This window comes from Vipera berus (genome assembly GCF_964194415.1).
Source record: "Vipera berus genome assembly, chromosome: 2".
Classification (NCBI taxonomy): domain Eukaryota; kingdom Metazoa; phylum Chordata; class Lepidosauria; order Squamata; family Viperidae; genus Vipera; species Vipera berus.
In genome coordinates, this window is record NC_138203.1 from 191936694 (window position 1) to 192061068 (window position 124375).

A 124375-nucleotide genomic window follows, 5' to 3' on the forward strand; every position below is an offset into this window, starting at 1 on the left:
CAGTGCTATTGTTGGCCTGAATTCATCCTACCCTGCTCTTTTATGCTCCCTGGAGTTCCTCGGGGATCCTTCTTGTCACAAAGCAGGAAGCAAGGGCTGGAAACCTGGCAACAAGATTCTTCTTTTACAGGAGTGATAGGAAACAGCCTAAGTGCCAACAATTCTTGCAACATTGCTTAATAATGTTAAACAGTGGATAGAGGAGAATGCAACTTCTAAACATGAAGCCTGCCATGAAACATTCCAGGAATGGAAATAAAAATACTGAAATTAGCATCCAAACTCTAGAAGCAAAACAGGATGCTTTGGCCAAAAATCCATCTCCAGAGAGTTCTCCCATTCTTCTAATTCAGCAAGAAATCTGCAAGATTATCAGGCTGATTCTGATGAAGTGTCTGCTTTCCCATTGGCGTCATTGCTGACCTTTCTGGAAATAAATCTTTACTTGTTCTAGAGTGAATGGTTTTGGTTGGATTGAACAAGTGGTGCAAATTAGAAAGTTGCAGTCTATGAGGATCATTGCATTACTCCAAACTGCCACAGTCTCTTCTGTGAACTAATAAATGAAGGAAACTCATTTTACCCAAACAATGAACAACTTCTTTGACAATCATCAATGGTCAAGATGGGCATGACCATTGGGGAGGTACCAAAATAGAATGGGGCCACATCCAATTCTTGTCTATTCCTGCTTTACATAATGTAGTAAAGTATCCATCATGACTGTCAAAAGGTCTGATTCTGTAATCCTTCCTAACTGGAAGCTACTTGAATTGAATGGCCAGCATGACCTTTGCATTTTGTCAAGCTTGATAATGTTTTCTACTTCATTTTAGAGAGGCCAGTGCCAAGATTAATATTCTTTTGGGGAAAAGTAACTATCATGTATCAGTTCCAATTTCCGGATGAGAAATGTCTTCATTCTCACCCCAAACTGTTCTTTTAAGATAAAGAACAACTTAGAGGTTTGTAAGAGGCAATCTATGATTGTAAATTACTTAGACAACATTTGCAAAGACCTTTCTACTACTTATACCATCTAGATGTATATTCACTATAATTCTCAAGAGTTTGGGGTGGCTGGTGTGCGCGCGCTCGTGTGTATTTAATTGAGCATGACAACTAGTTCAGTTTTTCCTGTTATGAATCTGACTTATTTCTGATCGGGGTTTTAATAGAACTTACTTTGATCGTTTTCCTTAACCAAAAATTTTAAACACTTTTGGTTTTACTTCATTCAGGATGATAAGTTTCCTACAGAAAAGAGATCCTGTTCAAGTACATAGGCGTAGCTTATAAAGGCAAGCCTTTTTCTTTCAGTTTATCATATGTTCTAAAAATAATCATTGACAAAACTTCCAACCCGAAACAGATTCATATGAAAATAAAACAAAAATGTCTCAAGTTATGCACAGAGAGAAGTAGAGATAAATTCATTTTAACAGGAATTTTATCCTCATTTCTTCCCCTATAGGACCATATTTTCCAATACAGCACATATGATCATGGGATCATACCATTAGTAGAAATAAATTCAATTTTAGAAGAATTTTGTCTTCATTTCTGTCCTCTATAAGACCATATTTTCCAATATAGCACATGCAGCCATGGGATCATAGCACTCTAGAAGCATTTAGGACATCAGGTTCAATCCAATCCCTTATTCAGGGTAGGAATCTAAATTAAATCATTTCCAGCATTTATCATCCAACTTTGAAAACATCACAAAAGGGAAGCTTAGACTGTTCCCTTATAGCTGGTTCTACAGTCAAACTGTTCTTACTGTTCCTTAACATTCAACTAGAATCTGTCTTCCTGTAAATTAAAAACAAGATCTTGGCTTTTGGGCCAAAAGATCTTGTCCTTCTGAATGAGAAACTTCTTCAGATACTTGAAATGCATTTGATTCCCACCGTCATTCTGCCAAGAATGACCCTTGAGTCTTTTGTTTGTGTTTGTGTGTGTATGTGTGTGTTAAATTTCACTCTGTTAATCCTTGAACTAAAATATAAGTTCATTTTGACTAGGGGAACCAAGACCTGTCTCACTTTTCCCTTCACATCAGGTTGGGAAGCCTTGGCTCCTAAGAAAATGCTAACAATTAACTACAGAACAAAAGCAAGTGACCTGCGCCAGGAATTACTATAAACATCATTTTCCCTTATCCCTTGGCCTATTGTCTGGAGGTGTTCTGCTGCATGGCCAAATTAAAAACAAAACAAAACACACCATTGTATTGAGCTGACATTTTGGTACTCTGTTTTTTAAAAACTATTTACAGCACATTCCCTTGATATAGTGTGGTGTGCACTATTTCTATAAAATAGCAAATGCCAGCTTGCCCTCATAGTTATGTATGTCCAAAGTAATGATAACCGTGCTGTGTGTTTTATGTCCCTTAAAAACAGACATAAGATTGGAGGTTGATGTGGAGAATCTGGAAATCACTCTGTTGTGTATTGGGCTTAATTGTAACACCACGTGGTAAGCTGGAGCTAGCTAAAGGCTCCCAGCATCTCAGACACCCCGTCTCCAGTGCTGCTATTGGCTGCCCCTAGGCGGCAATGGGTTGCTTTAAACCTATTGGCTGCCGCCTAGGGGCCAGGCTATAAATTGATGCAAGCTGCAGCTCAGTTCCTCAGTTCAGATCCTGCAAGAAAATAAACATGACCATTGCTGAACTCACTCACCTCGTCTTCATTCCTGTGCAACGAACTCACTACACAACACTGGCGACGAAGGTGGGATCCTGCTTCTCCAAAGGAGCTGAAAGTCACTATGGAAGAGGCAGTGCATGCCTGGTGGGAAAGGCATTTCCCCTTCCTACGGTCGGCTAGCCAGACACGCTAGCGACCAGACGCTCAGTGGATCAGTCCCTGGGCATCGGAGAAGCAGGATCAGAAGGCACAGGAACCAGCCGCGAAGACCAGAAGAATGCCCAAGGTTGGCAGGCTGCAAGAGTTCGACATCAAGCGACCAGAAAGATGGCCATCGTACCTGTCCCAGGTCGAAAACTACCTCCGGGCGCAGTAGATGGACTGAAGGCTGCCACGCTGCTCTGTGTGTGCGGCCCAGCAACATTCGATCTGGTTGAAAACCTGTTCATGCCAACGCCACTGGAATCAGTCTCCTATGCTGATCTAAAGAAGAAGCTCGGAGAACATTTCCAACCAAAGATGTCAGTGATTGCCTGGTGCTACGCCTTCGAACAACGAATACAGCAGCCCTGTGAGACCGCGTTGGAGTACATCGCAGCCTTGAGGCAGGCCGCACGCCTGTGTAAATTTTCTGACATTGAAGAGTGACTTCGAGACCAGCTTGTCTGTGGCCTACGAAATCAAGAGCTGCAGCAAAAACTTTTTGCTAGAGCTAACCTGTCGTTCACTGAAGTCCAGGATGAAGTCATGGCAGATGAAGCCACTGAGGGAGCCATCTGAACAATCTGGCCTGCCAAAACAATGCAGCACAAAGAAACCGTCCACCACAGGGACGCCGAACGCACCAAAGAATCAGATGAAGAAGATGCCGAAGTCGACAAGCTGCACAAACAACCCAACACTCAGCACTGCAGCAGCAAGCAACATGAGACTCCTTACAAGGCAGATCTCTTACCTAGATGTAAAGGTTGTGGCGGCCGCCACCAACGCACAGACTGCAGATTCCAGTCAGCCACGTGCCAGGCCTGTGGCAAAACCGGCCACATCGCAGCATTATGCAGAGCTCGCCAGAGGGACTGGCCATCGAAGCGCCAGTCAGAATAGCCGACCAGGAGAGGTACCGGGGCCCAGGGGCCGTTTAGTGTGGGGTTTTGTGCAAGCCGCAGAAGTGTATGCCGCACCAGGGCCCGACGCAACCTCAGACCCAAATTTAAACTTCAGGTAGAGCTACAAGGCGTCTCCTGTAAAATGGAGTTGGACACAGGCTCAGCCGTTTCTATAATTTCTCTGGACACATTTAATTTTGTGTGCAGTCGCAGTAGAAAATGGGCCAAGCTAAGGCCCTGTGACATGATTTTAACAGATTTTCAAAACGTGAAAGTCACAGTCAAGGGTGAAACTACCTTGGCCGTTAAATTTAAGGGATTTTTTGGGCACCTGGATGTCATAGTTGTAGGGGGCCAGAGAACGAGTCTAATTGGACTCGATTGGTTTGATGCATTAGGCATCCAAGTAACCGGTATCAACCGGACACAAGCCGTGAATCTAATGTCAGTTTGTGAGAACTTTGCAGACGTATTTGATTCAGCCCTAGGAACATATAGAGGCCCGCCTATATCATTCAAGCTAGACCCCAACATGGTCCCCATTAGGATTAAGCCTTGAAGGGTTCCCTTTGCCCTCAAACATAAAATTGACACAGAAATAGACAAGCTTGTAGAACAGGGTGTTTTGCAACCAGTTGATGGTGGGGAGTGGGAAACTCCTATAGTAACACCACTTAAGGCCAACGGAGAAATTAAAATATGTGCAGACTACAAATGCACAATTAACAAAGCCCTTAATCAACATGCATACCCTGTCCCAGTGGTGAACCACATCTTGGCATCTTTGCAAGGGGGCACCATTTTCACAAAGTTAGATTTGGCACAGGCCTATCAGCAACTGCCGGTTGATGAGGCCACAGCTGCAGCTCAGACAATCATGACTCACAGGGGGGCTTTTAAAGTGAAGCGTTTACAATTTGGGGTTAGTGTTGCACCAGGCATTTTCCAGGGAATCATGGAACACATGCTTAAAGGCATTCAGGGTGTTTGCCCTTATTTTGATGATGTGCTTATTGCAGGGGAATCCACAGAGGTGTTAGTCAGCAGGCTCAGAGCCATCCTACAGAGGCTGCGGGAAGCAGGCTTCAAATTAAAAAAGAGTAAATGTAGTATTGGGGTTTCTTCAACTGAATTTTTGGGATTTCGCATTGATACTAACGGCATTCACCCAGCTGAGTCCAAAGTGAAGGCCATTCAAATGGCACCCAGCCCTAAATAAAAAAGAGAGCTACAAGCATTCTTGGGCTTCCTCAACTTCTACCATGCGTTTCTGCCTAACAAGGCCACATTGGCAGAGCCACTTCATAGGCTCTTAGATAAAAAAGCTTCATGGAAATGGACCAGCATTCATGAGAAAAGTTTCCAAGACCTAAAGGCACTTTTGTTGGTTAAATCTACTGTCACTCATTTTAGGGAGTCTAAACCAGTCTGTTTAGCATGTGATGCATCCCCTTATGGGGTGGGGGCAGTCTTGAGTCATTTAGAGAAGAATGGAACACAAGTTCCTATTACATTTTATTCAAGGACACTGTCCTCTGCTGAGCATAACTACGCTCAAATTGACAAAGAGGCCTTAGCCATTGTAGCAGGAATTAAAAAATTCCATGACTATTTATATGGCAGAGACTTCATGGTCTTCACAGACCACAAACCACTACTGGGACTCTTTACAACAGACAAACAAACACCCCACATAGTTTCCCGAAGAATGTTGAGATGGTCTATTTTTCTATCAGCCTACACATTTAAACTGGTTCACAAACTCGGTAAAGAAATGGGCTATGCTGATGGCCTGAGCAGACTCCCACTGCCACTAATTGAACCAGATCTGGCCCCAGCAGCCAGAATCCTGTCTATTCAGGACTTGCCAGAATTTCCCCTCCATGCAGGGGACATAGCTGCAGAAACAGCTACTGATAAAACACTTAGTAGAGTGCTTTCATGGGTGCACACAGGGTGGTTAGATAAAAGCCCAGGCTCTGAATTGCAGAGTTATTTTGTTAGAAGACATGAGCTATCAGCTCACAAGGGTTGTATCCTATGGGGAAACAGGGTCATAGTTCCCAGTTCACTGAGAGATAGAGTTTTACAGTCATTACATGAAGGCCATCCAGGCATTGTTCATATGAAAGCTTTAGCAAGAAGCTACCTATGGTGGCCAGGCCTAGACAAGGCCATCGAGGCACCGGTGCATGGATGTTATACCTGCCAGCAATTAAGGCCTGAAATGCCACACGCTCCAGTTCACAGGTGGGAGGAAACGCACACTCCCTGGTCTAGAATTCACATAGACTTTGCTGGGCCCTTTCAGGGACAGCTCTTCCTGATAGTGGTAGACAGCCATTCTAAATGGCTTGAAGTAATCCCGGTTGCAAACATGACTATTGCTAGGACCATCCAGGTGCTGAGAAAACTCTTTGCCACACATGGGTTGCCAATGTCTTAGTATCAGACAATGGGGCCCAATTCACTACTGCTGAATTTCAGGCTTTCCTGAGAGCAAATCTCATCAGACACGCAATGTCTGCCCCATTTCACCCGTCCAGTAACCGTCAAGCTGAACGTATGGTAAGGACCACAAAGGAGTCACTAAAACGCATAGTAACTGGGGACTGACATCACAGATTGGCAGATTTTTTACTTTGCCAGCATTCCATGCCCTGCACTGCTACTGGGAAAAGCCCAGCAGAACTATCTTGGGGGAGATGCCTGATCACGAAACTGGACAGGTTGCATCCAGATAGAGTGGCAGCAGAAGCCTCTCAACCAAAACCCCCGAGGGGGCGGCAAGTGGGTGATGGGGTGTGGGCTAGAAACTATGGGCATGGGAATCTGTGGGTTCCTGGAAAAATCACTAAATCATCTGGTCTCTTCTCTTATGAAGTGGGGCTGGAGGGAGGGCGAGTTGTCAGACTCCACATTGACCAACTCAGAAAGCGGTTTCCAGAATGGCCACTAAGCAAGGACTGCATCATAAGTCCCTCCCAAAGTACCCAAACTGGCAACCAAGCCAGCCCATGCATAGATTCTGAAGAGTCTCACAGCACAAGCAATGAGGAATTGGCCGTAGAAGAGGGGAGTCTGGAAGTGCAACATGGATCCCCAGATGGAGCAAGCCAACCTGACTTTCACAACCGCTGTGCCAACTCTGCTGAACAGTCTGACTCTGGGGTGGGCCAACCTGGAGAGGCCAGCCAGAGAGCACCAAATTCTTCTGGCTCAAGTGCATCAAAGGACACTGGTCTGCCCAGCCCGGTGGGTAAGCTGGTAGACCAGAAAGTGACTGAACCCCTGAGGCATTCCACAAGGGCACGCAATCCTCCTGCTTATTTAGCAGATTATATAGTAAAATAACCTTTACCTTTACCTATAGTAAAATAAAGGAACTATAATGTTGTATATACTTGTGATAATTGTTAACAATGTAAAGGTAAAGGTAAAGTTTCTCCCGCACATGTGTGCTAGCCATTTCCAACTCTAGGGGCCGATGCTCATCTCCGTTTCAAAGCCGAAGAGCCAGCGCTTGTCCGAGGACGTCTCTGTGGTCATGTGGCCAGCATGACTAGATGCCAAAGGCACATGGAACGCTGTTACCTTCCCACTGTAGTGGTCCCTATTTTTCTACTTGCATTTTTACGTGCTTTCGAACTGCTAGGTTGGCAAAATCTGGGACGAGTAACAGGCGATCACTCTGTTACACGGTACTCGGGATTCAACCCGCCAAACTGCCGACCTTCTGATCGACAGGCTCAGCGTCCTAACCCACTGAACCACCGCGTCCCTTGTTAACTATGAAACTGTACTAAAACAATGATGGAGTTAAAATGTCGTTAACTGTCTTATTGTATTGTTAATGGAAACCTGTTCATACTATTGTTAAATCTTGTAATTTGTTATTTTCACGCTTATTGTTGCTATGATGTTTGTTCATTCTAAGAGGGGAGGGGTGTTATGTATTGGGCTTAATTGTAACACCATGTGGTAAGCTAGAGGTAGCTAACGGCTCCTAGCAACTCAGACTCCCCGTCTCCAGGGCTACTATTGGCTGCCCCTAGGTGGCAATGGGTTGCTTTAAACCTATTGGCTGCCACCTAGGGGCCAGGCTGTAAATTGCTGCAGGCTACAGCTCAGTTCCTCAGTTCAGATCCTGCAAGCAAATAAACATGACCATTGCTGAACTCACTCGCCTCGTCTTCATTCCTGCGTAATGAACTCATTACACAACACACTCTATGTTTTAAATTCCAGCTTTGCCTTGATTCCTTCACCCAGGAAAGATATAAAAAGGGATATACAACTTGAGGCCCCAAGAATGTATCCACCCCACCACCCCACACCCAAAAAAAAGCCCTTTCAATTGTTTATGTCATTCTTAACACGACAAAAGGTGTAAAATATTAAGGGCATGGAAGGGGATATATACAGTATTAATAGTATTTAATTAATAAACTGTGGGACGTGGTGGCTCAGTGGGTTAGGACGCTGATTGTCGATCAGATGATCGGCAGTTTGGCGGGTCGAATCCCGAGTGCCGCGTAACAGAGTGAGCACCTGTTACTCGTCCCAGCTCCTGCCAACCTAGCAGTTCGAAAGCATGTAAAAATGCAAGTAGAAAAATAGGGACCACTATGGTGGGAAGGTAACAGAGTTCCGTGCGCCTTTGGCGTCTAGTCATGCCGGCCACATGACCATGGAGACGTCCTCAGACAAGCGCTGGCTCTTCGGCTTTGAAACGGAGATGAGCACCGGCCCCTAGAGTCGGAAACGACTAGCACGCATGTGCGGGGGAACCTTTACCTTTACCTTAATAAACTGAAATGGGAAACAATTATGTTTTTGTTCAGTCCTGCCCATGTGTTTGTCCTGTCATAAAACAAGGCACAACCTGGTCTCTTTCATTAGTTTTAACTATCAGATTCTGTCTTCAAATCCAGCCCTCCATTTTTCCCAAGATGCCCTTCCAGGTCTGTGCTTTATGACTGTGTACCTGAAATAGAGAGAGAGAAAGAAAGGGTAATTTTGAGACTACTTCTAGAAACTAGAAGGAAAAAAAAATCTCAGGAGCTTTTTAGCAAGATTTTCACAAGTGGTTTGCAATTGCCTCCTTCCTAGGGTTGAAAGAGGCACTGGCTCAAAGTCTTTGGCTTTGTGCCTAAGGCAGGACTAGAATTCTCAGTCTCCAGTTTCTAGCCTGGTCCCTTCATTAAAATAGCATGTATGTATGTGTGTTCATGTGTGTGTGTGTGTGTGTGTCACACCACACATTTACACGTACAGAATAATTTCTGACACTAAAAGAAAGACATTCCCAATTAGAATTCTGTTTTCTGCCAAACGAAATACATCTTATGGCCTTATTGTTTAGACTTGTAACATTTGTCTGTGGGCTGATAAGGCAAACTGAAAAATTCTGAAGTAGCCAGACTTACAAGAATCAGACCTCTGGGGTTGCCATCTGCTCATCTCAATCATATCCAAAAACTGTCTCTTTGTCAATCCTTGAAAAGCAGGCATTTAGCCATGCAAAATACCTTTGGCTTGCCATAAGTAAATAAAAGTGGTGCAAGGAGAGAAGGTGACTGCTGTAGTGACGATCTCATTAAGGTGCCTGAGGATTTCCAGAGGGAAATTGGGAGGACCTACAGCTCTCTCCTCTTCAACAGCATGTTCACCTTGCCATGTCATTGCCAGAGGGACAGTGAGGATAAGAACCAGCCAAGGCTTTATGATTATGGCTGAGAGAGAGCTAAGGTGTTAATCGAAGTAGCATTGATTAGCATTTACAATAGATTACAATCAACAGCTGGCAAAGTTTGTGTTCATTTACAGTATTTTGCTCCTATTCTCAGGCAATCCATATGTCAATATCTAGGTATAACCTTAACTGAACCAAAATCTCCAGCATGTATTTATTAAGCCCTTTTTCTGAAAGTTCCTAAAATGGGTCAGAAGCAGACAGTTTTCACCTATCCTTTCTCCCGCAGTTGCTCTTCTAACTGCAGACGTAGGGATGCAAACTCCCTGCTTTGCAAACTTTGCTTCCCTTTCCAAAAAAAAAGTAAAATATTACCTAAAATGGGGGGGGAAAGTAGGGGAGGGGTGTGAAGGTGGGGAGAGAAGAGAACACACACTTCCCTTTTAAACAAAATCCCCATGCCAGCACCTGAATCTCCCACCCCTCTTTTAGGTCTCTGCACCAGTCCAGGGCTACCTTGTTTTATGGTTTTCCTTACCAGCACTAATTTTTGTTCTCTTTCAGACAACTTGTCCTGCCAGGTATTTTTCACTAAAACCTCATCAGTTGATTTCAGTTGTCCTCTGATCTTCTGCTATGTAGCTAGGAGGGATCCCCTTGTTCCTGCGCTCACTTAGATGCACAGGAGATACTATCAGTAGTATCTCCTCTGAACTTGAAAGAAAGTCTCCCCTCCATCCCCTCACTGCCTATCTCTTCTGGTCTTACACTCTTTGCCTCAAAAATAAATAGATTAGATTAGATTAGATTAGATTAGATTAGATTAGATTAGATTAGAATATATTAGATTAGATTAGATTAGATTAGATTATGGACAGATAGACAGACAAACAGACAGACAGGGTTAGGGTTAGGTCTCCATGAATTCATAGAGCAAAATGGACACCAACAATGGATTCCGAGCAGAGGAGTTTGTGAAATACATGGGAAAATCCCATTGACTGGAAAACACACTTAGGGTTAGGGATACTTATCCCTGAATTCATAGAGCAGAATGGACACCACCAACGGATTCGGAGCTCATGGAAATGGTTAGGAGAGTGCATTACTTTTATGAGTGTCTTATCTATGTTTCCTGATGAAATATATGGGAAAATCCCATTGGCGGGAAAACCCACATAGGGTTAGGATTATGTCTCCATGACTTCAAAGAGCAAAATGCTCTTTGCCTCAAAAATAAACAAATTAGATTAGATTAGATTAGATTAGATTAGATTAGATTAGATTAGATTAGATTGGATTGGATTGGATTAGATTAGATTAGATTAGATTAGATTAGATTAGATTAGATTAGATTAGATTAGATTAGATTAGATGATAGACAAATAGACAGATAGATAGTCAGAGAAAGAGACAGACAGTGTGGACCTGATTGCAAATGGTTTAAGGACTGAACTATTAAGGATTTTTTTCTGACTGCTGACATACTTTCAGTGTTGCACCTTGCTACTGAACCTAGAAGTAATGAGAAATTTCCTATCAGTGAGAATAATTAACTAGTGGAACAGCTTGCCTTCAGAGGTTGTGTGTGCTTCGTCACTGGAAGCTTTTAAGAAGAGACTGAACAACCTTCAAGGTCCCTCCCAACCTTGTATTTCTGTTTTTCTATATTCTGCATCTTGGCAATTACAATGCTGAGCCCGAGGAAGAGAAAGGGGAGGAGGTTGTTATATGATGGCAGTTCATCCTGCCACAATCCTATTTGAATTTAATAACCTAGCACCCATCAGATTCATGGCTACTTAAGCAGCTACTCAGACACTATCAGTTTCCCAGCTGCCAATCACCAACTCACTTTTAATTACACTTTCTAGTTTCTGCTATCATATTCAATTTCTTGAACAAAACCCAAAAGTCACAAAAGCTATGTTTTAGTAGAAATTATTAGATTAACATGAAGTTTCTCTTTCAGAACTTAAGGAAAAATATGTTATAACTGTCTCTTATCGTAGTGTTGTCAGACAATAACCTTGCTTTACACAAGTCATTAAAACATATTACGTGAATAGAATAGAATAGAATAGAATAGAATGGAATGGAATGGAATAGAATAGAATAGAATAGAATAGAATAGAATAGAATAGAATAGAATAGAATAGAATAGAATAGAATAGAATAGAATAGAATAGAATAGAATAGAATAGAGCTGGAAGGGACCTTGGAGGTCTTCTAGTCCAGCCCCCTGATCAAGCAGGAGAACATATACCATTTCAGACAAGTGACTGTCTAGTAGTCTCTTCTTTAAAATCTCCAGTAATGGAGCAACCACAATTTCTGAAGGCAAGATGTTCCACTGGTTAATTGTCCTCACTGCTAGGAAGTTTCTCCTTTTATTCCAGGTTGTTTCTCTCTTTGATCAGTTACCAACCATTGTTTCTTGTTCTGCCTTCTGGTGCTTTGAAGAATAATTTGACCCCCTCTTTTTGTGTCAGCCCTTCAAATACTGGAATACTGCTATCATGTCACCCCTGTTTCCTCTTTTCTTTAGACTAGCCAAACCCAAGTCCTGCAGCTGTTCTTCATATGTTTTAGTCTCCAGGCCTTTCATCATTTTAGTTCTCTTCTCTGAATTTTTTCCAAAATCTCAACTTCTTTTTAGTAGTATGGTGACCAAAATTGGCTGCAGTATGCCAGGTGTGGTCTTACTAGGGTTTTATAAAGTTGTACTAATACTTTGCGTGATCTTGATTCTATGCCTCTGTATATACAACCCAGGATTGTATTAGCTTTTTTGGCTGCTGTTGCACACTCCTGGCTCATATTCAAGTGATCATCCACTAGGACTCCAAGGTCCCTCTCACAGTTACTGTTTTTGAGCCAGGTCTTGCCTAATATATACTTATACTTTTCATTTTTGATGTATCTTGGTTTGTGGTAAAAAGAACAAAAAACAAATAAGTGGACCAAAAGTGCTTCTAGGAAAAACCCATTTTTCCATCTTCCATTCACTTTGATGATCTTTTCCATTAGCAGCCCAACTCCTAAATTTCCCAAACAAGCAGTCTTCCATCAGCGACTCTCATTTCTGAGTTCTAACCCCAAGGAATCTAGGCAAATGCTTCTATAAGCCTCTTTCCTTCACTTTGTTTTGTTCATTTTATTTAAAGCATGTTTACAGCATTTGACTCTCTTTTCCAATGTTAGGGTGGTCTGCAATATAAAGTACAATGACAGGATTTACGCCTTATTAATCTCAGAGTAAGGAACTGCACCACTCTGCAGCTCAAGCAGGCTCGTAGCTACAGCTGAAATTATCTTGCCATTTCATGTCAATTCTGGGATTAATCATAGTTTAGCTGCAGAACGTCCGCTATATGGAAATAATAAGAACAAAGCATTTCAATTTAAAATGGATAAATTAGGATGACATTAGTTAATAAAGCACTGCATACAGGGGCTTTGGAACTACAATTTAAACATCCTTTCCCTGTCATCACATGCCCACACAGCAAGGAATGGGGCTCGCTAAGGGAAATAGGGCTAAAACATATAGGGAACAGTTGCTGGAATTGGGTATGTGTAGTTTAATGAAGAGAAGGGCGAGGAGTGACATGATAGCAGTGCTCCAATATCTCAGGGGCTGCCACAAAGAAGAGGGAGTCAAGCTATTCTCCAAAGCACCTGAAAGCAGGACAAGAAGCAATGGATGGAAACTAGTCAAGGAGAGAAGTAACCTACAACTAAGGAGAAACTTCCTGACAGGTAGAACAATTAACCAGTGGAACAAACTGCCTCCAGAGGTGGTGAATGCTCCAACACTGGAGGTTTTTAAGAAGAGACTGGGCAGCCATTTGCCTGAAATGGTATAGGGTTTCCTGCCTGAGCAGGGGGTTGGACTAGATGACCTCCAAGGTCCCTTCCAACTACTACTACTACTACTACTACTTATTATTATTATTATTATTATTATTATTATTATTATTATTATTATTATTATTATTATTATTATTATAAGGGACGCGGTGGCTCAGTGGGTTAGGACGCTGAACTTGTCGATCGGAAGGTCGGCAGTTTGGCGGGTCGAATCCCGAGTGCCGCATAGCAGAGTGAGCGCCTGTTACTCGTCCCAGCTTCTGCCCACCTAGCAGTTCGAAAGCACGTAAAAATGCAAGTAGAAAAATAGGGACCACTACGGTGGGAAGGTAACAGCGTTCCGTGCTAGTCATGCCGGCCACATGACCACGGAGACGTCCTCGGACAAGCGCTGGCTCTTCGGCTATGAAACGGAGATGAGCACCGGCCCCTAGAGTCGGAAACGACTAGCACGCATGTGCGGGGGAACCTTTACCTTTACCTATTATTATTATTATTATTATTATTATTATTATTATTATTATTATTATTATTATTATTATTATTATTATCCTAACCTGGTATCCTTCACGTGTATTGGCCTTAAGAAACAGAAATCACAACCAGCATAAGCATATGAGTATTTATGTGGCTTCCAGAATCAGCCAAGGATCTGCAATTATCACAACAGATTCTCACTCCATTGTCCAACTCCCTGGATTCTACATCTCCATTAGAGACTTATTAGTACTATACCACCCAACTTCTCTCATTTCACTTCTCTCATTTCAAAGATGATTGAAAGGTGGATGAATAATTTCAATAATAAAATGCCCCTCCAAATTAGTTTTAATTAAACCTAGCTGTGTAAATGGGGTGTGAACATTAGAATGGTATACACTGCTTGGATCAATGGAACACAAACCAGACTGTTGATACAGATGGTGGATTAAGTCAATGTTTTTCCTTCTGGCTTGTGGAAGAGTCCATATAATTAGCACTTTATGATTCAATTATATTTGTGACAGTAGAACATAAATTAGCAAGATCTCTTATTACATGAAATGATGTGCCAAAAATGCAGGGTTATAAATTTGGGAATTTGAACTATCCTCCCATTTTTCATTATTGCACACAAATACCTAATAAAATCTGCCTGGGTAGGGATCAGTGCAGCAGCACAACAAGAAATAAGACAAGTTTACTTGGCTTGGTTAGGGAAAGTCATAACTTTGGAGATTACTGCTTTTTACAAGAGGTCAATTGTCCAGTGTACATAGTATTTTGACCAAACTATTCAACATGATAAACTGCAATGAAGAAGTGAAAAAATATAGATGTTTTGCAGGATAATGAGAACACTGACTCTGGTTATTTCATGTTTATTAGAAGAAATATTTAAACCTTTTTGTCCTTCTTTCAGACTTACCAGAGTTTTTTATCCATGATATTTCTTTAATGGCATGTGCCACATTAATGACAGTATTGCCTATAAGCTAAGTAGCAAAGATTTTTGCAAGCTTCCTATGAGCCATTGCTTATTACAACCTGTGATGACATATGCTTCAGGAACTAAACATCTGAGCATACTTTGACCAGCTAGACAGAGGAAATAACTTTTTCAGATAACAAAGACATAATGTGGGAACATAGGAAAATATGGAGCTAAACTTAACATCACACGTATGCAGCCACCCAAAGTCTTGGGTTATATTTCCCAGCATTCTCTGCAATGGCCATCCTGGCCATGAAATTATGGAAGCTGAAGTTTAGTATCTGTGAAGTCCTCAATAAGGAAGATTATTCCAACCACAACAGCCACTGATTCTCTCTTGCATTTGGATGAACATATTGCACAGGCCAGCAAAGGAGACCCTGTTAACCTGAATTTATTTTTGATGGTCATCTCCAAAGGGTGATCCAAGATTTATTTTTAGACCATCAAGTGCTGCTACACAAAGAGCATCACATCATGTTTATCAGTGTCTAGTCACAGCTGCCTAGAATAGAAACCCAAAGGGACTCATCCTCCATAAAAGGCTTCTTTTACTCATGCAGTACGGGTTCAAATGCACATTCCTGCCTTATCTATCTCCTCCTACTCTTGAACAATGAGGCCAGACAAGACTGTGGTTGTGCAAATCTACATCTCATCCTCCCTTTAAAATGAGAGGGCATAAATTTGCTGGAATTGCAAACATTGGCCAAACTGCAATTGCCGTATATGAAAGTAACAGTGGAAAAATAGCTGAATTACGGAGTATGCTGCAAGATGTAATACTTTGTAGCATGTAGGCTCCCGTGGCAATGTGATTGATACCAGTATTGATTCAGTATCAGATATAATATTAGTCAATGGGAACCCAGAAGTCATCACACTTACAGATACTATCAAACTTGTACTCAGCTCCAGGTTAATGCAAGGAAGAGTAATAATTAAAAGAAGTAAATTCTTGGCCTGCTTATGGGTTTACAGGGGGATTCTTGGTTGATTATGAATGACACCAAATGCCTTGGCTCTGATTCAGCAAGACTCTTTTTTATGTTCTGAAATTCAGTGGAGTGGCGTCATTGGAAATTACTCGCTTCCCAGTTTAGTTTCTAAACAATTAAAAACATACCACCACTGAGCCCTGGCAGCACAGTGGTTAGAATACAGCACTGCAGGCAAACTCTGCCCATAGCATGGAGTTCAATCCTGACAGGGCTCAAGGTTGACTCAGCCTTCCATCCTTCTAAGTTTACTATGAGGACCCATATTGTTGGGGCAATATGCTGACATTGTAAACAATCTAGAGAGTGCTGTAAAACATTATGGCGTGGTATATAAGTCAAATTACTATTGCTAAAGGTAAAGGTAAAGGTTCCCCCGCACATGCGTGCTAGTCGTTTCCCACTCTAGGGGCCGGTACTCATCTCCGTTTCAACGCCGAAGAGCCAGTGCTTGTCCGAGGACATCTCCGTGGTTATGTGGCCGGCATGACTAGACGCCAAAGGCGCACGGAACACTGTTACCTTCCCACCGTAGTGGTCCCTATTTTTCTACTTGCATTTTTACGTGCTTTCGAACTGCTAGGTTGGCAGAAGCTGGGACGAGTAACAGGCTCTGTTACGCGGCACTCGGGATTCAACCTGCCAAACTGCCGACCTTCTGATCGACAAGCTCAGCGTCCTAACCCACTGAGCCACCGCGTCCCTCAACTGCTAGTGCTATGTTTATTCATTTTATTTAAATAAGAACATATTGTGCATGTTATTGTTACATGAGGACTTGTCCTTGATATTGTTTAGCAAAAAAACTTAATCATACATCTGAATTTTGAAAAATATAGCAACTTGTATATATTTATTTTTCATCTTGTGACCATAATTATCCCTACTTTGGAAATATACCTTAATGCAGGGCATAAGGGGAAGGGAAATAATCTGCCCAAGCAGTTGAAATTCCTTGCTACTGGCAGCTTCCACAGAGGTATGGTGAACTGAAGATGTCTCTGAGAAAGTGAAGATGACAACTGCAGAAAAGACAAAGAACCAGTGAGTGGACCCTATACCATTTGTCTGAAATGGTATAGGGTTTCCTTCCTGAGCAGCGGGTTGGACTAGATGACCTCTAAGGTCCCTTCCAACTTTATTATTATTATTATTATTATTATTATTATTATTATTATTATTATTATTATTATTATTATTATTATTATTATTATTAATTTGTTTATATTTGTGATGAAGATTAAAAGTAATTCCTTTGTTTCTTTTCTTTTTCTTTATCATACGACTTTCTTTTCTTCTTTCTTCTTTCTTTTCCCTGCAATTTGTGTTCTTTATTTTCCTCTTTTTCTAAGTTTAGTTTTGTTAGTATTTGCTACTGTAATCAAATTATTTAATAAAAATTATATATTTTAAAAATTCCATACTACTAGCAATTTCTCACTGAATCAGGAAACATTTGAGTTTTTCCAAAGTGTTAGTACTGAAAGGAAGAGAGAAGAATGTAAGGAAAGGGAAAAACTTATGGTTAAGATCACAGGGGAAAAAAATGTATGCCAGCTCCTACATTCATATTTAGGAAACTACTGGAGAAGCTTCCAAAATGCCAATTTCTGAACAGGAAAGGAACTCAGAGATTACTCTGGAAAATATTTAATTGGCATCATCAAAACAATACATGCTTCGCTTTCATGTCTATTGTGCATCCTGTGATTATCACATGCTAAAGGTTAAGAAAAGGTTTTGCAGACCATTTTTCTCCAAAAGAAGAGTTTTTTTTACAGTAGAGAAGGAAAAAAAACACCCCATCAGCATGTTTTTAAGAAGTGCTTTAAGCTTATTGACTGGTCTCATCAGCCACAGCTCCTCAAAAACATGCTGTATCACTTCCTTCAGCATTTTAGTTAAAAGTAAGGCTAAAAAAATTATCTTTTACTGAATGGGTAAAGTTCCCCTAAAGAGGGAAAGTCAAATTTGCCATGGAGAAGATGAATAAACACATATTCAACACGCTGATTTTATTATCTTCTCCTGTTGGAATTGAGTCTGGTATATATAGTACTTATCACTATGTTTTAACAGACATCACTTAATCCTATAGAGCAGGGGTGTCAAACTGCCTACCCGTGGGCCGATTGCATCATATGGAGGCTGCACCCACCCCAGCTCCGGCAATGCAAAAAAAAGTCGTGATACGTCACGACACGTCACGTGATGGAGGAGTTTGACTGTAGAGCAAAGGCAATCGCTGTAGAGATTAAGATGTGGGGGCTAGGACTGAGAAGACCCAAACTGAATTCTAACTTTAGCTATGGAAAGTTATTGGGTTATTTTGGGCCAATCATTCTTTCTCAAATCTAACTATCTCCAGAGTTGTTGTTGGAAAAAATGGTGAGGAGGGGTATAATCTGCCCTGCATTGAATTCTTGGGAAAGATACGTATATACTGTAAATCTAACAAACAAATTTAAAAAATGAGATGACTGACACAAAGATTTTGATATCTGTAATGTATTGGGCCTTGTTTTACTGAGTGTACTACGTGGGTTTGAATGCTGGAAGGTTGCTTAAGCAGGGAGCTGGCTAATGGGTCCCAGCTCTTCAGACTACCCATCTCCAGTGCCACCACTGGCTGTCTCTAGGGCGGCAATAGGTTGCTTCAAACCTATTGGCCGCCACCTAGAGGCCAGGGTATAAATAGCTGCATTCGCAGCCCTGTTTCCCAGTTCGGTTCCTGCAAGCAAATAAAGAATGTTCTTGACTGGACTTCCGGTTTGCTGAGCCAGATGGCATGGATGTCTGGAGGATGGCTCTTGTCTTTCACGTCCAGTTTCGCATCACTGGGGGGTCCTAAAAGGGCCGAAGAGTTGCCCTGGAGGGGTGACCAGAAAGAATGGGGTTTTGCAGAAACACGGGGGAACTGCAAACCTCCCCCGTTAGTGCCTGCATTCCCTTCATACCAGCGGAAGAAAGACTGGCCATAGTAAGATGGCCAGTTACTAGGCTGCAGACAACCGAAGTCAAATTTACCATCAGGCAACATTAAAGCAGCGTGGAAGAGACGGGAGTAAGATTCCTCTCTTATACCTTAATCTTCTTCTTTTCACCTAAATAAGCTGCTAAGTACCTTCCCCCCTGTGGAGAGGGATGGGGGAATCCAATCCTCCCTTCAAACAAGCGGCAAGAAAGCTCAGGGGTATTTTTCTTTTTTTTTTTTTAAACATTGAAAAAAGAAACGGACTAAAAGAAAAGAATTTTCAAAGTGCTTGGGGGACACCCAGCGGCTAAACCTGAAATTGCAATCTGATTTTTTTTTAAAAAAAAATCAAGAAAACAATTAAGAAAAATAAGATAAGATTAACCTTGAACACCAGATGTAAAACTCCACCATGGAAGAGTTTCAAAAACAAATCTATGCTATGTGGGAAATATCCTACCAAACTTATCAGTTCCTTTCTGCAGCTGGTGATGAAATAAGAGCTTTTGGAAAAGAAATAGAAAATATCTCGAAGAAACAAACTCAAATTGTGACTACAACCAATATTTTATTGGGACAGAACTTAACAGAAAAATCAAATGCATTGGCAGAAGAATTAACTACTCAACAAACACAGATTTTCAAAGACAAAAATGAGAAACAGATGGAAAAAAATTTATTCAGCCCAGCGCAACTATATCAAGAGGCGAAAATAATGAGAAGAAAATAATGAGAAGACTCTTCAATCCTTCAAAAACTGAGACTGGAGGGCTACTTAAATATGATACAACAATACCAGAATGCTTTGATGACCCTGAGGTAAAGAAGCGAAAAATGATATGGCAAAGGAAGAAAGCAAGAATAAGATTGAAGAAATATGGACATACTTAAGAGGCCTGAAATAGATAACACCAAAATAGATAGGATTGTACTTCGATTATGAGAGATTGCTGTGATGAGCAGATAAAAATATTGACTAATTAAAAAAACAAAAACAAAATACAGATGTATGAATACTAACATTGAAATACTGAATTCTTTAAATGAAATGGATTAAGATGTATATATGTTAAGAATGATACAATGTAATTAATATACTTGGATGTAGTAACATGAAAAGACGTGTTAAATGTTGAAACGGAGAAATTTTGGTTAACTTTCAATATGTGGAAATTATAAATGATAAGAATATTATATTGTCCTCCTCCTCTTCCTCCTCCCTGCAATTGATATTCTAATGACTACCATTCTCATATTGTACTACTAACTTGTTGATATGAAAATGAGATAAATAAGAAGTATATTTACATTACTAGGTATTGGAAAAAACTGTGTAAAGGGAAAGGAGGTTATTTACAAATATGAAAATGAGAAACTTTAAACTTTTAATCTTAATATTAATGTAAAATTAAAACTGGAAAAATATATAAGGTGTTTTGATATCTTAAAAATGGAATGTTAAAATATAAAATATACTAAGGTATTGATAAATATAAGAAAACTATTAAATGACTGATGGATAGCAATGAAAAGTATGTTAATTTAGGTGAGAGATAATATGTATTAAAGGAAATAAGAGAGAGGGAATATTAGTTACAACAACTTGGAGATCTGTAATAATATGTATTTGTTGGAAATGGAACTATTGTAACCCAGACAGCACGTTGCTTTTTAAAGATATTATTGTAATAGTGGAAAATTAATAATAATAATAATAAAAAGAATGTTCTTGACTGAACTCACTCGCCTCGTCTCTTCTCTCAAGCAACGAGCCCAGTACACAACAATATCCATAACTGTACTGTTCAGAAAATATGCCAGCTATGCAGAAGGATGGGGATGGCATCCAATCTCAAACACGAGACTTCTATGTTTGAAAGCCTGGACTTTGTAAAGGGAACAGGATTGTAATGATTAGCTTGGGAGAAATTAGTTGCACCTAGATTGATCCACAGGATAAATATTCGTAGTCTCCTATTCAGTGATGGCCAGAGTCTCAGCCGGCTTTGTATTTTCCTGACGTGAAAAGATCCAAAAATTAAGCTGGAACAAGGAAAGTAATCTTTGTACATCAGCTGTTTTTTTTCCTGCAGAAATAGAGAGCCCCTCATGCTCTGGAGAAAGGTACAAATCAAGCATGCTAAGTAAAAATTAACTCAGATATTTATACTAAAAGGTTTTTTTATATTTATAAGATGTTGATATATTGATATCTTTCACAACGTTAATGTTCACACTTGGTTGATTATAGTTGTCATTTCTGGTACAAAATTACATTTGTCATATTTAGTACTTATAGCAGGCCTTCAAAATCTTCCTAATACTATCCAGTGGTGGGATATAAATATGTGAACAACCGGTTCTCTGTGTGGATGACGCTTCCAGAAGTCCATTCTGGACCTGGACAACAAAAAAATTAGCTACCAGTTCTGCCAAAGTGGTGCAAACCGGCTGAATCCCACCACTGATCCTATCTCATTGTCAGAAGTTTCCAACTGCATGTCTGTGGCTTGTTTGTCAGTTCTGTAAGGAAGCCAGCAAAGAGAACAGAAACTTAGACACTCAGGTGGGTAATTTAATTAGTTCTAACTTTGGGTGGCTTGTTTCCATATAGTTTGTGTCATGCCCCAGCATATAATTTGTGTATATATTGTTGTTGCTCTCTAGCCCCATCTAGTGGCTGGGGGCTAAATACCAATCTGTATAGTTTGGAAGCTGACCCAACCCTTTTACCCATCAACTTCACTCCCAAAACAAGTGCGTGCTGGGAGGCCAGAGTCCATTTGCTTTAGCATTTGGAAGGAAGCAGAAGCACCAGGAAGAATCCCGCCTAATCTGTGTCATATGTTCATCTGAGGACTTAATCCACATCCCATACACACAGCATTGCTGATGAGATTTAGATTTATCTGTATTTGTTAATTGTTATGTTCACCAGCAACTCGATACTGCTTATTTTGTATTTGGGTTCTTATTGTATGTATTTCTATTTTTCTCAGTTTCACCCATCTTGTTCTTTTAATAAGGCATCCAGATCTACACACACACAGTCTGTTATATTGGAGGATACGTGGGTTTAGCTGCATGTCAAGCTGCACACACAGTAATGTGTAGTGAGGACAGAACAGTTTGGTTAATTCCTACCTGACTTGTTATTGAAAACATTATTTGAGACCTTTCCTTATGAATTGGATTCCTTTCCTGTAGAAGTTATTGCTTTTGTTTTTGCTCTCTCTAGGATTAAGGCAACTTTCCATTACATTATTTTATATTCTTCAGCTATCAATAGATTGGGTTATACTTTAATTATCTCTCCTCAGCAAGAGCAATGGTCTGTCTTGGATGATAGGAGTTGTAGTCCAATCCTGTTAGAGCCACCAGATTAGGTGGGGCAGCTAGACTATACAAAGAAAAGGGAAGAGAATGATGAGCTCAACATATCTGCGGAGCAATGACAGTTCAGACCTGGGCCTCAAATCAGGACCAGGTACTGTTATAGCATTACCAGATTACTGGTAGTTGTGCAGAACCAGATCCACATGTTCAGTTAGCTACTTTATTGTTTATACCTACTTCATAGGAATCTTCCCAGTCTGGCAGCTTGTACCTGGACCAGACTATACAAGGTTCAATGGCATTCAAGGGAGTTGGACTTTACCCTCTTGTGTCTATGTAAGGATTCCAGACTAGTTACCTGCTTGATTCCTCCCCAAGTCTCTCTCTGACAGCTACACTAGCAAAGTAGTGATGAATGCTTTTCAGATGTTTTGTTTGCTGCAGTTTGATCTGGAATAAAAACTTGAGTTTTAGCATTTTGTTCCTCCTTCAAATCTAATATCACCCTCTGACTGTGATGTCCCTTCAGTCCCTTGTTCAATTGTTCTGTTTAATTCACATAGTCATTGTCCGCTCCCAAACAAGACTTTTTCATTGTCCCCTTTGATATAGCCAAACAAAGAAAAATGCAGAGAGGAACAGAAGGAGCATTTTGCTTGAAGAACAAAATGCAGGAGGACACAAGTCTTTAGCAAAATGAATGATTTTGTAATCACAGCCATTTAGTAAAAGCTGAGTTGATGGGAGACAGGAGAGCTTTCCCAGGGTTTATTTTTAAAAGCCTCAAAAATGACTATTGATGTTGGAAGCATTCAGGAAAAATAAAGGCAGTTGGAGAATAAGAACAAGCTCAAGTATGTTCCACAGAGTGTTTCAGTTTGACTTGTACTGAGTTTCCTGCAATCAGATAGAACCTTTTTTTTTATTAAAAGCCATTTATTACACTTATTGATTTTTTTTTAAAAAAAATCACCCTCATTACACACAATGAGCACTTAAAAGTTGTAAAGCAACCTTCCCCTTCTCCGTTTTTTTAGCTATTCCATTATGTGTCAGTATATGCGCATGCATGTCCATTGGTGCATCACAACTAATATTTTACGATTGTGCCTAGTAGGTTCCTGGTAAAAATGAGTGTTTATCCATTTTTCTAAAGTTGCATTAACTCATGCGTAAGACTTAAGGATAACCTGCCTTCCAAAGCCTGGTTCTCTGGGACAGCTATTTTAGGAGTGCTCCTTGTAAAAAGAGTGGTAATAGAAGAATAGAGGAATTTTCCAGGGACTCTGAAACTAAATGTTGCGCATCGCGGAATAAAATGGATGATTACGTTGCTGTCTCCTACAGCAGGAGGGTAGTCAGTCATTTGTATGTCTCCAAAGCGTTTCCCTCTAAGTTTGCTGAGGCTTTATCAGACTTGTGATTCTTCATTAAAAAAAAACCATCCTGTAATCACAATCTGGAAAATTAGCAACACCTAAAAATGGAACTACTATGTCCTGCTGCTCCCTGAACAATCTTAATTGTAAATTCAATGCATTTCTGTAGGTAGATCACAAGTCTTGGAAGGGCTGACTGAAGAACTGGCAGATATGCTGGTTTGAGCCAAATCATTTAACAATTTTTTTTAAAAAAATGAGATGATGGGGAGGGGGTCTACTTCTAGGTTGCCTGGCTACATGCAGATTTACCATGATGTATTTAAAAAGTCAGATTTATTTATTTATTTATTTAGATTTATATACCGCCCTTTCCCGAAGGACTCAGGGCGGTTTACAGGGCATTTAAAAAACAGTCAATACAAATGTTAAAACAAAATTAAAAGAGATTAAATAGAACCCTGAGAAAATTAAAACCCAGTTAAAATTAAAATTAAAAATATTCTCAGCCTGGGCCAGAGAGCTCGAAGAGCCAGGTCTTCAGGTCCCGGCGGAATGAACGGAGGTTGGGGGCAGTCCTAAGCTCCGCAGGCAGCTGGTTCCACAGGGCAGGCGCACCCACTGAGAAGGCCCTACCCCTGGGTGTTGCCCGCCAGCAGTCTTTAACCGGCGGCACCCTGAGGAGACCCTCCCTGTGGGAGCGCACTGGACGAAGGGAACTTGATGCTGGCAGCAGGTGTTCCCTCAAATATCCCGGACCCTCGCCATTTAGGGCTTTATAGGTCATCACCAGCACCTTGAATCTCACCCGAAGGGCAACTGGAAGCCAATGCAGCTCGCGGAGTAGAGGTGTTACATGGGAGTATCGGGAGACCCCCATCACAACTCGCGCGGCCGCATTCTGCACCAGTTGAAGCCTCTGAGTGGTCCTCAAGGGCAGCCCCATGTAGAGAGCGTTGCAGTAGTAACGTTGCAGATGAATTAAAGCCAATTTATCAACCCAGGCTTCTGTGGTGTTGAACGTTCTGTAAATGAAAAGTTATTTCATATGACAGAAGCATTATAGGATTCCTGTTTTAGCTCTATGATCTGAAACAAAGAAGTGAATAGTAGATAATGGTAGTAATGGCTGGTTGCTTAAAAGATTCCTGGTAAGATATTGCTTAGTATAGAGGCAAATTCAAGAAGGAGAAAAGACTGCTTCTGTTGGTGCAACTTTCCTCATGCTTGTACCTTTCACTTACACTGGAGTATATGTCTCTGCTAGATTTAGTTGATGGGATTTGTAATCCAGCATAGCTGAAAAAAAATTAGGTTGGGAAAGGTTTCTTAATTTCTTGGGTAATTTTTCTAGCAATTGTCCTGTGATTGATCAGTCCAGAGAAGCCTGCAGTTAATCCTCTGAACAGCCAACCTTGTCTTTTTAAAAAAGAAAAAAAAGGGGGGGCGGGGGTGTTAGTACATGCTTTCCCAGTTTGATTGGACTACGATGCCCTTCCGCCCTACTAGGAATGGTTAACTGATATTGTAGTCCCAAGGCTTGATGTGCTCTACTTTGAGGATTGCTTATCTGATACAGTATAAAGAGTTGCCTTTCCTTAGGCTTAGAAGTTAACTATTAAGCTGATCCAACCTATTTTTATGGTGATCATTACTTTCTTCCTTCACACAGAGAAGATTTAGAGGTGTGAAATGAACTTCTTTTCCAATGCCTACATCAATATTCATTCTTATGTAAACGTAATCTACATACTGCTGCTGGAACCACTTCAGATTATTCATATTGATTCAGCAACTTCTAATGATTGAATGCAGTGTTCTTCAAAGCTAACATTTAACAGGAAAACTTGATTTAATTTGTTTTTTTCTACCTTATGGAACAATCTGTCAATTTGTGAATCACATGATTATCTTTTTAATAAAAAAAAATCCTGCATCCGAACAATTTGTATCTAACCTGAGTAGTGTAACATGTGTGCATAGTTTCAAGACTCCAGTTTCTGGAAAAAATACTTTTTTAAAGGAAAGTAAGGAAAAAGTACTGTCTTAAAGAGAGTGCCTAGCTTTACCAGCCCTGAATGCTTAGGCCTTTTTTGCAGGAAACATCATTTACGCTGTAGGGAATAGGTGCAAACATATATCTCAGATGAGGATATATTTGAGAGGGTACAGATGGCCTACCATCCTGCTCTCTCAGAATGGGCCTTCTTAGGGCAACTTTAAAAAATATTTTTTAAGAGTATTGGGAATTTAAGGGGCAAAAATGGCTGAAGTCTTCAGATTTTTTGAGGAAAATTTTGCTCACTTTTCAAGCTCCAGAAACCCCCTTCTCAAGTGATCTCTAGCCCTACTGATATGGGTTGTGACATGTTATACAAAAACATGCACACATGGGCCTTGCACATCACTGCTATGGGATATTCACAACAGAACTAAAGTATCAAAACAGGGAGGAATTATATTTCTCCTAGGCTAGCGACAAAAACTGTGCACACAGCCACAACAGCAAAACAGCTTACAAGAAATTAGATCTTAAAATTGCCAAGTATCATTTTTCTTCAAGTAGAAATATTATTAAGCCCCTTGTTGTTGTTAGTTGTGAAGTCGTGTCCGACCCATTGCAACCCCATGGACAATGTTCCTTCATGCCTTCCTGTCCTCTACCATCTTCTGAAGTCCATTTAGGCTCACATCTACTGCTTCAGTGACTCCATCCAGCCACCTCATTCTCTGTCATCCCATTCTTCTCTTGCCCTCAACCTTTCCCAGCATTAGGCTCTTTTCCAGTGGTGAAATACATCAGAAAATCCAATTGGAGGGAAATTCCACTTAGGATTAGGGGTAAGTCTCCTTGAATTCATATCCATGTATTCCACCAGGAAATGTAGATAAGGCAGGTTTTGAAAGTCTATGCCCTCCAAAACATTACCAATGTGCTCCAAATTCATTGGTAGTGTCCATTTCGCTCTAAGAATTCACAGAGACCTGACCCTAACCCTAAGTGCGTTTTCCCATCAATGGGATTTTCCCATGTATTCCACCAGGAAATGTAGATAAGTTACTTAGAAAATAGAGGTCCTCTTAAACATACCGATGCTCACTGAATCCATTGGTAGCGTCCATTTAGTAGTACAAATTCAAGGAGACCTAACCCTAACCCTAAGTGGCTTTGCCCACCAATGGGATTTTCCCATGTATTTCACCAGGAAATGTAGATAAGACAGGTTTGGAAAGCTTGCACCCTCCTAAACATACACATATGCTCCAAATCCATTGGTGGTGTCCTTTTCGCTGTATGAATTCACAGACACCTAACCCTAAGTGGGATTTCCCACCAATGGAATATTCCCATGTATTTCACCATGAAAGGTAGATAAGGCAGGCTAAAAATGCACTCTCCAAACCATTCTCATGGACTCAGAATCCATTGGTGGTGTCCATTTTGTTCTAAGAATTCAAGGAGACCTAAACCCAACCCTAAGTGATTTTTCCTATCAATGGGATTTTCCTATGTATTTCACCAGGAAACATAGATAAGGCAGGTATAAAAGAAATGCACTCTCCTATCCATTCCCAAAGGTTCTGAATCTGTTTGTGATTTCCATTTCACTCTGTGAATTGACTAAGACGTAACCCTAACCCTAAGTGGGTTTTCCCATCAATACAATTTTCCCATATATTTCACCACAAAATCTGCATAAACCAGGGTATGAAAGTGTACGCCCTCCTAAACATACTGATGTGCTCCGAATCCATTGGTAGTGTACCTTTCTCTCTACAAATTCAAGGACACCTATCCTTAACCCTAAGTGGGTTTTCCCACCATTGGGATTTTCCAATGTATTTCACCAGGGAACATACATAAGGCAGGCTAAAAAGAAATGCACGCTCTTAACCATTGCCATGTGCTCCGAATCCATTGGTGATGTCCATTTTGCTCTACGAATTTACAGAAAACTAACCTTAAGTGGGTTTTCCCGCCAATGGGATTTTCCCTTGTTATTCACAAGGAAATGTAGATAAGGCAGACTAAAAAGAAATGCATGCTCCTAACCATTGCCATGCACCCTGAATCCATTAGTGGATTCTGAGCTCATGGCAATGGTTAGGAGCATGTATTTCTTTTCAGCCTGCCTTATCTACATTTCCTGGTGAAATACATGGGAAAATCCCATTGGTGGGAAAAAACATTTAGGGTTAGGGTTAGGTTTCCGTAAATTAGTAGAGCGAAATGGACATCACCAATGGATTCGGAGTGCATGGCAATGGTTAGGAGCATGCATTTCTTTTTAGCCTGCCTTATCTACATTTCCTCATGAAATATATGTGAAAATCCGATAGGTGGGAAAACTTAGGGTTTTTTTATCCCATTTATATCCCGCCCTTCTCTGAAGACTCAGGGCGGCTTACAATCTAAAGCACAAATCAATGTGCTTCACAATAGCCTTCATTCTATGTATATGCCTGCTTATTAGGGCTTTTGCCCCCCCCCCAAGCAGCATTATTACAAAGTCAGCTTATTGCCCCCAACAATCTGGGTCCTCATTTTACCTACCTCGGAAGGTAAAGGATAGAAGGCTGAGTCAACCTTGAGCCTGGTGGGACTCGAACCTGCACTAATTGCAGGCAGCTGGTGTTACTTAAGGAGGCATTAGCCCACTGCTCCACCAAGGCTCTAGGGTTAGGGTTAGGGTTAGGTTTCCGTAAATTCATAGGGTGAAATGGACATCACTAATGGATTCAGGGTGCATGGCAATGGTTAGGAGCATGCATTTCTTTTTAGTCTGCCTTATCTACATTTCCTTGTGAATAACTAGGGAAAATCCCATTGGCTGCAAAACCCACTTAGGGTTAGGGTTATGTTTGCATGAATTTCTAGAGCAAAATGGACATCACCAATTGATTCAGAGCACATGGCAATGGTTAGGCGCGTGCATTTCTTTGTAGCCTGCTTTGTCTACATATCCTGGTGAAATACATGGGAAAATCCCATTGGTGGGAAAAACCACTTAGGGTTAGGATTAGGTTTCCGGAAATTGGTAGAGGGAAATGGACATCACCAATGGATTCTGAGTGCATGGCAATGGTTAGGATTATGCATTTCTTTTTACCCTGCTTTATCTACATTTCCTGGTGAAATACACTGCAAAATCACATTGGCAGGAAACCCTGCTTAGGGTTAGCGTTATCTTTGCATAAATTTGTAGAGTGCAATGGACATCACCAATGGATTCAGAGCACAGGGCAATGGTTAGGAGATCGTTGCGAGATGTTGTGAGATCAGCAACAAAGAAGATATTGCTTCATCTTTTAATTTATCTTTGTTAATTCATATAGCGAAAAGGACACCACCTTTGGTGTGGTGGAGTATGTTTAGGAGGGCACATACCTTTAGAGCCTGCCTTATCTACATTTCCTAGTGAAATACATGGGTAAATCCCATTTACGGGAAATCCCACTTAGGGTTAGGGTTAGTTCTCCATGAATTCATAGAGTGAAAAGGACACCACCAATGGATTCTGAGCAGAGGAGTGTGTGAAATTTATTATTTATTTATTTATTTATTAATTTAATTTGTATACCGCCCTTCTCCCGAAGGACTCAGGGCGGTGAACAGGGCAATACATAATAAAAACAAAATACAAAAATTAAAAATTATTAAAAAGTAATTAAACAGTGATGCCCGTAATAAATTAGTACAGATTAAAAGTTAAGGCCAATTTATAAAACCCAACCCCATCCCATCAGGTCAGGCTGGCTTGTTCAAAAAGGTGGGTTTTAAGATCGCGCCGGAAGGAGCGGAGATCAGGCGCCGTACGGAGCTCGACCGGAAGATGGTTCCATAAATCCAGTGCACCCACAGAGAACGCCCTCCCCCTGGGGGCCACCAGTTGGCATTCTTTGACCGGTGGCACCCTGAGGAGGCCCTCTCTGTGGGAGCGTACTGGGCAGAGGGAAGTTGATGCCAGCCGCAGGTGCTCCCCAAGGTATTCCAGACCCATGCCATGTAGGGCTTTGTAGGTCATTACTAACACCTTGAACCTCACCCGGAAGACAACTGGAAGCCAATGCAGCTTGCGGAGCAAAGGTGTGACATGGGAGTGTCGGGAAACTCCCAACACAACTCTCGCGGCTGCATTCTGTACCAGTTGGAGCCGCCGAGTGGTCTTCAAGGGTAGCCCCATGTAGAGAGCGTTGCAGTAGTCAAGATGAGAGGTCACGAGCGCATGAGTGACCGTACGTAAGGCATCCCGGTCTAGATAGGGCCGCAACTGGTGCACCAGGCGGACCTGGGCGAAGGCCCCCCTAGTCACAGCTACTATATGGTCTTCTAGGGAAAGCTGTGAGTCTAGGAGGACTCCCAAGTTGCGAGCCCTATCTACAGGAGGTAATAACTCACCCCCCATAGAGAGGGGTGGGATATCCTGAATGTCCCGAGAAATACATGGGAAAATCCCATTGACCAGAAAATCCCACACTTAGGGTTAGGGATACTTCTCCCTGAATTCATAGAGCAGAATGGACACCACCAATGGATTCGGAGCTCATGGAAATGGTTAGGAGAGTGCATTACTTTTATGAGTGTCTTATCTATGTTTCCTGATGAGATATATGGGAAAATCCCATTGGCGGGAAAACCCACATAGGGTTAGGATTATGTCTCCATGACTTCAAAGAGCAAAATGCTCTTTGCCTCAAAAATAAAAAGATGATTAGATTAGATTAGATTAGATTAGATTAGATTAGATTAGATTAGATTAGATGATAGACAAATAGACAGATACTGTAGATAGTCAGAGAAAGAGACAGACAGCGTGGACCTGATTGCAAATGGTTTAAGGACTGAACTATTAAGGATTTTTTTCTGACTGCTGACATACTTTGAGTGTTGCACCTTGCTTTTGAACAAGCAACCTAGAAGTAAGGAGAAATTTCCTAACAGTGAGAATAATTAACTAGTGAAACAGCTTGCCTTCAGAAGTTGTGTGTGCTTCATCACTGGAAGCTTTTAAGAAGAACAACCACTTCTGAAATGGTAGAGGCCAGGTCTCCTGCTTGAGCAGGGGGTTGGAGTAGAAGACCATCAAGGTCCCTCCCAACCTTGTATTTCTGTTTTTCTATATTCTGCATCTTGGCAATTACAATGCTGAGCCCAAGGAAGGGAAAGGGGAGGAGGTTGTTATATGATGGCAGTTCATCCTGCCACAATCCTATTTCAATTTAATAACCTAGCATCCCTCAGATTCATGGCTACTGAAGCAGCTACTCAGACACTATCAGTTTCCCAGCTGCCAATCACCAACTCACTTTTAATTACACTTTCTAGTTTCTGCTGTCATATTCGATTTCTTGAACAAAACCCAAAAGTCACAAAAGCTATGTTTTAGTAGAAATTATTAGATTAACATCAAATTTCTCTTTCAAAACTGAAGGAAAAATATGTTAGAACAGGCTCTTATCGTAGTGTTATCAGACAATAACCATGCTTTACACAAGTCATTAAAACATATTACATAAATAGAAGAGAGAGAGAGAGAGGGAGAGGGAGATAGAGAGGGAGATATAGATATAGATAGATATAGATGTATACTATAGATGTGGGTATAGGTGTAGATATAGATACTATATGTACATACATACAAACTGTATACATGTGTGATCTTGTCCGGGCTCAGAAATTAAGCAGGTCTAGAAGACTAGGTTATTAGTTAGATGGGAGATTTGAAGAGACTTCTAGGACTCTAGGCTAAATTGAGAAGTTAAAAAAATATCCCCAAAGATGTCAAAGACAAACTATTTTCACATCGTGCAGGAAATGATACAGGCATGTCCATGTAGTCACCTTGAATTGAACTTGAATTGAAAAAAAACTTTACTTACCTTCATGCACATAATGGGATTATTGAAATAGCTGATGGAAAGTTAATGTGATTAAAGAAAAAGAATAGGAACCAACTAATTATCTACTTGGATGACTATTCTTAAACAGCAATCCTATACATGTTATAAAATGAAAGACAAATGAAAGAAAAGGCCATCATTTTCTATCACTATTGTACCTCTTCACATTTTTACAGTTCATTTTATGACTGTCACTCATTTTTATCAAGATAACACTAAGAAATGAATGGTATAAGAAAATCAAATTATATCAACAACTGCTTTCCAATTTCAGATGGACTATCAGGTGTAAAATGCTTCATTTTGTAATTCATAATAGGTGGCATTTGGCTCAACAGTAGTAACTGTGAGACAGATCTAGGTGTCCTAGTGAATAACCACTTAAGGATGCACCAGCAAGGTGCTGCAGCTGCCAAAAAAGCCAATGCAATCCTAGGCTGAATCAATAGAGAGTATCAAGATTATGTGAAGTATTAGTACTGCTTTATACTGCACTGGTAAGATCATACTTGGAATACTGCATTCAGTTTTGGTCACCATGATATAAAAAATATATTGAGATTCAAGAGCAACAAAGACAATTAGAGGGCTGGAGACTAAAGTCTGCAATGAATGGTTGCGAGAAGTGGCTGTGTCTATTCTGCAGTAATGGAAAGGGCTAGATGTGACATTTTGGCAGTCTTCCAATATTTGAAGAATTGATACAGAGATGAGGGGGTCAACCTATTCTTCAAAGCATTGCAGGACAGGAGAAGAGCAACAAAGAGCAACAAAGACGATTAGGGGGCTGGAGACTAAAGTGTGCAATGAATGGTTGCAAGAAGTGGCTATGTCTATTCTACAGTAATGAAAAGGGCTAGATGTGACATTTTAGCAGTCTTCCAATATTTGAAGAATTGATACAGAGACGAGGGGGTTAACCTATTCTTCAAAGCATTGAAGGACAGGAGAAGAAGTAATGGACGGAAACCCATCAAGGAGAGATCCAAGCTAGAATTAAAGAGAGATTTCCTATCAGTGAGAACAATCAGTGGAACGCCTTGTCTCCTGAAGTTGTGGGTGTTCCATCATTGGAGGTTTTTCAGAAGGGATTGGACAGCCATTTGTATCCCTGCTTCAGGAAAGGGTTGGATTAGAAGACATCCAAAGTCTCTTTCACTGTTATTTTGTATTCTTGTAAGGTCTTGTAAGCTGTAAGGTCAATTGTTACTTTGAACTAGTCTTTTTTTTTCTTATTCCAATTGCACGATCGCTAGCCATGGTCCTGAACCCAAGCCAAAAATGTCGGCCAGGACCAGTGGAAGCTCTTGAACAGGAAGAACTGGATCAGGCATCCTTTATACAGTAGGTTCTGATGTGTTTTGTTATCTAATTTGGACATCAGTACCTCCGACTGAGCAGGACAGTAAAGAAGAAAGAACTGCATAAGCAGGTGGTTCAACTAATGGGAGAAATTCAGTTAAGCCAAGGCAAAATGCATTATCCTGTCCCATCCCCTGGGGAAAAACTTTCTGCTCATTTGCATTTCAAATAGACACTGAATAAAACAAAGCAGGTGTGTTATTTGTTGTGAAAGACAACATCCCAGCAGGCAAGTATATACATCTCTAGATTATGTTACAATTAATTTCATTTAGCATCAAAATCTTTTTTCCATTCCATTATGTTTCCCAAGATTTTATAAGAAGTACACTTTATTCTTAGAATGTTGTCTGCAGAATTCAGGAAGAAATTGTTGCTCCACTCACATTTAATTGCCATAGAAACGAAGTCATGGCACCAAGCCCAGAAGCAGAGAGGTGACAATATGCAAATATGCAAATAGAAGCCTTCCCCACCCACCCTCCTCCACAAGGGGTGACGTTAGCCTTGTGGAGACAGAAAGAAAGTAATACATACCCAGAAAGTAGGGGAAATTGATCTAAAAAGAGGCTTTTCACATTTGAAGTTAAACGGATCTGTAGCAAAACAGCATTTGCCATAATGGAAACAAAATATTTTCTGACACCTTCAGCTCAAAATATATGTTCAAATAATGAGTGAGAGCTACCTGCAGGAGTCTTTGGCTGGGTTTATGCAACACACTAAACTCTGAGTAAAGAAAACACATTTGCTGTGTTCACACAAGATAGCGCATTCAAATAGCAAGTAATGAGACAGGAATTCTGGGTTCCATAACAAAGGTTGCCTGATCTTCCATGTTAGAATGCTGCCTCCTTTTTAACTGTTGTGTTCTATCTAATTCATTATACTCCTGTTCTTTCTTTTCCTAGAAGCAATAAAATCAAGATGGGCTACTCCTACCAATATAATTGTGTGAAAGGCATTTGAAAATCATTGCTGGTCCAATAAACACCTTTCAATTCAATATTTCTTTTCATATCTGGTGATGAGCATGAAATCAGAAAGCCTTGCAAATGACTGTCCCCTCACCTTTGAATCTAAAAGCAATTGCAAAGCTCAAGTTGTCGATCCCATATTTAAAATAGGAACAGAAGAATTGCTTAGAGCTTCTGGACAATGTTGATGTAATCAGTTAACAGGAATGCCATTAAATGTTCAAAGGGACAGCAACAATCATGTCAGCTTCTCCATTACACTTAGCTTAATATTGGCTTGCTGCCAACTTTCTTTTCCTGTCTTGCTTATTTCTACCTGTTTTGGTACCAGGGCATTCTATGGCACTCAAAGGTGTGAAGCTAACAATTTCTGGAGTACCAAACTATCAACTTTTTTCCTTGGTTCAGTGGCTATATCTCTGCATTACTGATACTGGTGGATGAATGCCTATGTATGCTCATTTGAAGTAAATGGTGCCCCTTTGCTCCCGGTTTTGTCAGGGTTATAAATTACAAAAGGATTATATGGCAGCACAGTGTGCTGCATATTACAGAAGATGAGTCTTGACATTAGAAAATTGATAGAGAAAGCATGGGATAGAGTGGAATTTAACACACACACACACACACACACAAGTCTGCATGACTGAATGCTGCTTCCTTGTGCTGCTTGACCTTAGGAAAAAAGACTGAGCACTGAGAACATGAACTGGAAGTATCTATGGGTAGATGACCTCCTATTCAACATTTCCTGCTTGAAGGACAGATTGCTACTAGGATATCAAGCTAGTAGTACCTGCTTGACTTGAAAGAGGGAGTTTGCTGATGCAGAGGACAAACTCATACCAATGCTGCCTATTTGAAATACAAGAGGGTGGCTAATGTTACTTTGCTAGAGGTTGGTCTGCTTTGAGTGGTTCCTTCCACTGAAAGAACTTAGGGCTCCATTCCTGGAGTCATAAGAGAGGACAAAAAGGACCCACTTGGTCAATTAATTCCTCAGTTTTCTCCCTGTGCAGCCTATAACACTCTCATCACTCTCATCAGTCCCTCTCTTTAGCTCAAATCACTTGCTTGAGAGTTTTACCCTGTCTCCTATGCCATCTTACATCCCCATTTTTTCAAACAAATTGAAGTGGGATTGTATATTAATCCACTTCCTGTTTAACTTGTACATCAATATACTGGTCCAAACAACTTCCAGTGATGACTGAGAGAGAAGATCCTGACTTGCTGTATGCTGGTGTTGCAGCCATCCTTTAACTTTAAATTCTAGGTCTAAGAAGGGCCTCCGAATTTTTGCTTCCTATCGTTCTTCGGTAAAAAAAAGCTCATGATAAGTTATTGAAAGGTCAGTGTCCTGATCTTTTCTAAATGTTTAATTTAATACAAGTAGCAGATCAATGGACATAAAATAGAGCAAGTTGAAATATTTAGATATCTGGATGTTGTTCTCCAGGTCCTGTGTTCCTGCTTAGCACAGATTACAGATAATACAGAATCTTTCCTGAGGTGTGTCATCATGGTTTTCAGTTCTTTTTCCAAAATAACATTTGCATATCCCTCATTTCATTCATTGTTAGAAATAGAGCAAATGAGAAGCACCACAAAATATGGCAGTGTGAAATGTTCTCTTTGCAGAATAGCAACTCCTTGTTTTCTGTCTGCTTCTAATTTTCTTAACTCAACTTAAGTCAACTTTAGATGTTGACTCATTATACTCAAACCTATTTGGGGAGAGAAGGGTGTTGAGGAAAGTTGTCTCCTTCTCTGAGTTGTTTTGTAAAGATGTTTTGTACTTCTGTGGATCTCAAGGGCTGGCAACAAAGGCTGACAGACAGTTTAGATCCCTATTAATATCTACAGAGATCAAAGGGATTTTTGGACCCCATTAGGTGTTCAAATGCAGAGATAGGGTTACTTTCTCTGTGGGATATAAAAAAGAAGCACTGTAACTGTTTATTTGAATTTTGTAAGTAATATATATATATACATAGTTTCAACTTTTTTTTAATCCACAAGAAATGCAATATTGATTGTGGCAGAATGCAAGAAAGGGCATTTTGCTTTTGTGATAAAGCCTAAATCTAAATCATATTCACAGTTTCTATAAGCCGTAAAGGCAAATATGATAATTTAAATGCATGATGTGTTAGTGGGAGTTATTCACATGTATTTTCCTTTTGAAAACACACAAAAAAAACAACAACTCAAGAACTCACAAATTGACCTCAGATATCAGGCTCATGTTGACTCTTTAGACTGACTACCTTTGTACTGATAATCATTGAAGAGAGTATATTTGTTTTCATTTTTGTTTATGAGCTAGGAACTAGCATTTGCAATAACAAACCAGCAATATGTCATGCAAACCAAATGGCACTGCAGGTCTTTAGACATAAGACACCAATCCTTTGGCTTCATTGTCATTGCCCAAGAGTTGAGCAATAGATAATATTTCTGGCATCAAATATACAAATATATTCTTTAAGATCTACAGTTATTCAAGAATTGGCTCTATTTTACATGTTCCTTCAGTGAAAAAGCAGTGCTGCAACAGAAATCAGAAGTAAAGCTGTTAAATAATTTATTCTAGCAGGAACAAATCAGGGTTTCTCTCTCCTGTTTCCATTTAATAGCTTGCCCAGGGCTGGCATCAATATAGAACTGTTTTCCAGGTCTTAATTACTATAATTTTTATTTTTGTTAACACCCTTTCTTTTCTTGGCCCTTTTCTGCCAGTGTGAAGTGTGCAGATGGCACACATCCAATTGGTTCTATTTATTTCTTCAACAGGAAATTGAACTAAGTTACTCAACAAAATAGATGAAGGAAGAAAAATTATTCTTCATCATAGATCACTTGCTAGGATACTGCAATTTGTAAAAAGAAGTTTTGGTTTCCATAGGGACAAGACAATGAGTTATGCTTAATATTCTTTCATAATCAGTGCTATTAAATATATTTAAGTATTTAATTCATTGTGTTTTGCCTGACTGTTGATGAGTCACAGTGTTAATAAAAAAGAGTGACTATGGTGTTATAAACAATCATTTGAATCAAAAAGATTTGCTTCCCAGGTTTGAAAAAGAAAAGAAAAATATAAGATTTCCAGTCCCTGATCAAGTTAACATTGAAGTCAACAAAAGTCGTCAAATACTTTCAAGCCTCCACACTTCAGAATTATGAATTCTAAGAATGCGCTCATCATATATAGGACTTACTACAAAACTTACTACAAAACATTCTAAACCCCAAATGCTTGATTTGACTTTTTTACTGATTGGAAGCAGTTTGGCCTTATTTAGGTTAAATTTTCTTTTGTTCACTTTCATTTAATCTATTGTTTACAACATATAGTGAACTAGAAATTCAATAGCTTTCCTGAATTGATCTACAAAGGAGAAAAACTGTTGGCTGTCTTTCAGATACGTGAACAAGTACTAAGGACAAGATGGAGGGAGCTAATGGAGTAAGTCTTTCTGGATTGCAGGAGGTGCTTAGTCTTGGGTGAGAACAGCATCTGGAGAAGAGATGTTTGGGTTGGAGATGCAGGGAGGTGGAAAAGGCTACAAATGGATATGAGATGTGTTCAGCTGCTGATGGAAATGGAAAGATTGGAAAAAGATGGGATGGAATAGATTTCTCCATCAGTTGGGTTGAGGCATGAAATGTGTAGAGAGAAGGGGAAAATAATGAAATACTGATAAGTAGGAAGAGTTAATGATAGGAAGCAGGCCATCCTCAAGGAAGGGAAACTGGAAATTTAATTCCAACTCTGCTTCCAGCCTTCTGACCTTGGAAGACAGATAGTGAAGCTTTGATGAGTAATGATCTCCATACTACTGAATGCCAAGTCTGCCTGTATTTTCCTCCATAATTTGGATGAGAGATGAGGCCCAACGTGCATCACTAAGACCAGGCCTGGAAAGTAAGGGGATATATTCTTCCTTAAAATGATATGCTTGGCATAGATTCCATATTTTTCAACAATAGACTCTTACTTTCTACTTTTAAATTAGATGTTTTCATACTATGTTTAATATTTAGTATCTACAGTATGTGATATAGAGTACCGGTTTGATGCAATGGTCTAAGGCAGCGGTAGGCAAGCTTGGCTCTTTTATGACTTGTGGACTTCAACACCCAGAATTCCTGAACCAGCCATGCTGACTCAGGAATTCTGGGAGTTGAAGTCCACAAGTCATAAAAGAGCCAAGCTTGCCTACCCCTGGTTTAAGGCACGAGGCTGAAAATGGGAGACTGAGTTCTAGTCCTGCCACAGGCAGAAAGCCAGGTGGGTGATTTGGGGCCTACTCACTCTTGCTCACCCCTAGGAAGCAGACAATGGCAAGCCACTTCTAAAAAATCTTGCCAAGAATATTACAGGATCTTTTTCATAAAATCTCTAGAAACTAAGAATGATGTGAAGGTATTGTATATCAGACTGTATAAACATTTTTTTTACTGTTCCTTTTTGTTTCATCTGTTATTGTCAGTTATTGTTTATTAATTGCGGATTGGGGGGAGAATTGGGGTATTTTGTATATTCTTTAAGTTAGCAATAACATTAAAAATTCTTTTATAAACAACTGAGAATATTGACAGGCCTCCTATACAAGAAAGAACTATGAAAAGATTCTGAGGGAAAGAAAGTTGAGAAAAGGGGTCTCAGAACTGAAAAAATCTTCCCTTCAGAAGAAGAGAAGCTGGCTTGGTGAGTTTGGGCCAATCACTCTCTATCAGTCCAACGCACCTCACAGAGTTTTCTGCTGTGGGGAAAAAGGAGGGTGGAACATTATGTATGCTCTGGGTTTACAAAGAAAGGTGAAATATAAATAACATAAACAGCAGATAGATGCCAAGAAACAGCCCATTAAGCTCTAAATGCGTTCAGTGTGCTCCCAGTTAGCTAAAAAGCAAAAAACAAAACAAAACAACCAGTTTAAAGGAAAAATGGAATGGGAATGACTGGTAAAGGCAGGAATAAAAAAATATGCAGGTAATTCTCAGCTTATAACCATTCGTTCTGCAGTCCTCTGAAGTAACAGTGGTGGTTAAGGATCAGCCTTTGGAATTCCCTGTACAGCCATAAACCAGGTAGAGAAATCAGCTCAGGTATACTGGACTGGCAATGTCACTCAGAACACAACCACAATGACATTAATAAGATAAGACCCATGCAATAATATTATGAAATAGATGCAGCAACTTACATATTCACATTAGATCCTGTGCGGCAAGCACCTAGGTCACAGTATTTGCATAATGACATCATAATCCCCACTCCTATGCCACACTGAGGAGACCTATGTAAATTGGTCACTTGTAGGCCTAAGAAGGCCAGTGCTGGATGAAACTAAATACCTAATTTCTAATTCAGAATTTTGTGGCCAAAGACATCCAAGTAAGACATCAATACAATAGCATAACTCTTGTTTCCCAGCAGCCAGGAAGAAGCATATTAATACTGAAGGTAATATATAAACATTGTAGAAAATAATTGGGAAAAAGTCAGTACAGTACACTTCTTAAACTAGTAGTTATTTCAGCATCTTTGGGCAAAAAAGTTCATAAATTATGTGTCTGGTTCTGGATTCTTCTATTCATATACTCTGTTATTGATCACCTTTATTGAATGATCCTGAATTAAAGTATTCTGGGAAACCATGTCAAATTCACTATTTACTCTCCCCATAAATTTGTATGTAACTATCATATCCCATTTTTTCAGGTTCAAAGTAAGAAAGACATAAGTTTCACAAATACATTACTGTGCATTAACTTCCAATGTTCTACATTTTTTCTACTTTTTCATAATGCTTTCTAGAAAAAAAAGCAACAGAATTACATACAGGGTTCTAAAAGTGGGAGTTCAGTGGAAATTCAGTGGGTGGCAGTATCATATTTGCAATTTTATTTCCAATCATTTTCCTAATAATCAGAGAGAACAGAGAACTTGTTCTTTTTTTTTGGAGTATGGCAAATTGCACTTACATTTCGAGAAGCTTCCTGCTGTGATCTAAAGATCTACTTCCTGGAAACCTCATTAGCATATATGTAAAGTTGCTAGAATTCTTTGTTTGTTTTATTCCAAATACGTATCATTTTGCTCCTGGTGATCTGCAAACTATTAAAAAAATATTAGTCAGGCGAATCGTACAATGTGAAAAGTTATTTTTAGAGTGCCTGAGAGTTTATTTGGGATTTCATCATTGTCAATAAATGTATATTATCTGCAAATGTCGCAGCTACTTCATTCTTAAGTCTAGATTATTTGGAAATTAGCAAAATCATTTGATCCCAACATAGATCCATCTGGCAGTCCTACCTTTAGACAGGGTGAGATGGTTACCTGAAGTGATGGATAATACTGAGTTGTTCAAAGTGTAACCTAGTCTGGTCTGTACCTTTTAAAACTTATCTGTAGTCATATCATTATTGTTGCAGCAAGAGTCATCTGCAAGAATTTGTCATTTTAGGTAATGGTGGCCATGAAGATGGAGGAGCACCAAAATCCCAGCACTCAGTAATCAAGTTTCTTGCTTTACTTGAAGATCTCAGCCATGTCAGGCTTCAACTTTCCTACTGCACAGCCTTTCTTGATCTAAGTTGGGGATAACTAGAGGAAATGAGTTTGTGAAAAGCATTTATTGGCTTCCCCATTTTGTCTCTCTGAATGCTTGCTCAGCAGCTTAGTGGTATGATGACCAGCAAAGCTATATCTGATATGAAGTTCAGGTACAATGAATGAATGAATGAATGAATGAATGAATGAATGAATGAATGAATGAATGAATGAATGAATGAATGAATGAATAACAGTCCTTTCTAAATCTGAGCACATCCACTGTGCTATTCTGTTAACTATCTGTGCATTTCCCCCTCTTTATTCCTTCTCCATTTCTTTTTTCTTATTCCTCCTGAAAGATCCTTCTAGCTACAAAAAAGATATTTAATCAATGACTCTGGAATGGACATGGAGTTCATAAAGGCCAGGCTTAGTAATGACAGTGGATGTCTTCTTCATTTCTGCCTCTGATGAGAGTTGCAGATCAATTCTCCCCCTCCACTTCCTTCTTAAGACAAAAGTAGTGTAAAAAACAACTATCAATTTTAAACTCTTCCATATAGATTAAAATAATAAAGTTCCATAACTTGCAGCTTTTCTTTTGTATTTGCTTCTCAATTCCACCAGCAAAGGAAAGGATTGTGAGTTACAGATCCAAGCGTTAAGTTAAATTTGACAATAAGAGCAAAGCAACACAATTATGTCCAGCATGACAATATTCTCCAGGAGACCCAACATATTTCAAAGTTGAAAAAGTTATCTTTAGAAGAAGACAGTTTCCTAGACTCCATGAAACATGTCCTGCAAAAACAAATCTTGTCCAAGCTTTCATTCTTATATTAGAAAGCAAGATAAACACATAACACATTCGTCATCAGCAGTTAAATCTGATAAGGGAAACATACATGAAAGAAATGGAATTGCTAATCTAGATTTCCTGAAATTTATAGCAAGTGATATTTAGACTACAAAATGTTTGGCAATAAAATATCTTGAGCATAATGCCATTTGCATCGGAGGTAGCATGTATGTTTGTTTTGTATTTCATGTGATGAAAAAGGAAGGGTGTTACCTGTCCATAATATTACTGAAACTTCCTGATCCATCATCCTGTTTATTTAATTACTCTTGCTAGTAGCAACCACTTGTGGACTGGGTGCAAAGAAAGCAAATCAGTTTGACACAAGAATTTGCTTAGAGGCCATGTCACCGTTTCCTCAATATCTTTAATAAGGCTCACTCCCAGGCATTACTTTTGCAGAACTTATTTCAGGCAAAAGATGAACTAAATATGGTCTTGCCCATGTTATATTTATTGTTAAGCACCAATATTTGCAATGATGATGACATATGGCTCATACAAATAACCAATATCCCACACTGGTGCTTGACCTTCTCTCTTAATATAAGCACCATCTCAGTTTTTAACCACATATGTGACTTGCCCTACCTCCCACCTTTGATACTGCCTGGTGTTACTGCCTGATCAAACTAATCCCTTTTCCAGGAATCATGCGCTTCTTTTTGTCACTGTCACTGATGCTGAGCAAAGACATGGTTGCTTTAAAAAGTTTCAGGTCACTGATATGACCATGCCCCTAGATCCATCAAAACTGAACCAAGCATAAAACTGATTTAGAACATCCCTGATGGATGACTGTACAGCTTCCATTTGAATACAAAGGAGACTCTATGACCTCTTGGTTTCACTGCAGAAGTGCTCTTGTCATTAGGAAGTGTCAGAGGTGAACAACCAGATCCACACGTGGAATGTTCAAGTTAACTACTTTGTTATGTTCTGCATATAATATAGGAATCTCCCCAGTCTGGCAGACTGCTCTTAACAGCAATTAGGTACGTTTCCAAGGAACCTGGGGGAGGGTTCTTTTGGGGTTTCCATAGTGACTCCAGGCTAACTCTGTGTTTGATCCCTCCTCCCCTGCCAAGCCAGGTGCTTCCCAGCAGGACGTTTTTCTTAGCATTTTACCAGATATTAAGATAGAATGGCAACTAAAGCCCAACAGGATCCCTTAAGTTCAAAATAATCAACTAAGCAGCATTTTCAGCACAGGGTAAGAGGATGATGATGATGGTCAGACTGGCAACAGAAACATGGTGGCATTGGAGCATCAGAGTGCACAGGGAGTAAGGCATATGGTTTTAACAGAAAGATGCAAGACATTTCCTAAGAAAAGAGGAGTTAAACATTATTGAAGTCCTAGGAGCAAGGTAGTATGTAAAAGCAGCTCAGGAAAATGCCTCCTTTATTCAGTGGGTTATGAAAAGGAAGAGAGATACCACACTACCAAACTCGCAGGACTCTGCTATGATAGCCTATCTCAATAAAGTGAAGTTCTAGTCTTGCCATGGAGTTGGTTTCTGGTCCTTTCTGCCTAGTGGGACTGACACGGTGCATCTCCTGGTCCCTTTTTATGTGCATCACAATATTTTGTGCACATCCGAGTGAGGCGGAGCTTGCCAGAAGATGGAGTAAATGCGTCATTTGTTTCAATTAAAGCAATGAGTCCCCATGGCCACCAATGAAAAACTGCTTTTGTCTTGTCTTGTACTGGGCAGAGATATCCGAGCGATCTGCCTTTCGAATCTTTCAAAAGCCTTTCTTTCTCTAGACTGAATTTTCCCATCAGTCTAGAATGCTTTCACTCAATGTTTTTTTGTCCAGACTTCATTTCTACATGTGACTACATTCTTTTATTGAAAGGTTTTTATTATACACAGCAGTGTCTGATACTCACATAAGAGTTGTTCTCTTTCCCCTCTGTCTTTTTAGAGCAATCGTATTAATCTGAAAGCGCTGAGATAGCAAGTCTGGTTGGAACACCACCACGTTTGATTTAAGGGCCTTTCACTAATTAACTGTGTGTGATTTATTTATTTATTAAGAAAATTTACATGGCTGCCCATCCCACAGAAAGTGACTTTTATTATACTCACAGAAAATGCATTCTTTTCTGGAAATGCCACCAAAGTGAAGTTTTACCACAAATCTTACTGGAAGTATCTTCTGCTTCTGAACTTCAAGGAGATGAAAGAAAAGGGGAAAAAAACCTCTCCTCTAAAATAATCTCTAGCTTCCTTTGCTTGTGGTATAAAATAACTAGGTGTCTAGTTCAAGTTACCCTGGTTCACAACTTTGCAACTTTGTAGGTCTGAGAGTTTTTTTCCTGATTTCTTAAGGCTCAGGAGACACAAAGATTTAGAAATCAGGAGGGGGTTGTTTGAACTGTTTATCCTCCTACCCTCCCCCCCAACCTTGTGTGAACAATTGCAGAGGCAAAGGCACAGAACCAGTTAAACGTACAAGCAGGCAAGAAGAGACTGCAATTAGTGATGAGCCCATTTCCTGCATGTAAAGACCAGCTGTTTTTCTTTTGAAAAGATTAAGTATACTAATAAAAAAAGCCACACACGGATGGCATGTCTGCAAGCAGTATTGGCTTTGTCAGTTGATGAAAAGCCACATACATAAATTAATTTTAGATGCTCTCATCAAGACCATTTAAACAGCAATATTTTACATTTGCACATCTAATCACGAAAGGATGAAGCTGGCAGTTTTATTGTCGTCATGTGCTTAAAGCAACTTTAAAACCCACAATTATTTCCAGGCCCTGTGGAGAATTTTTAGACTATTGACTTTGAGGATTCATAGTAAATTATTTAAAGAGACAGAAATGCGTTAGGGGGACTTTAGATCATTTCTGCTTTGGACATCAAACCAAACTATATAACAGAAGCTACCAACACTTTTTTTTTACTTAGAAACCTAAGACATCTACCAATGCAGGCATTTATCTTAGTTGGAAAAAGTGGAGTTCAGCATTCAGGCTCCAAGTTTGGCAGTGATTACCATCTTCATGTTTTGAACTAGAGCTTGTGCCCCAGGTCCCTGTGTAATTTTGACCCCTGTCTCTCTGCTGAAGATGACATGATAGTGACATTTGAAGGACACTCACTCTTGCTCTTCTACCTGTTATTCTGTTTTCTCCCTCACTTAATAGGGTAAGCATGACGCCAGCAACTGTACTGATCAACATCTATTGCATGCCAGTTGACTGAATTTGAAAAAAAACCAGTCTCTCATGTGTTTGCTGATATTCTTGATTTGACTGAACAAAGCTGCCAAAGGGTCACCATTTTGGTAAAAGGCTATAAGAGCATTGTAAGGAAAGTGCCAAAGGACTAGCTAGGAACAGCTTGGTGGAATGGCAATTAGGGCTGATGATGTTGATTCTTTATATTTTTTACATGCATTGCATCCAGTCTGACAGCAAAACATTTAGTTGAGGTTTACGGTTTCTGCAATGTGGCTTTAGCCCCATTCCTTTCATTTCTCATACTTTTTTATACTACTGAACTAACTATTGCCGATCCTGGTCACTGTGAATCACTTGCCTGACTCTTTGCAATTCTTTAACAGGTGATTCCCTCCTATGCACAACTTGTATTCTTGCCAAGGATGGCATGACAACATCCCATGAAACATCTGGAAGCTTGATTTCCATATTCCATCCTGGGTGAACTCTATGCTCTCATGTATTCATCTTCCAAATGTGTGACAGAGGATATAATTATATGCTTGGGAGTTTGCATTGCAGAAGTGTAGGTATTTTGTAGGCTATTTGCATTTGTGCAAAAATGAAATTCAAGAATCCTTTAACGGGAGTTTCAAAGCACATCGTTTTTGGCAGCAGCTCTTGGATTATTTAACATGCTTATGACAAGCTACCCTTTACTTGAGTATATTCTTTTATGTATGTTGTGACATCTTTATATATTTTGTGTGTGATTCAGAAAAACTTACCATTTCAGTGATAATCACACATTACATTTTCATGTACATTGTTAATAGGAGATAATGCATAGCTAATAATGGTTATTGTCAAAATACATTGGAATTCATGAGAAGGAGCAGAGCTGTAATGGACTCTGAAGAACATCAGCAATTGGTACTAATTAAAAAGGACCATTATACTGACTACTTTTATAGTTTTAAAAGAAAAGAAGTTAAACCACATTTACACTTGCAGGTATAACCACCAGAATTAGAGATATATGGCTCCTCACTTGTGAAGCCTGAACTATAACTTAATGGTTCTGGAAAAAAATTTAGGGGTCTGTGATTTTGAAAAGATGAAAAGACTTTGTTTTTTTTGTTTTTTGCCCCTTCCATTACTGTTTGAGATTAATGTAGATGACTGATGTTGGAATGGGGTCCCATCCCAATTAAACACATCTCACTCAAACCCAATTCTAAAACTACAGATAATATCTTATCCTACACTTTGATGTAGATTATTCATCAAGAGCCCCAAATGCAAGGCCTTCCAGGATTCAGAAGAGATGCCCGTGACCTTTAAGAGGTCCTTATGCTGATGAAAATATGATAATATTGTATAAAACATCTGGGGATTTATATTTTCTAGATAAAAATAAAAACTTTCCTCAGCCCAAGCAAGGCATGAATATCTTAAAAACAGATGGTTTGAAAGGACAGGAACAACAAAGTAATTAGCAATCCTGATTTTCAAGGACATGGATTCATTTTAAACTTAGATTCCAAGAAATGCTAACTAACTAACACATCAACCACTTTTACTAACTAGAAGGTGAAATCAAGACGTACATCCTAGGAATAGGTAATCTGTTGTCTAAATTTCCAAAATGTTTATTGGTATGTGTGATATGTTTTTGCAGATCGGGTGATTAAATAAAACCTCTTTGGTTTAGTTTCTCAATATAACCTGTAATCGCCACTATACATGTTCTGTAATTGTTCATATTCTTTAATAATAAATATTTTTAGTCAGAGTTGCTTTTCATTTAACCTGTTGCTGTTATTTTTTCTTAGTTCACACCACAAACAAACATTCAAATATTCCTAAGGAGATTTTGTGTTTAGTCAACCTTTTTTCTGCAAGAGAAATATCCTGAGTTAATTTAAATGTGATACAAGAGTTCCATTAAATAGAAAAATCTAGTGGATTTTTTGACTTATTTTTAAAAAGCCACAGCTATTTATAAGCCAGCTTGTATCAAAACTTCAGCATCAGGAAAAAGCTTGACGCTTTCTCACGCACCCTGTCCTTGAATGAAATGCTCTACACCCCAGCAAGCTGCTTCTTATTTGAGTAGACACATGCAGTTCCCAGAATGAAAGTAATACCCACTCACATTTCCCATCCCATATGAAAAGCTCTATTTGAAAATATATCCTGGATTCTTAGGATTAATCTAGTTTCCTCACCACTCAACTTGACTGGTCTGTTAACACGGACCTCGTCATAGCTGGCAGTCAGTCATCAGTGGTGGATTCCTGTGACGTCTTTCTTTCCCTCTCACTCTCAGTAATCGAGCACCTAATTCTTGGGAGTGTAGGAAAGCCTTCATTTCTCTCCATCTGAAGCCAGGCATCGGTTAAGAAAGTGATCTGGGCTTCCATTGTGCCCTCAAACTAAACTACATTTGCTGGTTTCTTAGGGATCTGCAAGAAAATTACTGGGAGGGAGTGGGGAGTCTTTTTGCTTTCCCGTCCCTTGCCAAATTGAATGCTTAAAGTTGGAAAAATGCCATGGGAAGAAAGGGTTATTATGTCCCCTCCTGATCAGCATAATCACATGCATGATAAAGCCCACAAACAGGAATACAGTCGTTTGTGGATTAATTACGCCAAAGGTTAATAGCAAGTGGCATCACTAAGGGAAAAAGAACCAATAGGTTGTTGGTTATCAGCATCTTTCATTAAGTTCTTCCCTGAATGTGTCTAGATCTGTATAGCATAAAGAAAACAGTAGCTGGTAGACCTGGATGAATCTCTATAGATTCTGGACATCACCATGCAATAGGTTCATTTTTATTTTGGTTGAGCCAGTATCTTTCTATGGATTTCATCACTGTCTCTTCTTAGGGAGGAACCCTAGAAGCCAGAAAAACTCTGCAGGTTGCTCTTACAATACAATCACTAATAAATAAATAAATACATTTCACAACTGGAGAACAGCACTGATGGAAGCCCATTGTATGTCAACTTCACAGCAAAAAAGAAATAGGGGGAAAAAAAACAAGAAGAAAGCCAGGCAGAGTCCAATTTTTTTCCTGCTACTTCCTCTTACACGATACTGAAAGATGAAGGCTCTAAAGAGATCATGCGTAGAAGTTCACATGTGCATACTATCCTTGAGTGCAAACTACAATACAATCACTGGTCAACCAAAGCTTCTGTGCAGACGGATAGCTTTCTCAGAGTTTATAGGACAGGAATTCCTTCTCTCAAATCAGAATAGGTGAAGAATTCTGCACAACACTGAGCATGAAATCCATGCAGAAGAGATGGGAAACTACTTCCGTAAACTTGACTCATTCACAGAAGAATATCAGGCATTTTTTAAAAAAAATATCACAGAAAAGCCACTCATGACCAATGAGTGGCATGTGTCTCTCGGTTGCAAAAAGGGCAGTTGAGGAAAAAGAGGGACTCCTTGCTGCTTATTTCATTGATCACTGCAGAATGTTGGCTGGCAGGGAAGGGACTGACAGTGGGATCCTCGCTCTCAATCTCATAGGACCTAGGTCAAATAATCAGGAGTAAGAGTCTTCTCTTCTCCAGCTTTAAAGCTGAGCATTACTTTCAAGGCTGAGACACTTTACATTTGAAATCAAATAGTTTACATCTCAGAATTCTTAACGTACAGGCAATGAAGGCTTGTTAGAAAACCACAGTTTTGAAGGTTCTCTTCTGCCTTGAGGTCTTTCCATTAACCAATTTGTACTTCTCACGTAAGGCTTTCTCTGGTGATCCACTGTTTTACTCCACTTCACATTAAGTATCTTCCCCTTTTTGACAGCAGTTTGGAAGGATTCATGAGCTTGCACAAACCAAGCAGCAAGGTCCAGATCTCTCAATATCCAAAAGAAGAATTCAGTCCCTTCTCATGAGGAAGGGGGAGGGGAGAAAGGGGGAAGGGATAAAATGAGAGGAGAGGAATTGGAGAGGAGAGGAGAGGAAAGGAACGGTAAAAGATGTATATATAAGGTTGTTTGGTTTTTTAAAAGGAGAGAGAAAGGCATGAGAAAGAGATAACATTTTTACATATAAAAAGAGAGAAGAGCTGCCTTCCAACCATGTCCTTTTTCAGTTATTCTTTAAGGGAAAGTGGGCAGAAGTCTTTGTCGCTGAAAACCGATGGAAAAATTGATTCTCTAAAGGCTGAGTAAAAGTTAATTAAAAAGCTAATAAAAGTTGAATAATGTTTTTGAAACATTATGTGGTACAACGTGGCTCTCTAAAGACTTGCAGGAATAGAAACTAGTTTGAAAATGCATTGTAAACCCATTTTAATAGTGCTTCCCTGTTTATGAGTTCCAGGGCTATTTTCTGTTTTCCTGAATTTGTGATTATCATGGGCTGCACTAAGATCTGGTTCCAATCCTAACAATCCGCTAGCTAAAAAGCCTGATGTTATGTGTCCTTTTTATTAGTAGACTACGAATAATATGGGAAAGCATATTCCCAAGCTTTCAGTTCCTTGAGTTTTTCTGTGGAGTTGTAAAAGATTGTTTTAACTCTTGCCCTGCTTCTGAAAACTCATATGATTCAGCTCCATGAAAGCGTTTTCATTATTGCACTTTGAAGGTTCCACCAATCCAATCTCAAGCAGTAGTTTCACACAATGAATTTGGTTTCTCCTAACTGGGTCCCAGAAAGATTCATTCACTGCAGATTCCTCATGTTTCACAATCTGGAGTCTTGGCTTACTCCATCTGCTCATTCCTTTGTCCTTCTTTGAAGGAATGTGTAGTTCTCCCATCCCGATAGAAATATGGCTGAACTTGGACTCATCTCTTCACAAGCTTCTGCAAGTTGCAAAGGGTGAGGGGTACTTTGTCCGCTCAACTTTCAACCATTCCAGGGCACCCAGGAATTTCTGTGGATAGAAGGAAACAATTTTAGTTAGCTTGTGATAGATCAACTCTAGAAAGGTCACATCACAATTGTTAATGATTTATTAGATTCATACCCTACCTTTCTTTTATAACATTCCACCCTCTCATTTCCCAGCCCCTCCCCCCAAATCCATTAGGTTGAGTTGAAAGAGATTGACTGACTCAAAGCCCCTTAATGAGCTTCTGCCACTGAAGATAGATTTAAATTTGGGCTTTTCTGCTCTTACTACCCCACGCAACTTGGCTTTTGAAGATCTCTTTTAAAATTATTTATCACTCTTCACTGTTATATTATGTCAAATTGCTTTTCATATTATGTGCTGCCAAAACATCATGGAATTGGGTTAAAACATATCTCTGCTTCCACACCTAAATAACAGTAGAAACTTCAATAATTCAGTGCTGCTAGTTTAGGTCCTTTATTGCAAAGAAGAAAGAAGTCACATTTATGGTGAAGATCTGCAAAATGCAGGAAATAAAATCACACAATATATAAATCTGTCAACCCTAACTTTTAAATCTTACATCTGCCCTTTCAGGCCAATAACCTCTGACTCTTCTTTTTCCAGCTTGGAGATTATAATCCACCTGGTCTATAAATACACAAAGATTCTGTTTTCCTGATTCTTTGCTCACCAGCTATAGTCCTTACACTATTCACCATTTGCTCTTTTGTTATCATGCTATCATATTTTTTTTTCTAATTAATGTCGCTGCCCTTGTTCTTCCCATATTCATATCCAATGACCCGAAATTATCAAGAAAATGTTAAACCTTTTAAAGCAAAATTGCAACTAACTTCAAATGTACTGGATAATGGCCAAAAAACCGATGCATTCAATGTAACAAATAACAAATGCAGCTCCAAGTACATGTCAAAAGCAATACATATTGGAGCAAAATGGTCTATGTTTACTACTATATTGATGGGATCTAAGTCAGAGGTGACACGCTGTTGACCTCTCCTCTATTAACTTGAAATTGTGCAAGAGAGAACACTGAAAATGTTGATCTAGAATGCAAAAGCAGAGAAGAAGGAAAAACAAAGACACAGGGGAATTCATATTTTTGGAATAAGAATGAAAAAAACAATTGGGACTGCCTGCATGCAAGTGATTGTATCTCAATTTATTGTCAAAATCTATATAAACGTTTGCCCAGGCATCACATTCCTTCAGCTTTAAAGCAATAAGCTGGTGATCATCTTTTTTTCTATTACTACACCACTTTTGCATTTTATCCACTATATGAGCCAGAGATAAACAACCTCTTGATGGAATACAGCTTCCAAAAGTGTTGATTATATGCCCCCTTCCTCAGATTGGAGAAAAAGAGTAAACATATGAAGTGTTTTTGTTAATTATTAAAAGTATTTATACAGTGTTTTTTAATTTTAAATACTTCAAAGTGATTTACAATATTTGTGAATGCATAAGATAAAAAGGGTTTTAAAGGAGGAGGAGAAACAAAATAAAAACAATTAATACTCAATGCAAATCTTAAGGAAAGTTAATGACCGAAGAAAAGTCAATGAAAAAAGATGCCTAAAATAAATTAATGTCAGGTCTTAGCATTTAAAGTACAATATTTATATCTAAATCACATGCATTTTATTTATCCTGGCCCCTTGGTATGGATAAAGCTATATGCTAGGAAATATGAAGAAAGAACAATTATTGCTTCCCCACCTCAATGAACTGATATGCCTATCAAGCTGGAAAAAAATCTGATGAAAGGATTTCATTCAACATGTTGAGCAGAAAACTGGTGTTAGGTATTTTTCAGATTAAAGAAATTATATGCATGAAAGAAAAGAGAAGAGAAGGGAAGAATTTTTTAAAACACACACAAAAAGAGCAGCAATTGTTTGCCAAGCAACTTTTGATGAAGATAAAAATCAGATGCTGGCACAGGATGTTGATTCAGAGTCCTTTGGCTAAACCAGTGTAAGAGGTAGCTTTCATGACTTCTCACTATTCTTACCTTGAAATAATTTAGACATTAAAACAAAAAAGGAGCTCAAGAAACCTGTAATTCACAAGAACTACAGATTATACAATTGTCCTTGGTTCCATTTGGAATAGAAAGTTGGAGTAATCCAAGAATTTCTTTTTAACTACTTTTATCTCAGCCTAATTATAGACCACATTAGAACTCTGCCAATTGGGGGTCCTAGTATGTCAGAGAAAACATGACCATTTACAGTTCCAAGGGAATGGGAAATCAGGAAACAATCTGCATCTTGGATTTGGAGAAGGAATTTCCTTTCCCCAACTCTCTCACACTAATAAATTTTAAAGCTTATCTCAAATGTTTAATGAATATAAGATAGTGGAAAATATCAGCTAACATATTTCTCGTTAATGAATGGTTATCAAAAGAGAAAGAAGTTATGTGTGACTAAGGATTAAAATATTAATTGTGACATTTGCTGATGGTTAACCTTCATTTTACAAGGGCTTATGTCACGATAGAACTGCCGAGCTACAATTTCCAACAGATACTAATATGGCTTGCGATCGGGGGATGTCAAGAGTTCTAGTTCAGCAACCTTGAGCTACTCCATTTGTTTGGTTTGCTCTAACAATCATAACTACCCTCCTGGAATTTGTCTCTCAAAGAACAGGAATACTTCAAACTCTGGTAAAGTTACAAAGACACGTCAACTGTCAGAGAACCCATAGTCCAAACCAGGGCTTTTTTTCTCATAGAACGCTCAGAACGGAGTTCCGGCACCTTTTTTGGATGGAACCTTGTAGGGTAGGCAAGGCAGGTTGTATGACATGTGTGAGTTCTGGCACCTTTTTCTTTTACAAAAAAAGCACTGGTCCAAACTATATAAGTTTTTCCATGAAATGGTTCTGTCATATTAAGCAATATTTATGAACAGATGGGTGACTATGGACAGTGTCTTGGCTGTAGCTAGGCAGTTATATTGCACAAACCTTCAGCAAACGTCCACAGGAATATACACATAAGACATAGAACAGTGGAATAGCTGTTTCTTAGAAATTTGCTGTGTAAAGTTTAAGATTGTTTAGTGGAAGGAATAGTCTTGCTACCAATCTAGTGATAGCCCCTCCTAATAAATTCAGGGTTGCTTTGCTATGCAAGGGTGCCAAACTCTATACTTCTGTGAAAGAAGGAGGCAATAAGGGTGCTATTAATCGGCATTGTTGAGAATATTAAAATATATAGAAATTCTAGATCCTCTTCATGTTATGGGAGATAGCTTAAATAATTTGGAATAAAATTACAATAGAACAGAACAGAACAGAATAGAATAACAGAATTGGAAGGGACCTTGGAGGTCTTCTAGTCCAACCCCCTGCTTAGGCAGGAAACCCTATGCCATTTCAGACAAATGGTTGTCCAATCTCTTAAAAAATTCCAGTGTTGGAGTATTCACAACTTCTGGAGAATTCCAGTGTTGGAGTATTCACAACTTCTGGAGGCAAATTGTTCCATTGATTAATTGTTCTAACTGCCAGGAAATTTCTTCTTAGTTCTAGGTTGCTTCTCTCCTTGATTAATAAAATTACAGATGTATATATCAAAACAGGCTAAGTGGCAAGTTATAATAATTAAATCTTTTTAATTCACAGAACTACATGTGTGAAGGTAGCCCCAATTTCAAACATTTTATCCACATATGAAATAGATTGGAAGGTTCCAGAACTGAGTGACAGGAATGAGACAGCAAATAAAAGCAAATAAATAATAAGATGATGTGATAATAGTACTCTTAATAACTTTTTAATAATTACACTCTGTTGGCAGAGCAGCATGGTACAATTGTATTATCTGGGAAAGGTTACAAGCAAAATGGAATAGATGTAGAATAGCCACATTCTATATCTGGATACATTCTGGGCTTGGAATTGCATCACATTCTTTCTAAAGATAAAATAATGGAGTTTCAGATCTGTAACCCAAAGCACAACCTGGTGAGACAATGCATTAAGGTCAGATTATTAGCCAGGTTCTACGTCATTTTTGGAGCTGGAAAGGAAGAGCACATGCTTACGTGCAGAGTGTGTATGCTCACAGCCATTTTAATTGTATCTTTCCTTCTTTTGTTCTAGTTTCATGACTAAAGTATTAGCACACATATATGAATGGAAATTTCAAAGTATGCTTATTAATCCTCTTCTCTTATCTGAGTTAGAATTGCAACTGCATTGTTTTGTTGCAATGTCAAGAAAAACTGGTAGAACCAATCTAAAGAATAAGTAGATTTTCCTGAAAAACATATAGGGAATTTTTTTAAAAAAATCTGTCTTTGACATTTAATCAAATTAAATCATGACTGATAAAAATGCTTCCCACCTTCCTCCCATTTACAATACAATGGAGGTGAGAGTGAGATGCAAAGCAATTCCTTGAACCAATAATGTCAAGAGGATAAAATCCTGTACTTTCAGCTGATGAGCCTTGTGCTCTGAATATTGTATGTTGCTGCTGCAGTTGTAGAATGAAGACTAAACCATTTCTTTCTCTTTCTTTTGTGGTTACCCATCCACTTATTAAGCATCATCACATTTAATTTTCTTGCAAAATGCTTCATCTTAGATTCCTGCTAGTAACTTTTTGCTATTGCCTCAGCAGGTAGATGTTAATCCACCTCAGTATTTCCCAAAAAGTGTTGTGCTCTTGAAGCCAACTCAGACAGATTGTGGTGAAACAAAACCCAGAACTGAAGAAGCTTCTTGGATGAGAAGCAAAATGTCTTCAAGGAAAAAACAAGGAAGTCCACTTGCCTTTTGAAAAAGCACCTTCGGGACCCATAACTACTTGTGGCAAAAGCCAAATAGCAACTCTGTTTGTTATTAATCAAAAACAACTTAAATTTGATAAATAAATGAAAACGCCATTTTTAACTTGATGTTATTCCAAATGGAGTAAGAACATATTCTGCAACCATTATCCTCTCATATCTTCTTAATGGGAGTTTTTTCCCCATTGGTCATCTGATCCAGTTAATCAAATGCTCCTTCAACAGATTCTGGTTTGTGCATATTAGAACTGCATATAGTGAGTGAGCTACAGGTTACCACCCACCTGTTATATCTGATGTGGAATAAAAATTTACTTGTGTTTACTACCTCTTTGTGTATTTGCACACCTGTGTACCCTTGGTACTCAAAATCCCAAATCTTATTTGCGCTGAAACTAGAGGTCACCTTGCATATTTCAAGAGGACAATTTTTTAAAGAAAGATTTTTGGAAGCCTTAAAGAAATCCTATCTTCCTTCACAGTTTTGCCAACTGAATCTGCCCCTGGAGCTCATGCTCTAAATCCAGCTGTAACTCATGGAGTAGAACTAATAATATATTGAACATTGTGCATTCTCACTACCATAAAAAATAGACATCTACTTTTAAATTAAATCTGGGAAATGGGTGGCTCAGGGAACTGTCAACGCAAAAGAGATATGGGGAATATCATTTATTGAACTTGGTTACATATGATAAAGAAGTTATAATTATTATAACACATGAGTTTATTACCAATCATGTAAGAAGCATCATAAGTTCCTGTAACTGAAAGTGATTTTAGGGTTAGGTTGTCCAAATAAGAGTTCCATACTGTTTGATCTCATAGCTTCTTTATGATTATTGGATTATGAATAACCTATTGTTCATCTCATCAACAACAGAAAGAAAGGACAAACATTCAGACTAAATTCCTTTTGAATTAACTTAATTTTATAAAAGTAGGAGCTGATTCATAATAAATTAAGGGAGGTACCAAAGAATCTGGAGCCAAACCCTCATTCCATCCTAATACCTTAATGATTAGAATGCCAAATTGTTGCCATTTTTATACAAATTCCTGCCATAGGCTTTTCTTGCAGAGCAGCTTTCGTGGATTCTGAGGCCCATCATAATAATGAATTATTTATTCATGCATTTATTTATCACATTTCTATACTGTTCAGGTTTTTTCCTCATCAACCTCTCCTCAAAGACTGATCTGCCTATTTCAGTTGTTCCTCAAGCTGCATTTGCAGTTGAACACATCCCAGCAGAAAAAATCAACTTAGACCTTTGTACTCAGTCAGGCCAAAGGGAGCTTTCTCCAGCATACATAATTTTAAATACTCTTTCATCTACTTGGAGAAGAGCAGTCTGGAGGCATTTTGGAAAAAGATATTTTGAGTAAACAAATTGATTTATTTGCCTGGGGTTTTTTAGATGATGATGATGATGATGATGATGATGATGATGATGATGATGATGATGATATGCATCCATGAGGTTCTGTAGGATTTTTCAGACCAAGCCATAGCCTACCCTTTTTTGAACATGACACAGAGAATAAGGTGAATAAGGTGGTAGACCAATCAAGAAATCAAAGATTATAAAAATGACCACAGAGTTTCCTAGCTGGCTTGGAAATCACATTTCTAATAGTGGTAATAAACAGCTTCCAAATCTTGTACTGTATATTAAAAAGAATCCAGAGTTTAACGAGAAAACTTTATAGCTACTTGGCTGCATGTCATGGAAATACTTCTCCAGATGTAAGGCAATTGTTTATGGAATTTGAAAGAGCTGTGTTATTCCTATGAGTTAAGTACAGTAGTTGTTTTCAATATTTCTGGGAAATGTTACTTCCTCATGATCAGACTCCTGGATTTCTTTTAGATGATATATTTATCTGATGCTAATAAGTCCAAAGGGGGTGGTGGTCTATGGAATAGATTTTCATCATAATGATGTTTATGTTCTGACATCATATCCCTGTGTATCAAGGTTATCATAACTGACAAGGCATCTGAACTTGTATTGTAATAATGCCTAAGATTTAAAACCACCCATATTATAATAGAAACTCTTTATCTATATGCCTGCCAAGTTATGTAGCTAATTTTTCAATTATTAACAGGAGTGTAGACTATATTTCAATGATGTGTGAAAAGTTGTAATTAGGAACATGTATTTTAATATTGGTAAACCTTACAGTATTTTAATATTGATAAAAAATTTGAAAAATTAAAAAATAATACAGCCACATGAAATCCCTTGTTGGCACAAGTAGGAGAAAACCATAACATATCCAACTGTGACAGAACTAGCAAAACACAGCTAGCAGAACAAGTCCTTCTTTCTTAATTGAAAGAGACTTCTGTACAGAACCTGGTTTAAAAATAGTTCTAATGGAAAAGATCACTAAACCTATGTTTATAAAAAGTCTGTATAAGTCTGACACGCACAGCGAAAAACCCGTTGGGCATTACATGGATATATGTGACTCTGGAGAAGCCAGGGCTCTAGTCTTGCCAGCATCCCAAGCCAAAATGGCCTTGGATGGCTCTGCCCTATGACTAGAGAAGAAGAAACATGCCTCTAACAGCTTCTGGGGCCTATAGGAGCTTGGCAGATCTCAACCACGGATCCCATCAGCCGCCAAATGGTCAGGGAAAGGTGTCAAACACTATCCAAAGCAAAAATTAAGTTAGGAAGAGAGTAACAACTTTCAAACATCCATACCAAACTCTCTGTTTCTCTGTGTCTGTCTGTCTGTCTGTCCGTCTCTCTCTTTCTCTCTCTCTCTCTCTCTCTCTCTCTCTCTCTCTCTCTCTCTCTCTCTCTCTCTGTGTGTGTGTGTGTGTGTGTCTCACACACACACACAGAAAGCTGCTCCAGAAAGGGACTGGAAATGAGTTGAGGGCAATATAATGAAGATATGGAAGGGGAAAAAAGCCATTATTATTTAGTAAATTTATTTAATATTAAATCCATTGTAATATTAAAAATATAAGGGCATGTCCTTGTTGTGAACAAATGAGGAAGAGCCCAATGCTATAAAATCAGTCAAAGACCTCTCATAGTCAGGAAATCTACCCCAAAGTGCCTTTTCCTGCCTCAGTCTCTAATCACAGAACCTGCCTGACACTTTTCAGGCTACCAGCCAATTTATTCTGATATTTCAGCACGCCATTGTCAGCCAGTGTATTTCATCTTTTTTGGGTTGCCTGTTGGTTTCTCTACTTTGTTACAAAGATTCATGTTCTTTAATCCACAAGTATGAGTGATTTAAGGGTTTAGTGACCTTAACTCTTCAAGATTTATAAACATCTGACTTCTATCTATTGCAGCTTTCTGTAGGCTTCCCTGAGACAGTTTGCATGGCAGATCGCTTAAGCCTTAAGAGGATCTCCAAACCCGTCTCTGGCAACACAAAAAAGCAACCCGGCATTTATAACCTCAGGTGAAAACAGCATCATGAAGTCCTTGAGGAGCGTCATTTATGAAAGTAAATCACTGTTGGCATTCAGCTAATTGAAACGGGTGGCTGTCAAGGTCAGTGCTTGACTTGCAGCATACTGGGTTAACTCTATTTCTATCACTCAGGAAATCATTTCATCTCTCCTCGACCAGTCTTTGGGCAGGAAGTAATGTGAAAATATGTGTGAAAAGGTGACATGGTGATCTAAATGATCAGATATACTGCACCAGATTCGAGTTCTTAATGGAATGATATGGCATATGTACTGTATCTTGTCTAGCCATAAAAAAGTTGCCTGAGGATCTACTGAGCTAATTGCAATGCAGCCAAATGACCCTTTTTATTTGGGGGAAATTCAGGTCCATTGTAACCCTATCAAAGTGGTATTAAGTAAACAAGAGCTGCTTATTTGGGGGAGAAAACACTGGGGTTAGGGGCAGTTATTCATTCAGATGCATTCTGAACAGGGATGGACAGACTGTTCTCAAGGACCCTGCAAGAGTTCCATGATAAAGAAAACAACAACAACACATGCTAGCTAAGACAATACATTGCTTCAGATTTGATTTATAAGAAACGGGCTGGAAGACCCAAGAATGAAAATGCAGCATCTAAACTAGCTGTGTTATTTTCTGACTCATTAAACTAGCCATGCTGTTTTCCATGACCATTATTTTCCACGTGGATGCTGCAAGGAAACTTCTGCTTTATCTGTTTTGAGCCTGGAAACAGTCATGGCTGTTTTACTGAATTATGGTTGTGGCTTTATCTCAGTGAGATGAGTGAATCCAGCCACTGAATTTCCTGCTAAATGTACAAAGAATAAAATGGCTCAACCTCATTTTACAGAATGTGTCACCTGACTTACAGAAAACTTGAATAGCGTGAATTCCATAAATCCAACTAATTCATTGTATTTGCAAGTGAAAGCCATTTATCCCAATTCAAATGGCTAATTTCTTTCCAAATGTTATCAACTGTTAATAGTTCATTTCTTTATGAGAATGTACTTAGATATTGTATGCAAACTTTTGCATAATGAAATTATTATAAGGCAGCAGCCTCATTACTTATCAACAAGCACTTTCTTATGCAGTGAGTTTTGCTTCTGATTAATGTGCCTAACACTGCACTGCAAGTGAATTAAATACCCAAAATAAATAATTTATGTATTTTGGGGTTCAGCTGTGGAGTACTTGGTACTCTCTGGGCTTGGATGTTGGTTTGCAGAAGTTGCACTACCTGACTGAGCAACTTTATCAGTTCTAGTGAGTGTGGGGTTTTCTCCCTGTTTAAATACTGTAACTTGCTCTGTCCATGTTGGTTGGGGTGTAATTTTCTCTTTGGTAGTTCTTTGAATGGGATATTTTCTGCTTGGCTGTTGGTCTGGTGTCAATCCCTCCTTATCTGGGTGTTGGCTGCTGGAGAGGATGTGTTCTGGCCTTTTTGTTTTCTTCATAGCTTTTGTATTGTCTCTTTAGAATGGCGTTTAAATGGGGTTTATCTCTATCTCCACTGATTTGTCTGCATGCCACTTTTCCTGGAATTCCCTAGCATTTTTAATTTAGCCTGTTCTAGGATGCTCACAGTTCTCCAGTTAGAAAGTATAGTTGAGTATGTCTATGTGTTGTAACATTCAGGAATTTTCATCTCATCTTCTGACTCCTAGATGATGTTCATGGATGGCTTCTGCTACTCTTCTGCCTGTCTGTCCTACATAGTGGCTATAGGAGTCCTTACACTGAATGTTGTAAAATTGTAAATGACTCCTGTTTTTAATTCTTGGTTTTTAGGTTTACTTAAGATGTTTTGGAGGGCTTTAGTTAGTTGTGTGCTATAGCAATACCATGTAGTTGTAATAGTCTGTTGGATGTTTCTGAGATGTTTTGATGTATAGCAGCATTGTCCTTTCATAGCTTGTGTTGGTTATACTTGGTTAGTACAATTACATCCTAGCAACCCAGAACGAAGAAAAAAGAAACAGACTTCAGCATACAACTTCCAACAAAATAATACCTACACAACTTTATCAAAAAATGCCTGACCACTCAATCCATTACAGCACTATCTAGTAAACACATCACTCAAAGAGACAATTAAAAACAAAAGCTAAGAAGGAAACAAAAAGACCAGAGCGCAGCCTCTCCATCAACCAATACCCAGATAAAGAGGAATTAACACCAAACAATCAAGCACAAAACAATCCCCTAATGAAAGAACTACCAAGGAGAAAAACCCCCACAAAGGACAAAATACCATATATATAAGGAGCAAACCTTACACTCACTACCATAGCACTGATGATGGGCAACATTTGCAAGCAAAAAAAAAACAAACCACCAAGCTTAGAGAGCACCAAATATTCCACAGCGAATTAAACCTGCTCCTGCCATCAGCAGCCATGTGTACCATCTTTAAAAAACATCATCAAAGCTGTTTGGAGCATATTAGTCATGACCACCTCCTGAACTCCCTGTTGCAGATGGAGCTTTCACTGCTTGAATGGCTACCTTTGAAATTTGAAGGATTTATCAGCCTCATGTAGAGAAAGCATTTCAGTCCTAAGTCTGAAAGTTGCTTCACAAACCCAGTGTGATGCTAATAGACTAGACATCTGGATAAATGACTCTTTCAGTGGATTACAGTGACTTGGGAATTAAAGAAGGCATTTAGATAGAGACTTAGGGGGAAAATATTAAACAAATAAAGCAACTATTCCATTATTCTATACAATGCAAATAAACGCTTTTTTCCTCTGGCTTGATCTTTGGAGGGCCAGAGCCAAAGATTTGTCAAGTTTGGTTTTGTAATTCACAGATCTATTTTTACAGATCTACTTTCCTCTAATATCAAAGGGGATAATGAAACTAAATTATATGGAGCTGAACAATTATTTTGCTACAAAGAACATTCAGTTTTCTCTACAGTATTCTAATGCACTATATATTCTGTTTCCTTATTTTCTCTTCTTCGTGATTAAGGTTATTTGCTCTAGATTGCAGGAAAACGAGGCGGTCTTTAAAACGTCTGATAACACTGCCCTCAGACAATTGCTAGTTGTTATCAATATCTGATTCTTTAAGTCAGTCTATGCCCACACAGGACCCAGTATGAACAAACAAAACCTCAGAAATTAGAGGCATTCCTTTATTTACAAAACATATCACTATAGAGGACATTTTCAGGAACTTTTCCTATTTCTCTCTTTTTCTTACATTACCGATGACACCACATTCAAGATTACTGTTGTTTAGGGCTTCCGGTGGCGGCGCGGCGCCGGAGACAGCCTTTTCGGGCTGCCCGCGGCTCAGCTGTGTTGTTTTCACCCGAAACAGCGCCGATCAGCTGTTCGGGTGAATTTGAAGCCCCCTCCTCGGGAGAAGAGGAGGGGGAGAGGCCCCAGGTAGGGGTTGAGTTCTCCAGGGCCGCCTGAGCTTAAAGCTTGGGGGGCTGAAGGATTGAACTCCCCCGTAGCCTGGGTTGCTCCCAGCTGTTCAGCGTCTCCGCTCCGTGATTTCTGGAGCGGAGCCAGGCGTTTGCGACCACCCCTGCCAGAAGGAAAGACCATGGAATAAAAGGAGCAGGCAGAGCGGTACAGGAGGATAAGGTGAAGAGGACTTTTATTTTTGCTCTCTAGCTAAATGGACTTTATAAACTTAAAGTGAAAGTGCGTCACAAGTGAAAGTAAAAAGATGGCGGCTAAACCTCCCCCTAAAACTCTTCGGAGTGCTGGAACTTCTCCGGTGCAACAGACATCATTGCAAGCTTTGCTTCCTCCCGCTGCACTGACATCGAAGGACTTACAAGATGCTCTTGAAAAACATGCCCAGGTAATTTTGGAATCAATGGGTGATAAATTGGCAAAGATGGAGGAGAAATTGGAGGAGAGGATGGAGGAGAAGTTCAGTGCGATGAGGGTAGACATTTTGTCTACAGTGCGTAGTGTGGCTGAATGTGTGCAAGATCTGGATGAAAAAGTGGAGGACTTGACTCAAAAGAATGCCATATTAGAAGCAAAGGTATTGGAGAATGAAGATTTAAGAGACAAAATGGACAGAGAACTGTGCCTAGTTCAATATTACCAGATGCAATATGCTGTTAGAATCAGAGGTTTAAAAGAAAATGTTAAGGAAGATCTAAAGCAGCTGATTTCTGAAGCTCTGGAAGCAGTATTGGGTCAGCCAGCATCTGAAATAAAGGGAGGCATGGATAAAGTGTTCCATGTTAACTCATGGATTGCTAGACAGAGAAAGTTACCTAGAGATGTGGTGGTATATTTTGCAAAGAGGGAAACTAGAGATGAAGTTATTCAAGCTGCCTATGATACTAAAGTTGTGATTGCTGACCAAGAAGTTTTGGTTTTAAAAGAAATTCCTCCAAAGATTTTAAGGAGAAGAAAAGATTATGCATTTCTTGTGCAAGAGCTCAAACAACGTGATATAAGGTTCAGATGGGAGATTCCAGTTGGATTGGTGGCGATGCATGAAGGCAAAAGGTACCGTCTGGTCACTGTGACACAGGCACGGGATTTTTATAACAATGTTTTAAAAGCAACCCCACTATCACTTCTGGAAGCTGCAAAGGGATCTGGAGAAGGAAAACTTCAAGAGGCTGAAGCTGGACAGACAGAGGAGAATGGTGCTGGAGGAGATCAAGCTACAACTTCTTTGGATGATCCTGGAGAGCAGAGGGTGACGCGTGCTGCTTTAAAACGAGCAAAAAAAATAAAAGAACAAGATCAGCAGAAGTCTATGGAACTTCCAAAACGTACTTACAGCCAAGCAGTGGGAGGAGCACGGCCTAAAGGAGAGCCTATTAAAGATGTGCTCCAACAGCTTTGGGATGACATGCATGGCGACTAAATTCTTAACCTGGAACGTTAATGGACTAAATTCACTGCAGAAGAGGAAGAAAGTTTTTCAATATTTAAAACAATTCAAGATAGATGTTATATGTTTGCAAGAAACGCATATTAGGGCTATGGACCAAAAGTATTTATTGAACTTAAGGTTGGGCACGCAATTTGTTGCCTCTGCAATGAATAAGAAAAATGGAGTGGTTGTTTATGTTAAAAGTGCCTTAACAGCGGACTTAATTGAAGCAGATAAGCATGGAAGATACGTTATGATAGAGTTGCTGTTAGAAGGTAAAAAGACGCTTTTAGTTGGATTATATGCTCCTAATCAACAACAAGCTGATTTTTTTAGTTTACTTCACACAAAGCTTACTCAGTTGGATTATAAATCGTTTATTTTTATGGGGGACTGGAATGGTGTTTTGGATGTACAGATGGATAAGGCTGGTTCTTTTAAACACGTTCCAAGTCATGCTAGACTGCCTAAATCCTTTTTTGAAATGAAGGATGACTTGGAACTGCGAGATATTTGGAGTGAAATACATTTGCATGAAAAGGATTATACTTTTTTTTCTGACAGACATCAATCTTTCTCCAGGATTGATTTTATTTTGCTGACTATTGACTTTTTTTCAAGGATTAAAAAGGTGAAGATATGTGCAAGAACTATTTCTGATCACAGCCCAGTCTGGCTAGAGATTAATAAGGAGAATAGAGATAGGCGCTCGTGGCGCGTAAATGAGAATTTGTTTAGAAATCAGAGAAATGTGGAAGAATGTAAACAGCGGATGAAGGATTTTTTTGAAATTAATATGAACAAAGACACTTCTATGGACATGGTTTGGGATGCTAGCAAGGCCTATATGAGAGGGGTGTTGATATATATGAATAATAAACATAGACGTATTTTGGAAGCCAGGAGGAAAGAATTGGAGAATGAAATTAAGGAAAAAGAAAAGACTTTGATTTTGAATCCAGCGGATGTGAAGACTAAGGAGGTTATTAAGCTATTAAAAGGACAATTTGATAAATTAATGGCTGACCAAGTGGCAACCAATTTGCGGTTTGCCAGGCACAACACCTTTTGCAATGCTAATAAACCAGGTAGATGGTTAGCTTATAGACTGAGGAAAAAGCAAAGGGCTTCTAATATAGATAAAATTGAGCATAAGGGAAGGGTTGTGTTTCAACAGGATCTTATTAAGGAGGCCTTTCTGGACTTTTATTCTAAATTATATGCTAAGGAGAAGATTAATGAAAAAGATATTGATGTATATTTGGAGAATGCTAGCATCCCGGTTCTTACGCAAGAACAAAAAGAGGGGATTAATCAATTGATAACAGAAGAAGAAATTCTTATAGCAATTAAGGAATTGAAGGTGGACAAAGCGCCAGGCACGGATGGTTTGACTGCGGCTTATTACAAAAATTTACAATTAGAGATGATAAAACCGTTAAAGGAACTGTTCCAGACAATTCAGAGGGGGGGAAAGGTGCCTCCGTCTTGGAGAACTGCTTTTATTTCTTTGATTCCGAAGGAAGACCAAGATGCTACTCAAGTTAAAAATTATAGACCGATATCGCTTTTAAATACAGACTACAAAATATTTGCTAAGGTGTTGGCTAATAGATTGATGAGGGTTCTGCAACAGACGATTCATGGGGACCAAACGGGGTTTATTAGTGGTAGGCAAATGAAAAATAATGTGAGGCATATAGTTGATGTGTTAGAGTTTTTGGAAAGGAATAACCAGATCCCTGCGGCGCTAATTTTTTTAGATGCTGAAAAAGCTTTTGATCAATTGAATTGGCAATTTTTGATGAAAGTCTTGGATAAAATGAATTTTGGGGATAATTTTTTGCAACCAATTAGGGCATTATATCAAAAACAAACTGCCCGAATAATAGTTAATAATAGCCTGACAGAAGCATGTAATATTGAGAAGGGCACAAGGCAAGGGTGTCCGTTATCGCCCTTGTTATTTGTACTAACATTGGAGATATTGTTGGTTAAAATACGGAATTCGGAAAAAATTAAGGGTATACAAATTAGAGATCAGGATTATAGATTGAGAGCGTTCGCAAACGATCTGGTTGTTACAGTGACCCAGCCGGAGAACTCTGTTGTGGACCTGATGGAGATAATAATACAATATGGGAAGGTTTCTGGATTTAAAGTCAATACACAAAAAACTAAAATTCTGGCCAAAAATATGACAGCTTCGCAAAAGGCTCTCTTAGAAGGATTAACTGGATTTGAGATTGTTAAAAGGGTTAAATATTTGGGGGTGCTTTTGTCGCCCTCTAATACAAAGTTATATAAAAATAACTATGAAAAATTATGGGGGAAAATTCAAAAAGAAATGGAGAGTTGGGAAAAATTGCAATTGTCTTTGTTGGGGCGAATTGCAGCAGTGAAAATGAATGTCCTGCCTAAATTCTTATTTTTATTTCAAATGATACCGGTTCTTAAGAAAGATTCTAACTTGGAGGAATGGCAGCGCGGTATCAATAAATTTGTATGGGCAGGGAAAAGGCCACGAGTTAAACTAAAGATAATACAGGATACTCGTGAAAGAGGTGGTCTTAAAATGCCTAATTTTAAATTATATTATGAAGCTGCTGCTTTAGCAGGAATAAGTGATTGGATCAATTTGACACAAGAGAGATTATTACATCTTGAGGGCCATGACTTGTTGTTTGGCTGGCATGCATATTTGTTGTATGATAAGAAGGTAGATAATGTCTTTAGAGTGCATATTTTAAGACAGGCATTGTTGAGGGTTTGGAAGAAGTACAGACATAAATTAGATTGTAAGATACCATTGTGGGCAATCCCAAAACACGCAATAGAAAACATACATGCTGGTTTCAAACACGATGTGACTACGTACAAGGAGATTCTAAGCCTGGAAAGAAATGTCTGGTGTTTGAAACCATATAGTCTCTTGCGAGATGAGAAGATTGTTCAGACTTGGTTTCAATATACTCAGCTACGGGCCAGGTGGAAAGAAGATCAGAAAAATGGTTTTACAATGACTGATGAAAATCTGATGAAGCAAATTAGAAATCAGGGTCCAGCACATATTAAACGGATATATCTTGCCTTGATAGAAATTGACTCAGAAACAGAATTCGTTAAGGATTGTATGATTAAATGGGCCCAAAATATCCAAGAAGTTATTACAATGGACACATGGGAAAGGATTTGGGTGAGGAACGTAAAATTCACACAAGCTCAAAATTTAAGAGAAAATTTTTATAAAATGTTTTACAGATGGCATTTAGATCCTAAAAAGCTGGCAAGTATGTATCCGAACTATCAGCCTAAATGCTGGAGGTGTGGTGAAGAAGATGCAACATATTTTCATATATGGTGGACTTGTAAAAAGGTTAAGGCCTTTTGGATAAAAATTTGGTAGAACATGCAGAAGATTTTCAAGCAAAGGATAAAGTTTTGTCCGCAATTTTTTTTGTTGGGTATAATTACAGATGCTACGGTTGTGGACACTAAGCTGATGTTGAATTTAATTACGGCAGCAAAACTCTTAATAGGCCAATATTGGAAGAAGGAGGAACTGCCGACTGTAGAAGAATGGACTTTAAAGGTTTCTGACCTGGCAGAGATGGCAAAGATCTCGGCTTATTTGAAAGATCACTCGCAAGAACGTTATGTTATGGAGTGGAGAAAATGGATTGAGTATATCCAGAACAAATATGGGACTAAGAAGTTTCATGTAGCATTTGAATAAGTCTTCCTTTTTTTTCCTCCTCTTTTTTTCTCTTTTTCTTTTTTTTTATATATCTTATATTAATAGTGTTTGTAATTACCTTATATGAGCTAGAGAGAGATGGATTTCAGAGTTCATGGTTGTTAGCATATGAATGTTTACGATTGGTTTTTTTTTTGGTTTTTTATACCTTGTACTTAGCTCTGGGAAGTCGGGGGGGGGGAGGGGGGGAGGGGTAGGGAGGGAGGGCTAGGGGAGGGCTAGGGGGGATTGTTAAAGATAAAATGTATGATAAAACTTTTCAATAAAAAAAAAAGATTACTGTTGTTTAAACTACAAGACGTGGGGTCTCTCAAATCAGAATAATCCCCAGCTTGAGAAGGTTATGAGCAACCATTTGTAGATATGATAAACCCTGAATAGTATGTTTGCAACAAGATGCATTTAAGAGCAAGTACTAAACAACCCATGACCCACTGGGTCATTATTTCAGAGATGTTTTCTTACCGGGAAACCCTCAATGCCTTCTACCATGGCAGAGCCTCTAATGTACATTAACATTTCTTTAAAATTCAGGGAGATAATCAAACAACAAATCAGCGAACACCTTGATGCAAACAAGGTCATCACTAAAAGTCAACATGGATTTGTCAAAAACAGATCATGCCAGACAAATCTTATTGCATTCTTTGACCAAGTGACAAAATTAGTGGACCAGAGGAATGCTGCAGATTAAATTTACTTGGACTTCAGTAAGGCATTTGATAAAGTAGATCACAACCTACTACTTGATAAGATGGAAAAATGTGGGTTAGATAGCATCGCCACCAGATGGATTCGAAGCTGGCTGACAGGCCGTACTCAGCGTGTGGTCCTCAATGGAACTGCATCTACATGGAAGGAAGTGTGTAGTGGGGTTCCCCAGGGCTCTGTTGTGGGCCCAGTGCTCTTCAACATCTTCATCAATGATTTGGATGAGGGGATAGATGGGGAACTCATCAAATTTGCAGACGACACCAAGCTGGCAGGAATAGCCAATACTCCAGAAGATAGGCTTAAAATACAGGAGGATCTGGACAGACTTGAACACTGGGCGCTATCTAATAAAATGAAATTCAATGGTGAAAAAAGTAAGGTTCTACACTTAGGCAGGAAAAATCAAATGCACAGGTATAGTATAGGTGGTACCTTGCTCAATAGTAGTAACTGTGAGAGGGATCTTGGAGTCCTAGTAGACAATCACTTCAATATGAGCCAGCAGTGTGCTGCAGCTGCCAAAAAAGCCAACACAGTGCTAGGCTGCATTAACAGAGGGATAGAATCAAGATCACGTGAAGTACTAATGCCACTTTACAATGCCTTGGTAAGGCCACACCTGGAATACTGCATCCAGTTTTGGTCACCACGATGTAAAAAAGATGTTGAGACTCTAGAAAGGGTACAGAGAAGGGCAACAAAGATGATTGGGGGACTGGAGGCTAAAACATATAGGGAACGGTTGCTGGAATTGGGTATGTGTAGTTTAACGAAGAGAAAGGTGAGGGGTGACATGATAGCAGTGTTCCAATATCTCAGGGGCTGCCACAAAGAAGAGGGAGTCAAGCTATTCTCCAAAGCACCTGAAAGCAGGACAAGAAGCAACGGATGGAAACTAGTCAAGGAGAGAAGCAACCTGGAATTAAGGAGAAACTTCCTGACTGTTAGAACAATTAACCAGTGGAACAACCTGCCTCCAGAAGTGGTGAATGCTCCAACACTGGAAATTTTTAAGAGGAGACTGGACAGCCATTTGCCTGAAATGGTACAGGTTTTCCTGCCTGAGCAGGGGGTTGGACTAGATGACCTCCAAGGTCCCTTCCAAATTATTATTATTATTATTATTATTATTATTATTATTATTATTATTATTATTATTATTATTATTATTATTGATATTCAGAGATGTAACTGAAATAACCCATATGGCACTGTATATAGCACAAACACCAGTAGTTCACCATAGGAAATGTTTTAGGATATTTTGTATTATGTCATAAAATAATTTCAAATTTCAGTTCCATGGAAGTCATAGGTCTTGGATTTTGGATGTATTCTGTAAGCTAGCCCATTTGAGATACCTTGATTCAAAAGGTTTTGCCTTATGGTGTATCATTTTTCCCAGTTAAAAGTTACAAATGTAAGAGTTTTTAGTAATATATAGATGCATGAGTATGTAATACACACATGCAAAAAAAAATTCACAATTTGTTTGGTAGCTATCAAGAGGAAAGTCTATATCTCATACAAGGCCACTTTAAGGATAGTTAGGAAATGGAAACTGCAATTAATCAAAACTTTACATTTTCACAATAGAATCAAAACAACTAATTTCCTATGTGCACACTGGAAATGGAATTTCAAAGGCTATGGAGAGAACAAAATGAGATTTCCTATGCAGAACTTATGCTTTCAAAAGAATTGGCCTACCTAACTAAACTAATGTCATTTAGTCATACTTACATGCATACATACAATTTTTATGGCTACCCATCCTGCCTGCAGGGACTTTGGGCAGTGTACAAAGTTTAAAATAACAATGGAAACCATTATACACAAGGTCACCAAAAGGCCAAATGTCTTCACAAGCAATGTCGTTTTGGCAACAAAACAGACTGCTTTGGAAAGTGATGGAATGACACCACCTGGAGCAGATAAATAGAACCTAGACAATGGGGGAGGGGGAATGTAGTTGAGCTTCCTGAATGGGTAAAGCCTGCATTAAGCAGGGGATTAAACTAGAGCACCTTCAGGGTTTGTTCCACATATAGGATTCTATCACCCAGACCAGTTACATTCTGTGAGTGGCATGTGTTGGGCTTGGGAAGCTTGTCTGTGCAGTTATATGAACCAAATAGAAATTATATATATATATATATATATATATATATATATATATATATATATATATATATATATATATATATATATATATATATATATATATATATATATATATATATATATATATATATATATATATATATATCTCAGAACAGTTCTCAATAAAAATTTAATCTATCCAGGACTCTCAGCAGTCAGGAAAGGTAATAATTACGCATTTCTCCATGACATGGAAAGTGATTGCCTATGTTATCTGATCGGTACAGTCATGCATATTCATTTTAGAACTTACTCAACTGTAGTTGGAGAAAGGTAATAATCAGCTAGAGGCTCAGTAGATGTTCCAGGCAAAATATAAGATGGTGTTACCTAACTCAACCTTCTCCATACTGGTGCCTTTGGATAACTTGCCAGGGAATTATGAAAACTATAATTCAAGGATATCCAGAAGGCATTGACATGCAGAAGGCTGATTTATATCCAGGGCTTTTTTTGTCATAGAACGCTCAGAATGGAGTTCCGGCACCTTTTTTGGATGGAACCTTGTAGGGTAGGCAAGGCGGGTTGTATGATGTGTGAGTTCCGGCACCTTTTTCTTTTACAAAAAAAGCACTGTTTATATCCTAACCCTAATGCTGATTTTCAGTATAGCAATCAACAGTAGAAATGTCTCCCTGTAAGTTCATTAGCTTTTAAGATAAGATAATGACACTAAGTTCCATTTATATTTTAAATCTGGTTATGACACACATATGTGGATGATTGTATTGCAAGGATACATAGTAAATTGTTTGCTAGAATTAGCTATAGTTCCTTCTTTTTTTCCTTTAATTTCTTTGTCTTACTATCTTTTACTCATTTTCCACACTTTGCATATCATTGCTTACCCTGAAAAATAGTGTGATATGTATTAATGTGTATAAATACATGAATATGATTTTTTTTTAAAAAAGCTGATTTTTAAAAATATATTTTGTCAAACATTTCATTTATCATGCCAAACATTAAAAGAATGGCAGGGATTTGTAAGGACTAAGTGCAGGTGCTGGTTTTCAGACTAAAGAAGGAGTGAGCATAAACTTTTCCTATTCCCATTCAATTGGCAAAGACAGGATTGCCCCATTATGGGGTAAATTAATGCCTTGTCCTTAGCCTCTAGTTGTGGAATGTGGATAATATGAGCAGCAGTGCTTTTTATGTAAAAGAAAAAGGTGCCGGAACTCACACATGTCATACAACCCGCCTTGCCTACCCTACAAGGTTCCATCCAAAAAAGGTGCCGGAACTCCGTTCTGAGCATTATATGACAAAAAAAGCCCTGATGAGCAGTATCCTAAAGCCTTTTCTGCACTAGGAAGGCTAAACAAATGAGTTAATTATGTTGACATTACAGGATTAAGAGTAAGATTACATCTGTGCTGCAAGATCTTCTCTTGTTGCCAATTTCCTTGTGGGCTTTTCTTAAGCTGTTGGCTTTAACATGTTGAGTCCCAAACAGCCCAGAAATTGGTAACTACTTGAGTAAAGCCTTAATAGAAGCCTTCTCAGATATTAAGGGTCTCCTACTTGCTTCAGCAGCACGTACTGTTTACTAAAATTGGAAAGCTACTGGGAAGATTAGTAGATATCAAGGGAGGTAGTAGTCTCTATAGATATCATTCTTCTCAGGCCAGTGGGAACATCTCAAATGAAGTCACTTACAAATTGTGGAAAAACACTCCCTGGGATTCTGACTGGTTTCCACTCTGTTGTAAAAAGGGCCTCAAGGCATATGGCTCATTCTAGTGCCTGTATTTTTAAAATTTGTTTAAATGCTAGGCTAGCATTATTAAATCAATTTTGTTTTCATTGTGTTTTTAAGTAATATATTCTTTATATTTCTTTTCATTGTTAGTCAATCTAAGCAAGATTTGTCTTTGAATTTAAATTGAGATATGTACATCAAAAATCATCATCATCACTACTACATTATTGTTCACCCTCAGTGTTTACTTGTTAAATAAGCTGCTAGCTATAGTCAGTGCTTTTTTTCTAAAAAAAAAGGTGCCGGAACTCTCATCTTGGTGGGCGCAGGAGGCATGGGGGTGGGGGGGGGCATGTTGCTGTGGTCACGGGTGCGAGGGGTGTTGGTGGCAGGTTGCCCCCTAGGGCCGGAGCTGGCACGGCTGGTGCTGTGGGAGCAGCAGGGCCTGCTCTATATGGCAGGGCTGTGCAGGGCAGGCAGCGGTGGCAGGGTGGGCCAGGTGATGCAGGGTGGCCACTTAGGTGCGCAGGGCGAGGCGATGGTGGCACAGGTCCAGCACCAGGTAGGCCACCAGCCTGGCTGACACGGGTGAGCACAAGGAAGGAGTGCACATGGACTCTGCAGAACCCACCTCCCATTCCTTGTCCTCTCTTACTTACCTAGTTGAGATGGTGTAGTTGGGCAGCAGGGAGGGATGCAAAGTTCCTGCCTACTCGCCTTCACTGCAGACAACTTACCAGTGCAACATTTGCCACCCAGGTCTTTTGGCGTGCTCAGCAGCAATTTCTATTGGCTTTCGAAAGCCAATAGGCTTTTGTAAGCCAATAGAGGGAGTAGCATAGCTTGTGCAAAGGTGTGTGTGTGTGTGTGTGTGTGTGTGTGTGTGTGTGTGTGTGCAAAAAAAGGTGCCGGAACACCATTCTGAGCGTTCTATGAGAAAAAAAGCCCTGCTGTCGCTACACGTCCTCAATGAAAGCAAACACGAATCTTCAACAGGAATGTGTGACAAAACAGAAGATGCTTTATTCAGCTCCAATGCACATAAAGTGAAAACAGTCAGTGTTGGGAGCTAATCACTCCCAGCGCTCATATAACCAGCCAGAGACAGGGAGCCACCCCCAACCCCCAACCCAACATCCGGCCGTAATTCCTTAAAGTCCTTCCTTCCCCCTCAGCTCCATTTGCTGTGTTCTTCCATGCTCCATCCGCTCATGCGTCCATCAACCCATCCCTCCCCACATCCAACAATCCACCGAGAATCAGGTGAGTAGAACATGAAACCGCCACCTTAACGCTGAACGTTCGGGCCAGCTAGACATCCAAGCCTTCTGAGTCCAGCCTTGTGAGGGACGGTGCAGGCCGAACTGCCCCTGACGCAAGGCAAGGCTTAACATGTCCATTATCAGCGGTGTGCAGGACGATGACAGCGTCATCTGCATCTCAGTGGCACCCACCGACACTCCCTGGCCCAGCTGACGAGGTGTAGACTCAGGCTCCAGCTCCGGCTGGCATGCTGCCTTCACTGGCATCCCCTGGAAAAGCTGATCGACGACAGGCTCACCCGAAGACTTCGACTGCCCTGCCACCTGTGCTGACATCTCCCAGATCAGCTGTTCAGCAGTGGACCTGGCAGGCAGGCCTGACTGCGCAGCCATGCCCACCAGTGGTTCTGGAGCCAGCCGGCAGGTAACGAAAGGAGCAAGACGCCCAGGACAGCCAGCAGCATCTGCACGAGGACCCAACAGCAGCCAAGGGTGCGTAGGGAACGCAGGGGGCTTGGCAGTGGCAAAGTCGCAGTAAGGGAGGTGGCAGTGCTTTTGGTCTGGCGTGGAACTCCACCTCCCCTTCACTGAATGTCGGCCCCATGGGGCTCGACAGGCGACTCCCCCTACCAGGGCTCCACCTGGAAGACAAGAGGTGACACATGAATGATTGTCCACCCGACCGGATGGTTCTGCTTTTCCCCCACCCGGCTTCCCCATATGCTGACGATGAAATGCCCGAACCAAACGAGGTGCATGGACATCCACCTTCTTCACGCACGATGCCTCTGTCATGGGATACCCCTTCCACAATATTAGATATTGTAACCTCCCCTTCTGCACCCTAGAGTCAAGGATCTCCTGGACCTTGAAGTGACTGTCCCGTATGGATCCTGGACCCCCCTCCTCAGGTCCATGAGATGATACCCCAGCCAGCTTCAGTAGGCTGCTGTGAAAGACTGGGTGTATCTTACTCAGATACTTGGGCAGCCGAAGCTGCACCGTCACAGGGTTGATGATATGTGTCACCCTGAAAGGTCCTAGGAATTTGGGACCTAGTTTCCTACAGGGTACTTGAAGCTGCAGATAGTTAGTGGATAGGTACACTGAATGCCCCACCTGGAAGGGTTTAAAGGGTCTTCTTTTCTTGTCTGCCTGTTCTTTACTCATCTCTGGCCTTAATTAGGGCTTTCTTCACTGTCTCCCACACCTCATCCACCTGTCTCATCCATTCTCTGGGTTGGCATGGGAGAGGCTCCCCCTGGACATATTCAGGAATGGGGACGAAGTCGTGACCAGACACCACCCTGAACGGGGAGAACCCAGTGCTGCTGTGCACTGCATTATTATGTGCCACCTCAGCAAATACCAACAGGTCCACCCAATTGGATTGCTGATATGACACATAGCATCTCAGATACTGCTCCACCATGGCATTCGCTTGCTCTGCTGCCCCGTTGGTACTCGGATGGTATGCCGAACTGAGGCCCTGGGAGGATCCTATAAAGCAAACAAATTCCCTCCAGAATTGAGCTGTAAACTGCACCCCTCGGTCTGAAATGATTCATTGGGGCACTCCATGTAGGCGGTATATGTGGGTGATGAACATCCATGCCAGCCGCCTGGCAGACAGTAAACCCTTGCACGGCACAAAATGTGCTTGTTTAGAAAACAAGTCAATAACCATCCAGATGACATTGTAGCCATGGCTCTCCGGTAATTAGACTACAAAGTCCATCGCAATGTCCTGCCAGGTTCTAGTAGGGTCTGCTATGGTTTGTATTAGTCCCAACAGCTTCCCTGTATGAGATTTAGCAGTGGCACATGTGTGACAACCTCGGACATAGTCTTCGATCTCTTGTTTCATACGCGGCCACCAGAACTGCCGTCGAGCCAAATGTAGGGTTTTTAAAAACCCAAAATGTCCCGCCTGTTTGGCATCGTCTCATTGGTTGAAGTACATAAAGTTTATCCCAATGCCAGGCCAGCCCATCCCATCTTGTCAAAATGTTCAGATGGCTTTGCAACCAAGTATCCCTCTGGAGTGCTTTCTGTAAGTCATGGACCAGGTCACCTGTTACTATGCGAGACCCAGCCCCTGCCACCTCTTGTTGGCAAGGGGGCATTATCACTTGCACCACTTCCTCCCTCTTGCTTTCGTACTGTGGTTGTCATGAAAGCGCATCAGCCAAGAAGTTCTTTTCCCCCGGCACATATTTTTAGGGTAAAACAGAAGCGTCGAAAATATTGGGCCCATCTGACGTGTTTTGCAGACAATTGTCATAGCGTTTGTAACACCTCCAGGTGTTTATGATTGGTCCACACCTCAAACGGGGTTCTAGCCCCCTCCAGGAGATGTCGACAAGTCTCGAGTGCCCAGTGTATGGCAAAGGCCTCTTTCTCACAGATTGCCCAAGCCCGTTCGGTGTTTGTCAGCTTCCTGGAAGTGTAAGCACATGGTTGCAGGGACCCGTGCCTATTCTGTTGCAGGAGAACGGCTCCCACCGCAACATCACTGGCGTCCACTTGCACAACAAATGGCAGTTCAGGGTCCGGGTGAAGCAGAAAAGGTTCTCTGGCAAACAGGGCCTTTAAAGCCTCAAAAGCTTGTTGGCATGCCGTAGTCCACACTAGTGTCTGCCCAGGACACGGCTTTATCACTGTTTGCCATGTGCACAGGAGGTCTGTAAGAGGCAAGGCTATCGAGGCAAAGAACGGGATGAATTGTCAATAGAAATTGGCAAACCCCAAAAAGGTTTGTAATTGGCGATGAGTCCTTGGCACCTGCCATTCCAGAACAGCTTCAAACTTCTTGGGGTCCATCTCCACCCCCACCTCAGATATTCTGTACCCCAAATAGTCCAACTGGGTCCTATGGAACTCACACTTAGGTAGCTTCACATACAGCCGGGCTTGCAATAACTTTTTCAGCACCTGTCTTACCAGGACGACGTGTTCCTCCCATCGTGTTGGTGTATATGAGAATGTCATCCAGATACACTAGTAGTCCGTGGTACAGGTGTTCGTGCAACACCTCATTAATCAGCTGCATGAATACCGCAGGAGCACCTTGCAATCCAAATGGCATAACCTGGAATTGGTAGCTGCCGAGTGGACAGTTAAATGCCATCTTCCATTTGTCGCAGCACTTAATCCGCATCCTGTAGTATGCCTCCCGCAGGCCCAACTTTGTGAATATCCTACTTTTTGCCAGATGGGCTAGGAGATCCTTCATCAGGGGAAGGGGGTACAGGTGTTCCACACATACCCCATTGATGCCTCGGAAGTCTACACATAGCCGTAAGGAGCCACCCTTCTTTTCCTTAAACAGGATGGGTGCCACTATTCAGGAACGGGCTGATTGGATGAAACCGCTCACCAGGTTCCAATCGATATACCGTCACAGTTCCTCCATCTCCTGAGCTTCTCCTAACTCTGCCACTTCAATAGGTGCGGCAGCTCCAGCCAGCTCTCTTTCATCAGCCACTGGGGCAGCCCCCTGTGTTCCCTCAGCCATGGCTACACTTGTGCAAAAGGACAGGCAGAGGTGAACAAGAAAAATAAAGGAATGCTGACTTACTGTTGCTACATGTCCTTGATGAAAGCAAACACGAATCTTCAACAGGAACGTGTGACAAAAGAGAAGATGCTTTATTCAGCTCCAATGCACATAAAGTGAAAACAAAGTCAGCATTGGGAGCTAATCACTCCCAGCGCTCATATAACCAGCCAGAGACAGGGCCGCGCCCCCAACCCCCAACCCAACATCCGCCCATAATTCCTTAAAGTCCTTCCTTCCCCCCTCAGCTCTGTTTGCTGCATTCTCCCATGCACCATCCACCCGTGCGTCCATCAACCCATCCCTCCCCACATCGAACAGTCCACCGACAATCAGGTGAGTAGAACATGAAACCGCCACCCTTAACGCTGAACATCCGGGCCAGCTAGACATCCAAGCCTTCTGAGTTCAGCCTTGTGAGGGATGGTGCAGGCCGAACTGCCCCCAATGCAAGGCCAGGCGTAACATGTCCGTTATCAGTGGCATGCAGGATGACAGCAGCATTGTCTGCATCTCAGCGGCACCCACCAACACTCCCTGGCACAACTGACAAGGTGTAGACTCAGGCTTCAGCTCCGGCTGGCATGCTGCCTTCAATGGCATCCCCTGGAACAGCTGATCGATGGCAGGCTCACTCAAAGACTTCAACTGCCCTGCCACCTGTGCCGGCATCTCCCGGATCAGCTGGTCGGTGGTGGACCCGGCAGGCAGGCCCGACTGTGCAGCCATGCCCACTAGTGGTTCTGGAGCCAGCCAGGAGGCGACAGAAGGAGCAAGATGCCCAGGACAGCTGGTGGTGTCTGTATTAGGACCCGACAGCAGCCGAGGGTGAGTAGGGAACGCAGGGGGCTCAGCGGTGGCAACAGTCACAGTAAGGGAGGCAGCAGTGCTTTCAGCTCCAACGTGGAACTCCGCTTCCCTCCCACACTGAATGTCGGCCCCACGGGGCTTGACACCTGCTTTTATGTTTTAATCTTATGATTTTAAAAATATATTTTTTCTATTGTAAGTTGCCCCAAACCTCGCCATTTGGATTGCATACAAATATTATATCATCAGTAAATAAAGGTAGAACATATGTTACATATACATCAAATGATAATATGCTTCCCTACAAAGTCAATTCTTGCTCAATGACAGACCAAGGATTAACTCGGAAAATCTAGAAGAGGTCTGTGCAACTTGTAGATGGAAAAGGCCCACATCGATAAATTAAAAATCTTTGTTGTCTGCAATGGAATGCTAGTGGGCTAATCAATGATTTGGTGACTAGAGGAGCATCTACAGTGTTGTAGTTCATGGTCATGGCAAGCCATGGAGGCACTAGGCAACATGACTTTCAAGGCAGTGGTGCTGATTTTATTACTTTTTCTTAAAAAAAAGTCTGTGCTCTGTCCAAGGATGCTTGGTAGGCTGCATGAACAGGCCTGGTCTAGAATATATTTTGGAGCATTCAACTATCTAGAGCATGCGTGCCAAATTCATTTTGTTTGAGGCAACTTCTTATAAAAGAATTGCCATTAATTTGTTTTAATAAAATAATTTAAATAAATTTTTCACTTGATTTCAAATTAAATGAATTATATTGGTTGACAATGAGATTTTTTTTAGTACAATTGCCAAATGCAATAAACTGGTTTTAGGTATATGTTACTGGAAGGAAAAAGCAATCCCTGCTGCGTTACTGATCCCAGAGAAGCATTTGCATGTATGCAGGTATCCTTAGGGTGCCATAGTTATGGATGAGAAATATTAGTTGCAAAGTTGGCATTGCTGGATGTAATACAGATATTTTGGACTTATTTTTGTTTCTTTCCATGTTTGATATTTTTAAAAAGGCATATGCTACTGACTATGCTTATGCACATATGTAACATCTTTTGCTAGGATACATGACCACTGCTTGTCCAATGTACAGATAATACCACCAGAAATTATTTTAGCCTTTTTAATAAATGTTGTTATTGATGTTAAGCTCACCATGGAACACATCATATATTGTTATGTATATACTAGGTTAATTATTTAAAGACTGAAGTGCAACATAACTAGATTCTAAATAATCTATTTTTAAAAACACACAACGGTCCAAACAGTAAAAGTAAAGTCCAAATTAAGAATATTTCGTTCTTAAGAATTGTTTAATTTAAAGTGGTTAAGTTGTAATAGATGGTTAGATTCAAAATAGTTTTCAAGAGTATGTACAAAAGATACTATTTTTTTCTAGCATCAGCTAAATTAGACATATTACATTGAGAAAAATGTTTCTCATTTCTTTCCTGTTACCCCTATTGATTTCATTGCAGAGATGTTAACATAGGAAATGGATTATTTTGTTACTGGTGTTACTTTTGTTACTTTCCAAAAGACAGAAGCAGATGAAAAATGTGAGGTTCTTTCCTGTTGGCTTTTTTGAATTAGCTGTTTTAGATTCTAAAAGTGTAGTTCCTAAAGAAGTAACCCTGTAAATAATTTTAATGTCCTCCTCTAGTGCAGGGTAGGCAACCTTGGCTCTTTTATGACTCAAGGACTTCAACTCCCAGAATTCCTGAGCCAGCATGGCTCAGGAAACCTCTTTCTTTCCCCTCAGCATGGCTGGCTCAGGATTTCTGGGAGTTGAAGTCCATGAGTCATAAAAAAGAGCCAAGATTGCCTAGCCCTGCAATAGGCTTAGGAAAGCCAATAGAGGGAGCTTTTTTTTTGAAGAAAAAAAAAGGTGCCGGAACACCGTTCTGAGCATTCTATGAGAAAAAAGCCCTGGCTATAGTATTATTAAATGTAATAATTACTTGGTCTTGCAACAGCACCCAACACCTAAATACTCTTTCTCTCTCATTCTCATATATAGAGTATGGGTGTGAAACAAACAACCCAAATTATCTTCTCTTCAGGGAATTCATCACACTTATACTTCTGTCAGGGTTTTGTTTAGGTGGGGGAATATATAAAGCTATTTTCTCTGGAACTCTAAGTATTTTATATGGAATAGTTACTCTTAGGAAAACTATGACAAAAAAGCCACAAAATAAAATGGGAACTGTAATGTATTGGGCTTGCTTTGTTAAGTGGAAACCTGTTTTCACACCATTGTCAAACCTTTGTAATTCATATTGCTGTAATTACTTTCTTTTCTTTTTTTTATTGAAAAGTTTTTCAATACATTTTATCTTTAACAATCCCTCCCCCCCACCCCCCACCCAACCCTTCCTAGCCCTCCCTAACCCTCCACCCTCCCCTTCCCCCTCCCCCCTCCCCAACTTCCCAGAGCTAAATACAAGGTATAAAGGTAAAAACAATCATAAACAACCATATGCTAACAACAATAAACTATTAAGTCTATTGCACTCTAGCTCATATGAAATGACTACAAGCAATACTAATATCACATTAAAAAAAAGAAAAAAGAAAAAACTTATTCAAATGCTAAGTGAAACTTTTTAGTCCCATATTTGTTCTGGATATAATCAATCCACTTTTTCCACTCCATAATATAACGTTGTTGCGAATGATCTTTCAAATAAGCCGAAATCTTTGCCATTTCCGCCAGGTCAGAAACTTTTAGAGTCCATTCTTCTATAGTCTGCTGTAATTACTTTCTTTCGTTGCTATAATGTTGTTCATTCTAGGGGGAGGGGTGTAATGTATTGGGCTTGCTTTGTTAAGGGAACACCACCTGGTAATTGCTGGAAGGCTGTTTGAGCAGGGAAGCTAGCTAACGGCTCCCAGCTCCTCAGACAACCCATCTCCAGCACTGCTATTGGTTGCCCCTAAGGCAGCAATAGGTTGCTTCAAACCTATTGGCCGCCGCCTAGGGGCCAGGGTATAAATTGCTGCATCTGCAGCCCTGTTCTCTAGTTCAGATTCTGCAAGCAATAAACCATGATCTTTGCTGAACTCATTCGCCTCGTCTTCATTCCTGCACAACGAACCCTGTACACACCACGAACTATATGTGGGACTACTCCTAAGCATATTTTATTCCCTCTCCATCTCTGCCATTTAACCTGACTTCCAAAACAGTTTCCTTCCCCCAGGGAATGGTCCACACCCAGCGGTGGGATACAGCCAGTTTGCACCACTTCGGCAGTACCGGTAGCTAATTTTTTGTTGCCCAGGCCCAGAATGTACTTCCGGAAGCGGCATCCACACAGAGAACCAGTTGTTCACATATTTGAATCCCACCACTGCCTGGGACACTGCAACTGCAGCAACCCATTTGAAGCTCTTCAACACAGCTATGGACTTGATCTGCTCTCACACTCTCAGCACGGTACTTGCCCTGCTGGGCAATGTTTCTGTCACTACTGGTTAGGGTGAGGAAATGGTAGCAAAAGGAGAAGAGGGGAAATCCCAGGAGCCAGCATAAGACAGGCGTTCCTGCTTATGAGACCTTGGGCAGAATGCATCCTGCCACTCCAAAGGTCCCAAAGCAAAATGAATTAGGCAGCTTTTCTTCTGAAGGAGAAGCTGAGCCAAAGCTTCATCAGCTTGGCTAAGGTCCTCCCCAAGGCGAGCAGTTCCACAGGATGCACAGATGCACAGCACTGATCTTAGACCAGTGAACCAATGTTTGCAGCAGGAACTTCCAAAATGACATCCTCTGGTCAGGCATGGCCTATTGCCTTCGGTTGCTAAATAAGTTATCTTTAACAGAATTCAGTTTCAGGCAATTATTGAGGTATGCCTGGAATGAGGTAGATCTTCCCTGCTGTTCTATTAATTTCTTCCTACCTGGCCAACTAGGACAAAAGGGATCCCTTCTGCTTTCTCCATGCTTTCACGTTAAATTTAATTTGCTGAAAGTATAAACCTTACTAAAGCAAGGGAAAAGATCCTGCTCAATTCTAATTTACGATATCATATCATAATCTAGAGTCATGCATTAAGTATGGCAATTTTAGGGCCAAATCTTGCCCTCAAACTGTTTGTATTTAGATGTATTTCAATTTTTTCTTGTATTACTACAGAGTGAAATAAATGACCATAACATTGCATGTAATAGCAAACTGATAGAGAGGTAAGATTATTACTGTTTTATAGGTAATATTATTTCTTCTTCAATAGGCTCAAATGGGATGTTACCACAAGGAATACTGTATCTCTAGAATTTAATAATTTTATATGAACTATCCCAAATCACAGCATTTAGAGTAATGTAAGAAATCAGTGAACCACATTTTTTTTTCTTGCACATTTGAAACACTCTGCAAAACACACACACACACACACACACACACACACGCACACACACACGTCATGCAAACATGTTGGGCCATATTTTAAGCTGATTTTTTTAAAAATAAAAAGTAAAACAAATGCGCAGATTAATGCCAAACAAAATGGCATGGAGTAATTGGTGAAAATTTATAACAAATATGAAGAATTATTTACCTACCCCTAGCTATTATGTGACATAAAATATCCATGGATTTAATATTTAGTAAAGAGTGCTTCCTTCTGCTGTTGATCCATTACGCTTTTCTGATTCTTTTGCCTGGATTCTAAAGATTTCTGCTTCTTCCAATTCTCTCTGTTTCTTGGGTTCTAATAGTAGCTGGTTCTCAGATTCGTCCCAAGCCTCATCATTTTCTTCCTATATTCTTGGGGTCATAAATTACCTACAGATTTGCCACCTCTTGGTGGCGCAATTCTACTTCATATACTAAGGCCCTCACCATTAACGGCAGTATTAAGAAAAGAGGATTTTTCCATATAGTCAAGCACAGAGCAGGTTTTTCTAAGGGTGCAACTATAATTCTAGCCAGCTTAATGGTCCTATGCATTTTGATAAACCATTAAAACAGATTCATATAGATGAGTTTCAAATTTCTTGTCTTGGGCCTGGTCTAGTTTATGCCTAGGAAGTTACATAGATATATAGATAGGAAGGAGACCGTGTTTAATTTTTGAAGTAGCTCATTTCAACTTAGTAATCATTCATGTTATTTCCCATAAACTGCATAAAAAGCAGATCAACAGGTTTGCTGCTTTGGGGCAGATTTTTCCATGGCTGCTCATAAGGAAGTCAATTACGACCTGCCAAGCTTGACCAAAGTCATCTTTTGAAAAATCACAGGACGAGATGTTACAGGTTGGATTTTATAATGCCAAGCGCTGCCTCTCACGCCACTCACTGAAAGCAGCCTGCTATAACCCCACCAGCCGAGCTGAGAATCCAAATTCTAAAATATAAACAGAAGACAAGTCCTGACTTGGATTTCCTGGGTGGAGTATAGTAACACCCACACTTAGGAGCCATATTGCACCATAGGCATCCCTAGGCTTTTTTTTTTTTGGCCACCACATTTAATAATAGGGCTGAACAAAATACAGAAGTCATTTGCACAGATAGTTCAAAACTCGCCACATCCTTTTGGGGTGATTTGTTATGATTTGTACCAAAAGAGAGAATATCAGTCTCCTGATCTCAAGTCTGGGATGATGTCTCAGATAATAGAAAGAAAGAATAGAATAGAGCTGGAAGGGACCTTGGAGGTCTTCTAGTCCAGCCCCTCCCCTGATGTCACTCAGAATGTGATTCTCTCAATCAACTGGGTTCTCTTTAAGACAAAAGAAGAAATCTCAATGCCTCTAAATCAGGGGTCCCCAACCTCTGGTTCATGGACCAGCACCGGGCCGTGGCACGCCAAAAACTGGGCCACGCAAACAAGTGAAACCCTATCAACAGGATGCAGGCAGCATGTGAAACCACGCCCCCTGCAGACCGTGGAAAAATCTACACAGAAGGGGTCCCTGGTGCCTAAAAAGTTGGGGGCCACTGCTCTAAATAAAAGGAGAAGGGAGAGACAGAGGACTCTCTTTTTTTTTCAAGAAAGATTTCACTTGCTGAAGGCAACATGGGGGCCTGGAATATTGAAATGCGAATCATGATATGATTTTTAAACTAGCTCATTTATTTATTTCATATCCTATTTTGTTGACATAACTGATTTTACGAATATTTGCAGCTACTGCAACATTCAATCACTGAGTGGAACCCATCTGTTTGAACCCTTTTTTAAAAAAACACCTCTCCTCTGATTTACAACATTATTTATGAGTGACCTTTTCTCTAAATCATCTCTTCCCAACAGACACCATCCAGATGTGTTTAGTTCTCAAACCTTTCATTGGCCAGACTGATTGGGAATTCTGAGTTTGTACTAGAAAGTTATCCAAACTTTTCATTCCTTCACCAGGTCTTCTACAGACATGATCATCGTTTAAGAATGCAGGCTCCCTGTTTCTGATCAGTAATTTCCACGAGGCAGAAATGCTACCTCAGTTGTAAGTTTAGAAAGGCACAGTTAATTCACAGACAATGTTCAACAAACAAGACAACATGGGTGCTCTAGCAACTGTCACAAAACACAGGATGCTTTCTACATAAGTGAGATTCCAGATCAAAATGCAGCACAGTAGGCCAGTTAAAAGTGCTGATGATTACAGAAGGTTTTGATTAAAAATGATTCAACATTCAAGAATCAAGTTTCCTAACTTTATGTGATTACACTGGCTTAAAATATTGAAATCAAATCACTGTGACAAATATACAACACGGGATGTATTTAGTTCAAGTCAGGCCTAAGAGTGCACAGTAAATCCAAAGATTTTCTTTTCCGTGGTACAACTTGCAGAACACATGTTGAAATATCACAGCAGTGACAATAGGTACATATTTGCTAAATCGAGTGATTATTTCCCTCACAGAAGATAAATTGCAGCAGGCAATTCTGGAGGTTTGCCATCTTAGCAAAAGTGAAGTCTGGGAAGTCTAAGATAACAATTCTAAACAAATTTACTTAGAATTGAAGTGAGAAACCTGTCACTTTTCAGTTGTTGCTGTTCTGTATGTAGCTCAGTATCCTCTGAAGAAGTTCCTTGTTCCTGACTTACAGGGAAACCCTACTGAAACACGGTACTGTGAACATGTTTTAGGAAGAGCCAATGGGAAGCTTACTTAGAATAGCTGATAGTACTTAATCAGTCTTGAATGATCATGAACAAATTAAAATACTAGGTAGATTAGATCTGATTAATATTTGGATGAGAGACCATCAGGAAATCTCAAAATGCTGTAGACTAGAATGGGAAGTTGAATAATTACAGAATAATTACATAGAGAACTTTGTGAAGCCACCAGGAACCAGGTCATCTAGGGGGAATACATACTTATAAGTGCATAGGATAAGAATGTGGCAGCACTAGCAATGTTGGGTACCCAAAGAAGGATGCATGTAACACCTTTGCTTTGTGAGCTGCATTGGGTGCCAGTTTACTTCTGGGTCCAATTCAAAGTATGATTGTGATCTACAATGCCTACATGATATGGGGCCAGGCTACCTACAGAACAGCCTTTGTCCCATTACACTGATCCATCCTACCCAGAGCATTAGATCCTGTCAATTAAAGAACGTCAACTGGAGGGTCCAGGAAAAGATCCTACTCTGCCATTGACACCACCCTGTGGAATATTTTTCCCTCAGGAGGTGATGCAGCCCCCCCCACACACACACACTTTCCTGGCCTTCCGAAAATGAGCCAAAACATGGGTCTGCAGCCTTACTTGGGGAACCCAGAGCAGCACATAGCCATGAGGCTGACTAGTCCCCTGAAAGCCCTCAATTAATTTTCAGTTAATTTTAACAGTGTCTAATCATCCCTTGCCTCTTTCTAAATATTTTAACTGTTGTATCCTGTTTTCTTATTTTAATATTTCATTGTACACCACCCAGAGCCTCTCTCTGCGGGAGATGTGTGGTAGAAAAACAAACAAACAAACAAACAAACCATTAGACACAAATTCTAGACACACTTCTATAGAAAACCTGATAATGATCTTACTATTACTTAGCAAGAAGTAGCAGCAGCCTTGGTTGTCCATGAAGCACCACAAGCAATTTTCCATTGTGGGATTTGATGCCTTAGGATCCTTAGGCACTGAATTAGCTCAGCTGACAGGTTGAACCTCCACCATCCCAGTCAGTAATGGAGCCCTACAGCACCTGATAGAACTAACACCAAAAAATGATGTCCTTATCATCATGGGGGATTGGAATGCTAAAGTAGGAAGCCAAAAGATAACCGGAATAACAGGCAAGTTTGGCCTTGGAGCACAAAATGAAGCAGGGCACAGGCTGATAGAATTTTGTCAAGAGAATACGATGGTCATAGCAAACACTCTTTTCCAACAACCCAAGAGACAGCTCTACACATGGACATCACCAGACAGTCAACACAGAAATCAGATTGACTATATGCTCTGCAGCCAAAGATGGAGAAGCTCTATACAGTCAGTAAAAACAAGACCAGGAGCTGACTGTGACTCAGACCAGGAGCTTCTCATTGCAAAGTTTAGGCTTAAACTGAAGAAAGTAGGGAAAAGCACTAGGCCACTCAGGTATGAATTAAATCATATCCCTGTTGAATATACAGTAGAGGTGACGAATAGATTTAAGGAATTAGATCTGATAGACAGAGTGCCTGAAGAACTATGGTTGGAGGTTCGCAACATTGTACAAGAGGTAGCAACCAAAACCATCCCAAAGAAAAAGAAATGCAAGAAAGCAAAATGGCTGTCTGAGGAAGCTTTGCAAATAGCTGAGGAAAGGAGGGAAGCGAAAGGCAAGGGAGAAAAAGAAAGATACGCCCAATTGAATGCAGAATTCCAGAGAATAGCTAGAAGAGATAAGAATGCCTTCTTAAATGAACAGTGCAAAGAAATAGAAGAAAACAATAGAATAGGGAGGACCAGAGATCTTTTCAAGAAAATTGGAGAGATGAAGGGAACGTTTCATGCAAAAATGGGCATGATAAAGGACCAAAATGGCAGGGACCTAACAGAGGCAGAAGAGATTAAGAAGAGGTGGCAAAATTACACAGAAGAACTATACAAGAATGAACTTAACGTCCCTGATAACCATGATGAGATGGTCACTGACCTCGAGCCAGACATCCTAGAATGTGAAGTGAAGTGGGCCTTAGAAAAGCTGAGCAACAACAAAGCTAGTGGAGGTGACAGTATTCCAGCTGAGCTATTCAAAATCTTAAAAGACAGTGCAGTAAAAGTGCTACACTCAATTTGCCAGCAAATTTGGAAAACTCAACAGTGGCCACAGGATTGGAAAAGATCAGTTTACATTCCAATTCCAAAGAAAGGCAGTGCCAAAGAATGTTCAAACTATCGCACCATTGCACTCATTTCTCATGCTAGTAAAGTTATGTTTAAAATCATACAAGCTAGACTCCAGCAGTATGTGGATCGAGAACTACCAGAAGTACAGGCAGGATTTCGAAGAGGCAGAGGAACTAGAGATCAAATTGCCAACATACGTTGGATCATGGAGAAAGCTAGAGAGTTCCAGAAAAACATATACTTCTGCTTCATTGACTATGCTAAAGCTTTTGATTGTGTGGATCACAACAAACTGTGGCAAGTTCTTAAAGAGATGGGCGTACCAGACCATCTTATTTGTCTCTTGAGAAACCTATAAGCGGGCCAAGAAGCAACAGTGAGAACTGGACACAGAACCCCTGATTGGATCAAAATTGGGAAAGGAGTCCGGCAAGAAGGAGAGTGCAAAACTTGGGTTGAAACTGAACATTAAGAAAACCAAGATCATGGCATCCGGCCCTCTCAATTCCTGGCAAATAGATGGGGAAGAAATTGACGTAGTGACAGATTTTATTTTCCTGGGCTCCAAGATCACTGCAGATGGGGACTGTAGCCAAGAAATTAAAAGACGTTTGCTCTTTGGGAGGAAAGCCATGGCAAATCTAGACAGCACACTAAAAAGCAGAGACATCACCCTGTCAACAAAAGTGTGTATAGTCAAGGCTATGGTCTTCCCAGTTGCAATGTATGGCAGTGAAAGCTGGACCATAAAAAAGGCTGAGCGCCAAAGAATTGAGGCCTTTGAACTCTGGTGCTGGAGAAGACTCCTGCGAGTCCCTTGGACTGCAAGGCGATCAAACCGGTCAGTCCTAGAGGAGATCAACCCTGACTGCTCTTTAGAAGGCCAGATCCTGAAGCTAAAACTCAAATACTTTGGCCACCTAATGAGAAGGAAGGAGTCACTGGAGAAGAGCCTAATGCTGGGAAAGATCGAGGGCAATAGAAGAAGGGGACGACAGAGAATGAGGTGGCTGGATGGAGTCACTGAAGCAGTAGGTGTGAGCTTAAATAGACTCCAGAAGATGGTAGAGGACAGGAAGGCCTGGAGAAACATTCTCCATAGGGTCACGATGGGTCGGACATGACTTCGCAGCTAACAACAACAGCTGTCAGCAGCTTCGGCCAGATGGACTCTTCAGTGAGGCACTGAACTGGATAACGGAGAAGTCCTTTCTCCAACTAAGCACCCAGAAGTCAGATGCCTCTGCAGACTGCCTATGGCTATGAATATTTATTTATTCACTTATTCTATTTGCAGTGCACCTTTCTATTTAATTAAAGGCTTAATGCAAGTAAATCCCAACAAGGTACAAATATTCCAAAACCCTGACTAATTGGGGGAAAGAGGTTAACCTTTCAGCTGATCCTAGCTATTGCTCATCTTTGTACCGAAACGGAAGTCAAGATAGCTGAAATGTTGACCATGTATACTGTGCTGCTTATTGCTGGGTTCAGCACATGATTTTTCAGTCTCCTATGACCATGCAGTAATGTTTCCCCTAGGGCTGAGTTTTTGCAGAGCAAACAAAAGACTAAAATCACCAGAAGAATGACATTAGGCGTAAAAAATGTCCCTGTAATCAATATATGGAATGAAGCGGGGAAATGGATAGTAAGCAAATAACTGAAAAATTAGAGCTTGTGGAATAGGTATTCAGTATGCTCAAATAGGGCACAAAATCACATGCTCTGTGTTGACAGTTTGCATGAAAGCTGCAGCTGTCCTACGAAAAGCTTCACATTTGAAATTTCCTTAATTCATCATTGCTCAATCAGCGTTTCTGCTTCAGTACCTTTTACTTGAGACTCTTGACTAATATTCAGTCTGGCAGGAAAAAATGTCTAGCTTTCACATAAGAAAAAAAAAGTGAACACATAGCATAAGTATTTTAGGTTTTCGGTTTTGGTTTTTTTAAAGAAAAAAAACATGCATCTTTGGAACTGAATGTCTGTACAGTCAACGTTACTTGTCCAGATTTATTTTTTTAAAAAAAACTTGAAGTAATTGAAAAGAAACAACTATCAGTACTCAGCTGAAGGTCTATGGAGATTCTCAGTCATCCAGGTGATAATTATTCCAAAGATGCTTTTTTCAAGAGGCAACTGGACTTTCTTGTTTTTCTTTGAAGATGTTTCGCTTCTCATTCAAGTAGCTTCTTCAGCTCTGACTGGATGGTGGGGAATGGAAGGAATGAAAGCTGAAGAAAGAGGGTTCAGGGCTAGATCCTGGCTAAGGATACTTATAGAGTTGGGCAGTTCAACACTAACAAACCAATCTAAGGAGATTGGCATAACTGGGGAAAAAAAACAGAGACTTAGGCAGATGAACAGACTCCGAGATAAGAATTAGTCGATGAGTCTACTCAGTGCTTTTTTTGTAAAAGAAAAAGGTGCCGGAACTCACACATGTCATACAACCCACCTTGCCCTACCTTACAAGGTTCCATCCAAAAAAGGTGCCGGAACTCCGTTCTGAGCGTTCTGTGAGAAAAAAAGCCTTGAGTCTAGTTTCCCAAACCCATTTGCACACTGTGGCATTTATTCTTGTAATTATGTTTAGAGCACTGCTGTAGCGTGAAATGTTTCAGGCATGAATCTTGAAAATAAGCATTTCAGCCCTTTAAATACAGGAGAAATTTCCAGGGAACATAACGAGGTACCAACTATTCAATAGTTGGCTGCCTGATTTCCCTCGGTTCACTCAGTTGGTACAGAAAATATCACTCCTGCAGTTGACTTAAGGTGTTTAGAAAGCTGCTATTACCTCTACATCATACAAAAAAGAAGAAAAGCGAAGTGTTTGAAAGACTGTGGAGAGAGCTCCTTCTGTGGTTCATAATGCCCTTTCTCAATTGGCTTTCAAGAGGGAGTGTAAAACCCACCTCCTTTTGCAGTTGGCTAATAGGTTTGCATGCAGCAGTTTATTCTGGCTTTAGGAGAAGCAGGGAGCAGAGTGATGGGGCATCAACTGCACTGGTCTTGGCCTATTAGTCGTGAAAACATGAGAACCAATTGTTTAAACAATAATAAACAATTAATGAGCAAACAGAGATGAATAGAGGAAAATCTGGTTATCAGCAGCATTTATCTGTAAATTTCACTGCTGCTAGGAATGTGTTCTGAAGATTGGTATTTTATTGACGAATCTGCCTGCCTTCACCAACCTATTCCTGGTTGCATCCCAGTAGTGTGACTCATATTGATTGCCTATAACAAATGAGTTTTCTTACAAACAAGTTAGGTGTGTTGCTTAACTGTCAGCAGAGTGGCCACCAGCCCTCCCCCCTTTTTTATTTTTTGCCATGAGACAACTAAAAGAATGTCTGACAAAGTTCTCCTTTTCATCCCTGAACAATGAGGGCAACACTGACAAACTGCAACATGTTCAACACCACACCCAATCGTGAGGTTGGACTCGCACAGAGCTCAGAGAAGTCTGAATAGAAAGAACTGAATCTTTGCGTGACACACATGTGAGATATAACCCAAGACAGAGAATACTATGAAACTAAGGGAAACAATGACACAACTGTGCCTTGCTGTGACAAATAAGTTCTGATGAAGGAATCTAATAATTGTCAAATACAGAGAATATTATATAATCTTCATCCTCCTCCATTCCTTTAATGGAAGAGGAAGAAAAGGTCTTAGTTCCCTATTCTGAGAGTTAAAATAGCACAAACTGGGAACAATTAAGACTCTAAAGACAAGAAGGCCGCAGGGCACGGATGGTTGGAATAACCCAGCAAATAAGCTCAAGACACAATCTTTGTCTGTAGGCCCAGCCTGGCTTCCATTTGTTTTTAGGCCTTTGTGTGAAGGAGGCCTATCTCTGCCCATGGGCAAAGTATGCAAAGATACTGTAATCTGTATTGCCCAAAAGTGGATGTATATTAAGGAAATGCACACAGGAACAAATTTGGATTAATAGCAGGAGAATAACCACCTTACTAACTGCCTTTGCCTTATTGTCATGCATCCATGTTCACTAGAAAGTCTGCATACTACTAATGCATCAAAATCTGCTCTCATCTGCAAATGGTTCATGTTTTTACCCCAAAAGATCTAATGGTTCAGTCCTGCTGTTTATATTGCTTTTACTGGTGCTGGTGGTGCTGTTCAGATTGCAATAGTTTTCTAAATATTTTCATCCTCGTTTTCCACCGCAATCACAAAAATTAACTGGGTATGCCCTTTTCCTCAGGTTTGGCAGCCTGTGAACTCCAGAACCACACAATTCTAGCTGTAATTTTGCATGGCTCTAAAATTAATTTCCAAAGTTCTTGCCAAGCAAGAAATTTGTAGTTTGAAAAAAGCAGGAGAAGAGATATTTTGATTAGCTGGTATGTAACCTCACTTTCCTCCAGGTGTTCCAAGTAGCATACATGGTACTATCTTTTTTAATTTGCCTACAACAGTCCTGTGAAATAGATTGGTCTGAAGGAGAGTGACTGGCCCAAAGTCACCAGGCTCAGGTTGGACTTGAATCTGGATGTCTTCAGCCTCCATCCAACTTTTTCACCATTACATCGCATTGGCTGCCATAGCCTCCCTTTCTGGTAGTTAAATAGGGCTCTTAGGAGCCTTTCTAGAAGTCAGTGGGACCAAATATCCCACACCCCAAGCAAGGAAGAGATTCAGTGGTGGAATTCAGCCAGTTCGCATCAGTTTGGCAGAACTGGTAGCTAATTTTTTGTTGCCCAGGCCCGGAACAGACTTCCGGAAGCAGCATCCATACAGATAACCAGTTGTTCACATATTTGAATTCCACCACTGAAGAGATTCCATACAACTTATAGTTAAAATAGTCAGAAAAATCATCAGTCTTCATTTGAAAACATAAACTAATCACTTCTAGAAAAGACCCCAGAATTATTTTAAAGTTATGTGCTTTTTTTTGTCAGGTGAAAGGAATCAATCTATAGGATGCTCTGAAAAATAGTGAGAGAGGGCTGAAATTAACATTCTGCTCCCAAGCCTTTAGATTCTTAAAAATCCCCTAGATTTTTATTATACTCCCAGATTATTATTTTAGGAATGCAGACCCTCTGCTCTCCTCCCCCAAAAAAGATTGCCTGCTCCTTTAAGAGAAGTACATTCTCAAACACAGGAAGCCTGGACAAAAGTAAAAGAAAACAAGTCGCTCTCTGGACAGATAAGTGGTGTTTGTCTTAGATAAAAAAATGTCTGACTAGTTATTCATAAGCAACAGAAATCTGCCAATAAGGTGAAAAACAGACTTAAGAGCAGGCAAGAAAAGCAAGAAATGCTTATGGGGAGCAAAGAGACTGGCTGATAGAAGTAACAAAGCATATCCCTGGGCTTTTCCCATTTAAAAATATGAGTTTATTTTTTCCAAAGATTTAAAATAGGTGTAGATTAATGCAGGAAAGTAAATCTATGGACATGGAATTTCAACAACATTGGCAAGAATTGTTTTGCTACCACCTATCCATTATCAGGCAAGAAAATGGTTTTAATTTAATATTGATTCTCTGTCGCGGTCCTTTCAGACTTATCTTCTTAGTATGTGTTCTGGCTCTACTTACTACTAGTAATGTGCGATGACTTCCAAATGTAATGGATATTTTTTTTTTAAAAAAGCTACAGCTATTTGCTAGATCATATGAAAACGATGCCAAACAGGCCTACCCCTATAGAAAAAGTCAGTTCTAAACTACAGTTTAAATTTACATTTAAAATTTAAAAATACATTTTAAAAAGTCAGGGAAAATATGAGCGTAAGTTTCCTATCCTCACATTTGGCAAGGTAAAGAGACCTTCAAGAAGCAACAACACCAAGAATGCAGGCAGTTAGCAGTAAACTGCATTTTAAAAATTCCCATAGAGGGATTGAGTGTCAGACTTACAAGGTAGCTGCAGTTTAAGTTTAATAACTTAATATCGCAGATCATATCACGAACCACCTTTATTAAGTGATGGATTCACCTTTTGTGATATTTAACTAACAGACCTGTTAGTTCTTCTTCTTCTTGTTTTGGCGTAGCAGAGTTCCACCTAAAATTATATGTCCTATAAAATGAAAATAGTAAATACTGGATTTGGGAAAGGAAAGGAATTTTTGGCTAAGTCTGGGGGGAAAAAAGATCTGCCAAACCAAAGATCCAGACAAATTTTAAATAGGATAATGAAAAAGTTCCTCTTTTTGGAATAAAAACAGATGCTGAAACATTTTTAATAACTGAGAACAACTAAACCTGTTCTGTATATGCACACAAATCTGTATGGAAAGCTGTGAGCTAAGTAAGACTAGCAGACACTCAGTGTTCTTGAACACACAATCACAGTCATATGTGTGTATATAGAGAGATTTTTATTTATTTTAATTTTATTTTAATTCCATTTGTATCCCGCCCTTCTCCGAAGACTCAGGGCGGCTTACAAGCTTAGCAGATGTTATAATATTCTTCCTACTGGCAGATTACAGACTTCACCAGTTGTGCTGTCAAGATAAGATTCTGGGGGGCAGAAGTGTAAGACCCCTTACACTAACCTTAAACTAGTCTACCTCCAACATTGATTTTATTTTATTTTCTTATTAGGACTGGAACAAGACAGAGGTCCCAGTTCTGACATACTGTACCTTTCTTTAAACAAGCCTCGGACGGAGCTTCTATAGTTTGTTTGGGTATCACAGTTACTTGCAAGAGGTACTAAGCAAACAATAGATCAATTCCAACTTTATGTGACATCTGAACATAACTATTTTTTTTATTTTATTTTTTATTTTAATTCCATTTATATCCCGCCCTTCTCCGAAGACTCAGGGCGGCTTACAAGCTTAGCAGTAGCCGTAACTATGATGAGGGTCGTGAACTATATGGATCACCTAAAAGTAAGATATGATTTTGAATAATAAATGCTTTTGGTTACTTGTATAGGAAGCTGTAAGTTAGCACATAAAAGCACAACATAAAAAAGAAATTAGAGCAATTGGCAAGAAAACAACTTTCCTTGCTGGAGTACCTCCTTTGCCTGAGGCCAGATTACTAAATGAATTTTAAGCTCTGTGAAGCTGACTTGAAGCCTACTCACTTCCTTCTGCCTTCCTTTCTCCTGTCCACAACCACAAACTGCATTCACTAATCCCAGCAAACAGGTCTTCATTCTACTCCTCCATCTCTGTGGCTTTGCAGCACTGGGCACAGAAGTAAAGCCAATGAAATAATTTTATTTTTATTTTCATGGTTTGCCACTATTAGTAACACTGGAAACATCTCTAGAAAAGCAGGAAAGGACTGACTGTCCTAGGAAGAAAAGATGTCCTTGGGGGATGGGGAAAACAGAATATAAATTTACCATAATTAATAATGGTCTGGGTTCCCTCTTATTTTTGGATGGAGCAAAACACAGTCAGGTTAAGCTGGGTCACACTAATGAATAATGTGGATAATGTTTGCTTGTAGTTCGGTTGCAAAGGTGTCCATGACCAGAAGAGACTGGCAAAACAAGGCACACTGCCGCCAAGTTTGTCTCTGTGAGATCCCTGTTTTCACCAACAACTGACAGGAAGAGGAAGAGGAAGAGGAAGAGGAAGAGGAAGAGGAAGAAGAAGAAGAAGAAGAAGAAGAAGAAGAAGAAGAAGAAGAAGAAGAGGAGGAGGGGAGGAGGAGGAGGAGGAAGAAGAAGAAGAAGAAGAAGAAGAAGAAGGAAGAAGAAGAAGAAGAAGAAGAAGAAGAAGAAGAAGAAGAAGAAGAAGAAGACACAAACTTTACATGAGCAACTGTGCAGTAAATCTTAAGGCTGCGATTGATTCTGGAGAAGAGTTGGTCACAAACAAAGCTGCTGTTTATGAGGATTCCTGGAATGAAGTCAAGAGAAGGTCCAGCTTGACTCTGCTCCCAGCCAGTGGTGATTCTTGGAAGATTAACTTATCATTGAGGCATGTCACAGTTTTGGAGCACAAAAAAAGAAAGTATTGAGAAGATCCTAGCACACATGGGTAGCTTAGACTAATCCCATTCTGAGTATGTGCCAAACAGCTGTATATATATCCAAAAGAAGTGGGCAAACAACCACAGTGAGCATACAGAAAGCTTTGGAGATGAGTGTATTATGCAAGTGGCATTCCGATTACAGCGAGATTGCCTGGACAATTATTCAGGTGAAGCCAAAACATGTATAAACATGGCCAGTAACTAGCACAGTTGATCTCAGATTTCACTCCTGTTCAGACAGTAGGTTTTATGCAACACTGTAGACTCCCTTCTAGGTTTATGACTGGGTTAGAAGTTTGGATAATGTTTATATCACAGGTGAGGATGTAATACACAACCTAGCAAGCTACCCCAAATATTTCCCCCTTTTTCATTAGATATTTGTTAAAAGTTAACTGATTTCAAAGTTTTACAGACTCTTCAGCTCTATTCTAGCAGATATGTTGGTATTATTCATATGCGGCTGCCTAGATTCTAAGATAAAATGGATTTCATAGCCAATCATAACATGTATGTATGTATTTATGGCTGCCCATCTCACAAAAAATTACTCTGGGCAGTGTACAGGAAGCAAAGTATAAAACAAGTATAAAATAATAAATATGTCAAACATAGTCAAATTAAACAAGTTAAAAAAAGATTAACAATTCTTTGTTTTTATAACTTGATTTTGAAATGACTCTAATCCCAGAAGTTTCATTCCCTAAAGGGATGAATGGTACCACTACTGTATCCCCAAGAATGCTGATTCCTTGTCCTTGAAAGCAAATTGATATGTTTGTATTAATGAGATTACCAACACAGAGATAATTGACAGGTAGATAATAATGGCAAAACATCTCTTTTTAAGAAAAGAATCCAATGACTTGGATTTCTTTTTTTAAAAAAAAATCATCTGTCTGGCTAGAGCAGTGATGGCGAACTTTTTAGAGACCGACTGCCCAAACTGCAACCCAAAACCCACTTATGTATTGTCAGTGCTTTTTTTGTAAAAGAAAAAGGTGCCGGAACTCACACATGTCATACAACCCACCTTGCCGACCCTACAAGGTTCCATCCAAAAAAGGTGCCGGAACTCCGTTCTGAGCGTTCTATGAGAAAAAAAGCCCTGTGTATCATTGGGTGCCGGGTGGGCATGGCCCATTTGGTGGGCGTGGCCCATTGGATAGGCATGGCTGCAGTGGTAACGGCACACTAGATGGGACTAAAAAGTTCAATCAATCAATTCCAACTTTGTGAGATCTTTTTTTTTCCCTGCAAGAAGTTGAAATTGATTGATTGATTGAACCTTTTTTTTGCACACGGCGGAGGAGGCCTAAAGCGAAAAGTGTTATAAAACCCAGCTTGAAGGCCTAGGACTGGGATGATGGCACATGTACCCACAGAGAGGGCTCTGCGCGCCACCTGTGGCACGCGTGCCATAGGTTTGCCACCACAGGGCTAGAGTTTTCATCTATGTCTCCAGAAGGATATTGAGTTCAGGAAATCACTAAAGCTCAGAACTGCCTTTTATTTTAATTGCCATTACTTTTGGTTCACCCCGTTTAGTAGGTAAGCGATAAAGGATGAGGGAGAAATGTACGCTCCCAGGTATTGATGACATGCAGTAAGCCTACTAGGGAAATATTTTCTCTACAGTTTTCTTGATATATATGTGTGCTATGTTTATAGAAGCACATATTTCCATCACACGTGATGTATCTATTGCAGCAGGCTGGAGACACTCATGTTCAAGTATATCCTCAGCCATGAACCTCATGGGGTGACTTCATGGGTTTCTTCAACCTTTTTGGAGCGGGGGGGTTGCCACTGTTGAAGTGGGGACAATGGTTGGTCAACCCGACATGTGGATACATATGTGACTAGTCTAAAGAAAAGAAGAAACAGGGGTGACGTGATAGCACTATTCCAGTATTTGAGGGGCTGCCACCAAGAAGAGGGGATCAAGTTATTCTCCAAAGTGCCAGAGGGCAGGAGAAGAAACAATGGTTGGAAACTGATCAGACAGAGAAGCAACCTGGAATTAAGGAGAAACTTCCTAACAGTGAGGACAATTAACCAGTGGTACAGCTTGCCTTCAGAATTCGTGGATGCTCCATCACTGGTGATTTTTAAGAAGAGACTGGACAGTCACTTGTCTGAAATGGTATAGATTCTCCTGCTTGAGCAGGGGGGTGGACTGGAAGACCTCCAAGGTCTCTTCCAGCTCTATTCTATTCTAAAATGGGTTAAATGCCATTTCACATTTGTTCATAGGTGGGGAGGAAAAGGAAGGGTTAGCTTGCTGCTACTTTCAAGCATGCACATGTCATGCTTAAAATTTGTTTAACAAAGGTCTGTATCATCTACCAATAAAATTATGGATGGGGAAAAAAATAACACAATGCATAAATCCGTTAAAAGAATTAGGTTGAGGCATTTGATTAAAATAAATTTACCAACAAAAAGAGCCTTGGTGGAGCAGTGGGCTAATGCCTCCTTAAGTAACACCAGCTGCCTGCAATTAGTGCAGGTTCGAGTCCCACCAGGCTCAAGTTTGACTCAGCCTTCCATCCTTCCGAGGTAGGTAAAATGAGGACCCAGATTGTTGGGGGCAATAAGCTGACTTTGTAATAATGCCGCTTGGGGGGGGGGGCGAAAGCCCTAATAAGCAGGCATATACATAGAATGAAGGCTATTGCTAAGCACATTGGTTTGTGCTTAGATTGTAAGCCGCCCTGAGTCTTCGGAGAAGGGCGGGATATAAATGGGATTAAAAAAAAAACATATTCAACAATGAATGGAAGCTTCTTCCCTACAACTCAAGCCTATATTTGGGATATAAATTTATCTTACCTCCTCCTATGTACTAATTATGCTAAATTAGATAAATATGGATTGTCTCTCAATGTAGCTAGAGTTCATCTATAAATGTCTCACACTAGTCAAAGCCACTCTGAAATCTACTACTGTAGGTATTGTGGCAAAAATTGGAGAAGGGAGCAGTGTCCAAGCTTTGCTAATCTCCCGCAGGATAGATACAAATAAATCAAATAAATATAAGCCACTTTAGCCTACTGGTTAAGGTGGTAACTTAGGAACCAGGGTATTTTTCTGGTCCCATCTTAGGCATGAAAGACAGCGGGGTGATTTTGGGGCCAATCACTCGCTCTCAACCCAACCCTCCTTGCAGGGTTGTCACTGTGGGAAAAATAGGAGGAGGAAGGAGTATTAGGTATGTTGACTGCCTTGAGTAATAATGATGATGATGATGATGATGATGATGATGATGATGATGATAATGATGATGGTGTTGGAAGGGACCTTGGAGGTCATCTAGTCCAACCCTCTACTCAGGCAGAAAACCCTATACCAGGGGTGTCAAACTGCCGGCCCGTGGACCAGACGCGTCACAACAAAACCGCGCCCACCCCATTGCCAGCAATGGGGAAAAAGCTCCGATATGCCGCGCGACGTCACGTGACGTCGCAAGTATGACACCCCTGCCCTATACCATTTCAGACAAATGGCTGTCAGGTCTCTTCTTAAAAACTTCCAGTGTTGGAGCATCCGCAGCTTCTGGAGGCAGGTTGTCCCACTGATTAATTGTTCTAACTGATAGGAAATTTCTCCTTAGTTCTAGGTTGCTTCTCTCTCTGGTTAGTTGCTTATAAAAATAGCAAAGGTGGAATGTAAACAAAGCAAAATAAAATGCTATATTCATATTGGTGATTGTACTTCACTGTGTGTACTCATAGGATTTAACAATCCTGGAATGCCTGATGGAAAGCTTGTCTCATGTTTACCTGCTACTCAAAATCAAAGAACCTTTTGTTCATAAATATGGGTGTTCTTAAGTCTTGTTAGCAAAATGCTGCACAAAAGAGAGCTATTATACTAAAAGTGGAGGAGAAATAAAAGACTAATAGTTAAGGGCAGACTGTCTGGCTCAAGTTGTGAGCCGAGTTGTGAGTTAAAAATTTAGTCTGCCAAAGAAAGCAGCTGACCTGATAAGAAAATAAAGATCTCAAAGGATAGAGCTCATCCAGGACCAGTCCTACTATCAGCCAGAGAAATGGCCATTTGAGGCATCGGAGGAGATGAATGCAGATGACTAGCAAAGCACAGGACAACAGAGTGTCATATGCCTTACTTTATGTTCCTTAAAGTAAGCTTCTGGTCATGAGGTTATTCTCCTATTGCCCTTGTAGGAGGTAGTCCCAGTTTCCACTGAAAGGACATTGCTGTCCCATTGCCCATTGAACTAAGATTCAGTTACCAGCCCAGCGTCCAGCTGGGTTTCTGCTAATGGCCTGTTTTCCACAAGCATCAGCAAAATACTGTGGCCTCCTGGTAACCATTGTGTTTGCCACTCTTTTAGCTGAAAAAAAAATGCATGGTTCTTGCTGTAACAGGCTCTCACTCACTCACACCAATCAGTTTGCAGAATCTGATTAATATGTACTCACCACAGGAAAGCTGGTTGCACTGAAACCCAACTGTATTCATGCTAGATTAATCAGTGAACTCCGAGTCTTCAGGAAGAGATTGCAATAGCTAATAATAAAACGTTATTTTGCTAAGAAATTGCACTATCTCTGCATCAGAACATTAACATAATGAGATTTTCTTTGTTGTTAATCGTGAATCCACACAGCAGTACCCAGCATTTACTCTTCAATGGAAGATACTTTTATAGAATGGAATGTTTATTACGGTCACAGACCCAACTAAGATACTCTTACAAACATGATAATGTCCTTTAAGAAAGAACTTAGCAAATAGCACTTTCTTTTTTCCCCCCCAAATGCTTATCTTTTCCAATTTCCTGATTTTTCCCTTGTTCCTCTGTTATGTTACCATTTATCATCTTTTTATCAATATCATTTCTGTAAATGTCTTGAATTCTGTAAATGTCTTGTATTCAAAGGTGTTTTCAATCTTCTATGGATTATGCTGTTTTCCTGATCTCTCCATCCTTCTTAGTTTCCTTGGCTGCCCTGAGATCCTGACATGAAAAAGCCTACGGGGATAATTTCTGCATGATACTTTTGCTTCAGATTTAACTGAAATAGGCAAAGACAGAGAAGCTATAGACAAATGGAGAGAGATTTCTATAATAAAAGACAAGATATTTGCACAAATTCTTTGCTTTATAACTAAATAAATAAAAAACAACCTATCAAATTACATTTGATTTATCCTAGAGAAAGAAAATAAAGAACTATTTATTTTCCATTATAATAGTGGGAAGAAATACAGAATAATCTTTGATATGGTACTTCTCTCCTAATAATATTCTATGGTTTTTACATCTCTAAATTTAAAGCTGCTTTCCCATTTCCCAATTCCATCAAACAGATATAAAACAGGATCAGATGCAAAATTCTAGATGAGCTTTAGATGGCAACAAAGAAATAAAAAAAAATGTTGCTGTCATGTAGTGATCATTTGAATTATCACACACTGATGTTCCTAGGTGGCACATGATAATTTTTTATCAAAGGTAAGCTTCAAAATCCCCTCCTTCTCTCTACAGATTCCAATAAATGCCTTCACAGCATCCTTGTCATCAATAGAACAACCTTTAAGAATTGTGTTCAGTATGGTCAAATACTATACAATTGTGTAACAGGTTTTGATTTACAAAATGTTTGGATGGAGGAAAATGATTGAGATTATCCCATAGGTTCCCTTCTTCATTCTAAGCTTGTGACTAGAACTGTCCATGCACAATACTTCTTCAAAGTTGACAAAATTGATAGCTAGGAGCACTTTGGCAATATGCCTTAGCTGGAGAGGCCACAAAAGTACTGCTGATCATTGTAGAAAATGACTCAACTTTCTTCCGCTTCTAGTCAAAAGCTGGAGGAAATGACACCTATATGTACAAGAAGTTTGTGCTTGGACTGCCATTGAAAAGGAAGCAGGGAGCTGACAGCTTCCTGAAGGAAACTCAATTAACACAATAGTCTTCCCCCCACCCCTTAGAAATTTCATGACAAACAATTTGCTTGGCTGCTACTTCCCTTTATGATCAAATGCAAACATACCACACAGCTACACGCTGACTATTATCTTTAGTTTTGCAAAGTGTGACAGTCACATAGTGTACTTCTTAGGATGATACACTAGAAGTGGGAGGATTCAGCTCTGAAAGCCTACTAAGTTACTTTAGGCCAAACAGTCTGTCTCAGCCCAAATTACTACATAGGATTGTTACTATGGAGGAAAACCAAATATGCCAATCCAGGGCTCCTAATGAAAGGTGGAATATAAATTTAAAAAAAATCTACTTTGAGTTTTACTAGAATCTTGAAATCTACCAACATAAATTGATGCAACAACATATTTAGACTTACAGTAGGAAATTCTGAGTCCAGGAGTCAAGAATGGGATACAATTACAGTTTCTCCATGCAAAAACACACTTCTGATAAGTTCCCCTGTCCACAGCTCTATTTATTTTAGCCATACAGCTAAAGATGAGGAGAGCCATTTTATTGTTGCTACCATTAACTGGGAAACTTGAACCCTTGAGGATCTACTACAGATCATCCAGAAAACTATCGTGACAGTCCAGTTTACAATCCATTTCTGAAATAGTACAAAATGAGTTGGTGTGCAAGGTCTACTTTCCATTGTTAAGCTGCAGATAAATGAATAGGTGTGGAGGATTGTTGTGACAAATGTAACATGCTGCTTGTCGATGCACTAGAACTTTGTGGATCCATATATTCTTTCTTTCCTGAAAAATATCTGTATGTGATGGATGTTGTTGTTAGCTGCGAAGTTGTGTCCAACCCATCGTGACCCTATGAACAACGTTCCTGTCCTCTACCATCTTCTGGAATCCATTTAAGCTTACGCCTACTGCTTCATTGACTCCATCCAGCCACCTCATTCTCTGTTGTCCTCTTCTTCTCTTGCCCTCAACCTTTCTCAGCATTAGGCTCTTCTCCAGTGAGTCCTTCCTTCTCATCAGGTGGCCAAAGTATTTGAGTTTTAGCTTCAGGATCTGGCCTTCTAAAGAGCAGTCAGGGTTGATCTCCTCTAGGACTGACCGGTTTGATCGCCTTGCAGTCCAAGGGACTCACAGGAGTCTTCTCCAGCGCCATAGTTCAAAGGCCTCAATTCTTTGGCGCTCAGCCTTTTTTATGGTCCAGCTTGTGTGATGTGATGGATAATCAATAGTTAATAATCTAAAGTGCCTACAGAATTAGAAGCAGAGGAATTATATTCTGAGAAGCTGCTGTTGTACTCATGTCATCCTTGGGTTCTTCTCCTTTGCTTATTTTAAAGCAGCATGAAAACAAAAATCTGGATTAGGTAACATTTAGCCAGGTCCAAAGTTCTTCCTATCTCTTCCTGGGCTGCCTGCAGAAAACTGAATGCATAAGAGATCCATACCCATCTGGTGTCAGAAATCTGACTCCCAAATTTCCAGAAGTGGTCTATGAATAAAATCTGTTAGACATTACAGCAGGGAGCATTAGAAAGTCTGCTTGTTTCAGAATTGGCAATTATGAAAATGGGTGTGTTTTTTTTCTGGGTTGATGCAGGTTAACATTTCTTCATTGTTTTGCCTATCCAAGCCAAAGTCAACTTAGTGCTGCTGAGAAACCATGTCGCTTCCTGTGATGCTCACTACGGCTCTTCAGACTTCAGCAGCTCGGCATCCGTCCACCAGCTCAGTTCCTGACCATATTTATACATTTCTTCAGCTATACAACGTAATGGAGCTGCGTTTTGCATTTACTCCCAGGCCTTTATTGTAATAGTGCAAGGCCTGTACAGTTCAACACTGTCTGACGCTGTAAGGGAGATCTGACTACAATTGTCAATGGGTGTTTTGCGGACAGATCAGAGATGCAGAAGGAAGTGATATACTGTGTTGAACCATTTAGTTGTTACTCATTTAGTTTTCATGAAAAATGAAAGGCCTCCTAATTAAACACAGACTTCCTTGTCCTGCTATTACTGACCATCAAGCTGATTTTGGACATTGGTTTAAGCCAGGATTTTTCCAAATTGTGATTTGTTGAACAAGCCATAATAGTGACAATGGCTGAGTTATCCACATCACAATATAATTTAGTGCCAGACAGCAAGCTTGTAATTATTTTAAAATACAGCATATTCTGTTTTCTCTCACACTTTTTTCTGGATTGTATCTATGAGTAGCAATTTTAAACCTTTTTGGAAGTTGCCATCATTGTTTTTCTAGATATAAAATGATTAAGGTATTTTATAACTATGCTACCTCCCAAATGGATTTATGCATTAACTGAAAATGTAAACGATTTTCACATAGAAAGTAAATATAATAACTGATATAGAACCTTTGTTAATAAGAGAAATCTAACAGATTTATGGATGCGGTGGCTCAGTGGGTTAGGATGCTGAGCTTGTCGATCAGAAGGTCGGCAGTTTGGCGGGTCGAATCCTGGGTGCCGCGTAACAGTGAGCACCTGTTACTCGTCCCAGCTTCTGCCAACCTAGCAGTTTGAAAGCATGTAAAAAATGCAAGTAGAAAAATAGGGACCACTACGGTGGGAAGGTAACAGCGTTCCGTGCGCCTTTGGCGTCTAGTCATGCTGGCCACATGACCACGGAGACGTCCTCGGACAAGCGCTGGCTCTTCGGCTTTGAAACGGAGATGAGCACCGGCCCCTAGAGTCGGAAACGACTAGCACACATGTGCGGGGGAACCTTTACCTTTTTAACAGATTTATGGGTGGAACAAATGAGATGTAGCTACACATCTTTTATATTTTACTGCAGTTCTACCTAACCAATTCTTAATAAATGTCTGCAAACCAAGAAACTTAAAATATCTTTGCTTCCTTTTATTAGCTCAGAATCCGGTCTAATAAATTTGCACCCTGCTTGATTTTATGTAAATTTGAGGTTTGCAAAGTTTTAAATCAACTCATCAGCAAATATTTCAGCCTATTGAAAAGGTACACATGCTAATTTAACTGTTTAATTTAACATTCTTTGTAAAGTACCCTTTCATAGAAACATTATGCCTTGTTTCACATGGGAAAATATCCCTTGTCTAATATAGTTCAATCTACGCTAAATTTGTAGATCGTTTAAAATAAGGGAAACTCATTTTATTTATTCAAATAGCAATAGCAATAACATTTAGACTTATATACCACTTTACAGTGCTTTACAGCCCTCTCTAAGGGTCTTACAGAGTCAGCATATTGGCCCCCAACAATCTTGGTCCTCATTTTACCAACCTGTGTAGGATGGAAGGCTGAGTCGACCTTGAGCTGATGAGAATTGAACTGCTGAAAGCCAGCAATCAGCAGAGGTAGCCTGCAGTACTGCATTCTAACCACTGTGCCACCACGGCTCATATCAAGTATTATTTGATTATGTATTTAAATTGAATGAATTGATTAAAGTGTATACTGTTGCTTAATTAAACTCGTTTTCAACAAACAACATCTTCATAAATAGAGTTCTGTTTATCCTCAGATACCCTGCACCACGTATTATATGGTCCACACTGAACAATGTATCAAATATCAGAGGGGTTATTCAATCCATAATAAGAAAACATTAGAAGAGGCACAAATCTAGGCTTTAGTACCAGAATACAATACTACCTCCTATCATCCTGACTTTAATTTCCAAAATATTTTGGGTGCCATGCATCAAAGCAATGGCAGGACAGCATCCTTGTTCAGATGTTTTGAGCTACACATCTAATCTTCACTCTGACTTTTGCAAAAAACAAAACAAAACAAAACAAAAACCCTCACCCAAAACCAGGAAATCTTCAAAGAACTAAACTTCCTGTTTTGTCTGAACCTGAATGCTTTGGTTACCAGTTTTGGGCAACAGGTTTCAGAGTTTTTGATCTGAAGCTCATTTACATGGTTCCTCATTTGTATGAATAGGAATTTACAATGAAGCAGAAGCTTTCCATTTTTGTGGGATGTGAAAGAAGGAAGAATGGATGCATGCATAGATAATATTAACTTCCAGACATGTTAAATAATAAAGAAATATATTATAGCACAATACAGTCAATAAAAAAATCATTGGCCTGCATATGCAGAGTGCTGTGACTGTTTCTATAGTATTTTTTTTCCAGTACTGTAACTCAAATTTACATAATTCCTCCAGCATCAAGCTATGCACGCAAACATTATTCCAGAATGCGTAGTCCACTTTTAAAAAAAATGCATCAGAATTTTTGTGGAAATCCGTATTGCTTGCAAAGATTGCCTTACTTAATGTTTCCATTTAAACCTTTAAATTTAGACAAGAGAATTTGGAAAAGAATTTGATATTCCATTAATCTGACTGATTTTTTTTATCAACAGTCAGCAAAAACAGTTCTATTCATAGAGGTTTTAGATGAAATGATTTCATGGTTGTTCATGAATTAACTAACAAGGAGGGGCATGTAGTACAACTTTTATACTACGCAAAGATCCTCCTTTACTTCCCATACAGCACAAAAGGAAGCTTTTCCTTATAAACTGATGCCTATAAATTATGAGGAATTTACATATATGACAACACTGAGACAAAAGCGTTACTACGAAGGATTCCTCATATCCATAGTATACTTCTTTATTATTATTGATTTAAATGTTATTTTCACATTATACAGGTAGTCCTTGTCTTACAACCATTTGCTTAGTGACCATTTGGAATTATGACAGAACTGGGGGGAAAAGCGATTTATAACCAGTTCTTGCACTTACAACTGTTGTAACATCCCCATAGTCATGTGACCAAAATTTGAGTACTTGGCATGTATTTACAACAGTTGCAAGGGTCACATGATCGCCATTTGTAACCTTCCTAGAAGACTTCTGACAAGCAAAGTCAATGGGGGAAACCAAGTTTGTTCAGCGTTCCTGGGATATACTTAGCTACCATTGTGATTCTCTTAATAGCTGTGGTTAAAAAAAAAGGTTGTAAATCAGGCATAACTCATTTAATGATTGCCTCACTTAGTGATGGAGGTTCTTGTCCCAATTGTGGTCATATCTCAAGGACTACCTATAGTTTACAATCCAATTCTTCATCTGAACATTCCAAAACACAAATGCAATATATATATCCAAAAAATTTAGGTAAAGGTAAAGGTTATTTATATTCTGCCACTTAAAACAACATTTCTCATTTTTTTCATATGAGTGGGTCTGTTTCTATTTTTCATGCCAGCTTTTCCTCATGCTTCTTCACAATTTGGCTTAAGAATCTAAATATTTGAAATATTCATTTTGATGGCACGGAGTTCTTCATCTGCTGAAGGCAATGATATAGAACCTAAGAGTAAAGTCAGTCAGAAATTTGGAACTGAATTTAGATTCCTACTATTGAGTTTCAAAATTCTACCCTCTAGCAGGATCTCATTGGCTTTCAGAACCCATGCTTAACAATCGAATCTACTTTCAGCTTGATCTTAAGAGCTGCTAAGTGCTCTCTTCCTATGCTATAACTCTAGAAACCTCTGATAAATAAAAAACAATATAATGTTATCGGTTATGGGTTTGAAACTATTAGAGTGATACCTCGGTATGCATCATTAATTGGTTCTGGGAGGTGTGATGAGTATCAAAAATGATGAATACCAAACAAATTTTTCCCGTAAGGAATAATATAGTGAGTCACAAGGTAGCTGACACCGACAAGTTCTAGCTTGTGCATTGAATACCAAACAAATGATAAGTACCGGGACAAAATTTTCGTGTCAAAAAACACTTGGTATCAAATTTAATGAGTTTCAAAGCAATTGAATACCAAGGTACTACTGTAATTTAAAAAAATCTGTGGTGCTGTTTTCATTTTTAGAAGCGGGAAAACTGAAATGTGCAAGGAATGTCTAGGTTATAAGTATTTATTTCATTTTTGCACATCTCAAACTGTTCTCAAGTGCCATGAAGAATGTGAAAAGGCTCCATTGTGACACTTAGGGCTGCGTTACCAGTGAGTCCTTAATCCTTAAAGCAAACATATAGGCACACACCTCCCTAAACAATTATATTTGACATGGGCATATCTGGCAGCGATTTCTGAAGTCTGCATCAAGTTGGGGTGGGGTTTTTTGCGACAAGGTAAAATGTCTGCAATCCTTCACGCAAATGAGCAGCAACTGTCTTTTTACCAGGGTGTACAATTTGTTGATTTTCTGGGAAGGTGTCAAGTTTGCTCAGTGAAGTAATAATCAGATTCTGATCAGGAAAATCCTTTGTAAACTCCAGCACACTTTGGCACACTTACCATACAGTATTTTATATGAAAGCAGTTAGCTTTTCATGGTCTGACAAACTAGGAAAAAGTATGGTAAAGTATATACAGTAAAAGTAAAATTCATTTTAAAAACATGACCCAAAACTTAGAGGTAGTATAAATACACATGTCAGGTAAATTGGACTTTTAGTAAATTATCAAACTCTGCCCATCAATTTTATGTAATCAGACATAAAAATAGAAATACTGTAACATTCCCCCCCCCCCCTTCTTCACTATATAAATACAATTTCCATAAGAAGGATAAGCCGGAATGGAGTTTTTACTGAATACTCTTGCTGATTTCCAGCAATATTGTAAAACTGTTCAATGTAATTGTCCATTACTTGAAAGGATATAATTTGAGTCAGTGCCCTGTTCTGTGATGTTTTAATTGAACTGATGGATTAATTAATTAGGAAAGCGAAGGGTCAATCCACCATTTAATTTGCTCTCATTGTGGTTTGTATGAAGTAAATCTGTAATTTGATGAACATTTAAGCAGGCCTCCCACTTTACATGGGTACTATTCCCACATATGGGGATGGGGTTGGGTTTTATAAATTAACTTAACTTTTAATTTGTACTAATTTATTACGGGCACCGTTGTTTAATTACTTTTAATAATTTTTGATTTTTGTATCTTGTTTTTATTATGTATTGCCCTGTTCACCACCCTGAGTCCTTCGGGAGAAGGGCGGTATACAAATTAAATTAATAAATAAATAAAATAAATAAATAAATATAATATTACGCAGCAGAGTAGGGCAAGGGGAATTAATCTGATGTCAGGAATGTCATGACACAGATCCCACCTCTTTTCTACATACACTTCTATATCATTTACATGTGCCAAAGAGGCAGAGCTTGCAATATAACAGTGCTCTCTTTATTCTGCTGAGAACCTGTATATGCCACTGATATGACAGATCATTTATTTTGAATTTCTATCATAATGCTTATTCTGGAAGAGAAAAAATGTATTGGAGGCCTACATTAGATCCCTCCCCGACACTTTGTTTTCTGCATGAGAAAATGGCACATGTATTTGCTGGACAGTGAAAATAACTCTCTGAAAGGGAACTATAGGTATCTTCAAGTAAATGTGAACAGAACATTATCCCATTCTTCCTTGTTCAGTACAGGTAGTCCTCGACTTACAACAGTTCATTTAGTGACCATTCAAAGTTGCAACAGCACTGAAAAAAGTGACTTATGACCGTTTTTCACACTTATGAAAAGCAGCATCCCCCATGGTCACGTGGCTTACAACTGACCCACATTTATGACAATTGCAAGTGTGATCCCCTTTTGCGACCTTCTGACAAGAAAAGTCAAAGGGGAAGCCAGATTCACTTAACAACCATGTTACTAATTTAAGAACTGCAGTGATTCTTTTAACAAATGTGGCGAAAAAAGTGGAAAAATGGGGCAAAACTCATTTAACAAATTTGCCACTTAGCAACATAAAATTTGGGCTCTATTGTGGTCATAAGTTGAGGTCTATCTGTATAGACAGGCCTGAAAAAGAGAAGATAAGGATGTATGGGGGGAGCTGGCCTCCTATACAGTACTACTCACCACACACATTCTCTGGAATGCCTGAAGATAGCTTATTTCACATAATGACCCTGGCAAAATGTAGGTTAAAAACACTATATTCTTACCTCACGGTGTGTGTCAAAGGAGTTGCAGTCCACCTTCTTAACAAACAGAATGCCTGTTCGATAGTTAGGTTTCCAGTTGTGTAGAGCTCTATCTTTAAGCATCCCTATCTATTTGCTGTCAAGGGATCCCAGGCTTCATCTGCCAATTCCTTCTTGGGACTATTGCCCACTCCTCCAGTCCTATCTACTGCAATGATCAAAATTCTAGCTATGATGTTAAGCTGAGAAACATTGTGAAGAAGAGAACTGATGAGCAACAGGCAAGAGGAATTTTATCTTCTATCGAAACAGGAGATTTACAGATAAGGCACTGTTAGCTAGCTTTCCAGGGTAACTCTGCCAACCATCTACTGTCAAGATCTCAATTTGGAAATACTGTAGTTACAACAGTTTTCCAGCGGCTACATTTCACATGTTTTAATTACAACACCTATCATTAGACCAACTGCTTTTCGGACTAGAAATTTACACACTAATAATAATCAGAATATTTCAAGTCAATGTTTAGTGGAAACATCAATGCTTTGAGTAGACTTGTCTTAGTCTGGACCAGGTATAATATATATGCTGTATTGCGAGACTTCTATAAATCTGGGCCTATAAAAGCTTTCCCCCTTTTTTAAAAAAAAGAAGAAAGTAAATCAACTATTATCAACCTTAAACAGTTAAACACTTTATTTTGAATAGCTTTTGAAAAGAGATACACACTTTTAAAGGGGAAAAAATTAAAGTTCCAAAACTCTGGACTGGTTATGCTGTCAATGACTAACTGTGGCAAGATGGTTTCATGTTTTGCAGCAAATTTCTCAGTCATTTAGTTGTCTTGGCAAGGAAAATGGTATGAGTACTGATTTAGGACACTTCATTCACACATGTGAGGATATATAGATCAGACACAGACCTCTCATAGCAGTTCAGCAGGGAAATGACAGCATAGCCTCTGCCCTTGACTTTGATGGCAAAGTACAAGCAAATACCAATTGGGAGCACATGGTTCTTACATCCCTAAATTTAGATCTATGAAACCAGGACAGAAATTCTTCAAGGATTACAACTAAAAATCAGTGACATTACACTAGATTCTTCTGGATTCTAAAGAATAGCTTTTGTGGTCTGAGGTTTTGTTTTTTCCTTTCTTTTCAGAATTAGCACGGCAGACTCCACCTTCATGTTGATCTGCAGCAAAGTAAAAGGTTAGCAGGTAATATGCTGACAGCAGCACCAGCCTGCCTTTCGTGGATGCATATCACTTAATAGATTTCTTAACTTTCCCATATTTTCACACACTATCATGAGGGCATGAACTTGCAGTTATAGGACAACAACTCAGCATATTGTATTGGCACTGAAACAATGAAGAATGAAGTGCTCCTGAAATGGTAATTTGAGTAAAGTATGACTCAGGACATTTTTGGAAGCTACCCACCCTAAAAAAAGCTCACATAGCTTCACATAGTTATGGAGCCAATTATGAAATCACAGAAAGACAATGAATCCAGCATGGATCAGGCATTTCTTCCACCCACAATAAATCACTTATATTCAGGTCAGGGGAAAGCATGGAAGATGGAGGCAAGGTGAGGAGGACTTAAATGTGAGACAAGTGTTTTCGAAGTGGACCAAATGCCCCTAATGCAATTTTCTCTTCCCATACAATTCAATCTTCTGTGAAATGTATGAGCACAATAAAACCCTCTCATGTGCATTTTCATCAGCTGATGTGGAAAGGCAATATGAACAGCAAGGGACAGCTTCAAGATACTAAGCAAAACTTCTAATAGAGGGCTAGGGCTGTATCCCTTATAAACACAAACTTCCACGTACACGTTATACTGTAAAGGGTTTATTCATATGGTAAGGTAAAGGTAAAGGTTCCCCCGCACATGCGTGCTAGTCGTTTCCGACTCTAGGGGCTGGTGCTCATCTCCATTTCAAAGCCGAAGAGCCAGCGCTTGTCCGAGGACGTCTCCATGGTCATGTGTCCGGCATGACTAGATGCCAAAGGCGCACGGAACGCTGTTACCTTCCCACCGTAGTGGTCCATATTTTTCTACTTGCATTTTTTACATGCTTTCAAACTGCTAGGTTGGCAGAAGCTGGGACGAGCAACAGGTGCTCACTGTTACGCGGCACTCGGGATTCGACCCGCCAAACTGCCGACCTTCTGATCGACAAGCTCAGCATCCTAACCCACTGAGCCACCGCGTCCCTTATTCATATGGTAACAACATATATATTACAGTATAAACACAATTATTGTAACCCACATATCCCATTATCCAGGGTGGTGGTGGTAAATCTATCCCTTTTTATGAGCATCTTCTGGGGATGGGAGGGGTAAGCAATGTGTGCAAGATCTATGACATTATTGTGCAAGTGACGCAAATATGTCATATATTTCATTTGTATTATGATGTGACTGATAGAAACTACATGTATGCTGTGATGTGTACAGTGACATTGTGGCTTTTCCCAGATGGCTATGCCATTCTTCCTCATGTCCAACTATCTTCACAAGACTCACATATCACAGTAGTATTGGCTGGCAAAATGATGAGAAAGATCTCCAAGACGGGGTGAACAGATCATATAGCATGAATAAATATTCAAGAGAATCTATTTATATTCATGAGATCGTTCTTGTCATTACTACACAACTATATCACTGGTAGGGTTGCTGCTGGCATGCAATGCATCCTTGTGCAGAATATTACTTAGCATCACACACACACACATCCCGATTGTTAAAGTTTAATAAGATGTGTTTCTGGTGCTGGCAATTCTTAGTTCTCCATATGTTTGGTGACTTCCTCATGCAGTGCCCTTGTACAGAATACAATTTTGCACATCAGGTTGTGGCAACCTGTATAACACAATCACATGCACTATTGAAGAACTGAAGATAAAGATTTCATTCTTCTTGATCTTGGATAATATAATATATATATAAAACTCTTAGGTTGTCTCCTATCCATAACTTTATCCATTACTTTTTCAATATACAGTCTACAGTATGCTAACAATTATAGTGCATAAGCTGGGCTCATCAAGAAAATAATCACAAGATCCCATGAATTCACCCAAAATGCTAGACATTATAGAAAATGTCTGCTTTGCTTGTAGCATTTTATATTTTTCTACAGCTTAGATCACAGAGACTATTAACATCTTGTGATTTAGATACCAATAGTCTGCTTGGTATGTAAAGTATGTCCATGTACTTCCTGTTGTGGTGTTCACAGTCTTCAATGTTATGACACTTCCTGGCCTCTTAATGAGCAGTCCAATCACACCAGTTTTTCTATGGGGCAATTTTGAAATACCCAGGTATAGAATTACTGCTAGTAGTTTGGAACTTGTTGATGCTCAAGAACTTTCATTGCCCAGGAGTTTAATACAATTACAACAAATATGGTCTACTCTGAATAGGTTTCATGGATTGGATAAAGCAGCATTTTGTCTTCTTCAGGACAATATGAAAAAATGATGCAGAGTGAACATGCTTGTATTTCAGTGTATCTGCTATGCTGTATGCCAGACTTTATTTAAATCCATATATATTTGTAAATTACGCTTCATGAACAAATAGCATCTGATTATCCCAAGTCTCCAAGTCTCTCTTTTGTCAGGTTACTCTGTTTTCCAACAGCCTGTTAATGTTTACCTGAGGAGAAAATATTTTTGTAGACTTGATGACTTTTCTCAATTATGTATTTTCCCAGTATTTTCATTATTCCACATACTGCCCTGATGACAAGCTTTTTGCCTTGAGATGAAATTGCACACTGGACCACCTTATGACATCGTATAAAAAAGTGTGTGTGTGTGTGTGTGTGTGTGTGTAGCATATATATATATGGACAATGGTCCTCCAGGCCTTCCTGTCTTCTACCCTCTTCTGGAGTCCATTTAGGCTCACGCCTACTGCTTCAGTGACTCCATCCAGCCACCTCATTCACTGTTGACCCCTTCTTCTCTTGCCCTCAACCATTCCCAGCATTAGGCTCTTCTCCAGTGACTCCTTCCTTCTCATTAGGTGGCCAAAGTATTTGAGTTTCAACTTCAGGATCTGGCCTTGTAAAGAGCAGTCAGGGTTGATCTCCTCTAAGAATGACCGATTTGATTGCCTTGCAGTCCAAGGGACTCGCAGGAGTCTTCTCCAGAACCATAGTTCAAAGGCCTCAATTCTTTGGCGCTCAGCCTTTCTTATGGTCCAACTTTCACAGCCATACATTGCAACTGGGAAGACCATAGCCTTGATTATATGCACTTTTGTTGGCAGGGTGATGTCTCTGCTTTTTAGTGTGCTGTTTAGATTTGTCATGGCTTTCCTCCCCAGGAACAAGCGTCTTTTAATTTCTTGGCTACATTCCCCATCTGCAGTGATCTTGGAGCCCAGGAAAATAAAATCTGTCACTACCTCCATTTCTTCCCCATCTATCTGCCAGGAATTGAGCGGGCCGGATGCCATGATTTTGGTTTTCTTAATGTTAAGTTTCTTAATGTTAAGTCTGTCTGTCTGTCTGTATGTGTGTGTGTGTGTGTGTGTGTGTGTGTGTGTGTGTGTGTGTGTGTGTACACACACACACACACACACACACATAGTGGGGAGGGGGCAGAGAACATAATGTTTTATAGTGTCCCGGAGAGAGTTTTAGCTGAAACACACTAAGCTTAGTAAACAAAATTTCTAGAAAACTGTTTGTTTTTTGTTTCTCTTTAACTGTAATCTGCCCTTTCTGGGTCTGCTTTCATTCAAAGTTTCAATGCTGTTCACATTTCATACAATCAAGCGCCATTTATGCTACCGGAGCCAATCCCCTGCTTAGTGTTTTATCAAAGGTGTTTTCTCCAAATTAAATAGGACTCGCTTAATAACGTTTAATGTCACACAGCATGCATCATCTTTATACTACAACCTAATATCACTGTATTTGGAAACAAATGAAAAGCTGCCAGGGACAATGGCTGGACTGGGGCAGGTGCTGTTTGCAAGAGTTATCAAACCTCAACTTGGTCACCCTGTTTCTGGCACAATCATTCTTTTGATTGCCAAGCAATAATGCTTCAATGCCTTTGATTCAACTTGCTCCTGTGCAACATTTTTAAAAAACAACAACAGCTGGAAAATATGATAGCTATGAACGACAACATCTGATGTAGTCATGCCAATCATAACAAAAATGCAGGAAGGAAAAGAATAGATGGTACAGACACATTGCACATGGTAAAGAAGACTCAGTGACAAGGGCAGCTGCGCCTCAGGACCCTGACAGCCAATGACTCCATGGCAGATCAAGAAAAGGTGGATGGATTGCATCAAGAAATTCATGGGTGTTGCTCTTGAAGATGCCCTGGAGGGACCCAAATGGAGTCGGCTTTGATGACAAGTGTACCCTTCCATAACGCAGGAATAATACTAGGAAGGAGGAGGAGGAGATAGCTAGAAACTATCCACAACAGGAAGTATAACAATGCGTAGATGCATACACACACACATATGATGGCTCAGTGCTTGAAGACAGCTCCTGCCCACCTAGCAGTTCAAAAGGTACCCCTTGAGTGGGAAGATAAGAGAATTTTGTGAGCCTCAGCATAGTTGTGCTGGCCACATGACCATGGAAATGTCTTCAGTTAATGCTGACTCCCTCAGCTAAGCACCACCCTCTAGAATTGGACAGTTATGTGTATGTGTATGTATGTTTGTTTGTATGTGTATGTATATGTAAATAGATATATATTCAATAAAGGAATATATATATATATATATATATATATATATATATATATATATATATATATATATATATATATATATATATATATATATATATATATATATATATATATATATATATATATATATATATATATATATATATATATATATATATATATATATATATATATATATATATATATATATATATATATATCCTTCTCTCCTTTTGCCCACATGCTCTAATTCTTCTGTACAATTCTGTTGGATAAGTGCCCAGTTCTGAAGACATTCATATTTCAGGATGCAACACCCTTTATAACTACAGCCATTATAGGATTCCATGGAAATTTCAAACACTAAATAGAATTGACATACATGATACATGCACTTTAGTATGAGTTGTCTTGCCCCTTTCAGAGGGAAAAATATGCTACATTTGTTTCTTTAAGCATACTGAACAACCGTTTCTTGGGGAAAGGTACGTTGATACTTCCCTTCTCATCCCAGGATAGTTTCCCCTCTATAAGTTGCAGGAACACGTTTTTCCTTTTACGTCCAACTCTAGGAAGGGTAGAGCTTCTAGCTCTTTCAATAACAAACCTCCCACCTAACAGGGCACAAGTTCAAAATTTATGAAGGTGTACTATGAAGTGGTAAATATGACTGCAAGAAAGGACCCTTGTGAGTGGCAGAGCTAAGTATCTTCCAAACTCAATAAGAAAGGTTTTAAGAAACAGCTAGACATCCCATGACCAATAGGATCATCATTGCTCCAGAGATATTTCCTTAGACAGATAAGGAATTTCGCCATAAGGAGAGGAGAAGGAAAGGCCTCTGCAGCTGAGAACTAAGCTCCGGATTGCCACCTGAGTGGCGACAGAAGAAGTGGGCCGCTGAGGCAAGGCAGGTGTCAGGGCATGGGAGGGCCGCCTGCAATAGTAAGCACATGGGGTAGCTCCAGTCCCCACCCCCACCCTAGCTTGATTTTTAGGCATGCGCCTCACCCCAAAACTAGGGTTTATTTCGGGGTTAGGGCTTATATTAGGCCCACCCCCCAAAAATCAAGCTACGGCTTATTTTCAGGGTAGGCCTTATTCTCAGGAAAACATGGTAGTAGCAACCTTGTTTTCTGCTTTCGAAGTGTTGTTATTTTAACTGGTTGTGTTCAACTCTTGGCAGACTTTAAAGGCAAGTGCTCACCATGCTATCCAGTGAAGCACAGCTTCTTTCAACTGTTGGTTGGTCAGCTTTGTATCAGATTTGAGATTATTAAGCCAGCATGTTCTTTGCTTGCCCCTTCTTCTTCTTCCACTAACCATTCCTAGCATCGTAGCCCTCTCCAATGAATTTGCACGCATGACATGGACAAAGTAAATCAGATGTAGTCTTACGATTTTAGCTCTTAGTGATGTGTCTGGTTTTATGCGATTTAACACCTCTCATTAGTTACTCTAGCTGTCCATGGTATATGCAATAATTTACACCAGCACCACAGCTTTCAAATACAGTACATTAATTTTCTCAGTCAGAAGGTATAATGACAAGGGGCATATTTTTAGTTGTGCCCATTGTAGTGTTTGTGAAGCAAAAACTAAGTGTAAAACTACAGAAAGTGCAATCAGTGCTTTTATATATACAAAAAAAAAAGGCAGACTCTCCCAATGGATTTTGGTCGAAAACAGTTCTTAAACAAAAGATGATTTCAGCTAACATAATTCAAATAATTGCCATCACTTTATCCGCTATAATCTTGAATGGATTTGTTGGAAACTAGCAGGATTTCTTCTTTCTTTTTCTTTTCTTTTCTTTTTACTTTTTTGCTTTCATTGAGAAGCAAATGGGTTGTAAACAACATCACAAATAACCAAAATGTATCAAACCCCAGTTTCATATTAAAACGCAAACTAACCATTTGATCTAGTTTTGGTTGTTTAATTAACAATTTTTTTTAAAAAAAAACCCTCTTTAACAGACCCTTGTTTGATATAACAGTCCTTCAGATAATAAAGTGCTATATCTCTAACAGCATTTTTACTTTCTCTACTTTTTATGGAGAGTAGGATACATTAGAATTTTATCATGGTGGAGCTAATGAAATTGACTAAGATGGTGAAATTGTCTTCTTTGGTGATATAAAAGACCTTGTCTAGCTTTTTTTCTACCTGGAAACCATTTTTGGACTCTTTCCTTAAAACTGAAAGAAATGCAACTATAATTTTGGGATTTGATGATTAGAAATACTGTGTATTATTGTTGATTTTAGAATAAGATTTTAGAATAAGAACTTTATAATGAACTTTATATTTATATCTATATTGAAGAAAGTTGGAAATTACTCTTTTTTATGTTCCCCCTTCTTTTTTCTGCACTTCTAATTAAACAATTATCACTTAATAATGGAGTTTGGATTTTTTTTCTCATGGATCAGCAGAGCTATCTTTGTTACTTGTCTATAAGTTACTTCCTTTTTTTTCCTCCTCTGTTTTTCCCATCAAGATTCTATTCTAGGAAATTTTTTATTAAAATCCTTGAGGACTAATCTGAATCTTCTAATCCAGCTGCTTGAAGTATGACATGTGCCATTACTGACTAGTAGCTATTTCAAGCAAGGAAATCTAGACCTTTCTGTTTTTTCCAGATAGCATAACCAAAACAACAGTTCTCTCCCAACGGGACATTGTATCTCTGATAACAAAATATCCCAACTAAATACATTTTGCCTTTAGGGAAACAGAGGCACTTAAAGGTCACCTGACCTATTAAAGAATAATTGAGCGAAATGGAGAAAGGTCCTTTCAAAACTCATATGGCATGATTTAAAGCTAAAAAAATTGTCCTTGCCCTTAGATGATCACAATTAATGGCCAAATTCTGACATTAATCAAGTTGATTATCACCTATGCCATAGAGAAACCAAAAAAATTGTAATATCCATAATTTCTAAAACATTGCTACTTTGCTCTGCCTTTTTCTTCTGCATGTTGTGGACAATCTGTCCTCCTTCCCTTTTGTTTTCATTTTCATAGATCCATTGAGTTGGGTCTAGATTCAGAACTACCGGAAGTCTACAGTTAATCAAAACAGAAGTAAAGACTTCCAATCGCTTTCTCATCTGAAGAGTGCAGAGAATAAGTATAGTAACATCTTGAGAGTTGACTCTTAACAAACTCTATTAAGACACGGGTTGGGAAAATTATTATAGTAGAACTTGGAGGTTTTCATTATCAACAAAAATGAGAAAAAAACATTATGTTCTCTTGCATTTTCCTGATGCTCACAAGAGTGGGAAAAAAAAGTTGAAAAGCTCTGGGGAGTTTAAAATAGCTCTTGGCTGAAAAAAAAAATTCCAAAGGTCTTCAGCTCAGCAATCCAGATATTATGCAAAGGAATACAATGCTCATAGTAATAGCAATACTCCCACTACTAAGAATAATCATATAGGTCATCAAATACGAATGGAAATGTACGTTGTTGTTTTTTTCTCAAAGGATGCAGGTTACACTATACTTTCCATTGGATTTGTTTTCAATATTGTCGTGCATCTGTATCAATCAAGCTCTCAAAATGTGGGGATACAGACCATACCTCAACCTTCAATAAAGATATCTAAAAATCTGGTTTGTTTTAAGTTACAGCCAAAGATTATTACTGCTTAGTTTTTTTCCTCTGCAGCCGTCCAGAGGAACTAGCTGTGGCCCTCCACTCATCTCACTCCCCCCAGCTATTTTCCTTTTCCTGCACCTGTCAACTCATGTCTGAATATCAACTTTCCATGTAACAGCTCTGGAGATCTGGCAACCGAACCTGAAGCAAATCCACAAGAAAAGAAGAGAGACATGCTGGAAAAAATCTACAAAGAGACTGTTTAATTGGGCATTGATTTCAGGATTTCAGTTTGGTCAAACTACATGGCAGGGGTGGGCTGGACAGCAGCATTGTTCTAGACACTTTCCCAAAACTCACTTGCATTTTGTCACTGCTCCTCCTGTCTTTTTTTCCCCCTCTTTTTTTTATTACATTGGCAGCTCACCTTTCCTCCAGGAAGTCAGCCCTTCCTCCAATCTTCCCTTCCATCTCACAGACACAAGCACAACGGTGTGGAGTATGGGGGACTGGGAGAAAATAACTAACCAAAAGTCACCCAATGAACTTCCATGTTGGCAGGGGCAGGGGGGAGACTTGAACCTGGAACTTCCTATTCTTAATCCAACATCCACTAGACCACTTCCTCCCTCTGAAGAAAAGCTTTCCTAACCAGTTACTCAAAATACACAGAACGGTAATGTTGAAGAGCATTTCTAGACTGCTCCTGAAGTCTGTCTAGAAATGCAGATTCCTTTGAAACACAAACCTAACGAATCATCAACTTAGTTGCAAGGAGCCTTTGCAATTCTAGAAAACATGCCCTTACACAGTTTCCCCACCCCAGGTACACATTTAAATAAAATAAGGATAGCTAGTCTTTAGATAGTCTTTGATTACCAGATGAGGGAGCTCTGTGCCAAAGGAGAGACTGCAAATAAACTTTGTTATTGCCAACATAGATTTCTCCATGCCAGGTAAGCTGCCTCAGATTCTGCAATGAACCATGGGAGGGGTGGGGGGTGGGGCCCAGGACACAGCCATTCATGTTCCAGACAGGGAAATATCTGGTGGTTCAGTTAATGCACATGCGCATATATGACATATATACACCTCCCTAATACATACTGTAGCATATATCTGAGTTGCATGCCACAACCACTCTGAGTTTACACAGGAAATCTCAGTTTCAAATATGAAACCAAAATAACTTTAGAATCGTGTTTAAAGACTCACTTGGAAATATTCTCTTTGAGATTTGGGGGCAGTAACTTTTTTTTTAAAGAAGAACATAAACATTTTATTGCCAGATGCATGGGGACTACTGTAGTTTAATTGTCATGGAGAGTAGCAATTATCTTGTTATGGCTTCAATAATCGGAGCAAATTGGATGAAAAGGCAACAAAACTGTTTTATTTTTTGCACAATTATATACAATGCATGATGGAATGATTTATCTAGCCAGCTCTCTGAAAGAGCCATACAAGGTAAAAACTATCTCTATAGACAGAAAGGGAGCAAAACTTAAATAAGGGGAAACAGCTACTGTATACAGCTCACTGAATCTAGAATGCTAATGATCAATACCACCAGAGATAAAGTAGTCTGTCGAGTACACAGAGTACAAATTTAACAACCGAAAATACCTGTAATATAAGGGGTCTGGTCAGTTTCATGTTTATTCCAGAACTCATTGCATGCAGATTCTTGTGGGCTGTATTTTATCAAAATGGAAGGAGAAAGAATATTGATTGTCTTGGTGACTTTAAATAGTGAAATGCCTTTAGAAATCCCTGCATAACCATAAGTAGTTTGCAAAGAAAATATTAAATGGGAATTGCTTGCAAACTTCTTGCTGATTTAAAACCAGCAGAGCAATAAATACCTTTACTTTCCCAACTGATTAGGAGTCAGAGAAGGACAAGTGAAACCACTGACACAGTTAGTGATTAAATTCATCTACCACTTGAAAATTTGTTTTATATTATAATGCAACTTTGTCTGAACGGGTCACTCCTCTTAGGTCTCTCGCTGTGATTATGTCAGCAACAGTTTAAAAAAATGTTCTGATTAATGAGTTTTCCACAATAAGATTTTAAGCAGATAAGATTCCCAATCTATGAGATAGTGGAAATCTACAATCATGAGGAAAATGTACTGAATGGATAGTTGAAAATGGATTAGCTATGCCAAACAAAATTAGGCATAATTTCTCTGTAATCTCCTAAACTTCTAATATTTGAAGAAAACTGATAAAGAATGAAGCAACACTAGAGAAAATTTACGCTCTAATATGAAGACATTAAAAGATACGATGGTTATCCAAATATGAACAAAGTTCTGATGAAATTAATAAAGATTAGTCGAGATGATACCAGAACTGTTTCTTAATAGTATACTTTCTAAGTATAAAAAAACTTGGAGTCAGCTGCAGCAAAGTACAGTCTCGTCACTAATATGGACAATACAAAAAAAGTAAACATTTGACTGTATAACCCATCCAACTTCTTGCCTTGTCTGCAGATAAAAGATTAAACTGCTAGAATCACTCAATTCCTGCTTGACTTCAGGAATTTCCCTCTAAGGAGCAGTTGATAAGTTCAATACTATTGCTGTGCTAAGAGGTAGTTGAGTATTGTACTACTACATCATCAAAATGAAAAAAAAAAACCAACACGTTCCTATAATGTTTAAAACATGGCTGTCATATTCAGATCCAATATGCCCTTCTTTAAATATTTCTGTAGCCCATGAATAAAACAACACAAGACTCTTCCCACACGTGAGGTAAAGGTTTGCTCACCAAGAGCCCGTTGCTATAGTCACTATAGTGTAATCCTTGATCAGGCCCTCTGGCAGCCACAACAATCATGACAACAGGTAGACATTTCTGCTATGCTCAGTCTGATGGGACTTAATGCTACCATGCAACACGGTACCTTTGCAATGCACAAACTCTTCCCCAATAGGGGGACTTCCTTCTTCACAGAGCCATTGGCCAGTCTTGTGTTCATCTGCGTGAATGTCATTGTGATCCCCATTGCAGTCACTTTTCCCATTGTTATTGGAATATCCGTTGCTATACATTTTCAAGGCAGACCTCCGGAAGCAGAGGATCTCCTGGAAAGCATACCTGAAGTCCGGGCTTCGACAGTAAATTAAAGGGTTGAAAGCAGAATTGACATATCCCACCCAGTTCAAAAAGATATACACATGTTTGGAAATCAAGGTCTCTTCAATAGCACACACAATGTGGACAATGAAAAAAGGGAGCCAACACAGAGTGAAAGTACCCATGATAATGCCCAGAGTTTTGAGAGCTTTGTGCTCTTTCAAGCAAAATTTAGATGCTTTCCTAAGATTTCCTTTACCGGCATTTCGTTCCTGATTGGAGTTTTGCTGATGGAATCGTCCTTCGCATTTGTCTATTTTTTTTAGCTGCTTCTGAGCAACCTGGAAGACTCTGGCATAGACAAAAACCATGACCACCAAAGGTACATAGAAGGAGATGACAGAGGAAGTGATAGCATACTCCTGGTTGATGAAGAAGTCACAGCAGCTCTCATTCAAGTAGCAAGTCTCCGCATCCTGCCCTTTGGCTCTGTACCACTGCATCTGGATAGGTAAGAAGGAAGTCAGGATTGATATGACCCAAACCAAGAGGATGACCATCCTGGCTTTATTTTTGGTCAAAAGGCTTTGATACTTGAAAGGAGAAGTGATGGCAAAGTACCTGTCCACAGCAATGACACACAGCGTCTCGATGCTGGCTGTCACACAGAGGATGTCAATTGAGATCCAGAACTCACACCAAAAACTCCCAAACTTCCAGATACGCTGGATGATGTAGCTGGCTCCGAAAGGGACCACCCCCAGGCCCATCAGGAGATCCGCACATGCCAAAGAAGTGATAAAATAGTTAGTGACCGTCTGCAGCCGCTGGAATTTGGCGATGGCCGTGATCACCAACACGTTGCCAAAGACGATGGCCAGCACGATCAACGACATGAGAATGGACATGCCCACCACCCAGCCTTCTCCGGACGCGGTGGAATTGTCCGGGCTTTGCCTGCTACTGCTGTTGACGCTCAGCGCGAGGTGTACCGAATCGACGGGACTCAGCGTTACCATTGTGCCCTCGAAACAGCCTCGCTTTTTTTTTTGGTCTTCTCGGCCGCGGCCGATCCGGGGTTACGAGCAAATCCGCTGCCACGCTCGGCTTTCTTTCGGCTCGACAGCTCCCAAGTCCCCGTCCACTTAACCTTTGCAGGCACTCTGCTCCCAGATGCCCCTGGCACGCTGGAGGAGAAGAGCCGGGCTTGGCAAGCGAGCCGGGGGGTTGACGCGGTGGTGCGCCTCATGCAGCCAGCAGCCTGAACAGCGTTTGTCGCGTCCTGTCCTGTCCTGTCCTCGGCTCGGCGCGCCTTGCCTTGATAACCTCCCGCGCTCCCCGAAGTAACCCTTTTGCCGGCTGGAACTTGTCGGGAGCCCGTTATGTTTAGGGAGTTTATAGGAACTCTCACTTGTGACGTAAAGCTCCCTTCAGCCAATAGGCTGTCAACAATCAATCTCACAAACACACACGCACACACACAAAGAGAGAGAGAGAGAGAGAGAGAGTCGGCGGTGGCAGCTGCAGCCTTGTGGCCGCGCTGCTTCCTTACTCCTCGTCGCCTGGTGGCACGGAAAGCTTCCTTCTACGCCGTGGCTCCCGATTACACCTCCGTTTTCTCAACAGCCCAACTAAAGTTAGCGCCTTCTGGCCGCTGGGAAACCGCCGATCCTGTTGCTGGTTTGTGTTTCTCGCCGGTCATCTGGCTCGGGAAGCCGATCGGTGCTCCCTGGAGAAACAGGCAGGAAGATCGGGAAGCCCCCCCCCCCCGGAATGGGGCGAGGGATAGCGGGGAACTGAGATTGTTTTAGCAGGAAATGCGAGCGAGAGTTGATCAAGAACTTGGCGCCCCTCGGGTGCTTAAAGTTTCGAATCTTGCAGAAATGTCTAAAGATTTCTGCTTACTTGAAAGATCATTCACAGGAAAGATATATTTCAGTTTGGAGGAGATGGATAGATTACATTCAGAATAAATATGGGACTAAAAAGTTCCATTTGGCTTATGAGTAGTTTTTAAAGGGATATTGTTATTGATTGCTGGTACTTTGTATGTATTTATGTTAAAGGGGAGTTAAAGCACATTATGAATTTGGTTAATTGTATATTATGTATAATTTTTTATTTAGAATATGATTATTATAACTATAATCCTGTATTTAGCTCTGGGAAGTGGGGGGGGGGGAAAGTGGGCGGGTTTGGGGTGGGGGGGATTTGGGGATATATTGTAAAATCTTGTTTTTGTAAAACTCTTTAATAATAAAAAAAAGAACTTGGCGCCCTTTGCCGCGCGTCATCGATCCTCAGGTGCTTGGGAGCGTCTTGGCAGGCACCTTCCACGGACGCACCAAAACCCCACCTGGGAACGCCGGGTCGAGTGAAGCCTGAATCCCACACGCAGCGTAAAACCGTTCTTGGCTGCTCCCTCGAGAGCATTTCTGACCAGGCTTGCTGGGATTTTGCAGCCTCCGCGAGATGGAAGCTGCATGTTTGGCATCCGTTTCCAAACTTTTATCTCCAGTACTTGTCTTGGGCTGATCCCACCGCCTGGGAAAATATTCTTATTTGGGAACGACAATGTCCTTATTTTTATTTGGGAACAATTACAGTGTGGCACTTCTATTTTGTCTCCTTCATCTAGTTGCAGTATTTACTACTACTATTAAATATGGGCTATTGTAAGATAAAAGGTGAGTTTGGGTTGTTTTCTTAAAGGGGAAAAAAAGCTACCAACCAGTCTGCAAATAGAATAGTTACGATTGTACTTAAATCCTATCTCAAATATCAGAAGCGAGGGCCCTCTAAATAAAGTTGAAAAAAATATCCAATGCCTTCCAGTCTACTGATGAAGACATTGTGAAATGTTCATAAGTTCTTGCTAGAAGAGCAAACTAAACAAAACTCTCATTCATCTGTACCAGCCAGTTTCGACACAGCACAGAAAGAACCATCTTGTATTTGTTTTCCAAGTAGGTGATAGATATAAGGAACCTGTCAGACAGAAAAGCTGGGACACCAGTAATTTAATATCATACCCATGAGTGAACACACAAGGATTTCTTTAAGCCTAAATAGATAAAGCTACCAGTTTGTCCCAATGTTAATTTCTGCTTTTCTTATTTATCAATTTATAGCCTGTGATGAAAGCAAATGAATAAAATTCTTAGCTCATGAACACTTCTGAACAACCACAGCTGGAAAGCAACAACTGAGAGAAGAGGGCTGTGGGATTCCTCAAACCCACCAACTGATGAGCTTTCAGGCAAGACTACAAAATCCTTGGGTGTGATCCAAGAGCAGCACTTTTGTGTCCTAAATTAGTTTAAAGCAGTTAACTACAGTAGTATGTGTGGAGATGTAAATAAAACTGCTCAAGCAGCCAGGCTTCCAATAAAAATAAAGCAAGGAGCAGGCAATTAGACTTCATAACCTTTAAAGTACCATAGGATTTTTTTCATTGGTTTTGCTGCAAAAAAAAAAAAAAAAAACAAGAGGGTGTAACAATAATGTGTCTAATATATAAATAGTTTGAAAGTTGTCTTTTCCCCACCTCTTGATCATCACATTGCAGTAGACCCTCTAGTAGTATAATCAGGGCTTTTTTTCTCATAGAACGCTCAGAACGGAGTTCCGGCACCTTTTTTGGATGGAACCTTGTAGGGTAGGCAAGGTGGGTTGTATGACGTGTGAGTTCTGGCACCTTTTCCTTTTACAAAAAAAGCACTGAGTATAATACTGTCTTAATGTAACCCTGTATAACCCAATTTCCTGATCATGCAGATTTCTGTTTTCAGGTCTAATCAGCAAAGTTCACTCCAACCATTACCTTATTTGAATGTATCTTTCAACACATATCTCACCACATCCTCTCATTCTAGCTAAACTTCCTGAATCTACTGGTTCTGAATAAAGAATTGAGAAGGAAACAAATTAATCCTCAAATGTTGTTAAAGAATATCAATGCATTATATAACTATACTGTAGTTGTACTGTTTTATTACAGAGATAGGAAAAGGGTAGGTGAACAGTTCTGAAGGAGAATTTCATACCAGAAAAATTATAATTTACTTCTAGGCAGAATCAGAAAATATCCATTATCTTCATTTCAGATCAGTAAAATCAGTAAGCACTCAAATTTTATGTCCAGTCAAACTTTGAAAATATTTTCATCTCAGAAAAAAATACAGTGCTGTATAATATATTAATTATTAATGTGAACGAGATGAAATAGGAGATGGTGATACTGATGATAACTTTTATATAATTTTAAGAACTAGCTTATCTTTCTATCAAATGTACTTAATTAGGCTTGGCTCAAATCACACTTCATAATTAGTAATAATTACAAAATATGTCTTCCAACATTCCCATGTATAGTTTTT

The 124375-nt window shown here is 39.7% G+C and overlaps 1 protein-coding gene across 1 annotated transcript; it reads right to left on the bottom strand.

The window, feature by feature from the left end:
* Positions 1 to 48597: 48597 nt before the first annotated feature.
* Positions 48598 to 121344, bottom strand: ADRB2 (adrenoceptor beta 2). Its single transcript, XM_081316319.1, has 2 exons — positions 119824 to 121344; positions 48598 to 49249 (listed from the first exon to the last, which is right to left on the bottom strand). The coding sequence occupies exons 1-2, from the start codon at positions 121013 to 121015 to the stop codon at positions 49215 to 49217; spliced, it is 1227 nt and encodes a 408-aa protein (XP_081172445.1). The 5' UTR covers positions 121016 to 121344; the 3' UTR covers positions 48598 to 49214.
* Positions 121345 to 124375: the final 3031 nt, after the last annotated feature.

What these genes read in the sequence shown, in the direction of transcription:
- ADRB2 (XM_081316319.1), bottom strand. Translation starts at nt 121,015, where the DNA reads ATGGTAACGCTGAGTCCCGTCGATTCGGTACACCTCGCGCTGAGCGTC. An exon ending in AGAGTTTGTGCATTGCAAAG is followed by an intron (nt 49,250 to 119,823) that starts GTACCGTGTTGC and finishes TTCTATCCACAG; the next exon opens with AAATTCCTGGGTGCCCTGGA.